Source organism: Sabethes cyaneus, chromosome 3, assembly GCF_943734655.1.
Source record: "Sabethes cyaneus chromosome 3, idSabCyanKW18_F2, whole genome shotgun sequence".
Lineage (NCBI taxonomy): Eukaryota > Metazoa > Arthropoda > Insecta > Diptera > Culicidae > Sabethes > Sabethes cyaneus.
In genome coordinates, this window is record NC_071355.1 from 134,904,627 (window position 1) to 135,027,499 (window position 122,873).

At 39.1% G+C, this 122,873-nt stretch overlaps 2 protein-coding genes across 4 annotated transcripts; one reads left to right on the plus strand and one right to left on the minus strand.

Moving 5' to 3' along the window:
• Positions 1-40,551: 40,551 nt before the first annotated feature.
• LOC128741562 (cleavage and polyadenylation specificity factor subunit 4) lies at positions 40,552-41,705 on the plus strand. Its single transcript, XM_053837477.1, has 4 exons — positions 40,552-40,713; positions 40,767-41,293; positions 41,349-41,500; positions 41,561-41,705. The coding sequence occupies exons 1-4, from the start codon at positions 40,611-40,613 to the stop codon at positions 41,649-41,651; spliced, it is 873 nt and encodes a 290-aa protein (XP_053693452.1). The 5' UTR covers positions 40,552-40,610; the 3' UTR covers positions 41,652-41,705.
• Positions 41,706-53,516: 11,811 nt separating this feature from the next.
• On the minus strand, positions 53,517-107,488 carry LOC128741563 (FAD synthase-like). 3 transcript variants are annotated; one of them, XM_053837478.1, is made up of 4 exons: positions 107,343-107,488; positions 77,255-77,602; positions 54,007-54,128; positions 53,517-53,944 (listed from the first exon to the last, which is right to left on the minus strand). In XM_053837478.1, exons 1-4 carry the CDS (start codon positions 107,388-107,390, stop codon positions 53,806-53,808), a joined length of 657 nt encoding a protein of 218 aa, XP_053693453.1. In that variant the 5' UTR covers positions 107,391-107,488; the 3' UTR covers positions 53,517-53,805. The 3 variants fall into 3 exon arrangements, with proteins under 3 accessions (XP_053693453.1, XP_053693454.1, XP_053693455.1); XM_053837479.1 differs by lacking the exon at positions 54,007-54,128 and having other exon boundaries at positions 53,817-53,944; XM_053837480.1 differs by lacking the exons at positions 53,517-53,944; positions 54,007-54,128 and adding an exon at positions 76,604-77,182.
• Between the last annotated feature and the right edge of the window lie 15,385 nt (positions 107,489-122,873).

Below are 122,873 nucleotides of genomic sequence, written 5' to 3' on the forward strand. Positions count from 1 at the left end.
TACTACGTTGCGGCAATTTGACAGTTTTTACATGGGTTTTCTGTCAAATTTCCGTAACGTAGTAAAATCCGTATGCATTGTGTCTGGACCTTCAGAGTTATTTTTTTTGCAGCAGCAGCACTGAAACAGGACATGCCAACTGGCTTTTTACTCTATTACCGTGTACCCCCGCTGGAATGACCTTTCTTAATCTGAATATTTTTAATCTGAACCCCGTTGGTATGAATGCGTTCACATTAAAAATTGATCAAGCGTCATACACAATTGACGGTTGAGTTGACAGGGCAAATTGAAAAAAAAAGCAAAAAACCTTAATACGTTATTCCTCTTGCTCTGCAGCTTTGGCAATAGAGCTCATATGCAACTTACCTCTCTCCAACACAAAATAGACCATTTTAGTTGATACTGTCGAGCAAATTTCCTCTTCTACGATCTGGATGTTCAGAATTCGCGCACATTCGACATGTTTTCAAAACGTTTGTTTTCGTCAAATCAAAACAACAAGGGTGCGCGCCTTGCGCGTATGTGAAAGTGAATAGAGTTACCAAATATTCAGATTAAAAATGAATTCGCCTGATCTGATCGGGGTGTTTTTCATATTAGCGGGGGTTGATTGTATTGTTGTTGCAGTTGAAAACCGTAATAATCGACCTGCGACATTCGGTTTTATTCTTGTTCTGTGTGTCGCATGTGGTACGCTGTGTTCGCACCACTTCGCACATTGATACGCTATACAGTGCACCACGTGCGATGTAGTTGCCATACACAAAACAACAATAAAACCGAATGTCGCGAGTCGGTTATTACGGTTTTCAACTGGAACAACAATATGCTCTAATACCCTAGACAGACAGAGGCGGGGTACGCTGGTGAAAAGCTGAAAGAGAGTCGCGAAGACGGTCTTCTTTTTCTCATGCTTTGACCATTTTTATTTTTCCTATATAGGTGAACAAAAGCTTCATTCGACAAGTAGTTGGCGCCGCGGTAAAAAGGATGATATTTTTATTTCGAGCTGTCAAAACACATAGAAAAGTAAAATCATAAGAAGCGAATTTGAATTTTTTTAAAATACGCGCTTTGGAATCAATCAAATGTTATGGTTGGGTAAGAAAATAACATATATACTTACTATAATTTTTATTTGCCTGCATTTTATTTAAAACCATTTATAATTTTATTACATAATAAATACTAAACAATAAGGACATTGATTCAACATGCCTTGGATGAAATATTGTTATAATTTTGCTTAAAATCATTGAAATTACCTTAAACAGTATATAGAACACTTGCATGAATATATCTGGATCTAAATTTTTCGGTCCCGAACCTATAAACATAACCACACACACCTAAACTAAATCCGGATCTCAATATACTTGTCCTAAGTACACATTTCATTTGCAACCACCAGTGCGCTAGCTGGTAAATAAGATTTCTAACCCGCTGCAGAAAATTTAATGTTCGCAATATTCATTTTACTGAGATTTAAATGAAAAATGTTTTGATTTGTATATCCGTCCAGCGAAAATTTGTAACTGATCATCATTTTCCTAGTTCGGACAGCCAAATGTAGGAGTCGCATGGGCTTCATTAGTTTTGCGAATTCGAGCCAAACTAAGAGCTACCTACCGCTACCTGGTTGTGATTATTGGAACTACAAAAAAGTGCAATTCCCAAAATGCTTGCTGGCACCTATATCACAGAGAACAGACATCCATTCAGGAACAAATTTTTCGGGAATTCTTGGATAAAATTTCAAATTAAAATCACATAATATGCTAGCGACACCACCACTATAGTTTCCCAACTAAATGATTCATTTGATTTGCACACTGACAACCTTTGCACAGTGGGGAATCGCTGGCCAGCAGCCAAAAATTGAAAGTTCATTTCGACTCTCCGTTGTATTTTTCCTGTGATTCTATACTATTGAAGTGTTCAAATCCAAAATTTTAGATCAATATGACCAAATTTGAATTTTCTATGAATCTTGAAAGTATGCTATTTCAGCATGTTTAAGCGTTTTTTTGAAAAATAACCCAATATTTCAAATCATGCTAGAGGTCTAATTGTAGCTCAGATTTCAACGGTGTCTAAGGAAAAGTTCTTTAAAAAATAGTGCTGAATAAAGCCCATTGATTGAGTATGCAGTAATTTTATCATAGTATGCCACAATTTTAATTTTCATTAAAAAAGTGCCATATTTTCGCGTAAAACACGCTTAAAAGTTTTGAAGCCAAGGTTCGCCACTATTGAGACTACCGGTAAAAGTTAGCGTAAAATATGAGCTTTCAAATGGATATAGTCTCATTTAGCGCAGAGTAGCGCAGAGCACAGATGTTACGCTTGTAAGGCTACTATATCAGAATTCAACAATATAGACAAAATGCAAACACTCAAAGTAAACGTAGGATATCTTAATTATGGGATGTCTCCTTTACTTAGTTGGATAAGCTGCTTCGAATGTATGGTCCATATTGCATATTGATTAGATTTTAGAGGTTGAAGGAAATCTGGAGGATACAGCGATAGTAATGACGGAAATACATTCGTAGATTTTATGACATCCTGGTATTAGTTCTGAAATCACGGGTATAGATATGAAATTAATTAAAAGGTTGAGAAATTTCCTTATACCAAGTTCTTGAACACATTATTTCAGAAAAAATCGAAACTTATTGTTTGTATACCAAAAACCTTTATCTCAGGGTATAGTCCTCATATCATACGTCCACTGCAATGCAAAGAATTTGAATTCGCGGTCATAAATGAATCTAGACAACTATATTGCTGATAGGACGAATGACAGAAGAAGCACAAAAATAAGTTTTTTCTGTTTAATTATAGTCACTTTAACAACACGGGTCATTCGTGACTTCTGCGGGGTTGGGAATTGAACCACGATCCTCGGTGTGAGAGGCGTGAATGCCAACCACCACACCGGTATTGACCCTCACAAAAATAAGGTTATTGCCTTATGCTAAAAATAGTGATAAAAATACAAGACAATATTTTACATGCAAAAATGAGTGTGAAAATACAAATCGTGATAGAATTATTCGTCTTCTTATTTCTCCGGATAAAGCTTATAGCTTCTTCGAAACGGAAAAATGTAATTAGAAAAATCTTTCTGAGTACGCTATATTACTATTGAAGACGAAACGTAAAACGAGTGATTCTGTAGAAGGAGAAGAAGAAGAAGAAGAAAAAGAAGATGGAGGTAAAGAAGATTAAGAAAACTAATAAGGGGAAAAGTTTTGATTTTTGATTAATATTAACTTGCATATATGGATTGGACTATGGATTTTGTGTTGATTGTTAAAGCGCATACTTACTTTATATTGTTTTATATAATGTTTTATCCTATAAAAATCCATATACAATAATTTTCTTAATGACCCTCATTCCTTATTCGTCATTATACTTAAAAAAATACTTGAAAAATAGTTGAAAATTCTCCCTAACACAAAAAATATACGTTCTAATGCAAAATAAACCTGAAATTCGGGCTCAGCACCCCAAAATTACTTAAGAACCACATATTATCCTTGATTTAAAGAGATTTTTTTGCTTGGCCAGCATTTGTATGGAGTCGCCCCACTGTGCTTTGGCTCCTCTGGCGCTAGTATATATGGACTAAAAGCGTTATGCTACACTCTTAAATGATTCTACCTGTAAATAGGTCGGATTTAGTTGAAGCCAGGTTGAAACTACTCAAAATGCCCTTAAAGTGTACAAACTCAAACTTTGGGTAAAAATTTCAACCAATTTTGGCTACTTGCTACCGATAATTGAATTATTCTCTATGACAAATAACGCAATTTTAAGTTCCTACTACCAATTTTTTAGTTGAAAAACTACTCAAAATCTGAGTTTGTACACTTTAAGGGCATTTTGAGTAGTTTCAACCTAACTTTAACTAAATCCGACCAATTTACAGGTAGAATCATTTAAGAGTGTAGCGCCAGAAGCTAGCTGTTGTGATTTTGGTCTAGAATTTCATGCGCCTTTAGCGACACCATCACTATAGTTTCCCAACTAATTTGACATAAGTTTTATCCAAGTGGGGACCTTTTGCTTGGATGTCTGTTCTCTGTGCCTATATGGAGCTCAACTTTAAAAGTAATATTTTACTGAATTAACAACAGTGGGAATGATGAAAATGGATAATAAAGGTAAGAAAATGCATTTCCTTTCATTTGATATATATTGTTTCTGAATTCTGATTCGGGAGATTATTAGAGCTTCGCAAGTGTATTTATGTTTACGAACTGATAGGTTATATGCATTGGCGGAACTAGTGCTCATTTCTAGGGGGGGGGGGCTATTCAGCTTTCCACGAGCGATAATGGCGGATATTGAGCACAAGTGGGCTCAATCTTTTGACATTCATTGGAGGAGCGTCGAGTTCGCCCTGACGGAGTTACTATGGATACATTCATGGTTGTTTGTTGTGCGAATGTAAAAATGTAATCATTGTCTCATTTTGCAGATCAGCTGAAGTGGAACATAACCGAACGGATTCAAACTTTTGTAGTGGTTTGCGGCCATAATTTTCTGAAAGCCCTGCCTCAGGATACTTTTTACAATCGTGCGAATTAAACATTCGAGTGTGCACTCAGAGGCAAACATTAACTTCATATTGGTCGATCCGTTGACAAGTTTGCTCTCGAACAGCGTCTCGTCTTGATAAGAAACATTCCGTTGCGTATTTACGCCCTGAAATGTCCGAAAACTGCGAAGCCACAATCCACAAAACTTCTTATCCGTACAATATGTTCCTCTTCAGCTGATCTGCAAAATTAAACATTGTTTACATTTTTTCACGCGAACAACAAACAATCATGGGTGTTTCCATAGTAACTCCATCAGGGTGAAGTCGACGCTCCTCCAATGAATGTCAAAAGATTGGGCCCACTTGTGCTCAATAACCGCCATTATCGCTCGTGGAAAGCTGGATAGCTCCCGGCATTTTTTCGACCATTTTGTTTCCTTGGCATATTAAAATTAAATTTACATTGATGCATGGGAACTTTAAGTAGTGATGCATTTAAAAATTACTCTCTAGTTTTTATTATGTAAAGTTATCTAACTATAGTTTTTTGTTAAATTTAAAAATCCAGCCTGATTTTTCTAGGGGGGGCTAAATGTCTCCTAGGGGGGGCTTAATCCCCCTGCCCCCCCCCCCCCCCTAGTTACGCCAATGGTTATATGTTTGGCTCTTGGCGCAAGTGATGCTAATCACGAAAATAAATCCGTTAGCATTTGAAAACACATTGGAATGCACTGAAGACTGAAAATAATTGGTGATTCTCTATCCAGGATATGTAAACTTTACAGCTGACTCTATGTACTTTTGCTTCATGCGGTACAAAATCAAACATTAACATTTTTCTGCCATAAAGTTAATTAATTCGAATATTTTCACTTACTTTAACGTAGATAAACAAATTTCTTCCAATATTACGCTATCTAAAATCCTGACAATTGAAAGGGTTAATCAAAAACTGCATTTTATTTCAGCTTTTTTTAACAATGTATGGAGTTTGACAGCGATTTTACTTTTCATCACTTTTTTTATGCAGCGCCTCCAAGCGGGTGATAGCTTGTCAAAAACGCCTATTATGTTTATCTTCATTTTCGGGCTGACTGTTCAAACGCGTGCGTGAACTCTACATTGGACGTGATAAGTACCTGTCTTGCAGTGTAATTTTTTGGTGCTAGTTGGTCTATGGGTACATCAGATTTTGCGAAAATACTGTTTGAAACATGCAATAAATCGGAAGCGCACAGTTTATTGTATGTAAAATGAGTACTATCACAGAGAACAAACATCCATTCAGGAACAAATTTTTCGGGAATTCTTGGATAAAATTTCAAATTAAAATCACCTAATATGCTAGCGACACCACCACTATAGTTTCCCAACTAAATATTTCTTTCGATTTGCACACTGACAACCTTTGGCTCCTCTGGCGCTAGTATATATGGACTATATGCGTTATGCTAGCGCCAGAAGCTAGCAGTTGTGATTTTGGTCTAGAATTTCATGCGCCTTTAGCGACACCATCACTATAGTTTCCCAACTAATTTGACATAAGTTTTATCCAAGTGGGGACCTTTTGCTTGGATGTCTGTTCTCTGTGGACTGGCTGCAGTTGACAGTTCGAACTGGCTGGAATCTCTCTCAGGTGAAAAGTAATGGATAAAAACACCCCATCGACATCTCTATCACAGAGAACAGACATCCGAAAGGTCCTCACTTGGATAAAACTTATGTCAAATTAGTTGGGAAGCTATAGTGATGATGTCGCTGAAGGCGCATAAAATTCTACACTAAACTCACAACAGCTAGCTTCTGGCGCAAGCATAACGCTTTTAGTCCATATATACTAGCGCCAGAGGAGCCAAAGGTTGTCAGTGTGCAAATCGAAAGAAATATTTAGTTGGGAAACTATAGTGGTGACGCTAGCATATTAGGTGATTTCAATTTGAAATTTTATCCAAGAATTCCCGAAAAATTTGTTCCTGAATGGATGTCTGTTCTCTGTGAGACAACCATGTTTTCGCCGCTAACATAACAGAGAACAGACATCAATTCAGGAACAAATTTTTTGGGGATTTTTGGATAAAATTTCAAATTAAAATCACCTAATATGTGTAGTGTCCGGCAGTGTCAGTCACTTTCAATTTCAGCTGAAACACTTCCTACCGACTGCGCCAATGTAGTGTCCGGCAGTGTCAGTCACTTTCAATTTCAACTGAAACACTTCGGAGCACAAAACAAGCACATCCATTAAAGTCTACGCAAAGAGAACAGACATCCAAGCGAAAGGTCCCCACTTGGATAAAACTTATGTCAAATTAGTTGGGAAACTATAGGCGAATACGAGCAAAACTAAGAGCAACCGTTCGCTACCTGGTTGTCATTATTGGAACTACAAAAAAAGTGCAATTCCCAAAATGCTTGCTGGCACCTATATGGAACTCGACTTTAAATGTAATATTTCATTGAATTACCAACAGTGGGAATAATGAAAATGGATAATAAAGGTAAGAAAAAGCATTACCTTTCATTTGATATATAATGTTTCTGTTTCGGGAGAATATTCGAGCTTCGCAAGTGTATTTATGTTTACGAACTGATAGGTTATATGTTTGGTTCTTTGCGCAGATGATCCTTATCACGAAAATAAATCCGTTAGCATTTGAAAACACATTGGAAAACACTGAAGACTGAAAATAATTGGTGATTTTCTATCCAGGATATGTAAACTTTACAGCTGACTCTATGTACTTTTGTTTCATGCGGTACAAAATCAAACATTAACATTTTTCTGCCATAAAGTTAATTAATTCGAATATTTTTACTTACCTTAACGTAGATAAACAAATTTCTTCCAATATTTCGCTATCTAAAATCCTGACAATTGAAAGGGTTAATCGAAAACTGCATATTATTTCAGCTTTTTTCAAAAATGTATGGAGTTTGACAGCGATTTTACTTTTCATCACTTTTTTTATGCAGCGCCTCTAAGCGGGCGATAGCTTGTCAAAAAAGCCTATAGTGATGATGTCGCTGAAGGCGCATAAAATTCTACACTATACTCACAACAGCTAGCTTCTGGCGCTAGCATAACGCTTTTAGTCCATATATACTAGCGCCAGAGGAGCCAAAGGTTGTCAGCGTGCAAATCAAAAGAATTATTTAGTTGGGAAACTATAGTGGTGACGCTAGCATATTAGGTGATTTTAATTTGAAATTTTATCCAAGAATTCCCGAAAAATTTGTTCCTGAATGGATGTCTGTTCTCTGTGAGACAACCATGTTTTCGCCGCTAACATAACAGAGAACAGACATCCATTCAGGAACAAATTTTTTGGGGATTTTTGGATAAAATTTCAAATTAAAATCACCTAATATGTGTAGTGTCCGGCAGTGTCAGTCACTTTCAATTTCAGCTGAAACACTTCCTACCGACTGCGCCAATGTAGTGTCCGGCAGTGTCAGTCACTTTCAATTTCAACTGAAACACTTCGGAGCACAAAACAAGCACATCCATTAAAGTCAACGCAAAGAGAACAGACATCCAAGCGAAAGGTCCCCACTTGGATAAAACTTATGTCAAATTAGTTGGGAAACTATAGTGATGATGTCGCTGAAGGCGCATAAAATTCTACACTAAACTCACAACAGCTAGCTTTTGGCGCTAGCATAACGCTTTTAGTCCATATATACTAGCGCCAGAGAAGCCAAAGGTTGTCAGTGTGCAAATCGAAAGAAATATTTAGTTGGGAAACTATAGTGGTGGTGACGCTAGCATATTAGGTGATTTTAATTTGAAATTTTATCCAAGAATTCCCCAAAAATTTGTTCCTGAATGGATGTCTGTTCTCTGTGGTCTACGTTCGTCTAAAAACTGACTCTTTGTCTAAGTGCATAATATATCATGCCCCAGTATGCGTAAGAGCTAAGTGAAGGTGAAAATATATCATCATTTTTCCCGCAGCGCCAACTACTTGTCGAATAGGCGAATAAACGCAAAACTAATGAAGCCCATGCGACTCCTACATTTGGCTGTCCGAACTAGGAAAATGATGATCAGTTACAATTTTTCGCTGGACGGATATGAACCTTTGCACGGTGCCTAACCTCAACTCTGGTTTGACGTTTTTGTGTGTTTTGTTTTGATTCCCTTTGTAACCTAATTTTATTGCTAGTGCGGGTTTATTACTTGTAATTGGTACCACTTGTTTGCGGAAACCGGAAATACCCGACTTTTCCGAAGCAGGAAAATGATAACAGTTCTGTACAACATATATTTTTGCCCTTTTTGCAGTTTTTGCTTTTGGGTCTTACGAATAAGTAATCAAAACAAACCCCACAACACTGTCGAACCTGGGAGGAAAAAACGCACTGACATCTGCGTGCAATGCTTTATAAATACAAATCAAAACATTTTTTATTTAAATCTCAGTAAAATGAATATTGCGAACATTAAATTTTCTGCAGCGGGTTAGAAATCTTATTTACTAGCTAGCGCACTGATGGTTGCAAATGAAATGTGTACTTAGGACAAGTAAATTGAGATCCGGGTTTAGTTTAGGTGTGTGTGGCCAAGGGGTTTCCAACAGCAATGATTACTACGCACCTTTGAAAAAAGTTACTTTTGATTACTTTACTGATTACCTCTGATTACTAGTAATCAATCTCTTGTGATTACTATAAATTAAACATCCCAAGGAATAAAACGGCAGCACCTAAACAAGCAGGTGTGGAATAAGAGTCGTATGGTAGCATTCGGTGCTGAATAAGCGAATTTGCTGAATTGTCTGTTGTTTAAACGTCATATCCTATATTTTTTCTAGCTTCTAATCAACATCCATACGTTGTTTTATAAGTGCGGAATAAGAGTCGAATAAACGTTATGCAAACGTATCGGCAGTACGGCTAAGAGCAGGTGTGGAATAATGGTCACTTAAAAGCTACCATGAAAATACATGTCGAATACCCAGTAAACCATTTGGTTTGTATATCTCAATTGCAACTGAGATATACGAAATTATATCTGAACGTAAAAGTTATATTTCACGCCATATAAGAACATATATGTACCAAACTGGAGGCGATATACGTGCGAGAATTTTGACAACTGTTTGAAATTCTATTTTGCGTAGTTTTTATAACACGCAACTAAATACTCCTGAATATATGATTAAGATATAATCAAATACTGCAATCGTCTATACTCCTTTATAATTCACAGTCATGAATTGTATATGAAGACACGAACGACTGCAAAATAACTTATTGTTCACTTCGGTTTGACATACTCTAATTATTATACAATTCCAATCTGAAATTGGCATCGAAACGATTTAATGTCAACTTTCTATTACGATTTTGTGTTATCTGGGTAGACGTTGTGCCACAGAGAACAGACATCCATTCAGGAACAAATTTTTCGGGAATTCTTGGATAACATTTCAAATTAAAATCACATAATATGCTAGCGACACCACCACTATAGTTTCCCAACTAAATGATTCATTTGATTTGCACACTGACAACCTTTGGCTCCTCTGGCGCTAGTATATATGGACTATAAGCGTTATGCTAGCGCCAGAAGCTAGCTGTTGTGAGTTTAGTGTAGAATTTTATGCGCCTTTAGCGACATCCTCACTATAGTTTCCCAACTAATTTGACATAAGTTTTATCCAAGTGGGGACCTTTCGCTTAGATGTCTGTTCTCTGTGCTTTGGCTCCTCTGGCGCTAGTATATATGGACTATATGCGTTATGCTAGCGCCAGAAGCTAGCTGTTGTGATTTTGGTCTAGAATTTCATGCGCCTTTAGCGACACCATCACTATAGTTTCCCAACTTATTTGACATAAGTTTTATCCACAGACAAACAGACGAGACACTCGCGTAAATTCCATCGTCCAATCAAAAACCACTCATTTTTCAAAAAAGCAAGTTTCGCAACATGACCACACCGCGGCCCGCGAGTGTTGCTTCGAGATTTCAGTACAAAACCATACAAATGTAAAAACCTGACAGCATAAAACCGTGCAAATGCAAGTTACTCCGTGACATGCATAACAGAGGGTGCTAGTGTGCAAGCAAAATGTGTAGGACGATGGTTTTTAAAGGATTTTCTTCTATGTGTCATGTCAGTTCGTCAGTGTTTTATCCAAGTGGGGACCTTTTGCTTGGATGTCTGTTCTCTATGGTTGTGCGAACGTGTCAGTCAAGAGCAATTGCGGAGTAAAAGTGGAATAAGAGTGGAATGAGCATTGCGCAAACGTATCAGCAGCATTACGGAGATCAAGTGTGGAATAATAGTGGAATAAGTGTGGAATGAGCGTTGCGCAAACGTATCAGCAGCATTGCCGAGAGCAAGTGCAGAATAGAAGTGGAATAACAGTGGAATAAATGTTGTACAAACGAATTTGCAGCATTGCTGAGAGCAAGTGTGGAATAACAGTGGAATAAATGTTGCGCAGCATTGCTGCGAGAAAGTATGGAATAAAAATGGAAGAAGTGTGGAATAAGCGTTGCGCAAATGTATCAGCAGCATTGCTGAGAGCGAATGTGGAATAAGAGTGGAATGAAAGTTGCCCGAACGCATCAGCTGCATTGCTAAGCGGAATTGTGGATTATGTGTCGAATAATCGTCGTACAAACGTATCAGTAGCACACCAAGAGCAGGTGTGGAATAAAAGGTGCTTGATGGTAGCCAATAACACCAATAACTTGAATGACACTTTATACTCCAGACTTTATAATTTATGCTTTAAATTTATATTTGGTACACTTTATTTTTATTTTATTTTTTTGATACATTAAGAATAGAAAACATTTGCATAACCACTTTTAGCCGCCGCAAATCTTTGCTGGTCGTGGAAATCCTTTTATGTGTTGTTACCTGTACGGTGTGTATCTTTTCCCTCGGCGTGTCGTTATTCCTCGTCGTACCGATAAATTTAACAAACTTATATCCAAAGACAGCTGGCTGCTTGACGCTTTGCAAGTTACTCACAATGAATTTGCTCAGCGAGATGAATTCCGTCGGGCTAAAGCCGCCAGAATTGTTATGATAGGGTGGCATAGTGGCGATACCACCACTGCTGGTAGCGCCGTAATCGTGTGACCAGCTCCCGCTGCCGGTGCGCGAAGAACACCACTGCTTCTCGTGCCATTCGCTGCTCTTTTTTGTTTTTTGGATGAAAAAACTAAATCAGAGCCGATGATAAAAAGATGTGCACAGACAGTGAGCGACTTAAAGCAGCAATAAGCTCAGGACTATCTGCGTAAACTAATGGTGCACATTCAAATGGTGCACATGCCTCTGCTCCTGTTTCACCGCATCGAATGCAAACCACACTCAGCACGCCGTCTACCGGCAAGACTAACTCGCTGCATCTCTACTACCAAAATGCTTGCGGCATGAATTCCAACATAGATGACTACATGCTCGCTTTTTCGGATGGTTCCTACGATATCATAGCGCTCACGGAGACTTGGCTCGACGACCGTACCCAATCATCTTACTTGTTCGGAACCGAGTACGATGGTTTCCGCTGTGATCGCAGCCCCCACAATAGTCGAAAAAAGACCGGCGGAGGCGCGCTTATCGCCGTTCGTCGTAATTTGAATGCACACTTAATCAACGATGCTACATGGACCACACTCGAACAAGTCTGGGTATCTGTTCAGCTGACTGATCGCAAATTATTTATTTGCGTTCTTTATCTGCCACCAGATCGTACTCGTGACAATCAGCTGATCGATACACATGTTCAATCTCTATTGTCGATCATCGCTAGGGCTAAACCGTGCGATGAGGTTATTATCATCGGCGATTTTAATCTGCCTAATTTACTCTGGTGTCCCTCTCGTGATGGATTTTTGTACGCTGACCCAGATCACTCTATTTTTCACGCCTGCGCTATCGACCTCCTCGACGGATACAATTCTGCAAACATGCAGCAAATTAACAACAACGCAAATGAGAATGGGCGCTGCCTCGATCTTTGTTTTGTGAGCACTAGCGATGCCGCTCCCCAATTGGCATACGCTCCAGCACCACTCGTCAAGCTGGTTCGTCACCACCCGGCCCTTGTTCTTTCCATTGCGAACTGTGATAGTGTTGCATACACCGAGCCCACCAATGGTACTTTTTACAATTTTCGACGAGCCGACTATGAGGGTTTATTAACCGCATTATACAACGTTGATTGGGCAGACGCTCTAAATGCAAGCGACATCGACCTGACTGTTAACGAGTTCACATCAATTATTAATCGATTGATTGACCGTTTCGTTCCTAAACTACAAAGGCGTTCGCAGAATTTTCTTCCTTGGCAATCAGCGGAGCTTCGACGCTTGAAAACAATAAAAAATGCTGCATTCAGGAGGTTTTCTGCGTGCGGTTCACTACAGCTGCGTGAATATTATCGACGAATCAACTACGATTACAAAAGACTTAGACGACGCAGTTTTTCGAATTATAAACGGCATATGCAGTGAAAGTTGAAGTCTGACCCTAAGCGGTTCTGGAATTTTGTTAATGATCAGCGGAAGCAGTCAGGCCTGCCCTCCATTATGGAATTAGATGGCGAAATGGCCAATAATGCTGCCGATATTTGCAGCAAAGTTCTCCAGCGTGTTTTGCAACGAAGTACTTACAACAAACCAAGTATCGGATGCAGCAAGTATCGTTCCTCGCTTTGATCACCCTTTCGCATCGATGAACATTGATGCCAACATGATTCTGGCCACTTCTGCAAAGCTCAAACATTCGTACTCTCCAGGCCCGGATGGGATTCCGGCTACGCTGCTCAAGAAGTGCATTGCTGGTTTGCTTCAGCCTCTCATTCTCCTGTTTCGTCTGTCCATCTCTACTGGAAAATTCCCTGCAGCTTGGAAGCAGGCATTTTTGTTTCCGGTTCACAAAAAAGGCGATCGGTCGAAGGTCGATAACTATCGAGGAATTTCTGCGCAGTGTGCAACGTCGAAATTATTCGAGCTAGTGGTCATTAAACCACTTTTTTCACATTGCCAACAAGCGATTGCAGATGAGCAACACGGATTTCTCCCAAAACGTTCGTGTGCTACGAATCTACTTTGCTTCACTAGCTATGTAACTGACAGCTTCATTGGATTCATTGGGTCCGCTGGTGTTTGTCCTATATTTTAACGATGGAATCCATTCGCTAGAATGCCCACGTCTAGCTTTCGCGGATGATTTAAAATTGTTCAACGCTGTCCGAAACATTGACGATGCTTTGTTTCTTCAACAACAGCTAAATGCATTTGCCAGTTGGTGCGAGACGAATCGTATGCTATTAAATCCGATCAAATGTTCTGTAATCACTTTTACGAGAAAAAATCAACCGATTCACTTCAACTACAAACTCAATGGACTTCCAATTCAGCGAGTGGAACAAGTCAAGGATCTCGGCGTGTTACTTGATGTTAAGCTAACTTTCAAACAACACGTTTCATTGATTGTTGCCAAAGCCTCTAGACAACTAGGCTTAATTATGCGAATGACACGTGACTTTAACAGCATTGAATGTTTGGTAGCGCTCTATGGGTCACTGGTTCGAGCTTCCCTAGAATACTGTTCCGTAGTATGGATCCCTCACTACAATAACGCTATTTACCGCATCGAAAGTATCCAGCGTCGCTTCGTACGCTACGCTCTTCGATAGCTTCCATGGCGACAGCCAATGAGGGATACTCGATACGAGGATCGTTGCCAACTCATCCGAATCGATACTCTCGAACTTCGCCGAGAAACAGCGCGCGCCAAGGTTGTTTCGGATATCTTGACATCCAACATCGACTGCCCTACCATCCTTCGTCAAATCAACTTGAATGCACCAACCAGATCACTGCGGAGGTTATCTCTACTAAATTTACCTTTTCGATGGACGAATTACAGTGCCAACAGCGCTATCTCTGGTCTATAGCGTTCTTTCAACCGAGTTTCGGCAGTATTTGATTTTAATTTATCACAACGAGTGTTACGTTCGAGTTTTGTCTCTATGTTTCGACGTTTTATGTATTAGTTATTAAGGTCCATTAGGGCAAGTCTTGCCTGTTGGTAATAAATTTGAATTTGAATTAAACTAATGATGGGGTGATAAAAGTACTCCTCCTCTGCGGTACTAGCACGAGTCACTCCTGCTTTTAACTAATCACTGCTGCTGCTAATCACATCACTGCTAACTAAACGAACAATCCCTAGCCGAACATTCTGGATTTCTAGTTTCCAGTGAATTTTATTCAGTAGCACCGCGTCGTCAATATTCAAAAGAAAAAAGTCCTCTGCGTTGTGACTGTGTTATGTTGCTGATGGTGCAAGAGAAATGCTTTATTTTAATACAAATAATTTATTATATGCTTAACATGTGCGGAATAAATACTTCTAAAGTAATCTTGTACAGCAGATGCCAAACATGATTTAAGAAACTACTCTTCAGCGCTTAAATGTATTTTAGCCCATTTTTGTACCACGCTGGACAAACTTAAGCTGGTAAATCTACATCGGCTAAAAACTCGGCGCCTGTCATATGTCAGATTATCTCAGATGTGTTCGTTGACGGCTTCCGACCGACAGGATGTAAGTTCGAATCCGGGTGAATGAAAAAATTATATGGCAGGCTTGATGAATTTTGAGTCAACCAATGATTTCCTACTAATAGCGAATTCATAAATTAACCTGGGTTCGTGCTAACTCGAACCCGAAATTAATGACGGGCAGTTTGACAGATTGACCCGTAAACCGTAATGCTAGACAGTTTTAACCTGCGCTTCAAACTGAATGCTGTCAGTTTAACCGAAATGCAATCTCGGTTAATTTATGAACGCTTTGACAGCACTTCGATTAAAACTGAGTGCTAAAATCGACCTGAGCCAGGTTAATTTATGAATTCGTTATAACCCAAGGAACAATTTTTGCTTATTAAACGTTTCACTGACAGCTTTTATTCAGCACATGCTGTATAGCTGCTTTTAAAGTATATCTAAACACCTCTATTCAATGCTTATACAGTTGGTTTTGGAGAATTTAAACAGCACAGTGCTGAATATGGGCGTGGAAGATGCGTTTGAACGACTGTTAGGCAACGTATAGTAAAACGTTTATTCAGTACGCATAGGTATGTTTATTAAACTGCTGCTAATGGCACTGTAGCTACGTTTATTCCACAGCAGTTCAACATTTAGACAAGCAAAAAGAATAAAATATGCCGGAAGTACTTTTATTTTATTTTGTGGGTTTCGTTATTTCCATGTTCACTTTTGTATTCGTATTTTTAAAATTTAATGAGAGACTTAGTAGGAAACCGTTGGTTGACTCAAAATTTATGAAGCCTGCCATTATACTTTTTTCATTCATCTGGATTCGAACTTACATCCTGACGGTCGGAAGCCATCGACGAACACATCTGAGATAATCTGACATATGACAGGCGCCGAGTTTTTAGCCGATGTGGATTTACCTGTTTAAGTTTGTCAAGCATGGAACAAAAATGGGCTAAAATACATTTAAGCGCTGAAGAGTAGTTTCTTAAATCATGTTTGGCATCTGCTGCACAAGATTGCTGCAGAAGTATTTATTCTGCACATGTTAAACATTTAATAAACTATTTGTGCTAATGTATTTCGCTTGTGCCACCAGCAATACCAGCAACATAACACACTCACAACGCAAAGGTTTTATTTTCTCTTAAATATTGACGACGGTGAGCGGTGCTATTGAGTGAAATTCACTGGAAACTGGAAATCCAGAACTTTCGGCTAGCTGCGAATATTGTGTGCGATTGTTCAGTTAGTTAGCAGTGATGTGATTAGCAGCAGGAGTGATTCGTGCTAGTACCGCAGAGAAGGAGTACTTTTGTCACCCCGTCATTAGTTTACGCAGATAGTCCTGAGCATATTGCTGCTTTAAGTCGCTCGCTGTCTGTGCACATCTATTTGTCATCGACTTTGATTTAGTTTTTTGACGTAGGACTACGTCTTTGTTTACTATACTGGGACTGGGTAGCACTTTGTGAAAACGAAAATAGAAGTGTAACGTTTGAATGAAAGATTTCAAATGCTAATAACTACTAAACTACTGAACGAAACTGAACAGTTTATATGTCGTTGAATAGATAAAATGACCAGCAATTTAATAGGGGGTAAGAGAGCAATTTTAAGGAGGGAGTAAGAGGGGGGCTCCTATACAAATGAAACACAAATTTCCTCAAAACTTTTGAACTAATCAAGCAAATGGAACCAAATGTGGCATGTGAGGGTTTCCGAAGGCAGGATTTTCTTCTACGGTGTACTGAGACCTCTTCCCCTCTAAGAGGGGGGGGGGGAATCCCATACAAATGAAATACAAATTTCCTCATTACTCTAGAACTAACCAAGCAAATGGAACCAAATTTGGAATTGGGGGAGATCTCAGAAGGCAACAATTTTTTGTATGGTAAATTGAGACCTCTCCCCTCTTTAGGAGGGGGGCTCCCATACAAATAATATACAAATTTCCTCATAACTCGAGTACTAATCAAGCAAATGGAACCAAATTTGGTATGTAGGGGCTTTAGAAGGCAAAAATTGTTTATGGTGAATTGAGACCTTTAGGAGGGGGGGTGGTTCCCATACAAATAATATGCAAATTTCCTCATAACTCGAGAACTTATCAAGTAAATGGAACCAAATTTGGAATGTGGGGGTTTTGGAAGCCAGCAATTTTTTCTATGGTATAATGAGACCCGTCAGTCATTTAACAGGGGGTGGGGGGTAGTTTTTCTATGGTGAATTAGGACCTTTGCTTTCTTTAAGAAGGGGAGATCCCATACAAATGAAATACAAATTTCTTCATAACTCGAGAACTAATCAAGCAAATGGAACCAAATTTGGCTTGTGGGGTTTTTTGGAGGCATGAATTTATTTTGAATTTATTTATTTTATGATGGTTCGAGACCCCTCACCCCTGTGGTAGGAGGATAAGGACTCTCATACAAATAAACCAGAAATTGGTCATTCATTACCATTTCAATCTTTATGATGCACACAAGTGATTTTTAAAAGAAATCTCTATGTCTCAAAGGTTACAGGCGTTGTACTTATGAACCCCCGTCAACGTATTTTCAATAATAATTGAATCTGAATATTTCGCTCTTGGTTTTTAAACATTCACTTAAACAATGACACTTACAGATTCTTATAAATATACATATGCCAGAAATGCAGTTTACATTAGTCTTTTATCTGATATAGTCCTACGTCACCCTTTTGTACAACCTGCTGTACACCAGGGTAACCAGGGCTGTATACCTTGTAGTTTTTCATCCAAAAAACAAAAAAGAGCAGCGGATGGCACGAGAAGCAGTGGTGTTTTCGCGCACCGGCAGCGGGAGCTGGTCACACGATTACGGCGCTACCAGCAGTGGTGGTATCGCCACTATGCCGCCCTATCATAACAATTCTGGCGGCTTTAGCCCGACGGAATTCATCTCGCTGAGCAAATTCATTGTGAGTAACTCGCAAAGCGTCAAGCAGCCAGCTGTCTTTGGATAGAACAAAAGACTAAATGATATTACCCCTTGAAAAAGACACCAACAAAGTGTCGAAACGTCGGGAAAACATCAAACTTCAGTCTTGATAAATTTCTCCGAAGACTGCCCTGCCGAATATTAACAGTTTGGATATAAGTTTGTTAAATTTATCGGTACGACGAGGAATAACGACACGCCGAGGGAAAAGATACACACCGTACAGGTAACAACACATAAAAGGATTTCCACGACCAGCAAAGATTTGCGGCGGCTAAAAGTGGTTATGCAAATGTTTTCTATTCTTAATGTATCAAAAAAATAAAATAAAAATAAAGTGTACCAAATATAAATTTAAAGCATAAATTATAAAGTCTGGAGTATAAAGTGTCATTCAAGTTATTGGTGTTATTGGCTACCATCAAGCACCTTTTATTCCACACCTGCTCTTGGTGTGCTACTGATACGTTTGTACGACGATTATTCGACACATATTCCACAATTCCTCTTAGCAATGCAGCTGATGCGTTTAGGCAACTCTCATTCCACACTCGCTCTCAGCAATGCTGCTGATACGTTTGCGCAACGCTCATTCCACACTTATTCCACACTTTCTCGCAGCAATGCTGCGCAACATTTATTCCACTGTTATTCCACACTTGCTCTCAGCAATGCTGCAAATTCGTTTGTACAACATTTATTCCACTGTTATTCCACTTCTATTCTGCACATGCTCTCAGCAATGCTGCTGATACGTTTGCCCAACACTCATTCCACACTTATTACACTATTATTCCACACATGATCTCCGTAATGCTGCTGATACGTTTGTGCAATGCTTATTCCACTTTTATTCCACTTTTACTCCACAATTGCTCTTGACTGACACGTTTGCACAACGTCTATTCGACATGCATTTTCATGGTAGCTTTTGGGCGACCATTATTCCACACCTGCTCTTAGCCGTACTACCGATACGTTTGCATAATGTTTATTCGACTCTTATTCCGCACTTATATAACAACGTATAGATGTTGCTTAGAAGCTAAAAAATATATAGGATATGACGTTTAAACAACAGACAATTCAGCAAATTCGCTTGTTCAGCCAGCACCGAATGCTACCACACAACTCTTATTCCACACCTGCTTGTTTAGGTGCTGCCGTTTTGTTCCTTGGGAAGTCTCTTATTATAAATTATAATATATGCATACAAAAATGGCAATGAAAATAACGAAACCCACAAAATAAAATAAAAATAACTTCCTACAAAATAAAAAATACTTCCTGCACATTTTTTTCTTTTTGCTTGTCTAAATGTTGAACTGCTGCGAAATAAACGTAGCTTCAGTGTCATCAGCACAAGTTTAATAAACATATCTATACGTACTGAATAAACATTTTACTATACGTTGCACAACAGTCATGCAAAGGCATCTTCCACGCCCATATTCAGCACTGTGCGGTTTAAATTCTCCAAAACCAACTGTATAAGCGTTGAACAGAGGTGTTTAGACATACAGTGGACCCCCGTTCGTTTGAACGATTCCTCATGCAGACTAACGGGGTTCGTTTTTAATTTGAACAACTAGCAACCCTAAATGTGCTGAAACTTGCATGAAGTGGCCGCCCTGCTCTTTGTTATTGTTTTGGTGGTTTGATTTAGTCTCGTTTAGTTGGTAGTTGCAAGCAGCGAATATTATTCTCCGATCGGATTTTTATCATAATTGTTGGGAAACGAAATGTGAAACTGATTAAACTAGGATTGAACATACTAGATCAGTACAAACAAATCGTGTTTATGTGCATTGTCTGCGAAGACAAATGATGCCATGTTGAGAATGACATTTGAACCATTTTTAATTTGCACATCGTGCAAACCAGCGGGGTTCAAATTAAAAAGTGTTCAGATTAAAAACGGTCAAACGAACGGGAGTCCACGGTACTTGAAAAGCAGCTATACAGCATGGGCTGAATAAAAGCTGTCGGTTAAACGTTTAATAAGCAAAAATTGTTCCTTGGGATGATTACTTAAGACTATCATTGATTACTCTACTGATTACCATTGATTACCTAATTAATTCGTAAATGATTACAAAAGCAATCTCTGATTACTATACGCACTTATACCACAGAGAACAGACATTCATCTTATTTTCACCAGGTGTGCAAGAACTCAATCGCCATTTTGAAAGTATACATATATATATATATATATATATATATATATATATATAATACATATATATATATATATATATATATATATATATATATGTTATATATATATATATATATATATATATATATATACTAGCTGACCCGACAAACTTCGTATTGCCAAATTAACCTGTGTTGTACATAAATCATGAATCTCGGATGATCTTTGTCACTATCTCGAGTTTTGCAAGCGGCGCTTCCGACGGCGGGTCACCGGCAACACTCGCGACCGGTTCGTCCTGAATGATCTAGTGTTACTATAGATAGTTTTTGTGGTCTTGTTATTGATTAATGTTTTATGGAAGAGTCTCGAATTTCTCGAGTTGGATTAGTTTTTGAGTTTCGCAAAAATTTCTGTTTTATTTGTATGAGAGTCCATATCCCCCTACCACAGGGGTGAGAGGTCTCTAACTATCATAAAATAAATTCAAGACTCAAAAATCTCCTACATGCTAAATTTGGTTCCATTTGCTTGATTAGTACTCAAATTATAAGGAAATTTGTATTTCATTTGTATGGGAGCCCACCCTCTTAAAAGGGAAAGGGGTCGTAATACACCACAGAAAAAAAATTCTGCCATCTAAAACTCTCACATGCCAAATTTGGTTCCATTTGCTTGATTAGTTCTAAAGTTATGAGCAAATTTGTATTTCGTTTGAATGGGAGCCCCCCCCTCCTAAAAAGGTAAGAAGTCCTAATTCATCATGGGAAAAATGGTTGCCTCCAAAAACACCCACATGCCAAATATGGTTCCATTTGCTTGATTAGTTCTCGAATTATGAGGAAATTTGTATTTCATTTGTGTAGAAGCCCCCCCTCTTGAAGTGTGGAAGGATCTTAATTCACCGTAGAAAATATTTTTGCCTCCAAAAACCTCCACATGCCGAATTTGGTTCTATTTGCTTGATTAGTTCTCGAGTTATGGGGAAATTTGTATTTCATTTGTATTGGAGCCCCCCTCCTAATGTGGGAAGAGGTCCTAATTCATCACAGAAAAAATTCTTGCCTCCAAAAACACCTACACGCCAAATTTGGTTCCATTTGCTGGATTAGTTCTCGAGTTATGAGGAAATTTGTATTTCGTTTGTATAGGACCCCCCCTCCTAAAGTGGGGAGGGGTCCCAATTCATCATTGAAAAAAAATTGTCTCCAAAAACACACACATGCCAAATTTGGTTCAATTCGCTTGATTAGTTCTCGAGTTATGAGGAAATTTGTATTTCATTTGTACAGGAGCCTCTCCTCTTAAAGTGGGGAGGGATCCTAATTCACCATAGAAAATTTTCTTGCTCTCGAAAACCTTCACATGCCAAATTTGGTTGCATTTGCTTGATTAGTTCTCGAGTTATGAGGAAATTTGTATGGAAGTCCCCCCTCTTAAAGGGGAGAGGAGTTATAATTCCTCTTATAAAGAGGGGAGGGGTCTCAATTCACCATAGAATAAATTCTTGTCACCAAAAAAAACACCCACATGCCAAATGTTGTTCTATTTGCTTGATTAGTTCTCGAGTTAGGAGGAAATTTGTATTTCATTTGTACAGGAGCCCCCCCTCTTGGAGTGGGGAGGGGTCCTAATTCACCGTAGAAAATTTTCTTGCCCTCGAAAACCTTCACATGCCAAAGTTGGTTCCATTTGCTTGATTAGTTCTCGAGTTATGAGGAAATTTGTATGGAAGCCCCCCCTCTTAAAGGGGAGAGGAGTTACAATTCCCCTTATAAAGAGGGAGGGGTCTCAATTTACCATAGAATAAATTCTTGTCACCGAAAACACCCACATGCCAAATTTTGTTTTATTTGCTTGATTAGTTCTCGAGTTATGAGGAAATTTGTATTTCATTTGTATAGGAGCCCCCTCTCCTAAAGTGGGGAGAGGTTCTTATTCATCATAGAAAACATTCTTGCCTCCAAAAATACCTACATGCTAAATTTGGTTCCATTTGCTGGATTAGCTCTCTAGTTATAAGGAAATTGGTATTTCATTTGTACAGGAGCCCCCCCTCTTAAAGTGAGGAGGGGTCCTAATTCAACATAGAAAATTTTCTTGCCCTCGAAAACCTTCACATGCCAAATTTGGTTCCATTTGCTTGATTAGTTCTCGAGTTATGAGGAAATTTGTATGGAAACCCCCCCTCTTAAAGGGGAGAGGAGTTATAATTCCCCTTATAAAGAGGGGAGGGGTCTCAAATTACCCTAGAATAAATTCTTGTCACCGAAAACACCCACATGCCAAATTTGGTTCTATTTGCTTGATTAGTTGTCGAGTTATGCAGAAATTTGTGTTTCATTTGTATGGGAGCCCCCCCTCTTAGTGGGGGGAGGGGTCTCTAACCATCACTAAAACCTTTCCTGGCCCCAAAAACCTCTACATGCAAATTTTCACGCCGTTTGGTTCAGTAGTTTTTGATTCTATAAGGAACACAGGACAGACAGACAGACAGACAGACAGACAGAAATCCTTCTTTATAGGTATAGATATATATATACAGAGTGGCGACAAGTCATCCCAAATGTATGCAATGCGGTTTTTCCAAGGTTTTTCTTTCTCTTTCCTGCATACGCGTTGGATAGGTCGTCTGCTCGATTGGAATGACACTGACAGATAATTATCATTCCAATTTTGACATTGTCGCTGTGGTAGCCTAAGTTGCGCTGCCACTAAGTACGCGAACACTTATGTATTCAGCACGGCTGATGTGGGAAGACTGAGCGGACTGAGCAGCTAATGATATACGACTAGTACCATTCGAAGAGATACGCGATAGTGTTCGTGAGAGTCTGCAATTGGCTTATTGCAGAGTAGAGCTAGTCTCATATTTATATTATAGACTAGCTGACCCGACAAACTTCGTATTGCCACAAATTAACCTGTGTTGTACATAAATCATGAATCTCGGATGATCTTTGTCACAATCTCGAGTTTTGCAAGCCCCCCAGTGGGCGGCGCTTCCGACGGCGGGTCACCGGCAACACTCGCGACCGTCTCGTTCTGAATGATCTAGTGTTACTATAGATAGTTTTTGTGGTCTTGTATTGACTAATGTTTTATGGAAGAGTCTCGAATTTCTCGAGTTCGATTAGTTTTTGAGTTTCGCAAAAATTTCTGTTTTATTTGTATGAGAGTCCATATCCCCCTACCACAGGGGTGAGAGATCTCTAACTATCATAAAATAAATTCAAGATTCCAAAATCTCCCACATGCCAAATTTGGTTCCATTTGCTTGATTAATTCTCAAGTTATAAGGAAATTTGAATTTCATTTGTATGGGAGCTCCCCTCTTAAAAGGGGAAGGGGTCGTAATTCACCATAGAAAAAATTTCTGCCATCTAAAACTCCCACATGCCAAATTTGGTTCCATTTGATTGATTAGTTCTCGAGATAAGAGGAAATTTGCATTTCATTTGTATGGAAGCCCACCCTCTTAAAGAGGAGATGGGCCATAACTCGCTTTTTAAAGAAGAGAGGGGTCTCAATTCACCATAGAAAAAAATTTGACCACTTACATGTCAAATTTGGTTCCATTTGCTTGATTAGTTCTCGAGTTATGAGGAAATTTGTTTTTCATTTGTATAGGAGCCCCCCCCCCTCTTAAAGTGGGGAAATCCATAGAAAATATACCATAGAAAATATTCTTGCCTACAAAAACACCCACATGATAAATTTGGTTCCATTTGCTTGATTAGTTCTAGAGTTATGAGGAAATTTGTATTTCGTTTGTATGAGAGCCCCCCCTCTTTAAAAGGTAAGGGGTCCTAATTCATCATAGAAAAAATGGTTGCCTCCAAAAACACCCACATGCCAAATATGGTTCCATTTGCTTGATTAGTTCTTGAATTATGAGGAAATTTGTATTTCATTTGTGTAGAAGCACCCCCTCTTAAAGTTGGGAGGGGTCCTAATTCACCATAGAAAATATTTTTGCCTCCAGAAACCTCCACATGCCAAATTTGGTTCTATTTGCTTGATTAGTTCTCGAGTTATGAGGAAATTTGAATTTCATTTGTATAGGAGCCCCCCTCCTAAAGTGGGGAGGGGTCCCAATTCATCATAAAAAAAAATTTTGTCTCCAAAAACACCCACGTGCCAAATTTGGTTCCATTTGCTTGATTAGTTCTCGAGTTATGAGGAAATTTGTATTTCGTTTGTATAGGAGCCCCCCTCTTAAAGTTGGGAGGGGTCCTAATTCACCATAGAAAATATTCTTGCCCTCGAAAACTTTCACATGCCAAATTTAGTTCCATTTGCTTGATTAATTCTCGAGTTATGAGGAAATTTGCATTTCATTTGTATAGGAGCCCCCCTTCCTAAAGTGGGGAGGGGTCCCAATTCATCATAGAAAAAAATTTTGTCTCCAAAAACACCCACATGCCAAATTTTGTTCCATTTGCTTGATTAGTTCTCGAGTTATGAGGAAATTTGTATCTCGTTTGTATAGGAGCCCCCCCTCTTAAAGTGGGGAGGGGTCCTTATTTACCATAGAAAATATTCTTGCCCTCGAAAACTTTCACATGCCAAATTTTGTTCCATTTGCTTGATTAGTTCTTCAGTTATGAGGAAATTTGTATTTCATGTGTATGGGATCCCCCCTCCTAAAACGGGGAGGGGTCCCAATTCATCATAGAAAAAATTTTTGTCTCCAAAAACACCCACATGCCAAATTTGGTTCCATTTGCTTAATTACTTCTCGAGTTATGAGGAAAATTGTGTTTCTTTGGTACAGGAGCCCCCCCTCTTAAAGTGGGGAGGGGTCCTAATTTACTATAGAAAATATTCTTGCCCTCGAAAACCTTCACATGCCAAATTTGGTTCCATTTGCTTGATTAGTTCTCGAGTTATGAGGAAATTTGTATGGAAGCCCCCTCTTTTAAAGAGGAGAGGAGTTATAATACCCCTTATAAAGAGGGGAGGGGTCTTAATTTACCATAGAATAAATTCTTATCACCGAAAACACCCACATGCCAAATTTTGTTCTATTTGCTTGATTAGTTGTCGAGTTATGCAGAAATTTGTGTTTCATTTGTATGGGAGCCCCCCCTCTTAGTGGGGGGAGGGGTTTCTAACCATCACTAAAACCTTTCCTGGCCCCAAAAAACCTCTACATGCATATTTTCATGCCGATTGGTTCAGTAGTTTTCGATTCTATAAGGAACATACGGACAGACAGACAGACAGACAGACAGACAGAAATCCTTCTTTATAGGTATAGATAGGACCGACTACCACATCCCCTTTTCTTTCCAATTTGAGATCGATAAATTTATTTCGAGATTTTTACATAATACTTACATGGAAATTATACTTATCCTAAGGACTGAATTTGACGGACGGCTTAATGGTGCGTAGTGATCGTCTGACGGGGGCCGCTTCTAGACTTGAAGGGCGTGACGAAGAACTCGGCATCCCTGTTGTTTCCGAAGATTGAGGATCGCTTAGAGTATCACTCGATTCAGCTGTTTGTTTGTCGATCTCAGTCTCAGATAATTTACGCCATTTCTTTAGATGTGCAATGTTCCTCTTGAATATCTTACCAGAGCCATTTGATTGTATTTGAACGTTCGAACCGTTCCTATCTAATACCGTAAATTTCTCGTTTAGGAAATTGGTAGATAGCTTATTGGAAGGAAGCAGATTTTTCATAAGGACAGTATCACCAGTGGCGATATTGCTTAGTTTAGCGCGCCGCTTAGCATCCTCTCTCTCTTTTTGGAACATCTTCTTTGCCGAATCCTGGTCCCTAAAATCGGAGCCTGGTGGTACTGTTTCAAGATCCTCCCATTGAGGTAGCTTAGAGCGTAATTTCCTTCCCTGGAGTAATTCACTTGGTGCTTTACCGGTTATTGTGTGCGGCGTGTTATTGTACAGCTCCAAGAAATGGTCGAGTTCTGCTTTCCAATCACCATGAATGGCATGAGCAATCTTCATCCGTTTAAGGAGGGACCGGTTTTGTCTTTCAACTTCACCGTTTGCTTGGGGCCAGTACGGTGAAGTGTGATTAAGGTGGATACCATTTGTTGTACAATATTCTTTAAATTCAGTCGACACAAACTGCTTTGCATTGTCGAGTGTTATTGTCCTTGGCGGACCCCATGTTCGGAAAATCCGTTTGAGACGCTTAATCGTTTCTTGAGCAGTGATTCGAATCATTATTTCGATTTCGATGTAACGGCTGTAGTAATCGATTACCACTAGCAAATATTCTCCAGTTGGCATAGGACCTAAAAAGTCTATCGCAATATCAGTCCACGGCTTTTCAGGAAGCGCCCGCCTCATCATTGGTTCTGGAGGATCCGATGGGTGTACTAATTGACAACCCTGACATTTTTCACAAGTTTTAACTGCGTCCTGGTCAATCCCAGGCCACCAGCAACGTTCACGAAGTCTTCTTTTCATCATTGATTGCCCGGGATGTCCTTCATGAGCCAATTCACACATCCTAGCACGCAATGAGGCTGGAATCACCAGTTTTGAGCCACGCATAATCAACTTGTTGATATATGAAAACTCTAGTCGAAACGGCTTATATGGTCGGATGTCGTCATGATTCCAATTCTCGGTTTCGATGCATTCTATAAGTTTCTGCAGTTCCTTATCTGTAGCTGTGGCTACGACCACCTCTGCAATATCTATTGCTGTCGATTCCTGTACAGCTCTAATAATTTCTTCAGTATCAGAGTCGAAGTCTTCACAATTTTCCATTACCGATAGCAGTGACAAAGATTCTACCAATACGCGCCTAATAAATACATCTGTTTCTTGTGCCCACTGTGGATCTTCTACATGAGCAGCAAGCCTCGATAAGCAATCAGCTAAATTCGCAGATCCTTTCCGGTAAACGACTTTGAATCTAAAAGATTGAATCCTCAGCAACCATCTCTCGATTCGCGCAGTTGGTCTGGATGTCGCTGAAAATAGAGTTTCTAGAGGTCGATGGTCTGTTTCAAGTTCGAATGTGATGCCAAGCAGATAATTTCTAAACCTCTCGACAGCCCATACAATACCCAGAGCCTCTTTCTCGATTGGCGGATATGTCTTTTCTATCTCTGACAGACTCTTAGAGGCGTAGCTTATGACTCTAGGTCGGGAGTTTTTAAACTGTATTAAAACGGCTCCTAATCCTACTCCTGAAGCGTCAGTCACCACTAATGTACGATCTTTTGGATCATAGAAACCTAAATTGCCTGCTGATCCAATAAGAATTTTGATCTCCTCAAAAGATGATTGATGACGTGCGCTCCATTCAAAATGGGATTCCTGTTTCAGTAACTGTCTCAGAGGATAATTAACTGTGGTTAAATTTGGAATAAACCTTTAAATGTATGGTTAATATTATCGCAAACAATAGCTATTATATTAATTACCGTACCTAGAAACGTATGTCACCAACCCAAGAAAACTTCTAAGCTCTTCTTTTGTGCGTGGAGCTCTGCACGATAAAATGGATTTGACCTTTTCTTCACTCGGTGACACTCCATTAGCTGATAACTTGTGACCAAGAAATATCGTCTCACGTTGTTTGAATCTGCATTTATGATCGTTTAATAGTATCCCGTATTGTCCTAACACATGTAACGTCTGTTTGACCGCAGTGTCATGTTCCTCCGAAGTTTTCCCGAATATCATAATATCATCTATAAAAACGACCGTATTTTTGCACCCAACTAATATGCTCTCCATTAAATTTTGAAAGAGCTCCGGTGCGCAGTTTACGCCAAACAGCAATCGCTTGTATCGAAAAAGTCCCCAATTGGTGATGAAGGTAGTGATGTCACGGCAATCCTCGGATAGCTCCACTTGGTGGAATGCTTGTTTTATGTCGAGCGAAGTGAAGTATTGAGCATTACGAAATCGTGATATTAAATCGTCGAAAACAGGCAGCGGATGATTAAGTCTATGAATAGCTTCATTGGCCCTCCTCATGTCAACGCATAATCGCAAGTCCCCATTTTCTTTTAATATTGGTACCAAGGGTGAAACCCATGAAGTTGGCTTCATAACCTTTTCAATAATGTCCATTTCAAGGAGCTCGTTTATTTTCTGTTCGACCTTTTCCAATAATGGTATGGGACAGCGACGCAATGGTTGAATAATGGGCGGTACAGTTCTATCAATAGGAATATTCAGTTTAATACCCTTCATCTTAGGAAAGGTTTTCGGTGAATTGTCAATTTTTTGTACTTGCGCAAAATGAGTGCTTGGTAGTCCGATTTTCAATACTCCCAATTTTTGTGCGGTCACCTTTCCCAGTAACGGTTGTTGACCTTTCTCAATTACATAAAAAGATGTATTTGACCTTAACATATGACCGTTGTCGTCTACTTCAAGTTCTGCATCAAAAGCAGTAATTAGCTTCAACGGGATGCGCCCGTATGCCAAAAATACTTTGCCAGTATCAGTTCTTTCATTAGATATCTGAACATCACGCAACTTCATCAATTCCCATGTGTTATCATCAATAAGATTGTGTGTGGATTCAGAATCGATCAACATAGCTATATGAACACCACCTACTTGACATTTAATAACTTCTTCATCGCCGTAGCTAACATTGTAAACGGGCAAGTATTCTGGTGATTTATCACCAACATTTTCACTAACATTGAAAACGTTCCTGGTACGTTTCTCCGGACGATACGATTCTTTAGCTATCGCGAAATTTGACTTGCGTTTCCGATTACCCTAAGATTTTAAATTAATTGGAACATATGAAGCATTTAATTAAATTAATGTTTTTTTTACTCACCCTGTCAACTTGTTTAGACCGGCGAAAGTGTCCTACCTGAAACCATCAGATGGTTCATAATTATGTCTATAAAAAATATTTTATCAAACCACAGGCTCTCAAATTACATTCCATTTGTTTTTCTGTGTGTTTAGTTGAAAGTATATTGCAGAAATGATTGATCCGGAGGATATGGATACCACTCAGCAAGTCGTGCAACAAAATGTGCAGTTTTTCAGTCCAGCATCGTACAATCTTCCTCATTTCAAGTACAAGCACCTTCCGGCATCCGAGGTCCGGAACGCCTGGAACATGTGGATTAGGTGGTTTGAGAATGTCATGGCCGCAGCTCACGTATTGGATGGTGCTAGTAGGAAGATGCAGTTGTTAGCTATGGGTGGATTGGAGTTACAAAGCGCGTATTATGGCTTGCCAGGTGTAAGTGAAGAAATTGATGAAAATGTTTCGGATCCTTACGTAACTACAAAAGAAAAGCTGACGCATCATTTCTCGCCTAAGCATCATGATAGCTTTGAGCGATTCCTGTTCTGGTCAATGACTCTCGAGGAAGAGGAACCGATTGAATAGTTTGCTTTACGAGTTCAGCAAAAAGCGGAGAAAATTTGCTTCGGAAAAACAGACACAGAAAGCAGACATATTGCTATTATCGATAAAATAATACAATATACACCGAATGATCTTCGTCAAAAGCTGTTAGAAAAGGAGTTGCTTACATTGGACGACACGACAAAAATCGTGAACGCATTCCAGGCAGTACGATATCAGTCATCTAAAATGCCCGGCAAAGGAACAGAAAATCGTTCAGAAAGCAACGTCAAATCATTCTGTTTTGTTTTTCACAATCCGAACCGGAATTTAATCGGTTACAATCTAATCATTCATCGTTCTTATTAACCGGAATTAAATCGGTTACACGCAAAATCCGTCACATGCATCATTACTATTAACCGTAATTTAATCGGTTTCGATTTGCAGTCGTTCACAGTCATTTGCAGTGCAGATATTTGCTACTCCAACCGGAATTTAATCGGTTGCAACATATCCTCTCACATGTTCAATTCATTCTCATACCTTTCAACCGGAATTGAATCGGTTACATTTTTCAACCACTGACACGATTTTCTTGCTAATTGCATACCCCCCTTTTTCATTTAATGTTTCATTTCTTCGGTGCTACAGGGCTTTTACTACACACACGCAAGACAACTGCCAGTCACTCAAAGCATACTCTGCCACTCGATGCAGTAAAATGGGTCGGGCCAAATAATCATTCCTTCTATAAAACGTCTATCCACTCAAAACAAACAATTTTCAAGGAAACCAGCAATTACACAAACACACATTGACCGTTTGCAATAGTATTTTGGTTATCAATGTCCAATGTACGGCTTTCTTGCCCAGCAGCCAACGCTGGTCATCGACAATTGCTCTTTCTATTCCATTAAAATAGTTAATATTCCAATTGGATTTTAATGCTCTTACCTTTTCAATGTACGCGTACAAAAGCATTCTCACACCGCAAGATGTATTCTCCATGGAGAGGTCGTTTTATACATCGGAATTACCACACACACGAACACGCACACGCGAATCTATCAGCCAACGCCATTTGCCCATTTTTTTCCATTCAGGCCCGATTGTAGTATTTCTTCCCAAATATCTTCTAGCATTCATGATTAATTCACAACCTCACTCACGGAACAGAAACAAGATTAATACTGACTTTTTTTCACTTATACAACATAGCTCATATAGCGTTTCGGAAAGAATAACTTCAGCCATTTCGGCCAACCAATTTTCTTGATTCAAAATGGCGCTCTTCACACAAAGAAAATCACAAAAACTTTTATATAAATGTTCGCTTCTTCCAAGCATGTGTTTTTCACATTTTCCCATATCTTTGTACACTAATGAACACTTACCGATTTTTTTTCGCTACTAACGAACTAAATTAATTTTCCCCGTCGTATTTTTCACCTCGTCGCCACGGTTTGTGGTAGCCTAAGTTGCGCTGCCACTAAGTACGCGAACACTTATGTATTCAGCACGGCTGATGTGGGAAGACTGAGCGGACTGAGCAGCTAATGATATACGACTAGTACCATTCGAAGAGATACGCGATTGGCCTTGCCAGCGTTGAAAGAGATTTCGAAGGCTGCTCGCACTTACAGGAAATCTCGTGCCGAACTGTCAACGCGTGAGTGTTGACAAAAGCAAAAATACTTTCTTTTCTTTTTTTCTCACGCAAAACCCTGAACAATATCAGCAACGCTGGCAAGGCCAATAGTGTTCGTGAGAGTCTGCAATAGACCAAATCAAGGTGACGTCATCTGGCAGATACTGGCGCCCTTGTTTACAAACAGACCGCAGAGTCCAAAAAAGTTTCAGCCGTTTAAACGGCAAGTTTGTTATTTAAACCGAGTTTAAACAGCATTAGGACTAAATTTAAAAGCCATTATGCCTGTAAAATGGTAAAACACACGCTACATTCGCTATAAACGGAAAGGAAACTTTTCCAAAATGTAAACAAGGGCGCCAGTATCTGTCAATTGACGGTATGATGATTTGGTCTATCCAGCTTTTTACGCGCTATATTGTGCGCGCATTCCCTTACTGGACACGACGGTTGAAACAGTCGTGATTCTGAACAGTCGTAAAAAGGGTCGTTTTTAGCTTTTGACAGATAAAATGTCAAATTGTGTCATCATCGCTGTTTCATTATTGGAACCAATCGAGCAAAGTAAATAAACCTAGGAATTACCGTTCTATCAGAAGAAACGGAATGAAATTCAGCATGAAATGAATTTGTATTTTCAACGCCGGTTTGCCGAAATTTCATAGTGAATAAAGCGTAGTTTATCCTTCATTATCCAAACAAGCAATAACAAAGCAATAACGTTAGTATTCGAAAACAATTTGTTTAATGCTTTTGTATGATTAACACGAAGTCACGATTAAGGTTGCGACAGAAACGCAATGAGCCTGTGTTGCCAATTATGGCGATAAAACATTACGAACTGTGTTGCCAATTTAGTCATTTTTCTACCTTTGGAACGTTTGAAACAGTACCTGAACTCCCCTCGGAATCCATCGGTCAAGTAAATGCACAATAATGGTGGCCGCTATAAATTGTGTTCGTAAAATGTCGACCAACATTTGAAAGGGGCGGATAAGCCAACTGTCAAACAGAACGAGTGAGAGTTATTTTTTGCTGGAGCAGCATAGGAAAATGAACTCTCACTCGTTCTGTTTGACAGTTGGCTTATACGACCCTTTCAAATGTTAGTCGACAAATGCGAACAATCTTTTTGACAACTCTGCATACATCAAATCTGGCACTCTTCTCTTGCAAAACTACCGTTCTCTTTCTGTCGTTTACGTCAAAGAAGGAAAGCAAAACTGTGCGAAATGTAAACAAAACTATTGCCTTCCTTCTTTTGCGTAAACCAAAGAAAGAGCAACACTGCCGTACAGGAGAAGAGTGCCCAGTTTTGATGGATGCAGAGTTGTCAAAAAGATTGATCACATATTACGAACACAATTTATAGCGTCCGCCATTATAGCGCGTAAAAAGCTGGATAGACCAAATCATCATACCGTCAATTGACAGATACTGGCGCCCTTGTTTACATTTTGGAAAATTTTCCTTTTCGTTTATAACGAATGTAGCGTGTGTTTTAGCATGTTACAGGCATAATGGCGTTTAAAATTTAGTCCTAATGCTGTTTAAACAAAAAACTTGCCGTTTAACAGCTGAATTTTTTTTGGACTCTGGACTCTGCGATCTGTTTGTAAACAAGGGCGCCAGTATCTGCCAGATGACGTCACCTTGATTTGGTCTATTGGCTTATTGCAGAGTAGAGCTAGTCTCATATTTATATTAGATAGGACCGACTACCACAGTCGCCACTCTGTATATAGTCCACCCCATCGACATCTCTATATCGAGCTGCAGTAAACGTCAGCGACAGCATGTCCGGGGCTCAAAATTTGACAGCGGGCCCAAATCAGACTGCTGGCAGTTGAGTGAAACGCAGTGCTGAATTGCTATCTCATTTTCGCACACACGAGATGTTGGCGGCGAGAACATGGTTGTCTGCCATGGGCTTGATATAGTCACTCTAGATAATACCATCAAACTTTATCGTCACGGAAGAGTATCGAAAATTGGAGGGTTTAAAGTGAAATCTTCTTCTTGGCTTGTTATTATTTTAACATTTTTGTTCTATTTCTTACGTATTTTTGCTTATACTTTCATATTATCGTTATTAATTATTAACGATAAGAAAATTTTATCAATAATCGTTATAGATTTTGATCGGCATTTCCCATCATTACTAGAATGACTATATACAGAGTGGCGACAATGTCAAAATTGGAATGATAATTATCTGTCAGTGTCATTCCAATCGAGCAAACGACCTATCCCAATGTGATATTTGTATTTGTATTTGTATTTGTATTTTGGTCGATTCATCTGACAATTTTGATATTATCTACATGAATATAAACTTAAATGTACAACATAACTATTGCAGCATCCTAGACCTTGTCAGTCTTCTACTAAAGGCGCGTGAAGAAACGTCTCCAAAGTCAAATAATTCTTCGACCAGCGTGAAGGTGCGGATGCATGACGTCAGTGGTTCATAAAACCCGTACATAGTCCGATGAAATCTGGTTCAGTAAATTTGATGAGCGAAGCTGTCTACGTGAAGCACGAAAATCAATACGGGACAGCAGAGCCGGGGCATCTATTTCATTATTAAGCAGCTTGGCCACAAAAGTTGCTTGTTGAATCCTTCGACGACTCTCTAATGTCTCCAAATCCAAAAGCTGGCATCGGTCTACGTAGCGGGGAAGATTGTGAGGTAGACGCCAGGGTAGATGTCTCAGGGCGATACGAACAAATCTTCGTTGAACACGTTCAATTCTGGCTTTCCAACACAGGCTATGAGGATTCCAGATGACACAGGCATTCTCAAGTATTGGCCGTACCAACGCGCAGTACAATGCCTTCAAGCAATGAGGATCTGTGAAGTCTCGGGAAATTTTTGTAATGAACCCAAGTTGTTGCGAAGCTCTAGAGATGACAGCAGTATAATGTTGATTGAACATGAGCTTATTATCCAGCAGAACTCCAAGATCGCTGATCTGATCGACGCGTCCGAGAATAGCTCCGTTTATCCGGTAATCAAATGAGATGGGCGTATTGCATCGGTGGAATGTTATAACCACACATTTGGCAATGCTTATTGTGAGCTTGTTTCTACTACACCAATCAGCAAAGGTATCTAACAGCGCTTGCAATCGGTAGCAATCAGCGATAGATTTCACAACGAGGTAGATCTTTAGATCGTCGGCATATACCAGTGTGCATCCGGAGCCAAGCAGAATGGCTATGTCGTTAAAGTACAAGCCGAATAGCAAAGGCCCCAGGTTACTGCCTTGCGGAACACCAAAGGTATTACTGAATGCACGTGAAACTGTGGAATCCAGCTTGACCCGTAAAGTACGGTCTGTTAGATATGAGCTCAACCATGAAGTCAATCTATCAGATATACCGAGTTTAGAGAGCTTGTGCAAGAGTATTCGATGATCTACTGTGTCGAAAGCGGCCTTAATATCTGTGTACACAGCGTCAATTTGAGTTCCAGTTTCTATCTGTAAGATGCAGGTACTAGTGAAATCCATCAAGTTCGTCGCCACAGAACGACCGGGCATAAAACCATGCTGGTCGACTGATATATAGTTTTTGGTGCTGTTCAGAATTATACCACTTACGATGATTTCAAAAAGTTTTGATCCAGCAGAAAGACTGGTAATGCCTCTGTAGTTCCTTACATCTCGCTTTTCTCCTTTTTTAAATACGGGAAACATATGGGACTGTTTCCACAGCGTTGGAAACTTCCGTTGCTCAAACGATTTGGTGAAAATTCGACTTAAAGGCACGGCAAGAGCAGTAGCGCAGCGACGTAAAATAATAGCCGGAACACCATCGGGACCAGGCGAGTAGGAGCTCTTCAATTTTTTTGCACCAGAAATGACCATTTCGGGAGTGATGTCAAAAATGTCCAGATCAACAGCACCATCGGGGACATCTGACGTAGCTATTTCAGCATCAGACTGCGTGGTACATCCACTGGCGAACACAGAAGAAAAATGATCAGCAAACAATTCGCAAGATTCAGTAACAGTTGATGATTCCGTTCCGCCCAAGAATACACTAGAAGGAATAGAAGATCCTTTTCTCTTAGTGTTTACGAATGTCCAAAAGCTTTTTGGATTAGTTCGCAATCTGAATTGTGTCCGCAGTACGTGTGATTTGTAGAGGTAACTATTTAGCCTACGGTATGCATCACTGGCAAATTTGAAAGCGCGTTTATTCTGCGGTGTTCGTTGCTTACGAAGGAGTCTCTGCTTTGCATTTCGATGCCGTTTCAATCTGTGCAACTCACTATTACTCCAGACAGGTTTTGAAGGAGGTCTAATTCTGGGAAGATTCTCGTTCAGCCAGGTGCAAATAGCATCGCAAAACCGCAATGCCATATCATCCACATCGATCTCGTCTAATAAAGCAGCCCAATCCAGAGACAAAAGGTGATTCACAAGAACATCAAAGTTAATCCGACGATAGTTCAGAGGCGCAATTTCGAAACTGACAGCTGGAACTTCAACGGGGCATGCCAGTATAGGCAAGAATAAATCCAATGGAGGATGGGGAATATCAACAGGAATTAGCGGAGAAATAGCCCGACGTACAGCGATCTCTTGTTCAGGAAGGCAGAAAACGAGATCCAGTGTTCGTCCGAGATTATTACGCAGTGAATTAACTTGTTTCAAGTTCAAGAATTCAAATCCATCGACCACAGCAGCGCTAGCAGCAGGAAGCGGGAGAGAATTGTTGTATTGTACTCCATCCTTACCATTAAACCAAGAAATTTGCGGTTGGTTATAATCACCACAAATGAGAATTCTTTCTTCTGCAGACCCCTTGTCACGTAATTCACGGATTGAGAGAATATGCTCATCGATAAACTTGACAACTTTACTTCTGTCAGGCGGGATGTAGACTGCAGCAAGCAAAAACTTCATTCCTTTGATGACAGCAGAAACACAAACTTGTTCGAGACAATTTCCATGTCTTAAGTTGACCAGTGAACTAGGGTACTGTTGAGCAACGGCAATCAATACGCCACCAAAACTACTTTTGTCACTATTCTTCGAGCTACGATCACAACGATACACGTTGAAGGCGGATCCAAACAGCTGAAGAGAATCGATGCAGCCGTCCAAACCGGTTTCGGTTAGCAGGATTACATCGTAGTTGCAGTCATTAGTTGCAAGGAATAGGTCGTCCACTTTAGTCCTTAAACCTCGCACATTCTGATAGTATGCACAAATACCATCCACGTCATTGGCGTGTGCAGAAAACTCCGAAACAATACTCTCTACACGTGGAGATTCCAAGCTGGAAGCGGGAAAAACATCAGCGGAAGGAATGTCCGGATTACAATTGCACTTGCCTGCATAACTGGGTTGGAAGACCCTGTCACCACACCAGCACACAGGGCAGGGACGACTGCTGGCCGCTGGCAGGAATTGCACGACTGTGGCTGAGGGATCGAGGGCTTCCATAATACCAACTTCATTGCGTCCCGCGTGACCTTCAGGTGATAATCGATGAGGGCAAACTGGTTGAAACATACTGGAAGCAATCGACGGATCAGGAGAAGTCAAGTTCAAAACAGCATCATACTTGCCTGAGATTGATTGTCGGGAGATCCCGTCACCAACCACGACCGAAGGGCCAGGACGACTTTGTTGGCAGGAACTATCAGAAAATTTCCAAATATGTAGAAATGAACTATCTGCAAGCACGACTTGGTCGGGTGGCTCAGGGACTCCCTTAGTACCGTAGGCGATGCGTCCTGACGGCGTAGATAATCCCACGTTGTCGTCAGTAATTGGGAGTGTGGAGGTCGTTGGAGCGGCGGGAGGTTTCCGGTCTACTGTTGAATTAGTAACTGCGTCGACATGTCCTGACAAAGTAAATGGTCCATCGTACTTGTCGTTTAGAGTCACCGATCCAGAGTTGGCGTCAATCCACGGTGAAGTTTGAACTGACTGCTATGCAGCATAGTCAATTTTGAGCTTTGATTTTTTGAGACGCTTTTGATACAGTGGGCATTTTGTACTCCAGCTTGCATGATTTACATCTAGCTGCTCAGCGGGCGATAGTTTTTGCTGTTCGTTTAGAGACACGCAATTAGTGCATTTTTCGGTGTTTGCTTCACATTGGCCGACAGGATGTCCTTCAGCACACTTAGGACAGCACACGGCATTGTTGCAATTAATTGCTTTGTGCCCATACTGGGAGCACTGGAAGCATCTCAGTACATCGACATATTCAACAACCTTAAACCGCTCCCAGCCAATATTAACACGCTTAGATTGCATCAAATGATTGAAAGACAAAGCATCAGTCTCAATTATCAAGTTCTTCGTACTATTATTAGCGTTGTTAAGTACTCTGATCATTTTAAGATTGGCGGTCACCGGCAGCGTGTTTTGCATCTTGATTTTTTCAAGCATTTCATCATTCAAGATATCTTCGGAAACCCCTAGAATCTTTATTCTGGGATGCAACGGTTTTAACAGTTCAGCTTCGTAATTTTCAGTCAAAACTTTTTTAGAGTCGTCTAGCAACCTTTGCGCAAGCAGTTTCGATCCACATACTATGGCAACTTCCCCAGGTGTGGCAAAGTTGGTTAAGTGGTGTTAGTGCAATGAAGAAATTTCATCATGGTGTGGGTGAAATCGTAAATCGACCAATCACGATGAAGCGTGACGTAAAACTCCAAAAACAAACCCCATTGTCCGACGCGGTTTGTTTTTGTAGTTTGACGTCGTTTTCTGATTTTTCGCTACTAATACCATCAAATGTCTTCATCTGCCACACCTTTTTAAACCTCATTGGACCCTGAGAGAGAGTCGCGAAGACGGTTTTCTTTTTCTCATTCTTTGACAGTTTTTATTCTTCTTATTATGTTTGTGTTCATTTTCGGGCTGACTGTTGAAGCGCGAGCATTAACTCGACATTGGACGTGAAAAGTGCGTGTCTTGCAGTGACATTTTTTGGTGCTAGTTGGTCTATGGCGCATAAGCTTTTGCAAAAATACTGTATGCAACATACGATAAATCGGAAGCGCATAGTTTATTGCATGTAAAATGACACGTTATGAGTACTTTTGTGAGAAATTCGTAAGTATGCTTAGCGTAAAATATTATCAAACGTGTTTTAGCTAATTTACAACGAAAAAAATAAGACAAATTTAATTTCTTATTTGTGTTTTCCTAAAGAACTACCAAACGAAAACTTCTATGAGTTACCAACACTTTTCCATTTCTGACCAATAATAACAACTGGCTGCATTTGACAGTTCGAACTGGCTGCGCATTTGACGTACGATTTTTTCCTATCCGCGAATCTCTCTCAGATTGGACCTATCCAACGCGTATGCAGGAAAGAGAAAGAAAAACCTTGGAAAACCCGAATTGCATACACTGATGACTTGTCGCCACTCTGTATATAGTCACTCTAATCCAAGCCCATGGCAGACAACCATGTTCTCGCCGCCAACATCTCGTGTGTGCGAAAATGAGATAGCAATTCAGCACTGCGTTTCACTCAACTGCCAGCAGTCTGATTTGGGCCCGCTGTCAAATTTTGAGCCCCGGACATGCTGTCGCTGACGTTTACTGCAGCTCGATATAGAGATGTCGATGGGGTGCTCTAATCATTACAACTCTCCCATCTGAGCTGACATTTGATTTAGCAGTGGCACCAGTACCAGTTGTAGGAAAAGCAAATAGTATTTAATTTTTCATTTATTTCATATATGCTGCATATTTGTTCAAATTATGAATTATGCGCGGAATTATGTATTTAGAAACTATTTTTATATAATTCGTAGCGTCGATAACAACTCTACGTGAGCATTAGAATTGAAATAGGAATCAACCAAGATTCATGGGTTTTTACCACGAAATTTCGGCAACTTTTCTCACCTACAAAATGTGTGACTGAACAAGTGTGCTCAAAATCCAACTTTCAATGCAAAGTGCAATAATTCTATCTAGATTTTTGTTACAAAAAAGCACCCCATCGACATCTCTATATCGAGCTGCAGTAAACGTCAGCGACAGCATGTCCGGGGCTCAAAATTTGACAGCGGGCCCAAATCAGACTGCTGGCAGTTGAGTGAAACGCAGTGCTGAATTGCTATCTCATTTTCGCACACACGAGATGTTGGCGGCGAGAACATGGTTGTCTGCCATGGGCTTGCAAAAAAGTGAAATGTTGTCGCTTGAAGACATGTGAAGACTATAGAAATACTCACAGTAAGAGATACGCGGAAACTAAAGCCAACGATTTGGCATCAGTGTACAAAAACTGCCAGCATTTGCTGCGGAGCAATATGCTGTAGCAGTGTGACTTGATTGTTTTCAATAGATCATTACACGGGAGCTCCTAACCACACTTTTTTGACAGCACTTGGTGGTTTGTTTACATGGTGTTAAATTTTGAATTGAGTTTTCTATCTTTGTCCGGCAGATAATGATAAAAATTTATAGTTTTTATTTAAGATAAAGTGCCGTACATGCATTTTACAAAAACTTATGCAGTAATCCTTCACGAAATTTCAAATCGAAACTGCTGGATGTGACAAAAAATATGTAAACAAACCACCAAGTGGTGTCATTTGACGGAAAAATGACGTCATCGCAAAATGATCTATATGATCCGCTTCAGCTTTTTTACATCAATTTTGGACAATAGAGCGATATATCTTTAAACTTAATCAGTGTAAAATGCATTGCAAAACTTTATACACACTGTGTCCGAGTATAATATTCAAGGTGCGTGACAATAGCTTAAGTAGATCTCATAACTATTTCAATACTTATTAATCAAACATTTAAGCAAACAGTATGCGTGTTCGATAAGGTTTTGCACGGGCGAGCATAACCTCACTTCTTTGACGTCTATCAATGGTTTGTTTACATGGACTTGGAACATGGGTTAACAAGTTGAAACTGAATATTGCTTAAGGCCTTAACGGCAAGTCAGAAAAGCACAAAAACTGCCATTCCGAGTAGTTTGGAGGGCGACACTGCTGGATAATACGCTTTTAAAACGTTTAACTCCAATTTATGCATATCGCGTTCGCCTAACAAATAGTAAACAAACCACGAGTGGATGTCAAATGGGTAAATTGCGTTCATTCCGGTTCATTCGTGACGTCACCTTGCAAAACCTTATTGGCTCCCTTTTGACAATTCTCGCTGCTCGATTGGCTCCCAAGATGGCTGCTTCCGCGTATCTCTTACCTCTGAGTATTTCTAGTGAAGACTTTTCAAAAAATCACCTGGCATCCCTGGATTGGAGTGACATTGACAGATAGTTTTCAGCAGACATAATTTTGTCCGTGTCGCCCTCGCCAAGCAAAACAAAAAACAAAAAAGTAAAGTTAACCGCTTGTAGTGCAGACATAAACTTTGTGATATTTTTTGAATTGTCCATCAAAATGGACTACATCATATCAAATGTTGAAAATGTGGTCTTTAAGATAGAAAAGGATCTTAATGAGCAATTTGGCGCATTGCCTCTTCCTTTTCCTGGCATGGATAGTATGTATGTTTTTGAATAGTAAGCATCTTTCCTTATTAACATATTTTTACAGAATCAACAGCGGCCGTATGTTTGTTTTTTAATACTACTGATGGACCTGAGTGTGAAAAAGGCGCCGGTTGCCCGTTTCGGCACATTCGGGGGGATCGAACAATTGTTTGTAAACATTGGCTTCGTGGACTTTGTAAAAAAGGAGATCAATGTGAATTTCTTCACGAGTACGATATGACTAAAATGCCCGAATGCTACTTTTATTCGAGGTTCAATGCATGTCACAATAAGGAATGTCCTTTTCTGCATATTGACCCTGAAAGCAAAATTAAGGATTGTCCTTGGTACGATCGAGGCTTTTGCCGACATGGACCTAACTGTCGCCATCGTCATGTAAGAAGAGTATTGTGTAATTTCTATTTAGCTGGTTTTTGCCCTGATGGATCTTCATGCAAGTTTATGCATCCAAGGTTCGAATTACCTCCACCACCTGAATCAAAAGATCAATTACCTAAGCGTCCCCCTACATGCCATTATTGTGGTGAGCTTGGCCATAAAGCTTGCTATTGTCCAAAAATGCCCCAAGAGGTAAGAAATATATTAATAATTTTCGATTACATTTTCAAGTACCTTTATATTTTAGCAACGAGAAGCAACGCTTCGCATGGAAGAAGCTCGCTACAGAACGCTCGGTTACTTTAAACATCGCTCCAACATTGAAGGTCCCAATATAGTTTCTGACGAAACAATTTCGCTGCCACAAAAACCTCCACCTCGACCGTTAGAGGAAATAACGTAAGAAAAATGTCGGTCAACTTTATTACTAGATTGACAATTACACTTTACTAATTGTAGGTGTTTCAAATGTGGTACCAAGGGTCATTACGCTAACAAATGTACTAAAGGACATCTGGCATTCTTATCAAATAATGCGATTCGAAAATAGTGTTGGAGACGAATATGCAACAATTTTTGTTTAAATATAGCGAGCAAATCGCATTTACGGAAAAATCTATGCGAATATTTTCCATCCAACATTTATTCCTGTATTCCATTTCCTGTATTTTTTACGTCCCTCCCATGGGTAGGTGGTTTGTCGGGCACTTCGGCACACTCCTAAACTTAATTCCGCATGTAGAATGTAATATAGTTTAAGTTAGATATATGTGTAGTATGTAGTATAGTATTGCATTATTTAGCTTTATGTGTAGCATGTGTCTCGTAAAGCGGAATGGAGCGAAATTGAACGGATTTGATTTTAAATTCAATCTGTTTAGGCCGAAGCACCGGGAGGGCTTACTCAGTTCCCTAGATGAAACACTGGTATGCACAGAAATTTCTCTAGGAAACTGAAACCGAATCCTACCCACGATTCATGAGATTTTGACTTACTCATGAAATTTAAAATTATCGCTAGTTAGAACGAACGAGTGTTCAAAAATGATGTGATGTCTTTATTTGCGTAATCGAGACATTTTCTATGAGCCATAGAATTTGTGACTGTTATGCGATTATGGACAGCACAGCACTGAAAAATATACACACACGTACATGTATACATGTGTATGCATGTATGAGTGTGCATGGGTGTATAGGTATGAATGAATATATGTTTAAGAGTGACTATATTGTATATAGTCACTCTAGCACACACCAAAGCAGCTTGAAACCGGACCGAGCAAGTCGAAACCGAACAGAGTGATAGAAAGCCGGCATAACGCACATACAATAGCACATTACACAATCTGCGCGTACAGACAATGGTTATAACGGTAAATATTGCTGATTGCAATGAAAATTGTACCACCCAAAGTGCGATATCGCTCCTATGAGTGCTATTTTCCATTAAATCGTTTCGGTATCTTCGGCGCATTTTTTTGTTATATTCCAAGCAATAAGTGCGCCGAAGAAACCGAAACGATTTAATGCAAAATAGCGCTTTATGAGCGATATCGCACTTTGGATGGTACAATTTTCCTTGCAATTGACAATACAACTACGTGACGACAATAGCTGTTCTATTAGACGAGCTGTTCCACGACGAACACATCCGGATCCGATCGCGACGACAGCTCAAAGCAGACTCCCTATTCTACAACTCTTAAAAATGGTCTCAAATTTGCAAATGCTGACCGATTTGGCTTAAATTTTGACCAAAGTCTCAGGATTGAATATAAAACAAGTGATGTTGAGCTGAGGAATGTGGGTCATTTGCAAAGGAGACATTTAGCCCCCCCTAGAAAAATTAAGCTGAATTTTTAAATTTAAGAAAAAACTATAGTTAGATAACTTTACATAATAAAAACTTAAGAGTAATTTTTATATGCATCACAACTTAAAGTTCCCATGCATCAATGTACATTTAATTTTAATATGTCAAGGAAATAAAATGGTCGAAAAAATGCCGGGGGCTATAGCCCCCCTTAGAAATGAGCGCTAGTTCCGCCAATGCTTTCAGAACCCCTAAAGTGAGAAAAATTTTCTTTTTTTAGTTCAATTTCATATTTAATTGAAAAAATCTCGTCTAACTTTTATAGAACCATCGTGAATGTGTATATATCCTGAAAGCTTGTCCTCTAAGTTTTCCAAAAATGTATTAAAATTGCTTGGAAAATGATTGAGTTATTCATGATAGTATGTGTACACCTAGCCAAAAAACGTTTTTTTGCAATAACTTGAAATTTTGGGGGTGTTAGGATGATGTCATGTGTTTTCATGATGTACTATAGGTGTAGAGAATAGAGCTTGCTAATTTGCGGTTGTGTTGGTGGTTTGTTTTCCCCCAGTTTGAAAAACGCCATGGAAAAACCAACAGCAGCAGCAACAAATCGCGTGTACCTACGTATACGCGGCAATCTCAATATGCCAGATACTTAGATTAAAAATTTAAATGTGATTTATTTCAGTGTAACTGAAAAGTATAAAGTACCGGCACTCTGTTTTGAGTAGTATATATTGCGGTTATTTACATAAATTTTCATCCTGTTGCGGCGGTAACCCGCATCGTCAATCACCGCAACGAGAACAAGGAAAGGTGGCCAAATATTTTTTGGTTTATATGTGCAATTGTTACTGATGCTTTAGCAACTAAAACTACATAAAAAAAATGTCTTTTAGCATCTTACATTCAAAAATATGTATTATATAAATTCATTGAATATCATAAGTATAAAAATATGTGTAAATATAGTAACAAGATTTAAGAAGTACGGAATGGGGTTGCAAATATCTAAACAATAGAAATTAATTTATTTGTATGGCAGCTCTAGACAAAAGCACATCCTTCAATATTTGGCGAGGTCAGCATTGGGCGATAATGTATCGATACAACTGGTACCGATATTCGTGGACGAAATCTCGATAGTTTTTTTTCGAAATAGTTAATTGCGGCATGCATATAACAGCTTTGTAAATGTTAACACGTTATAAAACAAGTCAAACGGAGTGTTATAAAACAAATGCAAAATGCAGATCATCACGTGATGCGAGCATTTTTGCTGATTATGCTCTCAGCTGAGTATATGTATCGATATGTGAAAAATATCGATATTCAATTAACGAAAATTCGTCAGCTTCGCTCAATACAGAATTATTTTGACAGCTTGCTATGGCGGGTTACCGCCGCAACAGGATGAAAATTTATGTAAATAACCGCAATATATAGTAACTATATATTAGATCTGCTTTGGAAAGCATGCCCCTCAATATGTATGTGTGTGTTGGCTTCCCAAGTAACCAAAAGTTCGAATATTACTTGACAAGCGAACTCAAAAGTTCACAATTAGTTCATTTTTAGTTCCGTAGACCCTCTTTGCTGATTAGTAGTGTATATCAAGTGTACGTAGAACTAAATGCTTTAAGAAGTGCTGTAAGTACTTCATAGATACTTCAAAGCAATGTTGGTGATCCGCGAGAAAACTGCGAGTGGCATTCAACTTTTTCTCGGTATATGAAACGACATCGTCTATCAGTGTATTGCTATATTCATCGTACGATACTGCTCCGTGTGTGAGCACAATCGGCAATCCTGTGAGTTTAGTTCTCTCTGTATTGCTGTTGCAGTCGAAAACTGTAATAATCGACTCGCGACATTCGGTTTCATTCTTGTTCTGTGTGTCGCAACTACGTCGCACGTGGTGCGCTGTATAGCGCATCAATGTGCGATCACAGCGCACCACGTGCGACGTAGTTGCGACACACAGAACAAGAATAAAAGCGAATGTCGCGAGTCGATTATTACGGTTTTCAACTGCAACAGCAATATTGTATCCTGAACGTGTACGCGCCATGGGGAATGCGATTCACTCTCTCGTGATTCGCTCTGTGTGTAAATATCACGGAAAAGGATCGCCAGGCGATAATTTTCGCAGATGAGAAAGGATTGCGATCATTGGATGATTATCGTTCTTTTCTCGATTGGTAAAAAATGTAAGATTTTTCGGTTATGGATATTTTTGTTGCAATTGTGTTGGCGAATGGAGGATATGGTGATGTCTGATATTGTTTTAATATAAATACAAGGTAGCAACTTGCTGTTTAATAAAATGTTTACAAAAAATATTATGGCTGAATTAAAGAAATGTTGCAGCAAGTTTTGCAATTTAAGAACGAGGCAGCGCGTGGAAAGCAAAGATTTGAATGGCACTTCACGTTTATAAAACCGTTTTGCGTACTCAGTTGTGTTGATACATTGTCATTCTGGTTATCCATATCACCACCTTTGTGAATTTAGGGCCATTATACAGTGGGATTTCACATTTGGCATTTTAGTAACAAAATAATCCGTTTTTGGCAACATAAAATATTTCACTTCAAAAAATATGCTTAAATAACAGTCAGTTTCCGCATACAAGCCTTAAATGACGAAAAAATGAATGTTACGAACAGTATTATTTTTATTGCCGCAGGACTACGTCTTACTGCAGGTTGCCAAAAACTTACTTGCACCGGACGGATAACTCTTGGCGGACTTGCAATCGTTGATTAATAATATTTAGTCAATTTCTAACGCATCTACAGTCAATATTTTCATATCCAAAAAGGGTCTCGATTAGGCACGGTTTCGATTTTGGCAACATAGGGGACCTGCATTTGTTGCCAAATTCAATTAGAAAAACCTGATTTAATCCACCTAGTGGTGAAAGGAACCTTTGTTATACGGTCTTACTTGCTATTTGAGATAGAAATCGACACGTCGTCGGAACATAATTCATCTATTAGTTAACGTTGCATTGTGCGTTGGTTTACATAAAAATTTTGAAAATTGAATAAGCTTATAAAATTTGAACAAAATAGAAGCACCTACAAATTTTGATAGTTCTTTTTCTCATGAAATTGCTGAGTAAGTTGTTACTAATGTGGGTAAGTGCAAGTAAAAGTAAGTTGTCAGAAGAAATATTATTCTTTAACATATATGTTAAATGTATATGTATGTAATATGTATATGGGTCATTCCACGGGAAATTTACAGTCAAAATTTCGGGATATTTTTTTTACGTTCTTAAATACGTTGTATTTCGATGTTACTGTTGGAATTCGCAAGATATGATTTTTTAAAGTATTGTAATCCGAAAAAATCACTATTTTTTAAATACTGATTGTAAACATAGTTTGTAATATCAAAAAATGACTTTCTACCAGATGTGTTCACTATTCCACAAGCTTTCAAAATTGGTATACCATACCTCCTCTCGATTGTTTTTCAGTAGTTAAATAGTGCATTTTTATAAACAATTATTGCTGATTGCAAGGAAAATTGTACCATCCAAAGTGCGATATCGCTCATAAAAGTGCTATTTTGCATTAAATCGTTTCGGTATCTTCGGCGCACTTTTTCGTTATATTCCAAGCAATGTAAGTGCGCCGAAGAGACCGAAACGATTTAATGCAAAATAGCACTTTTAGGAGCGATATCGCACTTTGGATGGTACAATTTTACTTGCAATTGACAATACAATTTTTTCAAAGTTGGAACTTTTTTTTCTCGATTTTTTTTACTTTAAAATATTTGTTCATCTTTCTCGAAGAAGCATGCTAAATTTGGAAATGGAGAAATGAAAACTCTGGAAGTTATGAGAAATTTTGAGCCGGGTTAAGTTGCCGTCGAGGGAATGACTACTTTACGACCTGAACCGAATCACATCATACGTGATCTTAAACCACACTAGAAATATTCAAAATTCAATTGTCAATTCTTCTTTTGCATCCGCCAACGCGGTTCGATACAAATCCACCTGCAAAGGCAAATCGGACGTTAAGATAGCAATTTCAAATCTAGTAAAATATTTTAAAATGAAGTCTATTCTGTTAAAAGACGTAGTCCTACGTCAAAATTATCAAGCTCATTTTTATGTAATAACGGTCATCTTAGTGTTTACACAGCTGTGCTAGTGGTATACGGCTTCTATTTGCCAATTTCAATTCAAAATTATGCGTAGGTACCCGCCGCTCGTGGATTGTTTCCTGTGTTTGCTGCTTGCGATAAAATTTTCTTCCGATCGCTGTAATGCATTATCGCCAAGTGATTCGATCGGAAGTTCAAGACTCATCACTCACTCGTATCGGGAAACGATAATTATCGCCGATCCGTTCACTCGGAGAGAATCAAATATGACACACGCAAGCAGCGATACACACACAAAGGTTTATCGGCGATAGAGGTTCACGTGTTGTTTTTTCGCCTCATTCTTTTGCGTCTTTGGTTCTCTTTTCGCAAGAAGATACAAGCGTGCCGTGATCTGCATGTATTCGCTATGTAAGCACAAATCGATCTCTTGTACTCTCATGGAACTGCCATATGGAAAGTTTGTGAAGATTTGGTGCAAAGTTTTGTCTATCCTTTTCACTCTTTAACAAACCTGTGCACAGACTTCACAAATAGAACAAACTTGGGAAGGTGGCAGCACCGTTTCGCGCACATAGCGAATTGAATCGGCAAATGAATGGAGAGTGAGTGAGTTTTGATCCGATTCGAACCAACCTTGCTTCAAAGCTATTAGGATGCTACATGAAATTTTGAAGTAACCTTAGTTGCTAACAAGTTCTGCTTGTATGCTTCTGGCCACGAAATGATTGTTATTATATTTATGTTTACATTTTCGGTGATCAAACCAGTAAACATTTTCATTTCACTCCATCACTCAAATAAATTTAATCATCGCACATGTTTTATCAGTAAATAGAATAAATTAGAATGCAATGCTTTTCATTATTTTTCAACTATGCGCATATCAATAACATATGCTGTAGGCTCGGGTGTAGGTAAATATCTCACTATTACTTGATTGCCTGACTCCGAACTTTAATGTTCTATAATTAACTCACGCTGCACAAAGCTGCTGAAAGTTCTAAAACATACTTATACTCAAGAATATCTCTTTAGCAAAGTTCACATCGCTTGTATACGGCAAATATGACGCAATGGATCGGGATAGGGTTACAACGCGGAACGCCCGGGTTCAAACCCAACAGCAGGCGAATGCAACGAATATAGAAGTTAGGTAGAAGTATAAAAATAGAACATAGAAGTGCTGCTAAATATTAGCTTTTTCTTAATTTTTGACAGTTTATTTCGAAGCTGCTTAGCGTTCTATTCAGCGAACTCAAGATAACTTGAAAGTTCGGTTAATTACTTAAAAGTGAAGCTGCTTAACAAGTTATAGATGAATATACATAAAGCTGCTTAACCCTCGTTAGACACCGTTATCCGAACTTTTGGTTACTTGGGTTTCGTTCGGGGTAACAAGAGAGAAAGAGAAACAGGTTGCATTGCTTTGTTTCGGTATCAATACTGTTCGATCTGCCGAAGTTGTATTGAATGTGGGTGTGAGAGAATTCTCGATGGGAAGAGAAACCACAAAACAAAGAGAACTGGGTAAATTAAATTGCTCTGAAGGGTTAGATTTTCAATTTATGGACGGACCGTATAGACGATCGGTTGGTTTTGTTCTTCAGCGTACGGTTTGCGAGAGACGGTCACGACACTAGGTGCGACTAACAACGTATACACTACACTAGGTCACTTGCGAAGTATATTAAAAAAAAATTGTCACCGTGTAATTCGCTAACTGACCAATCGAGAAACGCTAGTTACACTATAATTTATACTCAGACTAGTCGAATTGTTACTGGTCCATACTTCCAAATGAAGGGCCGCGTTTATTTTAAATTTAATACTTGCAGTTTGCGATTAGTGATTAGCGAAATTTCCACGATTATCGAGCAAATTGCATCGGTTAGCGAATTAGCGGTGCCCAACACTGGTTTTATCCTTTGCTCCTACGGCACTATGGGCTGCTACCCCGTTGGTAGCCAAATGAGCGCTCTTTTTGCTACGAGCGGAGTAGCAGCCCCATAGCACCGTAAATACAAAAGATTAAATTATACTTTCTTCAGCAATATTGTAGATAATAATTGACTCTACAATTGTCTTTCACACTACTTGTTCGAATTCTGTATCGTTGAGGCGCAGTAGTCAAATGAGCATCTACTGAGCAAAAAGCCCAAACTGAAGCCTGCATGCATTTACGTGGAAATTAGATAGATGTTATTGTATTTTCCAATAAAGTTCAACTAAAAGTCACGTGACTCCCTGTAGAGCAATTAACGTGATTTTTCACGTGGAAAGGATGTGTGGATTATTTTCAGCGGGGTGGTGTGGCTGTCAAACTACATACATTGTACATGTCCCACTCATTGGTCTTGGTACTTTTGGTTCTAGTGCCTACTTAAAGGTTTATTGATTTTAAGACTACTGAAACTAATTAGAAAGCAGTTGAACAAAGCCTTTTAGCTATAAATTAACTATTCTAGCTGTTATTTTCAGTATACTGGCTGGTTCTAACACGGAGCGAAAAAGCTCCAGTTTGTTTCAAACAAAATGATTGTTGTTTTAAGCCTCAATAAAATATTTTTATAACAACCTGTCCTGTTTCACTTGGATGACTGTTCTCTGTGGACATACAATTGTACCAGCGTTGTACCACAGAGAACAGACATCCATGTGAAAGGTCCCCACTTGGATAAAACTTATGTCAAATTAGTTGGGAAACTATAGTGATGATGTCGCTGAAGGCGCCTAAAATTCTACACTAAACTCACAACAGCTAGCTTCTGGCGCTAGCATAACGCTTTTAGTCTATATATACTAGCGCCAGAGGAGCCAGAGGTTGTCAGTGTGCAAATCAAAAGAATTATTTAGTTGGGAAACTATAGTGGTGATGACGCTAGCATATTAGGTGATTTTAATTTGAAATTTTATCCAAGAATTCCCGAAAAATTTGTTCCTGAATGGATGTCTGTTCTCTGTGGTTGTACCTGTACAATTGTATCACAGAGAACAGACATCCAAGCGAAAGGTCCCCACTTGGATAAAACATATGTCAAATTAGTTGGGAAACTATAGTGATGATGTCGCTGAAGGCGCCAAAATTCTACACTAAACTCACAACAGCTAGCTTCTGGCGCTAGCATAACACTTTTAGTCCATATATACTACACACTTAATTTTTTTCGCCGAAATCGGCAAAAAAATGCCGAGAATTCAACAGCTGAGCTCTCGGTAACCTTCTCGGCAAAAGTTACGTTTACGATATCGAATTGTCAAAATATACTGAGAACTTCGGCAAAATATGCTGAATAATTCGGCAGTTTTTCAACGAGATCTGGCAAACTTTAGCTTTTTTGACGAGATCTGGTAAAACATGCCGACACACTCGGTAGCTTTTTTCCGAGATCCGTTGTATTTTTAAATTAAGTTTGCCGATTTTGTCAGTTAATTTTGCTGAATGATCAGTATTATTTACTGCCGATATTCGGAAAAAACTAAAACCACTTTTTCGAAAATAGCAAAAATTATTATTATAAAACAGGGAAAAGCAAAACTTTGAACAAAATAATAAATAAACAGTATGATTAACCGAATAGTAAATACCGAATGCAATGGACTGAACTCGACATTCAAAATCGTGTGACCGACGCTTTCTTTTCTGACCTACGACGAACACATCTAGTGCTTCTTCTATCATTTCGACCTCGAGCTCCGTAACATCGTGCACAAACATGTTGGGGCTGCCAACCTCTCGAACCATTTTACTTTGCATCGTCCAATAAAATATCATAAAACTCCTACCAAATAGATTCCACAGCCTCGCTTCGGAAATCATTTCCTCGAGTAGATGGTACACGCAACTGTTATACACCTCAACGCATGTAATAATAACGGAATAATTATTATCGCTTAGCCGCTAACCTCGGACGGTGCGACCGATGTCTTCGACGCCAGCTCCGGATCGGTGTCCTCTCGCTTCATTCGATTCATTCGCGAGTGCAGCTCGGCCTGCCGCATGGCATCCGTTTCCGACAAGATGACAAACCCGTTTAACCGGACCGGCTTGAAAACGAACTTTTTCGCCCGATTATCCGAGATGGTACGAAACAGGGTATCGAAACAGCGCGGCATTATGCCGCGGTACTGAATATCCCCGGTCATGGTATACGTTTTCCCATTGCCTGTTACTCCATAGGTGAAGAGCAGCCCATTCTTCATACGGATCAGCGCTTCAATCAACGGTTGAGCCACCGTCGAGTACAGTTCGTGCTGCGTTGCGCCCGATTCGAATGCGTACCGAAACAGGTATATATTAGGGTGGGTGTGAAATCTTATAGTTGATCACAATTTCGGGCGGTATTAAGACAACCATATTGTGAGCGGCCTCCCGCAGACAGGAAAGATCAGATTCGCACGGTAATGGAAATGGATCAGATTCACACGGTGCTGGTTTTCAGATATTCTGAAAAAAGTCTATTATAATAAGTACAAAAAACTTAATAAATATACTTGCAAATCTCTTACGCACCTTCACACGACGAAAACGAAATCGCTAGCGAAATGCCAAACAAAAATATTGAAATGCGCTGACTGACGAAGTGACGAACGAGAAAAACGTTTGACATTTCTCGCTGTCATGTTGCCGCCAAAAAAACTGGCGCAACAAAAAAATATTCCATGCATTTGCCGATTTATGGCAAAGTTGCTGTTTTAAGCCTAGTATCGACCTGAAAAAAAATGGGCAAAAAGATAGGCCAAGAAATGCTAAAGAAAAGATTTTCCGTTTGCGATTTCTTGACCAGTATGCACCTCACAAGAAATGTTATTCCACTTTCAGATGGCGCAGTTTTACATGCAAGTGAATTGAAACGTCACTTTTCCGCACGGATTAATATCCGGCGCAATTGGGTCTTAAAGGCCTATGTCGTTTTTAGCTTGAATCGATGAGGTTAGGGTTAGGAACACATGTTTTGATATTCAATTTTATATTTTTAGGCTATTGCCGTTAAAAACCTTTTTTGTTAATTTTGTAAAATTTTGAACAAAAAATAAACATTTGGGCAACCTTATATAGACAAACTATAGTTGTGCATGGTTGTGTCAAGCGATGCCTAGACAACACGAATTATAAAAAGAAACCATAGTATGTCTTGAAATGTCACGGAAAACTTTTTGTTTACCTTCACGTTCATGTGATAGTGTATCAAAAAGTCAAAAGTTGCAAAAAGTCAGTTTTCGGATGCAACACCCGCCATCGAGATGCGACCGTGTTTGGTTAGAAACGCACAGAAATTTTTGGTCAGCCGTTCGCCCTACTGCTGATTCACGTCGGAGTAGCAGAACATACCAATCTGATTGATTATACGATGCCAGTTTCGGCTGGCGTTTTTTTTTTATACTGTTCTGCGGGGTCAATTGTACCGAGATTATACCACAGAGAACAGACATCCATTCAGGAACAAATTTTTCGGGAATTCTTGGATAATATTTCAAATTAAAATCACCTAATATGCTAGCGACACCACCACTATAGTTCCCCAACTAAATGATACTTTTGATTTCCACACTGACAACTTTTGGCTCCTCTGGCGCTAGTATATATGTACTGTAAGCGTTATGCTAGCGCCAGAAGCTAGCTGTTGTGAGTTTAGTGTAGAATTTTATGCGCCTATAGCGACACCATCACTATAGTTTCCCAACTAATTTGACATAAGTTTTATCCAAGTGGGGTGCCCACTAGCCGCCATTAAGCACGCGAAAAGGTGGATTGGCCACAGAGAACAGACATCCAAGCGAAAGGTCCCCACTTGGATAAAACTTATGTCAAATTAGTTGGGAAACTATAGTGATGGTGTCGCAAAGGCGCATAAATTCTACACTAAACTCACAACAGCTAGCTTCTGGCGCTAGCATAAGGCTTATAGTCCATATATACTAGCGCCAGAGGAGCCAAAGGTTGTCAGTGTGCAAATCAAAAGAATCATTTAGTTGGGAAACTATAGTGGTGGTGTCACTAGCATATTAGGTGATTTTAATTTGAAATTTTATCCAGGAATTCGCGAAAAATTTGTTCCTGAATGGATGTCTGTTCTCTGTGGATTGGCCTTGCCAGCGTTGAAATAGATTTCGTAGGCTGCTCGCACTTACAGGAAATCTTGTGCCGAACTGTTAACGCGTGAGTGTTCACAAAAGCAAAAATACGCAAAACCCTGAACAAAATCAGCAACGCTGGCAAGGCCGATAAAAAACTGTTGAGTTTTAAGTGCGCAATACCTCTCTCTCTCTCTCTCAAGAAAATTCATGATGTATCCAGAAGACGATAGATCCAGGGGGATCTATCGGTAAGGAATTGTGAAACTCACATGTGAAGGGGCAGGCAGGTGACCATAATTTTCAATGCCGCTCTTGCTACTTTTTTTCTCACCGATTTGCTGCTCTTGCCTGCATATGTAGCTTCCGAAAAGTTTCTTAGTTTGTTTTATTTACGCTAAAAATCAGATAAATGCATTATCGGGATCAAAACAATACAAACGATAATTGCGCTGCGTGTTTGGGTTTGAGTTTCTGTCAACTGCAGCAGACAAAAATAGAGTTGCGATTCCCCGGGCTTGAAATCAATCACACGTCGTTTGGTCCATGACAGTACAAACGTCATGGACCAAACACCATCTGCGGTAACGCACACATGTATGTAATTTGACAGCAATAGATCCCCCCTGGATAGATCAGTTTTAACGAACAGCGAAACTATATTTTACTCTAAATTCAAAACTCATATTCTTCCTGCACGTTCATATTTGTCTGCATCTTGTAACTGATAAGCTGGTAGATACGTTACTTCTCCAGATGAGTTTGTGTACTTCAAATACGGATTTGGCACAGTATTGGTTCTGTCACCGATCGATGTGTACCTGTTTTGAAAAATAAAATGGAATTTTAGTGGCCAATAATGTACATGTATACATTTACCCACCCTTGGTCATATAAACTACAGTAAGGTACATTATTATTTTTTATGTATTCCCATACTTCTGCACAGCTCCATTCAAGTAACGGATTTATCCTTACTAACTTAGGCCAGTCGCTGTCCGTTTCCTATAATGAGATAGCATAACTCTAGACGAACTATTCGCTATGTAAGCACAAATCGATCTCTTGTACTCTCATGGAACTGCCATATGGAAAGTTTGTGAAATTTGGTGCAAAGTTTTGTCTATCCTTTTCACTCTTTAACAAACCTGTGCACAGACTTCACAAATAGAACAAACTTGGGAAGGCGGCAGCACCGTTTCGCGCACATAGCGAATTCAATCTAAGTTTTTATTCGCGTTGACGTACGTAAGCTGCTGCCACCTCTAAAAGTTTACCGCAGGGGTGAAGCGGAATAGGAATTCCTTAAAGAGCGCAAGAGATCGAAACATTTTGGCAGATTTTCACCCACGCGTACATAGGGGCCGTACACTAATTACGTAAGGCATAATGGAGGGAGGGGGTGTTCCGCGAAATCTTACAAAATCTTATTTGGGGGGAGGGGGGTTTAATCATTTCTTACGTAAGATTTTCACACTCGAAAAAATTATGAAAAATTCACATTTTCAATAGCAACCCATATTACTTGTTACTAAAAATTTCAAATAGATAAGTTTTGAAGTGTCGAAATCCTTCATACTGCAAGGAAAGGCATAGCAACCTGCTGAGTATTTTAGCCTTGCCCACTCAGGGAAACAACAGTTGGGCCACAGAGAACAGACATCCATTCAGGAACAAATTTTTCGCGAATTCTTGGATAAAATTTCAAAATAAAATCACCTAATATGCTAGTGACACCACCACTATAGTTTCCCAACTAAATGATTCTTTTGATTTGCACACTGACAACCTTTGGCTCCTCTAGCGCTAGTATATATGGACTATAAGCTAGCGCCAGAAGCTAGCTGTTGTGAGTTTAGTGTAGAATTGTATGCGCCTTTAGCGACACCATCACTATAGTTTCCCAACTAATTTGACATAAGTTTTATCCATGTGGGGACCTTTCGCTTGGATGTCTGTTCTCTGTGGTTGGGCTACTTGTTCTTGAGCCATCTGATGTCATCGGTTTATGCTATCCAGCTTTCCACGAGCGATAAGGGTGGCTGATGGGTACAACTTTCTGAAAGCACATCTCGGTTTTGACATTCAATGCAGGAGCGGTTACTGCGGTTACTATAGGCGAATTCGAGCAAAACTAAGAGCTACCGTTCGCTACCTGGTTGTGATTATTGGAACTACAAAAAAAGTGCAATTCCCAAAATGCTTGCTGGCACCTATATGGAACTCGACTTTAAATGTAATATTTTATTGAATTAACAACAGTGGGAATGATTAAAATGGAAAGGTAAGAAAAAGCATTACCTTTCATTTGATATATATTGTTTCTGTTTCGGGAGATTATTAGAGCTTCGCAAGTGTATTTATGTTTACGAACTGATAGGTTATATCACAGAGAACAGACATCCAAGCGAAAGGTCCCCACTTGGATAAAACTTATGTCAAATTAGTTGGGAAACTGTAGTGATGATGTCGCTGAAGGCGCATAAAATTCTACACTAAACTCACAACAGCTAGCTTTTGGCGCTAGCATAACGCTTTTAGTCCATATATACTAGCGCCAGAGGAGCCAAAGGTTGTCAGTGTGCAAATCGAAAGAAATATTTAGTTGGGAAACTATAGTGGTGGTGACGCTAGCATATTAGGTGATTTTAATTTGAAATTTTATCCAAGAATTCCCCAAAAATTTGTTCCTGAATGGATGTCTGTTCTCTGTGGTTATATGTTTGGTTCTTGGCGCAGATGATGCTTATCACGAAAATAAATCCGTTAGCATTTGAAAACACATTGGAAAACACTGAAGACTGAAAATAATTGGTGATTCTCTATCCAGGATATGTAAACTTTACAGCTGACTCTATGTACTTTTGTTTCATGCGGTACAAAATTAAACATTAACATTTTTCTGCCATAAAGTTAATTAATTCGAATATTTTCACTTACCTTAACGTAGATAAACAAATTTCTTCCAATATTTCGCTATCTAAATTCCTGACAATTGAAAGGGTTAATCAATTGCATTTTATTTCAGCTTTTTTCAAAAATGTATGGAGCTTGACAGCGATTTTACTTTTCATCACTTTTTTTATGCAGCGCCTCCAAGCGGGCGATAGCTTGTCAAAAACGCCTATAGGCGAGTCAGCTGTAAAGTTTACATATCCTGGATAGAGAATCACCAATTATTTTCAGTCTTCAGCGTTTTCCAATGTGTTTTTAAGTGCTAACGGATTTATTTTCTTGATTAGCATCATCTGCGCCAAGAACCAAACATATAACCTATCAGTTCGTAACCATAAATACACTTGCGAAGCTCTAATAATCTCCCGAAGCAGGAACAATATATATCAAATGAAAGGTAATGCTTTTTCTTACCTCTATTATCCATTTTCATCATTCCCACTTTTGGTAATTCAATAAAATATTACATTTAAAGTCGAGTTCCATATAGGTGCCAGCAAGCATTTTGGGAATTGCACTTTTTTTGTAGTTCCAATAATCACAACCCGGTAGCGAACGGTTGCTCTTAGTTTTGCTCGAATTCGCCTATGGAAACCACCACGGTTGTTTGCTGGTTGAGTGGAAAAATGTAAACATTGTTTAGTTTTCGCAGACCAGCCGAAAAGGAATTTAGTTATACGGAAGCGCAGTTTTGTAACTATTCTTTGCTGATATATTGTCACATTGACCCAATGCAGACTATTTCACAAAATGATAGCCAAGAAAGTACAAAAATTCGATTCTCTTCAACTAAATTCCTTTTCGGCTGGTCTGCGAAAACTAAACAATGTTTACCAATCACCAAACAACCGTAGTGGCTTCTATAGTAACCGCTCCTGCATTGAATGTCATAACCTAAATTTTGTACCCATCAGCCGCCATTATCGCTCGTGGAAAGCTGGATTATTCCAACATATTGCAAATTGCATCAAAAACGCGAAATGCAAGAAACTTGCAGAGAGCATGCAGGTAAAATCCTTGCAGGGAGTCGTCAATTATTCATGTCGATTTAAGGCGATTGACACTCGCAACAAGTTGACATAAATATTTGACAGATCGCTGCTGGAATTCTACTTGCAAACTGTTTACAAGATTCTTGCATTTCGCGTTTTCGATGCAATTTGCAATATTTCGTTGCAATTGCTTATCTCAATCCCGCAAGGCAGCCGCAAAATCCCTTATGCTATCACGAGAAACATTTTTGTTTAAAAGTAGCTTATTCAACTAATGTATAGTTGTACCAATGGAACTAGTGCTAAGCTACTATACAACAAATATGTTTCTTGGGATGTATCCAGCTTTTTACGCGCTATAATGGCGAACGCTATAAATTGTGTTCGTAATATGCAAACAATCTTTTTGACAACTCTGCATCCATCAAAACTGTGCACTCTTCTCCTGTACAGCAGTGTTGCTCTTTCTTTCGTTTACGCAAAAGAAGGAGAGCAATAGTTTTGTTTACATTTCGCACATTTTTGCTCTCCTTCTTTGGCGTAAACGAAAGAGCATGGCAGTGTTGCAAGAGAAGAGTGCCAGATTTGATGTATGCAGAGTTGTCAAAAAGATTGTTCGCATATTACGAACACAATTTATAGCGGCCACCATCATAGCACAGAGAACAGACTACCAGGTAATTGACAAAAAGTGTGTAAAAGTTTTTTATGTAAAGCGGGGTACGCTGCTGAAAAGAAAACAGCTCAAGAAAAAATCTTGCTATTTACCGAAGAAATTTGGACAACTCCAATGCAAGCAACCACCTGTCATTTTTTCTTGTGGTAATAATTGCGCCGGATATTATTCCGTACGGAAAAGTGACGTTTTAATTCACCTGCATGTAAAACTGCGCCATCTGAACGTGACATAATATTTCTTATGAAGTGCGTACTGCTTAAGAAATCGTAAACGAAATCGATTTCTTGAGCATTTCTTTTCCTATCTTTTTACCCATTACTTTTCAGCAGCGTACCCCGCTTAATCTACGAGTAATCCTTCAATAGAGCACCCCTTGAGCAGTAAGTGGCAAACTAAATCTTGATGTCGCTGCCATCGCTGCTATGTAACTCCAGCACAAAGAAATATTGATAAAGGTACATGGATATTTTTTTATGCGTTTGGCAAACTATTTCTGGAGGGCGCTACCGACAGATTTTACACACAAAAAATCGATTACTTCCTTCGAGCCTGTTAATCTGTTCTCTGTGATCATAGCGCGTAAAAAGCTGGATTGTTCTTCTGTTTCTAAAGATCTTGAATGCCGCATGTGACCAGAGTAGGGTCAGTATTTTGCTTCAAAGGAAACCGCGTGTCAGATCTGTACATTAGACACAACGGAGTGCCAATGCCAACATAAGACCATGTCGCGTGTCATCTAGAAGAGGCAAAGAAGTTCTTTGTACGCTACTTGATGGGGGCACGTGTTTAGACGATTTAGAGTGGATCAATGCGAATTAAGTGAACGCTTGTGAGTTTTTGAGCACACACCAACATTTATTGACAACCTCAATGCTGAAATACGTTCTGTTCGTGAGTGGGCCATAAAGGGATTTACAACTGATAATGGATATTGTTTTTTTTATTAATTTTTTTGAACTTTGGTTTTTATAAACTTGTTTAAACTTTGTTAACTGTTTCAATATTCTTTCAATGTCTAACTTTTTAAATAAAACTTGAGTTTTGATGTTTCAAAAAATCTTACTAAGATTTTTTTATGGGGGGAGGGGGGATTGGCCAAAATCTTATATAGGGGGGAGGGGGGGGGTTAAAAAATGAGGAAAAAGCCCTTACGTAATTATTGCACGGCCCCTTAACTGCTCGATTCAAATTCGACTGGACTACTCGACTTAACTGCTCGACTCAACTGTTCGACTAGACTACTCGTTTCAACAACTCGAATAAACTGCTCGATTAAACTGCTCGACTTGACTGCTCGGTTCAACTGCCCAACTCGACTACTCGACTCAACTGTTCGGATCGACTGCTCGAATGAACTGCTCGACACAACTGTTCAACTTAACCGCTTGACCCGACTGCTTGACTAAATCATTCGACTCAAGTGCTCGACTAGACTGCTCGACTTAGCCACTCAACCCGACTGCTCGACTCAACTGCTTGATTTAACTGTTTAATTCGACAGCTCGATTTAACTGCTCGACTGGACTACTTGACTCTACGACTCGACTGGACTACTCGACTTAGCTGGAGCTCGAGCATCTGGGCTACTCGACTCAACTGCTCGACTCAACTTTTCGACTTAACCGCTTGACCCGACTGCTTGACTAAACCATTCGATTCGACTGCTCGACTAGACTACTCGACTTAACAGCTCGATTAAACTGCTCGATTGAACTGATCGATTTAATTGCTCGACTCGACCAATCGATTCAACTGCTTGACTGAAAAGCTTGATTTACCTGCTCGACTAGACTGCTCGATTTGCCTCTTCAACTTGACTGTTCGACTAGACTGCTCGACCCAACTGTTTGACTCGATTACTTGATTCGACTGCTCGACTCGCCTGCTCAACTCGATTGCGTGTCGCGATATCATACACTCAAAACTTTCACGTCGAAGTTACCTGAAAAGTTATGTGAATATTTTCCACCCAGCTTTTCCTGTACTATTTACGTGATTTTCAGGTAGTTCGCACGCATACTAATGCGTTAACGTGAAAATCAGATAGATGTTATTTTTTCCAATAACAATCACCTGAAAGTCACGTAAATCCCTGTAGACAAATTTACGTGATTTTCCACGTGGAAAAGACGTGTGGATTATTTTGAGTGTATGGTCGGTGTTAAATCCAACCCGGTAACAATGTGACAGCTCCCATACTAATCAAACGTACCTAAAAGTGCTGGTTCATGGTTCACGACAGATGTTTGAAAGCGGCGTAAATATCGTAGAAAGAGTTTATTGTCATTTGTTTTGGCAAAAAATCCCTTGTGCATATAAGATCTGAATTGGTTTATTATTTCAATAGAGTATTTTACGAACTGACAACATTATGTCAAGTATCAAAACGTTTCCGTGGTAATGACAATAGCAGCATAATTGGTTCTTCTGTCATAATAACATGCTCTATTTGGTTCTGTCATGTAACAGAGTGTTTTTGTACAACTGCAACGATCTCAATTGCTTGGATTTACTCTTGAATTTTGCTTAACTTGTTCTGTTAACGACAAAATCGATCCAGCAATCATGAAAGACCATTTCATTTTGAATTGCGCGGCGATTAACTTTCAATGAAACACGCAATATTTAAATACTTTACAGCAGACAACTCGTACACAAGAGTGACAATCTTGTAATAAATACCGCTTTTTATCTTGTAAACAAATCAATCAAACAACCCACCAAGAATTCAAACAGTTTTACCGAAAACATGAAACGATGCTGAAATAATCAACACGCACTTTTCAAATCGTTGTCCAACAACAACAATCGTTGTCCAACGTTGTCGTAACAAAAATTAACATTTCCTTTGGAAATCGAAGGTGCGTCAATTTTGAACGGCACGTAAAAACGATCGTCGCGACATTTTTGACACTGGCGGGTGTTATGAGAAACTGTTAATAACTGTCACTTTGTTACGGGGTAGGTTAAATCAGACCGGACCAAGTCGCAAAATTTTAAAAAATGAGTTACAGTGGACCCCCGTTCGTTTGAACGATTCCTCATGCAAACTAATGGGGTTAGTTTTTAATTTGAACAACTGGTAACCCTAAATATGCTGGAACTTGTGTGAACTGGCTGCCCTGCTCTTTGTTATTGTTTTGGTGGTTTGATTCAGTTGGCAGTTGCAAGCAGCGAATATTTCATTCTCCGATCGGATTTCTACCATAATCGTTGGGAAAACGCAATGTGAAACAGTTTAAACACGGTAGATCAGCACAAACAAATCGTGTTTATGTGCATTGTCTGCATAGGCAAATGTTGTCATATTGAGAATGACGTTTGAACCATTTTTAATTTGCACGTCGTGCAAACCAACAGGGTTCAAATTAAAAACGGTCAAACGAACGGGGGTCCACGGTATTGATAGCAAACGATAATGAATTTTCTTAGCAACATTTTACTCTAATCAGACTACATAAATGTTGCAAACAGCCAGAGTTAGAAGATGATTTCGAATGCAGGAAACTGAATGGGTTTTTCTCGAAGCTAGAATTTTGCCACTCGGTTCTATCCACCCCATCGGCAGACAACCATGTTTTCGCCGCCAACATCTCGTGTGTGCAAAAATGAGATAGCATGTCAGCACTACGTTTCACTTAACTGCCAGCAGTCTGATTTGGGCCCGCTGTCAAATTTTGAGCCCCGGACATGATGTCGCTGACGTTTACTGCAGTTCGATATAGAGATGTCGATGGGGTGGTTCTATCTGACTTAACATCGACCATATGAATCGGTTTACGGCATATACCGTGGACCCCCGTTCGTTTGACCGTTTTTAATCTGAACACTTTTTAATTTGAACCCCGCTGGTTTGCACGATGTGCAAATTAAAAATGGTTCAAATGTCATTCTCAACATGGCATCATTTGTCTTCGCAGACAATGCACATAAACACGATTTGTTTGTACTGATCTAGTGTGTTCAATCCTAGTTTAATCAGTTTCACATTTCGTTTCTCAACAATTATGATAAAAATCCGATCGGAGAATAACATATTCGCTGCTTGCAACTACCAACTAAACGAGACTAAATCAAACCACCAAAACAATAACAAAGAGCAGGGCGGCCACTTCATGCTATAGTTACTATATATATATAGTTCGGCGGATCGAAAACCAGGCGAATTGGCATCCCTGATTTAGGAAATTAAATTTGAAATTATGGTGAAATGTGCAGGTTTTTACGAAAAATAATCACTGGCGGGTGTTGAAAATGACTAGTTCTATGAAAATAAAGTGTATTTTTTTAACATTACTCCTGCATTTTGGATTTTGAAAAGCTTTTGGCTCCACTTTTGACGTTTATTTGGCTCCCGATTTTCTATCCGCCGAACTATATATAGTAACTATACTTCATGCAAGTTTCAGCACATTTAGGGTTGCTAGTTGTTCAAATTAAAAACGAACCCCGTTAGTTTGCATGAGGAATCGTTCAAACGAACGGGGGTCCACTGTAATAGAGGGTTCAGAGTTACTCACACAAAAGAGCCATATTGTCCGCCAATATGCACAGTGGAGATAATGTTTTTATTTAGTTAAATAAAATCCAATATGACCATAAAAACTATTTGTTTCAGTTTCCTGCTATGACTCTTATGTACAACAGCTTAGAGCTATATTATGCAATATAAGAACTCAAAGAACTAATATAAAGATTAAACATCTTCGCAAACAATGGCCAATGAAATGTAGCCGCAGTTTTCTGAATTCTTAACAGACATTTATATTTTCCGGATCGTAAGATTCAGGCTCAACTAGTCTGTAATATGTGTTTCTGACAAAAATACCATAAATGGACGTCCAAGTAACCGCTAAGCTCTGAATTAAGCTTGAAAGCTGCTCTATATTTGCAAGTTACATGCTGCCAGATATAATTGAGCATTGTCAATGCATAGCAGCTTTAAAATGGCATTCTCAATGCTGAATTAAAATTTACTTGAAGCACTATGAAAAGCTGATCAGATGCTCTAAGCAAGCTTTATTGCCGTTACCGGCATCAAAAGAGATTTTGAACACTACTCACTAGGGTTGCCAAGTCTGAAAATTACAAAACCCGGCCCCAGTCCTGCCTTCTTCAAAAATGCGGGGAGTAGTGGCAGTATATAGCCGGATTTGCAATTTAAGAGAAAGTGAACGGCAGGACATCACAGTCGCAACCACAACGAACATTGAGTCGATTATTGAAGTTACCGCCAGAGAAAGGTATTGTCACTGCCACTGGTTATCTTCAATGATCCACTGCTCAGGGTTGCTAATAAATTTATCAGAAAATTTTACAAATCAGGCAAAAAGTACAAATCCGTTTTCATGTGTCCGAAAACCGGCCTTTACGCCAGATTGACCGGCCACCGGCTTTAAAAGTGAAAAACCGGTCGGGCCGGCCAAAAACCGGCCACTTGGGAACCCTACTACTCACACTTGCAGGAAATCTCCTTGCGAACGTACGTGCGATAAAAGAAAAAATGCTTCCCTCTCTTTTGATCTTACGCAAAATCCTGCATCGTTGATAGAATAAACATCAACACGAATTTATCAAGGGCATGGTGTGTTGCTATCTCTTTCTGATGTAGGAGTGAAGAGAGCAACTTTCAAATGGTCCTCGGTAAAGGGGAATTCCCAGCAAATTTTTTGGTTCCTGTCAAAATTAACATTTTGGTACCTATGCGTGGGACATCGAAAATGTATGAATTTGACAGCCACTTCACCCCGTAGGAATCTATATGGCATATGCATACGGATAATATGCAAGAAATATTTCTATATGTACATGTATGCCATCACATAAAAAGAAAATAAAAGGTAGGTAATTCTCCCAAAGCGCAACTTATGGAACAAATGTGAAAAATAAAATCTTTCCCTCCATTCCACCTTGATAAGCAAATCAAACATCCGAGTTAAGAATTTCGGTAATTTAAGTAGAGCTATTGGCAGCTGACTTGCAATCAGGGATGATTCCTCCTCAGAAGAAAAAAATTCAAACTGTGCTCAGTCTTCAACGCGATTTATTCTGCTCCGTTTCACTTTAACTTTTCTCTTTCTTGCTGAACGCAGTTGTATGAGCAACCGCACACTGTGCTACTCATTGAGGAGAAACAGAATGTTAATACACTTTGAATACGTTGATGCGATGCGCTGACGTATGACAACTACGGGTAGTTGTAACATGGGTAGTGCGTTGAGAAAAAACGACGATTGTAAATAGCGATTATTGCCATCAGAAAAATATTAATCTACTAATGCAATTGAATCCTGATTCTTACATTTAGTATATGCAGTTGAATTTGGCTGCCCGTGAACGCAACTGCATCATATGGTTAGGCATGTCACGACGGCAACAGTGCGAAAAATGTTATTGGAATTCCCATGCACTTGCTCCTTGACGCGCACCTACAGGAAAGTCCCATTATAAACAAAGGTAATTCTTCGCTAAGATTCAAAATTTAACGACGTTTGATTGCCTTGACGCCTCTGAGTCTATAGTTTCTGTACGCGCACCGGTTGTTTCGTTTTCACGCTTACTGCTGTAGCTACCGAGAGGACCGAGAGCGAAACCGAAAGTTTCACATATAAAGAGCGCATTAAGAAGTTTTTCTGCGCGTCAGTTTTTCTCTTTATGTTTAGTCTGTTTCTCATTGCGTGAATTTATTTCTCATTTCTGAAAGCAGTTCTGCTCATTGTATTGAACAAAAAAAGTTGCACTTTTTGCACAATGAGTGAGGAAATAACAAGCCTGCTTGCAATTACCGTTTACAGATCAACTGGTAAAGCCGTTGCCCTACTCCTCCAAGCCACGTAATCGATAGATTGGCTGGCGGTTCAATTCTAACCGAAGAAGAAAAATAACAAAAAAGCAATCTTGAAACGTAAACAAAGTACGCCATATAGGGATAATAGAGAGGGAAGATAAAAAAAAGGATGTACATATATTTTTCGCATTTTTGACGTAGGACTACGTCTTTGTTTACTATACTGGGACTGGGTAGCACTTTGTGAAAACGAAAATAAAAGTGTAACCACAGACAAACAGACGAGACACTCGCATTAATTCCATCGTCCAATCGAAAACCACTTATTTTTCAAAAAAGCATGTTTCGCAACATGGCCACGCCGCGGCGCGCGAGTGTTGCTTCGAGTTTTCACTATGAAACCATACAAATGTAAAAACCCTACAGCATAAAACCCTGCAAATGCAAGCTACTCCGCAACATGCATAACAGAGGGTGCTAGTGTGCAAGCAAAATGTGTAGGACGATGGTTTTTAAAAGATTTTCTTCTATGTGTCCTGTCAGTTCGTCAGTGGTGTAACGTTTGAATGAAAGATTTCAAATGGTAATAACTACTAAACTACAGAACGAAACTGAACAATTTATATGTCGTTGTATAGATAAAATAACCAATTTTATGGATTTTATGGAGGGGCCAAGAGCAATTTTATGGAGGGCGTAAGAGGGGGGGGGGGCTCCCATGCAATTGAAACACAAATTTCCTCATAACTCGAGAACTAATCAAACAAATGGTACCAAATTTGGCATGTAGGGGTTTTTAAAGGCATGAATTTATTTTATGTTGGTTTGAGAGCCGTCACCCCTGTGGTAGAAGGATAAGGCAATACAAATGAAGTAATTTGCGATTTCGTCACAAACGAGAATGACATTAGCTGCGGATCATTTATGTAGGAGTGAGAGGGGAACAAAGAGTGGAGGAGAGGATCCGGGAGTTTGGAATTTGATGTTCTTGATATTATTCCTACTGCAAACAGCTTCAGCGAGGTGGAATACTTCATAAAACAGAATTTTTCGCGCATGTGCCATTTTTTCTGCTATGTAACAAGCGATAAGCTTGTAAGTAAACTAGTAAAACCTTCTCGGAGCAAAATCTAGTGAAACGACGCCGCTAACTTACGTGCCTGTTGTCATTCATGTCAAAAGAGAAGGACATTCGAATTACACGTCATATTTGCGATATTGTTATTTGTAATCAATGGCCCATTTAAAGGTCACAAGCGAGTTAAAGTAAGATTATTGAAACATGTCATACGCATTATCATATTTAATACAATAATCTGTGGGCTGGTCATTCATTACTATTTCAACCTTTGTGGTTCACACAAGTGATTTTTAAAAGAAGTAACTATGTCTCAATGGTTGCAGACGTTGCACTTATGAACCCCCGTCCACGTATTATTAAAGCTACCATTGCATTCAATGAAAAATTGAATCTGAATATTTCGCTCTTCTCTTTTAACACGGCTTTTTTAAAGGCCGCTCTACTGCCTCAAATCTTCTGGAATTTGTAACTTTTACTCTTAATGCAATGGACAGTGGCAACCACGTAGAAGCTATTTACACGGACTTTAGTAAGGCATTTGACAGAATAGACATACCATTATTAATCTTCAAATTAAGAAAAATTGAAATAGAACCGAAGCTCTTGAAATGGCTTCAATCATATTTAACGGAACGTAAACAAATTGTTCGCTTTCAAAATGCCCTCTCGGACCATATTCAAGTCACCTCTGGGGTTCCCCAAGGTTCCCACTTAGGGCCACTTCTTTTCATTTTGCACGTAAATGACATTTCCTATATACTTAACCACTCAAAAGTACTTGTAAATGCAGACGACATGAAAATATGTATGGAAACAAAAAATGCCCATGACGTCGCAGTATTTCAGAATGAAGTCAATGTATTCAACACTTGGTGCAAAAAATCTTTACTAAACCTGAATGTAAAAAAAATGTAACTCAATAGCATTTAGCAGGAAAATTCAAACTCCCTCTATTGACATATACTTAGGAAACAATATTGTACCAAAATGTAAAATTGTAAGGGATCTAGGAGTAATCTTAGACTCAAAACTAACATTTACAGAACATTACAACACCATTATTAACAAAGCAAATAGAATGCTGGGCTTTATCAAACGCTTCAGTCATAATTTCAAAGACCCGTACACAATAAAACTTTTATACATTACATATGTAAGACCTATTCTGGAATATTGCAATATTGTATGGCACCCACACACTGCGTTACACGAAGGACGCATTGAATCTGTTCAGAAACAATTTCTACTATGCGCGCTTCGAAAACTTAACTGGACAGTATTTCCATTACCATCTTATGAAGCGCGCTGCATGCTCATCAATATATTGCGATTATTATCTAAAATTTTTCTTTCGTAGGTTAAGTTGTGCGCCTAACAGTTGCGCGCAGCTTTGTTCTGGTTGCTCGCAGTCAAAGTATCTCTTTTACACTCACACGAAATCTCGTAAGAAACTGTCAACGCAAGAGTGATGAGAAAAGCAACAATATTTCTCTCTCGCTCATCAGCTGAATGCTAGGGTAGCTTGCTTCGTGTTTGTCCGTTCAAACATGGACCAATTTTTTACAAACGCAATCAGCATTTAAATTTTATCATTTTCGGTTAACGTAAGACATTGTAACTGTGTTGTTTGTAAGTCTGTACGTAATTGAACAAAACAAATGTTATCTAAGCAAAGAATAAGAGCAAAACATAGAAAACTTACACGTGCTTACTCTGTCAATAATACATGATTTACCTTTGCGCACAACTATATAAAGCTGAAAAACGAAATATTTTCTCGGGAAGCACAATACAAACACTTAAAGAACGTCGCGAACAAGCAATGCTTTACTTTATCAATGACATTATTTCTCAACGCATCCAATCCGCAGATTTGCTTGCTCAATTAAACTTTTATGCGCCGAGTCGTAACCTTAGAACTAGAAAAATATTTATGGAAAAATCATATAAGACCAATTATGCGAAAAATGGACCAGTCAATAACATGATGCGCCTTTATAATCAAAATTGCGAAAGAATTGACATCACTATGTCCAGAATCCAAATTAAACTACGACTTAGCCATAGGAATAATGTATAGTATATAAGTAAACATTGTAATAATACTATTGTATGTAGTCTACAAATGCTTGACGAATAAAACAAACAATTTAAAGCATATATCTCCCCCTTGTTAACCCTAGAAACGCTACTGGCTATATAAAGGCTGTCCATTGACTACGAACTCATTTTTAGTTATATCAGACCTCTCCGGGTTATTTTCGTTCATACTTTTTGTATGATGCGTTGTTTTTGGCCGACCCCCTGCCCCTAATAGTCCACTTAGTTCATGGACGGCCCCATGTGAACTACTTTGTATTGATATTTATGTGTATTGTTTATAAACATGCTAATGTTCACTGTTTAGGTTTTTAGCCTAACTTTATGTTTTTGGCACAATGTCACTCCCTAGAAGGGGTGAGATTGTGCCAAAGTTCATGCACTTCCAGTAAAATTAGGTTTCATTGTAACTAAACCATCTCTACGGTAGTTGTTAATTGAATAATTTAGTATATATTGACAGGTTTGACATCAACTTAGTTCTTAAATTGTGTGTATACTGAGCTAAAGAACAAAAATATGCTTTTTTGGCACAATCTCGCCCCAGATGACGGTACTGGTTATATTATACAAATATATTTCAAAGTAATTTGTTATTTTGAGCTAATTGGGGGGTCGCATTCTAGGGTTTGGTTTAAGTTAGAAACTAGCCATTTTCCTGGAAGTATTCGGAACGTTCCTAGAACGTGTCCGGCTGTAGCCAATGTAATCCTGGACACTTTATATGACGACAAATGAACTACTTTTGCAATTTTGAGTACTTAAAGATGTCATTTTATTTTAGTTCAATTCAGAAATTGATTCCCGATCCGGAACGTTCCCAGATGTGTTCAAACGTGGTCGATGATATCTTGAACATTTTATACGACTACCCTAGACCATTGGTAGACCGATATTTTGCAATATCGTGTGCTTGGAGGTGTCGCATGACTGGTTTGTTATGATTCAAGGTGCTTCTACAGTCAACCAAAAAAGTATTCGGACAGCAGCGCATAAATTTTTCTTTTAGTAATTTTGCGCAGTATTTTTGCAAAGAATGAAACCACATATTTTTTTAAAACAATGTCTAACTAAAGCATATTTAGATGCACAACAAAAATTCGGGGAAAAGCTTTCCGTTTTGAAGATAAAGTACATATAGTTTGAATTGCCTAAAAATGCAGCCAAAAAAGTATTCGGACAGTTAACTATTAGTTGAAACAAATGTCCTTTCTCGCTCAACTACTGCCTTGTAGGACCATTTACATTCTTGATGACCTGTTTTAATCTGTTTGGGATAAAATGAACAATTTTTCAAATATCCCTCTATGAATTGCTGACCATTTTTTTACAAGAGCTCGGTTTAAGTCATTTTGATAAGAAATCGAATGATTTCTCATTCTAGAAATGAAATTATCTAAAAAGATGTTTAAAAGGCTTCAAATCTAGACTGAATAATGATGTTTCGACAATTGTATGGTGCCTACCGCTTACAATTGTCGACAGTATGTTTAGATTCAACATCCTGGTACAATATGTATGTAGCACACAATTACAATTTTGCTTTAATTTTGCCTAAAATTGTTCAAATAATTAAGTTTACACTTAGTTCTATCCAAAAATATATATTCTTACTACCTCGGAGCTTTCCATGCGCCCCAACAAGGTATGACACCAACAATGATAACCAACAACTTATGCAGGAATAACTAAAAGAGAAGGGCTACAAGAGGAAAATCACTCATCAGCAAGCAAACAAGCAATGCGGTTAGTGTCATACCTTGCTGGGGTGCATGGATAGCTCCGAGGTAGTAAAGATATATATTTTTGGATAGAACTAAGTGTAAACTCAATTATTTGAACAATTTTAGGCAAAATTAAAGCAAAATTGTAATTGTGTGCTACATACATATTGTACCGGGATGTTGAATCTAAATATACTGTCGGCAATTGTAAGCGGTAGGCACCATACAATTGTCCTAGCGCTATCGAAACATCATTATTCAGTCTAGATTTGAACCCTTTTAAACATCTTTTTAAATAATTTCATTTTTAAAATGATAAATCATTCGATTTCTTATCAAAATGACTTAAACCGAGCTCTTGTAAAAAAATGGTCAGCAATTCATAGAGGGATATTTGAAAAATTGTTCATTTTATCCCAAACAGATTAAAACAGGTCATCAAGAATGTAAATGGTCCTACAAGGCAGTAGTTGAGCGAGAAAGGACATTTATTTCAACTAATAGTTAACTGTCCGAATACTTTTTTGGCTGCATTTTTAGGCAATTCAAACTATATGTACTCTATCCTCAAAACGGAAAGCTTTTCCCCGAATTTTTGTTGTGCATCTAAATATGCTTTAGTTAAACATTGTTTTAAAAAATATGTGGTTCCATTCTTTGCAAAAATACTGCGCAAAATTACTAAAACAAAAATTTATGCGCTGCTGTCCGAATACTTTTTTGGTTGACTGTATGTCCCAGCTTCATATATTCCGGAACTTGTTCCAGACATATCTTCGGAACCGTACATCCGTTCCAAATTCTGTTCAATAGAGTTGTTATAGGCCACAAAACTTTACGTTTGGTAGTTATTAAGTCAAATCGGTCCAGGCATTTCCTATAAGCAGATATTTTTTTTTCCATGTGTGGACTCATTACTGCGACCAGTATAGTTGATCTATTGTAATATCGCCCGGGTGTTTGCTGTATGACCTGCACTGCATTTCTTTTTGCTATAATCGCTATTGAGTGAGCGATATGCTTATTAAATTTATGCGTGCTTGTGTGTATTGGGGTTTACCCTTCCTTCAAAGCTTGATCTACTTTACCCACTTATTCCTCGCTGCCAGCACTATCCCATATCATAGCCGTCCCTGGCGAGGACTCATTCGTACCTCTGACCAGTACACTTAACTATAGGAGGGACATTTGCACTGTCAAGAGGCTTCAGAGGGTAAATATAGAATTCAGCACGAAGGAAGGGTAAATGGAGGGGCCTGAGAATAAACCCACGCTAAAGTCACTTGACATCGAAAGGCTTGATTCTACTAAGATTCGAACCCACGACCACTCGCTTGTCAAAGCAGACTCGGTAACCTTACGGCTACGGAGCCCCCTAAGCAGATATTTATTGCTATATTTGCACTACTGAGACTGTTATGCGTTTATTTCTAGCTTGTAACTGACATAATTTAATATTATTTTCAAAATTTTAGGAACAAACATAACATTACTGTTTGAAATGTTGAAAGCATGAACAATTTAAAGATGATCCCCAGTGTTATCCCCAAAGTGATGAAAATACATGGGACTGTTATGCATTTATGGGCAGTAATGGTAGTTATCATCATCACATGTGCATGTGTATGTAATCTACTGATAAATTTGTAGAATATTTCAAATCAGTCAAAAAATCGTGTGCAAAGTTCTTGGGCAAGATTATTATTTAAGGGGGGACCCTCACTGGAAAGTCGAAAAACTTGTTTGTTATGCATGTTCAGGAGCCTTTTACCTTCAGAAATGTTGACCCCAAAGTATTTTTCGGTACGGGGTCTCGTTGAGAATTTGCAGTAAAACTGTGGAATCACTTGAAGGAAAGTGCAGTGCTGTACAATAGTTTAAACGCGCTCTCCTCGAAGCCATATGTTTTCATCGACAGTGCGTGTATCTCAGTATCTAGAGGATCGCTTTGACTGATTTTTTTTTACGTGTAAAAATTAATTATCTAAATTGTGACGTAGCCGCTTTTCAATATCTCAATTTTTCAATTTTCGCTGCATTAAAAAAAATCGTTACACTTCGCAACCAGCAAGAGGTAGATAGTTACTATGTACAGCAAAGTTGCTTATTTTACTGTGTTTTACAACTTTTGTGGAGACACTGTACTTTTTTAGACGCATTTAAAAAAAGCAAAAATTTGTAACACCCTAATAGGTAGATTTACGGTCACCCTGATACTGTAGAAGGTTGCGCCATATTTTTTGAATAAACTCTTCCAAAGACACGCCACCTGGAAAGTTGAGCATTTTTGCGCAAGAGCACATGATCGCGTTTTTTTCTATTTGGTTCATATCAGTAAAGTTTACTTAAATAATTTCATCAATGTTTTTCAAATAACTTTTGACTGGTAAGGCCAATTCTAATAAGATTTAGCAGATATGTTCACAGCGTTAAGGCCTCTCGTTTGATACTAAGATAATTGAAATCTGATTAATTATCTGGTTAAAATCGTTATGAATAATTGTAAATTTTATTGTGCTGTACACGACTGCTCATAACTTCCAATTTAAACATCCAATCAAAAAACAAATCAATAGTGATCTATGAGGCTATATTACCTACCAAATGAGACTAATAGCGCATAAATCGGTTTGGCCATCTCTGAGAAACGTTCGACTAATTGACACCTTGAAAAAGCACAATTTTAAGCATAACTTTTGAACCGCTTGATTGTTTTCGATAAAATTCTCCACAAAAAATTTGCAGTAGTAAGAGCACAGACAAACAGACATAACTCTTGGAGGAAAAATCAACAAAAATTATCGTACCTTACATTTAGCTTGAACACTAGCACCATCTATGATCGACATTCCCAGATATCAAATAGCAACATGGGTATCCCTCGAAGTAGCAAGTATTTTTTATGGGGATTTCCCCTTTTTTTGTCAAAAAACGCCACTTTGACCAAAACGGAGACATTCCCAACTAAGCCCAAATTTGAAATAACGGTTTAATCGGTACGTAGAATGGAAAACGAGTGTTATGTCTGTTTGTCTGTGGTAAGAGCCTTCATTTGATACTAAAATTGTTGAAATCGTTTGAGCGGTGCCGGAGAAAATCATGTCACGTAATTTTTACATTTTTGCTTATACAGGGTGTCGATTATCCGGTGAAAATAAAATTCCCTGACTTCTCCAGGTTTTTCCAGGTGTATTTCGAAAAAATCCAGTTGCAAAATATCTCGCTAATTTCTCTTTTATTAGTGTTTACTATGAAGGATTTGATTGACTAAATCCAAGATTTTAAGGCTGAAAAGGTCTATCCTCCGAAAACGAATTAATCATAGGTTTTCACTAGTGATCGACATCGGAATAAAAATTAAAGTCCGGGTTACGGCACAAATGGGTTAAATGTCGTAGCTAATTTTCAAAAGCTGATTTTGGTTCAGTTTGATTCGTTCTTGTTTCGGTTAGAATCTGGTTTCGGTCCGGAAGTCTGGAATTATCTAGATGCAAAATTTCTTTGTTTTAAAGGTTGGACTTTTTCTAAATGTCAATTCCCATAACCCAATGAATAGTTGTTCTCGAAGCGTAGAATAATGTTTTAAGAATCTTGCTACATTAGCCGCAGAGTAAGCAGAAAATGTATTGTGCAAAAAACTTTTGTGCTAAATATCCAGTCAATATCGAAGAATCCAATAAATATTGATAATGATCAATAAGGTGGTGAGCCCTTCCGAAAGTCGATCAAATCGGTTCAACCGTTGTTGAGAAACGTGGTCTGGTAAACAGCGGGTCAGTCGCACATTCATGAAATTCTAAATTTCGAAACTCTGTGAAATTTGTACGCAACAGGTTGGTTGCACGTGACTCAAAAACTTCATTTGTGCTCACGTGACGGCATTGAGTAAAAATGTGCCAGCTACTTGAAATAAATATCCTTGCAAAGCCACAGCTTTTTCAGTATATTTTCTTCCCGTGTAAAAAATCCCTGACTTCAAATGAAATTCCCTGACTTTTCCAGGTTGAAACGAATTTCCCTGACATTTCCAGGTTTTCCCTGATTTTCCACCCGGGGGGCTGCCCCCCGCAGTGGCCGGCGCCTCCTACGGTAGGTCACCGGCAACACTAGCGGCCTGTGTCCGTCTCGCCCTGAATCATCTAATGTTACTATTGATAGTTTCTAGTGGCCTTGTTATGACTAATGTTTTATGAAAGAGTCTAGAATTACTCGAGTTCGATTAGTTTTTGAGTTACGCAAAAATTTCTGTTTTATTTGTATGAGAGTCCTTATCTTCCTACCACAGGGGTGAGGGGTCTTAAACCATCATAAAAAATTCATGCCTCCAAAAATCCCCACATGCAAAATTTGGTTCCATTTGCTTAATTAGTTCTCGAGCTATGAGGAAATTTGTATTTCATTTGTATGGGAGCCCCTCTTAGAAGGGGAAGGGGTCTCAGTACACCATAGAAAAAATTCTTAGCTCCAAAACCCCCATACGCCAAATTTGGTTCGTTTAACTTGATTAGTTCTCGAGTTATGAGGAAATTTGTATTTCATTTGCATATGAGGGGAAAGAGGGAAAGAGTCTCAATTCACCTTAGAAAAAATTCCTGCCTTCTGAAACCCCCACATGCCAAATTTGGTACCATTTGCCTGATTAGTTCTCGAGTTTTGAGGAAATTTGTTTTCATTTGTATAGGAGCCCCCCTCTTACGCTCTCCATAAAGTTGCTCTCTTAACCCTCCATAAAATTTCTGGCCATTTTATCTATCCAACGACATATAAATCGATCAGTTTCGTTTAATAGTTTAGTAGTTATTACCATTTGAAATCTTTCATTCAAATGTTACACTTCTATTTTCACTTATACGAAGTGCTACCCAGTATCAGTATAGTAAACAAAGACGTAGTCCTACGTCCAAACACCTTTCATTTGGGAAAATTGCTGCCATTTTAGTAATTTTTCTAATTTTCAAAAACCACTGCGTAACAATTTAGGCATTGACCCAAAGCTTCAAAATCATCCTTGAAATCCGTTCTACGATACTCCGTTGGTTCCCGGTACTTACCGCCAGCAAGGAACTATTTTCTAAAGGGCCTTCACGCGCCCGCATGCCATCAGCATAATAATCACTATTCTGGGATCCAAAAATTACAAAATATTGTCAATTGCAAGGAAATTGTACCATCCAAAGTGCGATATCGTTTATAAAAGTGCTATTTTGCATTAAATTGTTTCGGTATCTTCGGCGCACTTTTTCGTTATCTTCCAAGAAATAAGTGCGCCAAAGATACCGAATCGATTAAATGCAAAATAGCACTTTTATGAGCGATATCGCACTTTGCATGGTGAAATTTTCCTTGCAATTGACAATATATCTTCAAATATATTGCTACTTGCAAAGAAAATAGTACCACAGAGAACAGACATCCAAGCGAAAGGTCCCCACTTGGATAAAACTTATGTCAAATTAGTTGGGAAACTATAGTGATGATGTCGCTGAAGGCGCATAAAATTCTACACTAAACTCACAACAGCTAGCTTCTGGCGCTAGCATAACGCTTTTAGTCCATATATACTAGCGCCAGAGGAGCCAAAGGTTGTCAGTGTGCAAATCAAAAGAATTATTTAGTTGGGAAACTATAGTGGTGATTAGAGTGACTATATACAGAGTGGCGCCAAGTCATCCCAAATGTATGCAATGCGGTTTATCCTAGGTTTTTCTTTCTCTTTCCTGCATACGCGTTGGATAGGTTGTCTGCTCGATTGGAATGACACTGACAGATAAATATCATTCCAATTTTGACATTGTCGCCACTCTGTATATAGTCACTCTAGTGGTGATGATGCTAGCATATTAGGTGATTTTAATTTGATATTTTATCCAAGAATTCCCGAAAAATTTGTTCCTGGATGTCTGTTCTCTGTGATTGTACCATCCAAAGTGCAAAATCGCTCTTAAAAGTGCTATTTTAGCTTAAATCGTTTCGGTCTCTTCGGCGCACTTATTGCTTGGAATGTAACGAAAAAGTGCGCAGAAGATACCGAAAGGATTTAAGCTAAAATAGCACTTTTATGAGCGATATCGCACTTTGGATGGTACAATTTTTCTTGCAAACTGCAATACCTTAACCAATAACCAAAATACCCCAACACTTAACCACAGACAAATAGACATAACACTCGTTTTCCATTCTTCATACCGATTAAACCGTCATTTCGAATTTGTTCTTAGTTGGGAATGTCTCCGTTTTGGTCAAAGTGGCGCTTTTTGACGAAAGAAAGAGAATTCCCCACAAAAAATACTTGCTAGTTCGAGGAATACAGTATAATCAATATATATAGAATGCCAGTGTCGCTGCAGTGCGCGTGGTAAACATCAGTAGAATCAATATATATAGAATGCCAGTGTCGCTGTTTTTCTACAGGACTCATTGTGGTAAACATGATGCTAACAATCTGTATCAAGTCTGTGCATCGGGAACTTCATTGTCAAAGTTGCTCATTGTTATTTATCTGTTCTTTATCTGTGCGCTGGTTGGTGCTGTCATCAGTGCGCTCTCCGCTCTGTTTTTATGCCAGTGAAATGGTTTTAAACGTTCTTTTTCTTTTCGTCCGGATGAATAAAATCCCAAAACTGCGCCCTTTTGCACCGATTTTTTCAGAAATTTGTAGCAAGCGAAGTTTCCAATCATCTTACTTGGCAGCCATAGTTGAAATTTTAACTGGTAGTCAAAGTTTGACAATGAGATTCCCCTTTTGATGAATCTCAGGCACACACACATTTGCATATATGATGTAAATACATTATCTGAACATGTGTGATGTTTACCACGCGCACTGCAGCGACACTGGCATTCTATACATATTGATTATACTTAAACATCACACATGTTTAGATAATGTATTTACATTATATATGCAAATGTGTGTCTGCCTGAGATTCATCAAAAGGGGAATCTCATTGTCAAACATTGCCAACCAGTTTCAAATTTCAAATATGGCTGCCAAGTAATGTGATTGAAAACTTCGCTTGCTTCAAATTTCTGAAAAAATCGGTGCAAAAGGGCGCAGTTGTGGGATTCTATTCATCCCGACGAAAAGAAAAAGAGTGTTCAAAACCATTTCACTGGCATAAAAACAAAGTAAGCGGAGAACGCACTGATGACAGCACCAACCAGCGCACAGATAAAGAACAGATAAATAACAATGAGCAACTTTGACAATGAGGTTCCCGATTCACAGACTTGATACAGATTGTTAGCATCATGTTTACCACATGAGTCCTATAGAAAAACAGCGACACTGGCATTCTATATATATTGATTCTACTAGGAATACCCATGTTGCTATTTGGGAATGTCGATCATAGATGGTGCTGGCACAGACAAACAGACATAACACTCGTTTTCCATTCTTCGTACCGATTAAACCGTCATTTCAAATTTGGGTTTAGTTGGGAATGTCTCCGTTTTGGTCAAAGTGGCGCTTTTTGACGAAAGAAGTGGAATTCCCCATAAAAAATACTTGCTATTTCGATGGATACCCATGTTGCTATTTGATATTTGGGAATGTCGATCATAGATGGTGCTAGTGTTCAGGCTAAATGTGAGGTACGATAATTTTTGTTGATTTTTCTTATAAGAGTTATGTCTGTGGTGCTAGTGTTCAAGTTAAATGTGAGGTACGATAGTTTTTGTTGATTTTTCTTCCAAGAGTTATGTCAGTTTGTCTGTGACTTAACTATAATTCTAGCAGCTGAAAAAAATTTGCGAAATTTTATTATATTTCGGTTTTCCAGAGACCCCCTTAAGAGAAGTAAGCAATTACCTGCATTGACTGTAGATTCTCACAATGTGGATCGGTATTGCGGGTGCCCATAAGACATGCTTTTATATTTGGGGTTTCCTTGCAGAGTTGATGTAATACAGATTTGACAGTGCCTTTAATAACCTGAATATTAATGCCGTAGTGATGCATACACTTTTCAACAAAAACATCAATTTCTTCGAATGGCTTCGACGGTTGTATATAAATGCAGCGCACGTTACAATCCTCTTGTTTGACTTTCTGAAACCGTGCCATTACTATATCTAGTAGCACAGTACAATCTTTACCTCCATTAAAAGAAATGAATATTTCGTTTTGTGTATATCTCGCAAAGACTTTGTCAAGAAGCTGAAAAATGTCAGTTAATATATTAAAAATAGTTTTATAGATTAACGATGGGGCAAGATGGGGCTTTTTTCTGAGTTCAGTGGTTCATTTTTCCGATCGGATGATCATACCAAACAAATAAGAAAAAGTACGAAGGTCTGTGTCTAAGGGCACGAACACTGCGCTAACGTAGAACTACGAATGTAGATACAATTCGATAATGCTGGACATTTTTCAAATGGTCCACCGTTTGTTACGCAAATTTATGACTTTGTTAGGTGAGGTCGAGATTATATTTTCTAAATGCATGTATCTTGTGTATCAGTTTCTTGTAATTTGTGGTTCTATAAATAATTAACCCCTCTAAGGTCTACATCATTTTTAGCACCGCAAAATTCACTAATATGGCTATAACTTTTTTATCTTTCAATATTTTGTCACCAAATTTGGAAATTTTCCCGAAAATATTTTCTATTTTCATAATATCCACACATAATGGCCATATGTCATATGGCCCCGGAGTTCCTTGGGGACCGTGACATGGTTTTTTAGATCAAGTTGCCTAATATATAAAATTTGTTCGAAATCTATTGATTTTTGTAATCATATCAGCGACTTTGGACATACCAATTACTTTGTCGTAGTTATGCACCATGGTGCGCGCCATCCCGATCCGGGGGGACATTATGGTCAAGAAGCCGGTTCCTATAAAGGAACATTTCAGCATCAGTAAAGTATGTCGTGTCGCATATCAAAAACATTTTAGTGAATTTTGCGGTGCTAAAAATGATGTAGACCTTAGAGGGGTTAAACCGAGGGGCAAGACACTTCATGTTATTGTCAATTTCAAGGAAAATTGTACCATCCAAAGTGCGATATCGCTCATAAAAGTGCTGTTTTGCGTTAAATCGTTTCGGTATCTTCGGCGCACTTTTTCGTTAGCTTCCAAGCAATAAGTGCGCCGAACATACCGAAACGATTTAATGCAAAATAGCACTTTTATTAGCGATATCGCACTTTGGGTGGTAAAATTTTCCTTGCAATTGACATAGGCAATCGAGCAGCCGAACGGTTCAGTCGCAGAAGTAGACGCTGTGTGCTAAGGCGTAGTTAATCCAAATTAGCCGAGGAAGTGCGCGAAAGTGTCAAACCAAAGGCTTGAAAGTGGCGAATGTTACAGTGCTAAAAGGTGACGGAGGTACCCGGAAGACCGGGGTAATTGAAAAAGTTGTGCGGTAAAGTGTGACAGGCGTGCATTTCTGAGCGTTTTCGGACGCGAAACCGAAATATTTGCCTCCTATCTCGAAGGAAGCAAATATATAAGGAGGAGCAGCGAGCGGGGGGTACAAACCTATATTAAAGAAGAGAGTGCAAAAGTGAAGTGAATGTATAAAAATCAGAGGGGTTGTGTACAAGACACGACCGCATATATAGGTGACGCAGGACTACGTAAGTCTCTTTGTAGTGATAGTAGCAACATATATACATGCTACATGCGTTATATGTAACATTTATCAAAGTAGTAACATTGCATACGTTCAATTCTCAAAAGATTGTGCATTTGAAAACAATTTAACAAAATCAAGAACACAAACTATTGCTTTCCTGCTACCTTACTGAAATTAATGATTGTTTTTATTACCCATGGTTCCCTACGTTGAAGGGATTTTACCAATTCAATCCAATTTTATCAACAGCACATCTTTTCACTACACTTCTAATGAAACGGCAAGCATGCGTATTCGTACAGAGTCCTATTATAACCGAACACTACAGCTGTAGCACATTTTTCCAACACAGATATCAAATTCGCCTAGGTGTAATCGTCTCGCAGTAAAGAATTTGCGATTTGTTGAGACAATAAGTTTGTGTCATTTTTTCTGGCACACTTCCCTAACACAGACATCAAAATGGCCTAGGTTCAATCGCTTTCGGAAGAAATCTGTTGGTACGAGGGGGCTTTGTCAGTCTTTCTGGCGTACTTCCCAAGCAAGGACATCAAAATGGTCTAGGTTTAACCGTGGTGTTAAGAAATCTTGTTGAAATGAGGAAACTTTGTCACTTGTTTTGGCTTACTTCCCAAGCACAGATATCAAATTGGTATAGGTTTAGATCATCGCAAAGAATTTTCCAACCAAACACGAAGCGAGAATTCTGGTAAAACTTAGGTTCATTATTTTCAATTTTTCAATAGTTCAACATCAGGAATCCATACTTTTCTTCATTTGTGTCAATTCTTAGAGGATTTTTCGATCGATTGGTGTAAGAATATTGAAAATCGATCGGAAAACCGCTGAGCTATTAGCGCTCAAAACCTTTCATTTTTCGTGACGCTCGCGTTTTTCGACTTTTTGGAATGACACCCTATCTCAAAACTCGCCGTAAGACGTAGTCCTACGTCAAAAATTGGTGCTTTAAATACGGAGGCTTCTGGCGGTTACGAAAAATAACCGTTAAAGCCGAAGTGAAAGAGTGTGGGGGTATATATCAGTGCGCAATATATAAACGATACAAGCCGTTGCATCGGCGTAATTGCGTCTATATAGGTGCTAGTGTTAGTGCGGCGCGGATGAAAATTTTGTCGGTGGTTGAGCTATAGTGAGAGAGGGAGAGTGAAGAGAATACTGACTGTGCGCACACATCGCACACACGCACCGGCGCAGAGGCTGGTTTACATATGCACAGCAAAACTGCAAATAAAGCACGTATGTATCGGATCCCGATTTCGTTGATTATGTTCGCACAGTAGGCGTCGAAACGAAAGAGCGCTGCACTAACAGCTAAGACAGCGCTAAATAGCAGAGTGGTGAGGGAGTATATTTAAGTATTGGTAACTGGAATAGCAAGGCGGGTGAGTGTTGCCAGTATCGTTGACACGTTTCATACAGGTATTTATTCTAATAATATTTAATAATCATATTGGATCAGCGGTACTGGTGAGCAAAATATCCATATTTAATCCACCTTCCATCACATGTATATTTTTTTATATTATTGAAAATTACCAAATTACCAAATACATACTAAATACCAAATAGCGGTACAAGCAGATTATTTCACCTTCCATCATAAGTATATGTTTTTATATTTCAAAATTAAAATTTACAAAATTTAAATAAAATTGAAAATTACAATTACAAAAAGACAGAAAAGTAGGTACCGTCATCCGGGGATACTTGCAACACCGGGGCACAGAGAACAGACATCCAAGCAAAAGGTCCCCACTTGGATAAAACTTATGTCAAATTAGTTGGGAAACTATAAAATTCTACACTAAACTCACAATAACTAGCTTCTGGCGCTAGCATAACGCATATAGTCCATATATACTAGTGCCAGAGGATCCAAAGGTTGTCAGTTTGCAAATCAAAACAATCATTTAGTTGGGAAACTATAGTGGTGGTGACGCTAGTATATTAGGTGATTTTAATTTGAAATTTTATCCAAGAATTTCCGAAAAATTTGTTCCTGAATGGATGTCTGTTCTCTGTGACCGGGGTTACTTGCAACACTTTGGCGCATCGCGCTTTTGACAGCTCTAACGCATTTGTTTCTTAACATAACCATTTGTACCCAATGCCATTTTTAAGAAGGGATGTTTACCTATTGTTTATTTAAGTTTAATCCATTACATCATTGTTTTGCTTGTTTTTATACGATTGGAAAGTAATGTCACTTTCAGAGTAGGAAAAATGGATGTGCAAAGTGGCGTCAGTTCATTGACATGGAATTATTATTTATTGTTTGGTTGCTGTACACAATAAGTGCATCATATAAGCACAGAGAACAGACATCCAAGTGAAAGGTCCCCACTTGGATAAAACTTATGTCAAATTAGTTGGGAAACTATAGTGATGATGTCGCTGAAGGCGCCTAAAATTCTACACTAAACTCACAACAGCTAGCTTCTGGCGCTAGCATAACGCTTTTAGTCTATATATACTAGCGCCAGAGGAGCCAAAGGTTGTCAGTGTGCAAATCAAAAGAATTATTTAGTTGGGAAACTATAGTGGTGATGACGCTAGCATATTAGGTGATTTTAGTTGCTAAAGCATCAGTAACAATTGCACATATAAACCAAAAAAATATTTGGCCACCTTTCCTTTTTCTCGTTGCGGTGGTTGACGATGCGGGTTACCGCCGCAAAGGGATGAAAATTTATGTAAATAACCGCAATATTTGATGCGCCTCGTGAAAGTTATTAATTTAATCATTTTCAAGTTTAAAGAATTACACCAGTCAGATTAAGAATTCGTTTACGTTGGAAAAATGCGGTGTAAAATCGAGCTAGTTACTGTAATCAAATAATATTTTAGTAAATGCCATGGATTCCTGATGAATGTTCGTGTAATTATTGTTAAAATAAAAACATTCCTTCGTTGAAAAATATTTTTTCATAAAAATATGGCGGAATATGATATGTTACATTGATTGTATTTGTTTGGTTAGATTTTATTTAACACTATGCCGTAATCAATGCAACATCATGTGACATTATTGCTTAGTTGACATTATAATAACACGATGTTGCGATGAAGTTTCATGTTACTAGATATAGACTAATATATTTGTGACAGCCAGTATAAGTATTGGATAACCTGAATCCAACATATTAATAACATGAAGTTGCTTATTTGTTGCGTGTTTCAATGCTGTAACCGGTGTTTGCAATTTAAACAAGACTTAATAGCAACATGGAAGATGTTGCAAGTGCTGCTTGGGCGGAGTCCTTAAGGTCTGAAACAGTTATGTAAGTTCTTCTTCTCACAAACAAGCCATCACGTGGGTTAAAGCTGATGCAGCGAAATTGATTAGTACATGGAAGGATCCTAATGTTGGAAGGAAAATCTTAAAACTCCGGAATGCGCACAAGTGTCTCTGCTTGTGGGTCCGCCAAACCCCTTTTGGTCCTTCTATAACAGCATTAGTGTGATATTCATTTGATAATCAAATTTGGATCTACTGTAAGTCTACCCACACACACTGGCAAGTCCTTGAAATGATGGTGGATTTCCCCCCTTACTACTACTACTACCGTGGACCCCCGTTCGTTTGACCGTTTTTAATCTGAACACTTTTTAATTTGAACCCCGCTGGTTTGCACGATGTGCAAATTAAAAATGGTTCAAATGTCATTCTCAATATGGCATCATTTGCCTTCGCAGACAATGCACATAAACACGATTTGTTTGTACTGATCTAGCATGTTTAATTCTAGTTTAATCAGTTTCACATTTCGTTTCCCAACGATTACGATAGAAATCCGATCGGAGAATAACATATTCGCTGTTTGCAACTACCAACTAAACGAGACTAAATCAAACCACCAAAATAATAACAAAGAGCAGGGCGGCCAGTTCATACAAGTTCAATCATACAATCGTTCAAACGAACGGGGGTCCACTGTACTACTAAAATTTTCCTTGCAATTGACAATATTATAAAATATTAATATATTAGGCCCTATTAAAGCCCTATAAAGGTGTAACTTTATAGGGCTTTAGGTTATATTATTGGTGGGAACGGTAAATATATTAAGGTAGAAAAAATATTTCCAATTGGAAAAGTAATATATTTTCAACAATGTCTTGCCCCTCGGGTTAAACCACCAAGTTACAATCACACATCCTCCCGTTTACGAAAAAGTCGGATGCCTGGCAGAAATCGAACAGATCTAGTCTTCATTTTTCGCTCGATTCTCTTTATATCAAATGTGACACTTTGAGGCAGGAGAAAAGTGGTTCATCAGTTTTGCAGTTTCAAGCAAAAGGTAAGAGAATAATATGGAACATGACAAAGCAGGTATAATTTAATTGATAACCTGTTTATTGTACGCTTCCTGTTGCTACTGTCCGCTGCTGCCACCCTCCCAAAAAGGAGAGAAAGCTGAATTCGAAACCTCTGGCAGAATTCGAACAGAAATCAGGCAGAAAAACCGAGGCGAAATTTCTGCCCGAATCGGATGTGTCATTTCTGCTAGTTTTCACGGGCATATTAATATATGCCTGACCGCATTTCAAGGTCATGACTAAAATCACGAGTTTGGTCAATTTCATAGGAACGGAGCCTTTCTGCGAAGAACCGCGCTGAGAAAAGCGGACTAACAGGCTTTCGGACGAACAACGTCACACGCAGTACCTTGCAAGTCGTAAGGGCCTGCATAGTGTCGTCGTCCTGAAAGTAAAAACACGTTAGATTAAAACTTCTCAGTCGGTGGTTTCCACAGTAGGTGGAGGAAGAGGCACAATTTGTGTCTAAAAATAGCCCAACCCATGTCGCTATGGTTAATAAGGGGCGTTGTGCAGACTTCTTTTGTCCAGCGCCTCTATGGTTGAAAGGTACACGGGTACCAGCGAGCCACACGCCCTGGCAGGTGTTGTGGGTTCAAATCCGGTTATAATCTCTGATTATAGCTTGGTTCGACCTATGCACCTTCCAGCATTGGACAAAAGATAGGAGTCACGACAACTTGTTAAGCATAGCTACCTATTACCCCCCCCCCCCATTCTTTCAAAAAATAATTCAATTGTAGAATCTCATCGTTATTAATATATGCCTGACCGCATTTCAAGGTCATGACTAAAATCACGAGTTTGGTCAACTGAATCTTCTTTGCTCGATTCTGTCGTTTGATATGTAAACAAGGGAACCAGCATAGTATTGGTAGTAACACAGTTAAATTTTATATTGTCATTTGCAAGGAAAATTGTACCATCCAAAAGTGCTATTTTGCATTAAATCGTTTCGGTATCTTCGACGTACTTTTTCGTTATCTTCCAAGCAATAAGTGCGCCGAAGATACGGAAACGATTTAATGCAAAATAGCACTTTTATGAGCGATATCGCACTTTGGATGGTACAATTTTCCTTGCAATTGACAATAAGGTTTTGCACGGACGAGCATAACCTCACTTCTTTGACGTCTATCAGTGGTTTGTTTACATGGACTTGGAACATGGGCTAACATGTTGAAACTGAATATTGCTTAAGACCTTAACGGCAAGTCAGAAAAGCACAAAAACTGCCATTCCGAGTAGTTTGGAGGGCGACACTGCTGGATAATACGCTTTTAAAACGTTTAACTTCAATTTATGTAAATCGCGTTCGCCTAACAAATAGTAAACAAACCACGAGTGGATGTCAAATGGGTGAATTGCGTTCATTCCGGTTCATTCGTGACGTCACCTTGCAAAACCTTATACCTAACGTTACAATCTAGAAGAATGTCGTCATAGCGTTAGAGATAGCACATTCAATCTACCGCACCTTTTTCTTATGTATTGGTTACACGCTCAAACATTTGTATTACAAAAAGCTTTTAGTCACCTTTTTGTCCGCAAGAGGGTGTTACTTTTGCGTCTCTTCGGATATATACCCCATCGGCAGACAACCATGTTTTCGCCGCCAACATCTCGTGTGTGCGAAAATGAGATAGCATGTCAACGCAGTGCTATCTCAGTGCGTTGACCACAGAGAACAGATTAACAGGCTCGAAGGAAGTAATTGATTTTTTGTGTGTAAAGTTTGTCGGTGGCGCCCTCCAGAAATAGTTTGCCAAACTCATCAAAAAATATCCATGTACCTTTATCAATATTTCTTTGTGCTGGAGTTACATAGCAGCGATGGCAGCGACATCAAGATTTAGTTTGCCACTTACTGCTCGAGGGGTGCTCTATTGAAGGATTACTCGTAGATTACATAAAAACCTTTTACACACTTTTTGTCAATTACCTGGTAGTCTGTTTTCTGTGCGTTAACTCAACTGCGAGCAGTCTGATTTGGGCCCGCTGTCAAATTTTGAGCCCCGGACATGCTGTCGCTGACGTTTACTGCAGCTCGATATGGAGATGTCGATGGGGTGGATATATATGGGATTTTGCGAAGTGAACTATATTGTTAATATAATATTTGGTGTTCGTAAAGCTTTGCAATGCATTGTACACTGATTAAGTTGAAAGATATATCGCTCTATTGTGCAAAATTGATGTAAACAAAACAGAAGCGGATCATGTTGAAAACAATCAAGTCACACTGCCGCAGTATTTTGCTTCGCAGCAGAGATGCCAGAAGTGAAGACATGTCTTCATTTTGAAGACATTTTTGTTACAAAAAAGTAAAATGTCTTCACCATGCAGTTTAAATGGGCGGAAAGCCGAAGGAAGACATTTTTCCTTGATTCGTGAAGACTTTTCAAAAAATCACCTGGCATCCCTGCTTCGCAGCAAGTGATATGTAGAATTATTTGCAGTTGTATATTTCGAAATAACCATCAAACGATCCCAAAACGTATCTATTATCTCACTTTTCTTCTGCTGGGATTTTACACGCATTTTGTCTGAAAAGATGTGTGCGAGCATGGCAATCACCCAATTGACATCTCTATATCGAGCTGCAATTAGTGACAGCGTCAGGATGTCCCGGACACGGATTTGCGATGGATCGATGTGAAGCAGTAGAGGTGGTGTGGAACAACGTGCAGTTTGTTTGTGTTAGCAGCGCAAATAATGTAAACAGCAAGGGTGACATCAATCTCGCCCTATTCTTGTACGGGCATAAAAATGCAAACATTGTGCCGTACAACGATGACACTAACACACCTATACTTTTTAGCATATTACGAACACAAACATGCCGCATTTGCCGTACCTAAGTAATTCGCGACTACGAAGTTGCTGATATTTGTTTGGTTTTTATGTGAGAAAAAAGAAGAGGGAAGTATTTTTGCTTTTGTCATCATTCATACAATGACAGTTCTGCATGGGATTTCGTATAAGTGCGAACAGGCTTAAAAATCTTTTTCAGTTTCGTAGTCGCGAATGGTGTACATAGGCGATGGATGCCTTGCTTTTGTCGCCAACATTTCAGCACATGCGAAAAAGAAACAGCAAGTCACTGCATACGTTTTCCTCAACAATGTTGGCAGCAAATTTATCTGTCAGGTGCGCGCTTTTCCTTGAATAGCGCCCTTCGTTAAGTCGACTGTCAAACACCGTTCGTTAAGATAGGGATAGCACCCCGCTGGTCCCGGGCTTAACATTTGACAGCGGGCCCAAATCAGACAGCTGGCAGTTGAGTTAACGCAGTAGTGAAGTGCTATTTCATTCTGGCACACGCGAGATGTTGGCAATTAACGATGGGAATACATTGCATACGTATTTGTGTACATCCATATTCTAATATGTATACACACACTAGTATGTTAAAGTTCTACTTTTACTCGGCAGATAGCATTGCTGTTACTGTCGCTCAACTTTTGGCAGAGTTGCCAGTCTTCTTGATGGGATGTTTTTGCTTACACTGTACTCGTCAGGGATGTGAAATGGCCAAAATTTCGCGGACTAAGGGGAGCGACAATTTTAAAGTAGCCTTCATATAGTGCAAAAAGTACAAGGGTCCATGCCTAGTGGCACGGGCGCAGGCTTGAAGTAGGACTACGAATATAGCGCAATTCGTCTCCCAATGCTAAAGCCGGTGATTTTTGAATGAATTTCATATATAGATGCTCAAGTTGCGTATTAAAGAATTGTGTTCTTACCGCAACAGCTAAAGCTCAACAATTTCGATCGGTTTCTATCCAGCTTTTTACGCGCTATAATGGCGGACGCTATAAATTGTGTTCGTAATATGCAAACAATCTTTTTGACAACTCTGCATCCATCAAAACTGAGCACTATTCTTCTGTACAGCAGTGTTGCTCTTTCTTTCGTTTACGCAAAAGAAGGAGAGCAATAGTTTTGTTTACATTTCGCACATTTTTGCTCTCCTTCTTTGGCGTAAACGAAAGAAAGAGCACGGCAGTGTTGCAAGAGAAGAGTGCCAGATTTGATGTATGCAGAGTTGTCAAAAAGATTGTTCGCATATTACGAACACAATTTATAGCGGCCACCATTATAGCGCGTAAAAAGCTGGATAGGGCCTAAATTAAATACAATCTAAGGGAATTTAATCCATAGCTCATCTCCTATGTATTCTGTCATCCGTGCTAGGGAAGCATTGGCGTGGGAAGGCAAAAATGTTTAGCAAATGCAGATCGGTGATCGGCTGCTGCTGCGTATCACCACTTTTGCCGCATCCAGTGAGGGAGAGAAAATCGTTACTCTCGGTACCGATGTCCATGCGAAAATGATGCGGTTCCTCGGATTACCGTTGGTTAAATATCAGAGCAAACGGCAGCAATTTGTAACAAAGGCTGATCTACGTAGAAAAGGGAATGGCAGAGAAGAAAATAAGGCGTGACTATATGAAACCGTACTTTGTTTGAAGCTTCCAGTTTCTGTAGATCAAGCATCGTTTTCATGTCATGGCACCGACAACCAGTGGAAAGGCCGCAAAAAGCGATAGGAAGAAGAAGAAGCCACGCCACTGTCGTGCTCCGAGACGGATTTGCTGCTGTCCTTCAGCCAGCCTTTTTTGCCAGCGCCGCCGTCCATCCCTTCTGCTGTTCGGGGGTGAACAGCAGAGTACCGCGCTGCCGGTGTGGATCCGCTTCCTTGGGTTGAGCAGTGGTCTTACCCTCCAAAGGGGCCACTGGTTTCGCTGCCTGCTGCTGCTTCTGCTTCTGCTGCTGGTCCATGATTCAGCTGCTGCTTGCTGCTTCTCCAAAAGTCGTCACAAGAATGAGGATTCACATGAATGACGTCCGTTTATATAGCATTGCTCGGCAGCTGAAGCGCCGTTGCCATATTGGACTATAATACGTTGCATTGACAGTGTTGTCAGAGCAGACCGATGTGAATCGCTTTATTTTTTTATTTGCTCATGATGTTTATTCATCATTAATTATTATTATTATTATTCTTATCTCCCACAGCCACTAGGAGAGCTACGCTATTTTCTTTCGTTTGTTGACTACCGCTCAGTCGAGCATAATATCAAGTTATAGTGAGTGTGGCTGGCTGCCGGGTGAGTTTGCCATACGCGCGCCGTCTCGGAACGTACCGAAACAGTCACCAAAGTACAAATACTCATAGTAAATGTATCTGGTCGGGTTTCTGTAACTATCCAACAATTAGCCCTTTTTGGGACCAAATATATAAATGAAGATGCACTTCGATTTTCTCACTAAACGCTTAGTCTCGAATTACGAAGTGGCGCAGTTTGCTTTTCAGAGCATTTTGCCATGTAATACAGTTTAAACATGACTGACGGGCTCGTATGCGTATACTTGATAAACTTCCAATTTGTCATGTTCATTTTAAAATGAGGAAAAATATGACAAAAATCAATTTAATTGCTTCGTATACTTATTCAGTAGTTCTTAAAAGAACTGATTGTTTTCTACCAGATACTAGTAATGCAAATCAAGGAAATTTACATCTGGGCAGCAGCTTTTTTCTGGCCACTTTCTCCGTTGGAACGACTTCTTTTGGCTTTGGGGCTTTCGGTACCTTTGCTGCGGTTTTCATTGGCTTAGTAGATTTTTGTTCGGGGGCAGCCGCATATTTCCTCCAGTAGTACAGCTTTAATCGGAGACGCCTTTGCAGCAGTTAGCAAAGTTAATTTGTTATCGTCCGTTTTATCAACCTTGAACGAATCGGAAGCGCCTGCTCTCTTTGTTTTTCGCTTTTTGACAGCTACCTAATTTCAAAACCTTTTTCACGAATGTGGCCAACCTTGAAACGTCACAATTGTGGCTGGCGGTGATTTACTTGAAGACGGCTTGCAGCGAGGATCCGTTGATTATACAGGGTATTGATAGCAGCGAAAACCATATCGTTCGCTGGCGGACGAGTCGATGACTTCTTCGGTTTATTGGCGTCTCGCTCGGTGAATCTGGATGTCTTCGATGTCTTATTCCGGAGAAGCAGCAACAGCTGAAGCCCAACAATTTTCGAGCGGATTCTATTATAGGGCGTAAACTAAATACAATCAAAGGGAGCTTATACCATAGCTCATCTCGTATATATTTCTGTCATCTGTGCTTGGGAAGCATTGACGTGGGGAGGCAAAAAAATGAAAATATTGAATTAATGAATGTTCGTCTAATATTTTCTTATTTATTACACGTCTGTTAGGGAAACTTGTAATAAACTGTGTTGTAATAGATTTCTTGAAAAATTTCCAATCGATTGATACCAATATCTCTACAATCTATTGAGGGATGACTGAGTTATAAGCGTGCAAACCATAACCACTTTTCGTTACATGTTCCCTTTTCGTTTTTCTAAAGTGCACCCCAATATAGAAATCAAAGAAGTAGTCCTACTTCAAAACAATTCGTGTTGTTTGCTCTGCGTAAACTAAATTAGACAAGCCTTCCTCTTATGAAGCCCGCTGCTTGCTTAAAAATATACAGACATTAAAACAGCGGCGTGAGTTCGCCAAAGTGTCATTTGTAAACGAATTTTTTCACACCGTGTAGATTCTATAGAAATTTTTATCTAAACTCAGATTTTACGAACCGAACCGTCAATTGCGTAACCTAGGACAGGACGTGCCAAGTATCAACCGCGGCGTTGACCCAAAATTGACTCAATTTCTGATTGGCTGAAAGCGACGAGTAACCGTTGACTAGAAAATATAACGCGGTATCGCTTTCAGTGTTGCTGAAACTCAGTAGGAATACGACAATAGGTTATTATTTCCGAATTTTAATTTCTTTTATATTCTGTAGTTCTATACTTGGTTCACCATTAGTTTTGTTTGTACACGAATTTTAATATTCAAAATGAAATGTAAAACATGATTTTGGTCGCATAAACTGTGGTGTATTCGGGAGCTGTTGTTCGGCAAGCGAAGTTATTCGTAAAGTAATATGTGCAGGCAACAGTGGTGCAGAGTGTAACTGTAGGAATGAAGTGTTGCTCGGACGCGTGTCTTAAACATACTGATTTATTAAACGGTTTCTCTGGGTAAGGTATACAAGTGATAGGTATGTGTGTGAGTGACTGTTCAGTAATATTTGACGGGGGGCTACACTTTATAAACTGCTATATGTTACATCTTCCTTTTCAAAGTCTTATTAATAATATTCGAAATCGTTGTTTCTGTTTGAACGAACCAGTCTACCGCTTCTGGTCCGCGTTTCGACTTGCCGTTCATTCTGCCGTTCTTCTGTATTTGTTGAAGCTGGGTTGTCGTGATTCAATTCATCTGGCGAGCGCTCTGCAGCAGTAGTTTCCAACTGGAAGATCGAACTACCATACGGTGTTGTCTCTGTGGTCATCGATGGTAACGGCGACGACTGTGTTTCTTTAATGTCCCGGGCGTTTCTACGGACGACTTGACCATCTACAAGTTTCACTAAATAAGACCTTGGTTGCTCAAGCTTCTGTTCGATATGTGCTGGTTCCCAAATTCGTGATCTAACGTTTTGTACCATAACCCGCTGCGTCTCAGTGAACTCTGGAGCTTCCACACCTCCTCTGTCTGCGTATTGCTTTTGTAGTAGTCGTTTGGCTTCTAGGCTTTCCGGTACCCTGTCGATCAGAGCTGGTTTTAAGCAATTTTGCGTGCTTGGCAGGGGTGTCCTTAATCGACGTCTCATTAAACGTTGGCTTGACGACGCCAACTCGTTATTCCTTGGCGTGTTTCGGAATAGCAGTAGAGTTAGGTTGACGTCTGTATTGTTTTCCGAACACTTTTTTAGCAGCTTTTTCGCAGTTTGAACAAATCTTTCTGATAAGTCATTGCTTCTTGGAAAGTGGGGACTAGAGGTGACATGATCAAAAGACCATTGTTTGCTGAAATTGACAAATTCTCTTGAGGAATACTGTGGACCATTATCACTATAAAGTATTCGGGGAATTCCATGACAAGCGAACCATCGTTTCAGAACTTTAATCACCGATCTACTCGAAGTTTCTTTGAGTCGTTCAAAGTCAAAACATCCTGAATAGCTGTCCACGATTAAAATGTAGTCCTCCCCAAGAAAGTGAAAGAGATCAGATCCGACAATTTCAAACGGTAAAGTTGGTATTTCGTTGTTAATGATGATATTTTTCTGATTCGAGTCTTGATGTCTTGCACAAACAGAACAAACTTTCACCAATTGCTTTATTTCAGTGTTCATTCCTACCCAGAATAGTTGTTGCTTCGCTCTGTTTATACAACCTGAATGAATGATCGTTAGCATCTTTCATCTCAGGTTCCTTGGAATGATGATTTGATGTGATTTGAATACAGGACCTTCATAACATGCCAATTCGTCCCGATATTTCTAATATGGACGTAGTTCCACGGGTAGCTTTTTTCTATCCTCCGGCCACCCCAACTTAACGACCCTTGTGAGTTGTTGAATTTCCGGATCTTTAGCACCTTCTTCCTCTAATTCGAGTCTAGCAGATTTCGACATCTGAAGTACGACATGAACCTCCAATTCGTCTGTTTTCTCTTTAATGTCCTGGTTGACGACATCCCTGCTAAGAATGTCCGCTAGTGGAATTTCCTTCCCTTTTTTGTAGTGACTCTTTGGACCGTATTGACTTATATCTAACAGAATTCTCTTCAGGCGGAGAGGAGCTCTGTCTAACGACTTTTTATAGATCAACTCTAAGCGGTTTGTGGTCAGTTTCTATTATCAGTTGCTTGCCATAGATGTATTCATGGAACTTGTTGCAATCAAAACGAATTGCTGCGGCTTCTTTCTCGATTTGAGGATAATTCTCCTGAGCTGACGTTAGGGATTTTGACGCGTATGCTACCGGCTTTTCTTTCTGTAATAATACCGCACCAAATGCCTTGGAACTTGCATCTACGGACAGAGTTACCGGCTCATTTACATCGTAAAAACTCAACACAGGAGGGGAGGTCATTAGACTCTTTATTTTTGAAAATGCATCCTCTTGCTCGCTATCCCAGAACCACTCAACGTTTTTGATTAACAGTCTTCTCAAGGGCTCAGTGACAGCAGAGAGATTTTCAATGAACTTGCCCACGTAATTCACCGTTCCAATCTGTTAGTTGGTCGTTTGAGTTGCTGGATTGCCTTTAGTTTTTCTGGATCCGCCTGTAGACCGTCTTGCGTTACTATGTGTCCCAAAAATTTAACTGACTTTTGCGTGAAAATACATTTTTCCTTATTCAATTTTAGACCAGCGGCTTCAATTTTTCTCAAAACAGTGCTTGTCAACTTCCTTAATTTTTCCTCAGTTTCAGCATGAATGAGTATGTCATCCATAGAACTTTCAACACCCTCTAGGCCTGCTAATAATGTGTTCATTATCTTTTGGAAGACTTCCGGAGCTGATGCTAATCCAAAGGGAAGCCTTTTACAAGTATAACGACCCCACGGTGTGGAAAACGCTAGATATTGCATTGTTCTTTCTGATACCGGTATTTGCCAGAAGTCTTTCTTCATATCTAGTATTGTGAAAATGTTTGAATTGCAGATACGCGCGGATATTTCTTCAATTGTCGATAGGGGATGCATGCGACGGAGGAGGTTTCGGTTAGAAATACTCAGAGGTGAGAGATACGCGGAAGCAGCCATCTTGGGAGCCAATCGAGCAGCGAGAGTTGTCAAAAGGGAGCCAATCGAACACGCATACTGTTTGCTTAAATGTTTGATTAACAAGTATTGAAATCTACTTAAGCTATTGTCACGCACCTTGAATATTATACTTGAACACAGTGTGTATAACGCTTTGCAATGCATTTTACACTGATTAAGTTGAAAGATATATCGCTCTATTGTGTAAAATTGATGTAAACCAAACAGAAGCGGATCATGTTGAAAACAATCAAGTCTCACTCCTACAGCATTTTGCTCCGCAGCAAGTGCTGGCAGTTTTTGTACACTGATGCCAAATCGTTGGCTTTAGTTTCTTCGTATCTTTTACTGTGAGTATTTCTAGTTTCGGTTCACTTGAGACGGGTCGATACATATGCGCAACTTACCTTTTTGTCTGACAATGACAAGTGCATTTGTTACCGGTGTTGGATCGCTAATAGGCTTTATTACTCCCATTTCTTCCATCGAATCCAGCTCGTTCTTAACGGCTTGTCGTAATGAGAGAGGAATTCTTCGTGCGGGAACTGTGACAAAAATCGGGGTTTCTACTAAATCGATATCATACACGAATCCCTTAACACGGCCAAGACCCTGAAACAATGACTGTTCCATACTCAATTGATCCACCCTTGCGATCAGATTAAGGCGAACACTTGTTTTTCTTCCGATAATTGGAGCAACATCCCCTTCCACTACTTTGAAAACCGCTTTTTCCGCCTTTCCTTTTACTACCATAGGTAGGGTAACCAACGTATTTTGGACCCCCTCAGCAGCTGTACATAATTTGGACACTTACAGCAAAATCAAATGCAAGTGTCCAAATTATGTACAGCTGCTGATGGGGTCCAAAATAGGTTGGTTACCCTAATTGTACGTCGCCGACCACGTTTACTCTATGGCTGCTATATGAAACCAACCGTTGTCTTGGACGGATACAATTCTACCCCCAATTTACTGATCACGTTAAACGGTATCACATTACAAGCTGCACCACTGTCAAGCTTGAACAATACTTTTTTTTTTGATCTGCACTTCCTCGTAGCATGCTTCTTCAGCCCTATCATCATCGTCCAAAACACTTCTAATAAACAGCTCTTCTACGGAAAGTTCTTCTTCTTCACAGATCACTGATTTTACAGCGGTTGCGAGCAACCAGAACAGAGCTGCGCGCAACTGTTAGGCGCACAACTAAACCACAGAGAACAGACATCTAAGTGAAAGGTCCCCACTTGGATAAAACTTATGTCAAATTAGTTTGGAACCTATAGCGATGATGTCGCTGAACACACTTAATTTTTTTCGCCGAAATCGGCAAAAAAAATGCCGAGAATTCAACAGCTGAGCTCTCGGTAACCTTCTCGGCAAAAGTTACGTTTACTGATCACTCGGTAAACGCAAATGATATCGAATTGTCAAAATATACTGAGAACTTCGGCAAAATATGCTGACTCATTCGGTAGTTTTTCAACGAGATCTGGCAAACTTTACCTACGCGTTCGGTAGTTTTTTGACGAGATCTGGTAAAACATGCCGACACACTCGGTAGCTTTTTACCGAGATCCGTTGTATTTTTAAATTGAGTTTGCCGATTTTGTCAGTTAATTTTGCTGAATGATCAGTATTATTTACTGCCGATATTCGGAAAAAACTAAAACCACTTTTTTGAAAATAGCAAAAAACCTCAACGCATGTAATAATAACGGAATAAATATTATCGCTTAGCCGCTAACCTCGAACGATGCGACCGATGTCTTCGACGCCAGCTCCGGATCGGTGTCCTCTCGCTTCATTCGATTCATTTGCGAGTGCAGCTCGGCCTGCCGCATGGCATCCGTTTCCGACAGCATGTCGAACCCTTTCAACCGGACCGGCTTGAAAACGAACTTTTTCGCCCAAATATCCGAGATGGTACGAAGCAGGGTATCGAAACAGCGCGGCATTATGCCGCGGTACTGAATAACCCCGGTCATGGTATACGTTTTCCCATTGCCTGTTACTCCATAGGTGAAGACTTCATACGGATCAGCGCTTCAATCAACGGTTGAGCCACCGTCGAGTACAGTTCGTGCTGCGTTGCGCCCGATTCGAATGCGTGCCGGAACAGGCACATATTAGGGTGGGGTGAAATCTTATAGTTGATCACAATTTCGGGCGGTGTTAAGACAACCATATTGTGAGCGGCCTCCCGCAGACAGGAAAGATCAGATTCGCACGGTAATGGAAATAGATCAGATTCACACGGTGCTGGTTTTCAAATATTCTGAAAAAAGTCTATTACAATAAGTACAAAAAAATTAATATACTTCCAAATTTCTTACGCACCTTCACACGACGAAAACGAAATCGCTAGCGAAATGCCAAACAAAAATATTGAAATGCGCTGGCTGACGAAGTGACGAACGAAAAAAGTATAAGGGTCCATGCCTAGTGGCACGGGCGCAGGCTTGAAGTAGGACTACGAATGTAGCGCAATTCGTCTCCCAATGCTAAAGCCGGTGATTTTTGTATGAATTTCATATATAGATGCTCAAGTTGCGCATTAAAGAATTGTGTTCTTACATGTGAGAAATTCATAATTTCAACTCTTCAGCTAATTTATATGGCGGACCTGAAAAGGTCCGTTCATTAATCTCTAATTCTCAAATTTCTGACTCGTAGTGTCCATTGTCAACTTTCGTCCTTCAGATGGGCTTAGTGATGTCCGTTAATCGTTCGATTAATTCAACTAATCCACAAGGAATATTCGAATAATTTTTAATCGAATAATGCCAGCACGAGTAGTTGAATTAATCAAATAGTTCAATCAGTACGTATAATCCCCGAATAATGCTCGGTAATCGTTCATAATCGTTCGATTAATCGAATTATGCAAAGAAATATGCGAATATTTCTAATCGAAGACCACTAGACCTTTCCAGTTATGTGTGTATTGGTGCTTGAAAATGAGGCAAACAACAACAGTAAACAAAAGAGATGCATTCCTTTGTCACCAAGGTACAGAATGAGTTTCGTCTTCCGCTGGCTTAAATACCAGCAAATTTTCAAAATATGTGCTTGAATTTGGAACAGGATGAAAAATTTGACCGAAATATGTGCTCTGCAGTGTGGCAAACGGAGAAACACAACTAGTAATCGCTATTTTTCGGTTTGTTCCTCCAGCATCAGCTGTTCCCCAAAATGAGGTAAACATCATGTATATACACGCGTATTTCGTGTTCGCTAGTGTGGGTGCTTGAGCTGTCAGAAAGCTCTCTAGCACGAATAGTTGAATTAATCGATTAGTGCAGACAAGGCTCACCGATTAATCGGTAATCGAATAATTGAAAATTTCGGACATCACTATTCCCACCAATTTAAACCCTTTGCTTCCGCGACCAAACTTTGGGTTTTCTAGCATATTTAATGTTCTATTATAGCAGCTTATTGTCAATTGCAAGTAAAATTGTACCATCCAAAGTGCGATATCGCTCATAAAGTGCTATTTTGCATTAAATCGTTTCGATCTTCGGCGCACTTTTTCGTTATCTTCCAAGCAATAAGTGCGCCGAAGAGACCGAAACGATTTAAGCTAAAATAGTACATTTATGAGCGATTGCGCACTTATTGATTGGACAATTTTCCTTGCAATTGACAATAATCGATCGATGTTTCGAATCCAACACGGTCGGCGTAATTTCCACTCCACACCAAACAATAATCGGCTGCTGCCGAGTTTTACCACCTTTGCCGCGTCCGGATCCGGACAGGGAGATAAAGTCGTAACTCTCATTATTATTTGTAACCCAAACAACGCGAAAATGATGCCGTTCACAAAATCAATTCAACTGCTTCATATACTTATCCAGTAGTTCTTAAAAGAACTGATTGTTTTCTACCAGCTGTTAATAATACAAATCGAAGAAATTTACTGCTTGGCAGCAGCTTTTTTCGGACCGCATTCTCCGTTAAAACTTCTTTTGGCTTTGGAGTTTTCGAAGCCTTTGCTATGGTCTTTATTGACTTAGTAATCTTGCTTCTCGCTAGCAAGTTTGGTAGGCGAACGAACCGGAAGCGCCAGTTCTTTGTTTGGACCAGCTTTCTCTTGTTGAAAACTAACTTCAAAGCCTTTTTCACGAATGTGTCCAACTTTGAAACGTCACAATTGTAGCTGGCGGCGATTCTAGACCGCTTGCAACGAAGATCCGCGTCTCGCTTAGTGAATTTGGATGTCTTCGTTGCCTTATTCCGGGGAAGTAGCAACAGCTGAAGCTCAACGATTTTCGAGCGGATTCTATAGAGCGTAAATTAAATACAGTCAAACTTTGATTCAAAGGGAATTTAATCCACAGCTCTTCTCCTATATATTTCTGTCATCCGTGTTAGGGAAGCATTGGCATGGGAAGGCAAAAATAAGATTAAAGCAACGTCATGAGTTAGAAGACCGCATGGTGAGTCACCACATATTTATCGTTTTATAGATCAAATCAGAAGAAATTCTTCATGATTTAAAGAATCAGCGACATTTGGAAATTTAAGTAAAGAAATTTAGTATGCAGAAAATTTTCATCTCTTCATAAACAAATTCGTTCGTCCTAAAAAGGACGAAAATCCGGCCAGCAGAATGGCTTGAATGTTTGAAACAACACCTCCCAGGGCAATGGTGACAATGGTTACCGGACAGAGCATTTTCCATTGATTCAAGCTCTTCCGCTCCCGCAACCAAATATTCTAATATAGCTGATAATAGATCGATGCTCCAGTACCAACACGTTCAGCGCACTCTACACCAAACAATGATCCGCTACTGCTGCTGCCGCTGCGCTGCGTTTTACCAGTTTGCCGAGTCCAGTGAGGGAAATCGCAACTCTCTGCTGTCTGTTCTGCTTGTGCACCATACCAATGCCAATGCAAAAATGATGCCGTTCGCCGACTTACTTCTGATTATATACCAGAGCAAATGGCAGCAAGTTGTAACAAAGGCGGATCAACGTAGGGCAGAGAATCATAGACACGAAAGAAAGGCGGTACAACGAAACCGTACTCCGTACATTGTTTGAACACAGGGATGGCACGGCAACGAGCATGGCAGACGTGCACTCACAGTTGTGTTTGTCTTAATACAGTTTAAACATGTAATTTCTGACGGGCTCATACTTCGAACGCTCATACTAAACTGCTAACATCACTTTAAAATGTGAGAAAAATCAATTTAACTGCTTCGTATACTTTTTATTCAGTAGTTCTTAAAAGAACTGATTGTTTTCTACCAGATATTAGTAATGCAAATCAAGGAAATTTACATCTAGGCAACAGTTTTTTTCGGGCACCTTCTCCGCTGAAACGACTTCCTTTGACTGGGGCTTTTGGTGCCTTTGCTACGGTTTTCATTGGCTTAGTAGATTTTTGTTCGGGGGCACCCGCATATTTACTCCAGTAGTACAGCTTTAATCGGAGCCGCCTTTGCAGCAGTTAGCAAAGATATTGTTTTCGTCCGTTTTATCAACTTTGAACAAATCGGAAGCGCCTGTTCTTTTTGTTTGGACCAGCTTTTCGACAGCTAATTTCAAAACCTTTTTCACGAATGTGTCCAACCTTGTAACGTCACAATTGTGGCTAGCGACGATTTACTTCTAACGGCTTGCAGCGAGGATCCATTGATTTTACTGGGTATTGATAGCAGCAAAAACCATATCGTTCGCTGGCGGGCGAGTCGGTGGCTTCTTCGGATTGTTGGCGTCTTGCTTGGTGAATTTGAATGTCTTCGATGCCTTATTCCGAGCAAGCAACACTCACTGAAGCTCAACAATTTTCGAGCGGATTCTATAGAGCGTAAATTAAACACAATCAAAGGTCAGCTTAACCCATAGCTCATCTCGTATATATTTCTGTCATCTGTGCTAGGGAAGCATTGGCGTGGGAAGGCAAAAACATGAAATTAATAAAATAATGAATATAGTCTAATATTTTCTCAATTATTAAACGTCTGTTTGGGAAACATGGAATCTATTGTATTGTTATGGATTTTTTGAAAAATTTCCAATCGATTGATACCAATATCTCTAGAATCTGTTGACGGATGACTGAGTTATAGGCGTGCAAACCATAACCACTTTTCGTTACATGTTCCCTTTTAGTTTTTCTAAACTGCCCATAAATGGAAGACAGTCACATATGCAAAAACGTGCAACTACGAAAAACGCTGTTGAAGCCACGACAATTTTTCTTTAATATTGAATCGATTTTGGAAACAAATCGTCCAAATCGTCATAAAATCACTTGAATGTACATAACAGAATACTTTTACAAGCAATTGGTTCACAAGTGACCTAAAATTTGTTCCAAAATTTAGAAAAACTGCCGAAGTTACTGATATGCGTTTATTTGTGCTTGAATAAGCAAGAATAAACGCATAACAGTCACAGGTCACAGCCACAGCATGCCTTGATCCTTGCGTTGTCGGTGGCTCGGCAGTACTTTCAAGACCACGTGTTGTTTTGATAATTCACGTGCTCGTTCAATTCAATTGTTCAAAATGTCCTTTTAGACTCAAATCTCTTCCTAGCATTTTCTCCTTTTTATTGTAATTTGTTATCTTGAGTTTACAGTGAGGTCCCATAACGTGTCCGAGTATGACCAATGTGATCCTGGACACTATATAGTTAAATAGTTAAATTCAGAAACTGATCCCCGTAGAGGTATCTGGAACATTCACGGACATGTTTAGATGTGGCCAATGTCGTCTTGAACACTTTATACGACTATCAATAGTCTAGATTTGCCGTGTATTTATAGATGTCACATGATGGGTTTGTTGTAATTCAAGGTGCTTCTATGTTCAAGTCCCATATATTCCGTAACTTGTTCCCACTGTAACTTCGGAATCGTACATCCGATCCAAATTCTCCTCAATAGTGTTCTTCTAGGCCATAAAATCTTCCGTTTAGTAGTTGCTGCAGTCGAATCGGTCCAGGCATTTCCAAAAAACAGATACTTATTGATATATTTTCACTACTGTGACTGTTATGCGTTTATTTGTAATATGGGACTGACAAAGTTTGATATTTTTTTCAACATGTTGGGAACAAACATAACTTTTTTGTTTGAAATATTGAAAGAACAGTTAATTTAAAGATGATTTCCAGGTTTATCTCAAAAGTGGTGAAAAGTCAGATGGGACTGTTATGCATTTATGGGCAGTAAAGTGCACCCCAATATAGAAATCAAAGAAGTGGTCCTACTTCAAAAACGTTTGACATCGCTGTCATGTTGCCGCCAAAAAATTGGTGGAACAAAAAAATATCCCATGCATTTGCCGCTTTATGGCAAAGCAAGATGCTGTTTTACCGAAAAATGGTATTTGATATTGCTGATTCCGGTAAAATAAAGTAAACCGCAATATTCGCCACATTTTATTAACGATTATCGGCATTTTGAAAATAATTACTGAAGTACGTGAAACCAAATTGCCGAGATGATGTAAAATGTTATTTTTTAACAAGATATCGTTAAAAATAATTTTTACCGTTGAATTCGGCCTGAAATTTTACCAAGAGGAAAAATCAAAATTAAGTGTGAAGGCGCATAAAATTCTACACTAAACTCACAACAGCTAGCTTCTGGCGCTAGCATAACGCTTTTAGTCCATATATACTACTGTGTTACCTGACTCACTGCGCATAGCGTTGTATTCGCGGTATCGTGTTGGTTCGAAAGGTTTCGAAAAATATCGCCCTTGTATCGAAAATATCGTTGATTTTGATCACTAAAAATAACGTACTTAAACGTTATATTGCAAGTGCTAGTAGTACGCAATAATTGTATTGTGAAACTGAATTGTTATTTATGCAACTTTTTGCAAGTTAAATGCAATAACAAAAGCACAACTTATAAAAAATCGGTTGTTATCGATATTAGCTGCATATGCGTTATAAACGAATAAAACACATGATGACGTTTTATTTCAATAACACGCATATTCGCAGTGAGTCAGGTAAAACAGTAGCGCCAGAGGAGCCAAAGGTTGTCAGTGTGCAAATCAAAAGAATCATTTAGTTGGGAAACTATAGTGGTGGTGACGCTAGCATATTAGGTGATTTTAATTTGAAATTTTATCCAAGAATTCCCGAAAAATTTGTTCCTGAATGGATGTCTGTTCTCTGTGACTAAACCGACGAAAAAACAGTTTTATATAATAATCGCAATATATTACAAAACAAAACAGCAACATTGCAGTCGTTAGTCTTTCTCTTTCTTACTCACAGCATTCGCATTGCCGCACTTTTTGTGCCAGTCGCACTCTGTCTCCGTGACTGCGGTGTCCAGTAAGGTGCAAAATGCAGTATTGGCCTTGCCAGCGTTGCTGATATTGTTCAGGGTTTTGCGTGAGAAAAAAAGAAAGGGAAGTATTTTTGCTTTTGTCAACACTCACGCGTTGACAGTTCGGCACGAGATTTCCTGTAAGTGCGAGCAGCCTACGAAATCTTTTTCAACGCTGGCAAGGCCAATACAAGAACCGAAACCAATGCATTGGAACACCGAAAAAACTATACACGTGCATTCAATGTGCAGATTAACAGATATTCTCCTGGTGCTAATCCAAGCGCTAATCACTACAGTTTCATAGGAATAACACATGAATCATATTCAATGGTAAAGCCATGGGTATACCAGAGACAGACGTACAATTGTACCAGCGCTGTACCTGTCACCGTCAGGGATACCAGACTTGCAGATTTGTGTGCAAATTCCAGATTTTTGGAACGGTCTTGCAGATCATTATAAATTTTCAGTTTTTCTGACTTTTATTGTTTTGGTGCAGATTTTTGTTCGAAACTCTTTAAACTTTCACAGACTTCCTAAAAAAGTGTGCAGATTTTCGCAGATTATTTTTAAACCAGAAAATTCGAGTAGCCGAAAAACTGCTCGATTTGTTTGGTTTTCGAGCAGTTGCAGACATTTTTTTTAGAAAATATGGCATCTCTGGTCACCGTGTACCCGGGACATAGAGATGCCATATTTTCTAAAAAAAATGTCTGGAACTGCTCGAAAACCGAAAAAATCGAGCAGTTTTCCGGCTACTCGAATTTTCTGGTTTGAAAATAATCTGCGAAAATCTGCACACTTTTTTAGGAAATCTGTGAAAGTTTAAAGAGCTTCGAACAAAAATCTGCACCAAAACAATAAAAACTGTAACTATCTGTGAATTTATAACGATCTGCAAGACCGATCCAAAAATCTGGAATTTGCAGACAAATCTGCAAGTCTGGTATCCCTGCGTGGACCCCCGTTCGTTTGAACGATTACTCATGGAAACTAACGGGGTTAATTTTTAATTTGAACAACTGGTAACCCTAAATATGCAGAAACTTGTGTGAACTGGTCGCCCCACTCTTTGTTATTGTTTTGGTGGTTTGATTTGTTTGCAGTTGCTACTGTTTTACCTGACTCACTGCGAATATGTGTGTTATTGAAATAAAACGTCACCATGCGTTTTATTCGTTTATAACGCATATGCAGCTAATATCGATAACAACCGATTTTTTATAAGTTGTGCTTTTGTTATTGCATTTAACTTGCAAAAAGTTGCATAAATAACAATTCAGTTTCACAATACAATTATTGCGTACTACTAGCACTTGCAATATAACGTTTAACCGTTATGTGTTCGACAGGGTACCCGGGTACCTTTTCAGCTTTCAAAGTACGAAATTCTAAAGTTTTCTTTGATCAAGGATACTGAAACTCTGTGACATCTAAGAACTAGTTGAATTGCTACTTTTCATAAAATAAGTTTTCATGTAGCACTTAAGGGGGTGGAATGGGGGGGCTTCGAATTTTTTTACCCCTTAAGTGCTCGACAAGGGTACCCGGGTACCCACAAATTGAAACGCTTGTAACTTTGGCAAGTTTTGACCGATTCGGACACTTTTACCACCAAAAGATTCAGGAACTTATCCACTTCCAGTGTGGTTATAACAGAGCCGGAAGTGGTTCATCTGGTTCCCGGAAATCCGGCAGTCCGAGGATGTGTTCCGGAATTAAAGCACTTTTTATATTTTTGAATGTAATTATAGTAATATGGGTGTCCAAAGTTCTTCCAATTACTCCGACAGGTCATTCTTCATTGTTTTAAGACAATACAATGATATATCCTCGGAATGGCCATTCTGCGACAAGTTCCCGTGGGACCTCCTGTGGCCATAAAACTGTTTGGTTTGCAACACTGGCAATATGGGTGTCTAAATTCATGAAATTACTCCAGAAGGTCAGTTTTCATTATTTTGATTCTATCTGATGATTTTGCCACGGCACGGCCATTCCGGAACATATTCCCGTGGGGCTTCACAGTTGTCCAAAACCAAAAATATGTGCGCATTAGAGTTTTGAGTGGGAAAACTTGATTTTAGCTTTATGGAACCTTTGGGAGAGTTTCTTGAAATTAAAAGTTCTATCGTATGGTGAAATTCAAATTTTGAATAATCCCCCTAAAAGTGAAAAAAAATATTTATTTTTCTGCAGCTTCAATATAACACATTGATGAGTTCTGCAAAGTTTTGGAGCATATTATTACAAGAAATTTTGCTGAAGACCGTAACCTTCTATCTCTTCAGCGAAGATAGAAAAGTCCTATTTCTTATATGTGAATCTTCAAAATCAGTTTTTCTATTTTAGCTCTTTTTGTAGTTGTTGTATGATTTTTTCATGTTCTATAAAGTTGTACAAATAGTAAAAATAAACAACTATTCCGAATGTAGTATACCTCTATCTTTGCTTATTTAGGAGCTGTAAAACTTTTGTTATAATAAATACCCTAAATCTGACCCTGAATTACTCAACTATGCACAAACAGATACAAATTACATTACATGAATCTGAAACTAAATAAAAAACTACAAAAAGTCAGGAAGTTTCATTTGTATTCGTCTGCGCATAGTCGCGTAATTGGGGATCAAAATTAGGGTATTTATTATAACAAAAGTTTTACAGCTCCTAAATAAGCAAAGATAGAGGTATACTACATTCGGCAAAGTTGTTTATTTTTACTATTTATAGTACGTACAACTTTATAGAACGTGAAAAAATCATACAACAACTACAAAAAGAGCTAAAATAGAAAAACTGATTTTGAAGATTCACATATAAGAAATAGGACTTTTCTATCTTCGCTGAAGAGATAGAAGGTTACGGTCTTCAGCAAAATTTCTTGTAATAATATGCTCTAAAACTTTGCAGAACTCATCAATGTGTTATATTGAAGCTGCAGAAAAATAAATATTTTATTTCACTTTTAGGGGGATTATTCAAAATTTGAATTTCACCATACGATAGAACTTTTAATTTCAAGAAACTCTCCCAAAGATTCCATAAACCTAAAATCAAGTTTTCCCACTCAAAACTCTAATGCGCACATATTTTTGGTTTTGGACAACTGTGAAGCCCCACGGGAATATGTTCCGGAATGGCCGTGCCGTGGCAAAATCATCAGATAGAATCAAAATAATCAAAAATGACCTTCTGGAGTAATTTCATGAATTTAGACACCCATATTGCCAGTGTTGCAAACCAAACAGTTTTATGGCCACAGGAGGTCCCACGGGAACTTGTCACAGAATGGCCATTCCAAGGATATATCATTGTATTGTCTTAAAACAATGAAGAATGACCTTTCGGAGTAATTGGAAGAACTTTGGACACCCATATTACTATAATTACATCCAATAATATAAAAAGTGCTTTAATTCCGGAACACATCCTTGGACTGCCGGATTTCCGGGAACCAGATGAGCCACTTCCGGCTCTGTTATAACCACACTGGAAGTGGATAAGTTTCTGAATCTTTTGGTGGTAAAAGTGTCCGAATCGGTCAAAAATTGCCAAAGTTACAAGCGTTTCAATTTGTGGGTACCCGGGTACCCTTGTCGAGCACTTAAAGGTGTTTTTTTTGTCGAACACATAACGGTTAAGTACGTTATTTTTAGTGATCAAAATCAACGATATATTCGATACAAGGGCGATATTTTTCGAAACCTTTCGAACCAACACGATACCGCGAATACAACGCTATGCGCAGTGAGTCAGGTAACACAGTAGCAGCGAATTTTCATTCTGCGATCGGATTTCTTTCATAATAGTTGGGAAAACGGAATGTGAAACAAATTACACACGCAAGGTAAGTACAAACAAATCGTGTTTATGTGCATTGTTTGCGTAAGTAAATGATGTAATGTTGAGAATGACATTTGAACCATTTTTAATTTGCACGTCGCGCAAAGCAGCGGGGTTTAAATTAAAAAGTTTTCAGATTAAAAACAGTCAAACGAACGGGGGTCCACGGTACGATAGAATCACAGAGAACAGACATCCAAGCGAAAGGTCCCTACTTGGAAATTTTTTTTTGTCAAATTAGTTGAGAAACTATAGTGATGATGTCGCTGAAGGCGCATAAAATTCTACACTAAACTCACAACAGCTAGCTTCTGGCGCAAGCATAACGCTTATTGTCCATATATACTAGCGCCAGAGGAGCCAAAGGTTGTCAGTGTGCAAATCAAAAGAATCATTTAGTTGGAAAACTGTAGTGGTGGTGACGCTAGCATATTAGGTGATTTTAATTTGAAATTTTATCAAAGAATTCCCAAAAAGTTTGTTCCTGAATGGATGTCTGTTCTCTGTGATAGAATCACGCAAGCAAAGTGGTACAACGGTGCTTTCTGTACCTACCTCTTTCACCGTTGTACGAAGCTACAGATGCTCGATTTTTAATGCGCGCAGCGCCAATGACTGGTAGTTGTGATAACAAAAACTAAGTAGAATTTTAAATTAATCATTATTTTGCAAGATTTTGGCGAAGATTTAACGCTAAACCACAGAGAACTGATATCCAAGCGAAAGGTTCCCACTTGGATAAAACTTATGTCAAATTAGTTGGGAAACTATAGTGATGATGTCGCTGAAGGCGCATAAAACTCTACACCAAACTCACAACAGCTAGCTTCTGGCGCTATCATAACGCTTTTAGCCCATATATACTAGCGCCAGAGGAGCCAAAGGTTGTCAGTGTGCAAATTAAAAGAATCATTTAGTTGAGAAACTATAGTCACAGACAAACAGACATAACACTCGTTTTCCATTCATCGTGCCGATTAAACCGTCATTTCAAAATTGGGCTTAGTTGGGAATGTCTCCGTTTTGGTCAAAGTGGCGTTTTTTGACAAAAGAAGGGGAATTCCCCATAAAAAATACTTGCTACTTCGAGGGATACCCACAGAGAACAGACATCCATTCAGGAACAAATTTTTCGGGAATTCTTGGAAAAATTTCAAATTAAAATCACCTAATATGCTAGCGACACCATCACTATAGTTTCCCAACTAAATGATTCTTTTGATTTGCACACTGACAACCTTTGGCTCCTCTGGCGCCAGTATATATGGACTGTAAGCGTTATACTAGCGCCAGAAGCTAGCTGTTGTGAGTTTAGTGTAGAATTTTATGCGCCTATAGCGACATCATCACTATTGTTTCCCAACTAATTTGACATAAGTTTTATCCAAGTGGGGACCTTTCGCTTGGATGTCTGTTCTCTGTGGGATACCCATATTACTATTTGATATTTGGGAATGTCGATCATAGATGGTGCTAGTTTTCAGGCTAAATGTGAGGTATGATAATTTTTGTCGATTTTTCTTCCAAGAGTTATGTCTGTTTGTCTGTGCTATAGTGGTGGTGTCGCTAGCATATTGATTTTAATTTGAAATTTTATCCAAGAATTCCCGAAAAATTTGTTCCTGAATGGATGTCTGTTCTGTGGTGTAAGCGTCTCGAAAATGCTAACAAATAAAATTCGATTTTTCTGACTTTCCAGAGTAGGGTCCCCCTTAAATTGAAGGGAAACGCTTTTGATACCCGAATGCTTGACATATGAAACAAGATTATCAATATTTGCACATTGAAATTGTAAGATCTTTTGGTAACGTCGTGTCTATTTTTATCGGTGTATATTGCAATGTATATACGTTACAGAGACTGTAGATTACACAGTTGTCGCCTCTCGGCACTCAACATCCGCTTAGTTTTGAAGCATAACGTAAAGTTACCTTTGTTTATGATGGTATTCCCTGCTGTTTTGATTCAAAATTTTGCGGTTTGTGAGTGCCTTGTCGTCTCTGATAATCTATGGTCTCTGTGATGTATACGTAGTTTGACAGGCCACACCATTCCTCTGGTATTCGTATCGTATGCATCGCATGCGACTATGCGCATCTTGAATTTTATTTGGATAGACAACCGACTCATTATTTAAAACCATCACTTGAATCATTTATATCTCACCTGGATTGTTTGTTTCAATTTATCACTATAATTTGGTTCAGCGTTCATATTATAAGTAAAGATTTAAAACGGCTGTGGTTAATAAGGTAAAAACTCAACTTTAAAAATTGTAAGTTTTAATCGAACAATCTGTCACTTTTCGCTTATTCGCGTTGACGGTGTTGCTGACATTGTTCAGGTGTTGTGTGAGAAAACAAGAGAGGGTAGTATTTTTGCTTTTGTCATCAGTCATCACCCACACGTTGACAGTTCGGCACGAGGTTTCCCGTAAGTGCGAGCAGCCTACGAAATCTCTTTTACTACCGTTCGTTACCGTCCGTTACCGAACGTACGCTACTGCTAGAGTGACTATATACAGAGTGGCGACATGTCATCTTAAAAGTATGCAGTGCTTTAGCAAAGCTTCTTTTCTTTCTCTTTCCTGCATACGCGTTGGATTGGTCGTCTGCTCGATTCGCGTTGACGGCATTAAACGATCTCTTGCACACTTATAGAAATGCCCGTATGTAAGTGTGGGTGAAAATCTGCCAAAATGTTTCGATCTCTTGCGCTCTTTAAGAAATTCTTATTCCACTTCACCCCTAGAGTGACTATATACACCACTCTGTATATAGTCACTCTATTCACCCCTACAGTAAACTTTTGGAGGTGGCAGCAGCTTACGTTCGTCAACGCGAATGGAATGACACTGGCAGATAATTGAAGATAGAATTAACAAAAGGGCGAATGTCGCAAGCGTAAACAAACCGAGTGAGGGTTGATATTGCTATTCGCTATGTAAGCACAAATCGATCTCTTGTACTCTCATGGAACTGTCATATGGAAAGTTTGTGAAGATTTGGTGCAAAGTTTTGTCTATCTTTTTCACACTAACAAACCTGTGCACAGACTTCACAAATAGAACAAACTTGGGAAGGTGGCAGCACCGTTTCGCGCACATAGCGAATGCTGGTCCAGCAAAAAATAACTCTCACTCGTTTTGTTTACATTTGCGACATTCGCCCTTTTGTTAATTCTATCTAGAATTATCATCTCAATTTTGACATTGTCGCCACTCTATCCAGCTTTTTACGCGCTATAATGATGGCCGCTATAAATTGTGTTCGTAATATGCGAACAGCTGGATATCCAGCTTTTTACGCGCTATCCAGCTTTTTACGCGCTATAATGGCGGACGCTATAAATTGCGTTCGTAATATGCGAACAATCTTTTTGACAACTCTGCATACATCAAATCTAGAGTGACTATATACAGAGTGGCGACAATGTCAAAATTGGAATGATAATTATCTGTCAGTGTCATTCCAATCGAGCAGACAACCTATCCAACGCGTATGCAGGAAAGAGAAAGAAAACCCTAGGATAAACCGCATTGCATACATTTGGGATGACTTGGCGCCACTCTGTATATAGTCACTCTAATCAAATCTGGCACTCTTCTCTTGCAACACTACCATGCTCTTTCTTTCGTTTACGCCAAAGAGGGAAAGCAAAAATGTGCGAAATGTAAACAAAACTATTGCTCTCCTTCTTTTGCGTAAACGAAAGAAAGAGTAATAACACTGCCGTACAGGAGAAGAGTGCCCAGTTTTGATGGATGCAGAGTTGTCAAAAAGATTGTTCGCATATTACGAACACAATTTATAGCGTCCGCCATTATAGCGCGTAAAAAGCTGGATAATGGCGGACGCTATAAATTGTTTTCGTAATATTCACCCCATCGACATCTCTATATCGAACTGCAGTAAACAAGGGACTGGCAACCCTATCCCTACCCAATGTGTTTGACAGTAGCCAACATCTACTGCCGGCGTCGGTATTATTTGCAAAAATCTGGCTAAGATTTGAAAATACTACCCATCTGCCAGCATACCAGCTTTGCAGAGTGAAGCGAACAGAACGTATAGCGGTGTCATGCTGTTTCATTTACGCAAATGGTTAGATGTTGACTGCAAAAACATGGCTGCCTGGCAGACCTGTGGCAGTAAACGTCAGCGACAGCATGTCCTGGGCTCAAAATTTGACAGCGGGCCCAAATCAGACTGCTGGCAGTTGAGTGAAATGCAGTGCTGACATGCTATCTCATTTTCGCACACACGAGATGTTGGCAGCGAAAACATGGTTGCCTGCCAATGGGGTGGTAATATTCGAACAATCTTTTTGACAACTCTGCATCCATCAAAACTGGGCACTCTTCTCATGTACGGCAGTGTTGCTCTTTCTTTCGTTTACGCAAAAGAAGGAAAGCAATAGTTTTGTTTACATTTCGCACATTTTTGCTCTCCTTCTTTGGCGTAAACGAAAGAAAGAGCACGGTAGTGTTGCAAGAGAAAAGTGCCAGATTTGATGTATGGCAGAGTTGTCAAAAAGATTGTTCGCATATTACGAACACAATTTATAGCGGCCATCATTATAGCGCGTAAAAAGCTGGATACATTGTGCTTCCCGAGAAAATATTTCGTTTTTCAGCTTCATATAGTTGTGCGCAAAGGTAAATCGTGTATTATTGACAGTGTAAGCATGTGTAAATTTTCTATGTTTATGCTCTTATTCTTTGCTTAGATAACATTTGTTTTGTTCTATTACGTACAGACTTACAAACAACACAGTTACAATGTCTTACGTTAAGGTGAAATTAGTCGTTATTGATTTTGTGAATTTCAAAAGCAGTTTTTTTTTGTTTCAAATAAAAATTTTGTTCATGAAAATGTATTCGCTGTGTTCAGATTGGCAAGAAGAATGCAGTGAATACATTTTTATAAAGAGAACCCCTGTTTTGGCCCCAAAAACTGCTACCGAAATCTGGCTTTCTGACGAAAAGTTAATGGCTGCTAATTTCCCGTTAACCGAAAATGATAAAATTTAAATGCTGATTGCGTTTGTAAAAAATTTGTCCATGTTTGAACCAACCCATCGGCAGGCAACCATGTTTTCGCTGCCAACATCTCGTGTGTACGAAAATGAGATAGCATGTCAGCACTGCATTTCACGCAACTGCCAGCAGTATGATTTAGGCCCGCTGTCAAATTTTGAACCCAGGACATGCTGTCGCTGACGTTCACTGCAGTTCGTTATTGAGCTTGCTGACGTTTATCGTACGCACACATCGACGCGCGGTTTGTTGTTGCTGTTGTTAGATTTTACATTGATTTTGCACGTTTGTTTTTGTTTTCCCCCAGTTATACACCGGTAAAAAACATACGTTTGAGTGAAAAACGATAAGTTTTTGCAGCCTTTTGCACTGGGCTTAGCAAGCTCTATAGAGATGTCGATGGGGTGGTTTGAACGGACAAACACGAAGCAAGATACCCTAGCATCAAAAACATTCCATCAAGAAGACTGCCCAGATAACACAAAATCGTAATAGAAAGTTCATAATAAATCGTTTTCATGTCAATTTCACATTGGAATTGTATAATAATTAGAGTATGTCAAATCGAAGTGAACAACAAGTTGTTTTGCAGTCGTGCGTGCCTTCATATACAATTCATGACTGTGAATAGGCAGGATAGACAGTTGCAATATTTGATTATATCTTAATCATATATTCAGGAGTATTTAGTTGCGTGTTATAAAAACTACGCAAAAAAGAATTACAAGTAATTGTCAAAGCTTTCGCACGTATATCGCCTCCACTTTGGTACATATATGTTCTTATATGGCGTGAAATATAACTTTTTCGTTCAGATATGATTTCGTATATCTCAGTTGCAATCGAGATATACCCAGGTAACCAATAAGCATTAAAATAAGCAGTAAATCAGTCGTTTATTAGCATCCCTGGCGTTTTATACTGCAGGTTGTTGTTTATCAGCTTTTTGACTGCATAACTGTTGCAAATTGGCATCCAAAATTCTATTTAAATTCTTCTTGTTGGTAACTAGCTGCAAATAAGCATTGTCAGCACTATAAGAGGGCTAGCAGTAAAGTAGCCGCATATTTTGCCAAAATAGCATTTAAGTAGCATTTAAGGCAACTTAAATGCTTATTGGCTTGCTTTTAAATTGCATTGGAAATGCTTATTGGTTACCTGGGTACAAACCAAATGGTTTACTGGGTGGCATCTCTTCGTCGCGCCCATGCAAATGACGAGCAACAGAAGGAACAGCGCACCCCGCCCGACAAAAGTTGAAACTGTGTGTACATGTATTGGTGGGAAAATATGTATGCGAGCATGGCAATGCATTGCATACGTGTTTGTGTACATCCATATTCTAATATACACACACTAGTATGTGAAAGTTCAACTTTAACTCGGCAGATAGCATTGCTGTTACTGTCGCTCGACTTTTAGCAGAGTTGCCAGTTTTCTTGATGGGATGTTTTTGCTAGCATTCAGCTGATGAGCGAGAGAGAAATATTGTTGCTTTTCTCATCACTCTTGTGTTGACAGTTTCTTACGAGGTTTAGTGTGAGTGTAAAAGAGATACTTTGACTGCGAGCAACCAGAACAGAGCTGCGCGCAACTGTTAGGCGCACAACTTAACCTACACCGAAAAAACTATACACGTGCGATCAATGTGCAGATCATATAGATATTCTCCTGGTGCTAATCACTACAGTTCCATAGGAAAGGAATGAACACATGAATCATATTCAATTGCAAAACCATGGGTAAAACACTTTGAGATGATCTGATATTCACATCAACTCATCGTGAAAGCCACGTGAATTTCAAATAGAATGACTTTTCATAAGAGTTACCCTTCGATTAAACGTGTAAAACCAGTGAAATATTTATAAAAACTCACACCTTAATTTCATGTGGATTGCAACAGGATATGATCTAATGGTAAAACACGTGAATTTGCGGTGCTAAAGCAGTGACTACCATATTGATTGAAAGTTTGTTGGAAAAGCATGGTTGTTTAACGTATTTTCCATATGCAATATTTCATTTTACGTTAAATTGAAGGGAAACACTTTTGATACCCGAATCTAGACCCGAATGATTGACCTTTGAAACAAGATTATCAATATTTGCACGTTGAAATTCATGTGTAAGATCTTTTGGTAACGCCGTGTCTGTTTTTATCAGTGTACGAAAGAAAAATTTTAGATATTATCAATTTCCCACCCTTTCCAACGCGATGAATTATAACCGTCGCGGGCGAAACCGTCGCCAGAATCAACGCGGGGGCAAATATCGTTTATTTTGTCTAGTAAATCAATAGCTTACGTGCTAGACAAGCATAATATATACTTATAACTTACATACAGCCAAGCAAATTCTCTCTGCGGCGATTTCAAGCTATCAAAAAAGTGAGCAGCGCGTTTTGTTACCAAAGAAACGGACAATATTGCGCTCTTCGCACTCAATTCGACTGCACAGTTATTCGCGTTGACGGCATTAAACGATCTCTTGCACACTCATAGAAATGCCCGTATGTACGTGTGAGTGAAAATCTGCCAAAATGTTTCGATCTCTTGCGCTCTTTAAGGAATCCCTATTCCGCTTCACCCCTACAGTAAACTTTTGGAGGTGGCAGCAGCTTACGTTCGTCAACGCGAATTGTGTTAGTGCGACAAACACTGTACTGTACATCTCATGTGTTCGTTAAAAACCTAAACGTTTATTTGAACATTGCATTAGTATTGGTAATATATGTCAAATAACGGAGCTTGCAAACATAAACAGCTGATCCGCAGCCAACCGCACTGACTACAAACATTCCGAAAAAGGGTTTGTTTTCTTTATCAAGGCATTCCGATTCAATCAAAATTAACAGCAGCAACCACCCCATCGACATCTGTATATCGAGCTGCAGTAAACGTCAGCGACAGCATGTCCGGGGCTCAAAATTTGACAGCGGGCCCAAATCAGACTGCTGGCAGTTGAGTGAAACGCAGTGCTGAATTGCTATCTCACTTTCGCACACACGAGATGTTGGCGGCGAGAACATGGTTGTCTGCCATGGGCTTGGCAGCAACTGAATAATGCGTAGGATCACTAGGATGTTTAATTAATTCGCTTGCATCGGATTGCGTTTTTGATTCCTGCGTTTGCGTTTTGTTTGTTTACTTCACTCTAAGCTCATCGATGCGGCGAAAGTTGAAAGCTCTTTAAAAGCTCATTGATGTGACGGGAGTTTGATACTGTGTTGCTGCTTTTTCGGAAATCGCTAGTTCAACGAAATATGTGCGTAACCAAATATCTATTAACTAATTCCAAATTATTCATTGGTCGCTTTTATGAACACGTAATGATCGATATGTTCAGTTAAATTTATTTTCCATGAGCAATTATGTTTTGCTGAGCGTTTATTGATACATAGCAGATCGATAAATTGAATTACAAGTTTTAGGAAATTATAACAGCGCTGGAAGCACTGATTACGTGGCGAAAGCGTGCTCTGCCAATACAAATGCATTTTTAAGGCGCAAAACAATACATGCTTCGAATGGTAGCCATTTATCCAGCCATCTTTGAGCCACTTTCGGTTTCCCCTTAAAGTGAAATCTTTTTCTTGGCTTGTTATTATTTTAACATTTTTGTTCTATTTATTACGTATTTTTTCTTATACTGTCATATTATCGTTATTAATTATTAACGATAAGAAAACTTTATCACTAATCGTTATAGATTTTGATCGGCATTACCCATCAGTAGAGTGACTATATACAGAGTGGCGACAATGTCAAAATTGGAAGGATAATTATCTGTCAGTGTCATTCCAATCGAGCAGACGACCTATCCAACGCGTATGCAGGGAAGAGAAAGAAAACCCTTGGAAAAACCGCATTGCATACATTTGGGATGACTTGTCGCCACTCTGTATATAGTCACTCTACCCATCAGAACTCTCCCATCCAGCCCATCGGCAGGCAACCATGTTTTCGCTGCCAACGTCTCGTGTGTGCGAAAATGAGATAGCATGTCAGCACTGCGTTTCACTCAACTGCCAGCAGTCTGATTTGGGCCCGCTGTCAAACTTTGAGCCCAGGACATGCTGTCGCTGACGTTCACTGCAGCTCGATATAGAGATGTCGATGGGGTGCTCCCATCTGAGCTGACATTTGATTTAGCAGTGGCGCCAGTACCAGTTGTAGGAAAAGCAAATAGTATTTAATTTTTCATTTATTTCATATATCCTGAATGCTGCATATTTGTTCAAGTTATGAATTATGCGTGGAATTATGTATTTAGAAACTATTTTTATATTATTCTTAGCGTCGATAACAACTCTACGTAAACATTAGAATTCAAATAGGAATCAACCAAAATTCATGGGCTTTTCCCCACGAAATTTTGGCAACTTTTCTCACCTACAAAATGTGTGACTGAACAAGTGTGTTCAAAATCCAACTTTCAATGCAAAGAGCAATAATAATCGCAATATATAGTCACTCTAGCTACTGCCAGTTCCAAAAGCTTACTTTAGTAGGGGTGAAGCAGAATGAAGTAATTTGCGGTTTCGTCACTAACAAGAATGACATTAGCTGTGGATCGGTTATGCAGGAGAGAGAGGGGGAGCGAAGAGTGAAGGAGAGGATCCGGGAGTTTGATATTTTTGATGTTTTTGATATTCCTACTGCACACAGCCTCAGCCTTCAGCCAGGTCCACAGCTAATGTCAAAAAATCTTTATAGGTGTGCGTGGTGGAATATTTCATAGGGTGTTTGCAGAGTGCATATGTATTGGAGAGCTGTTGGGCAGGCAAAAGTGACAGCTGCATATAAACCACAGAGAACAAACATCCATTCAGGAACAAATTTTTCTGGAATTCTTGGATAAAATTTCAAATTAAAATCACCTAATATGCTAGCGACACCACCACTATAGTTTCCCAACTAAATGATTCATTTGATTTGCACACTGACAACCTTTGGCTCCTCTGGCGCTTGTATATATGGACTATATGCGTTATGCTAGCGCCAGAAGCTAGCTGTTGTGAGTTTAGTGTAGAATTTTATGCGCCTTCAGCGACATCATCACTATAGTTTCCCAACTAATTTGACATAAGTTTTATCCAAGTGGGGACCTTTCGCTTGGATGTCTGTTCTCTGTGGTTTAGCTTTGCTCCGGAAACGCGGTTGAAACGGCAAAACATTTCATAAATATCCGGTAACTTTCTAGGAGAGGTGATTATTATGCTGATGTCGTCAGCGTATGCGACGATTAGATCGGTCGCACATATCTGCTCCAGCTGGTCTAGCAGCGGTAGCAGATATAGCGTAAACATGAGAGAACTCATTGGGTTACCTTGTGCGATCGATCGCTGCAGGGAGATCGGGGGCGATAGATGTCCGTTGACGAGCAGCCGAGAGGATGAGTGTTCCGCAAATCATGTCAGTAGTGGCACTAGCCTCGGATTGAATCCGAGTGAGCACATGTTGCCGAATAAAAATTTTCCGTTAACCCGATCGAACGCATGATCCATATCAAATGAAATTAGTTTGCCTCTCTGTTTACGTTCGATTAGTTGCGCGATACGATCCTTGATAGAGAGTGTGGCTTCAAATATGTTGTGCTCCGCGTTCGAGCATTTTTGTACTCTGCCGAGTACACGATGTGTCCGCACGATTGACATCAGTCTTCTCTTTAGAATGCGACATATTAGTTTGTAGTCGAAATTGAGCAGTGAGATCGGCCTATACGACCGCGCAGTATTCCCGCCACCCTTCTTTTTCACTAGCACTATTACACTACCTACGTACTCACTAGGAAAGTTGGACTCGAGATCTTCGTTTAGGATCAAATTCAATTCTCTGTGTATTATATCGAAGGTTCGTAGGAAAAACTCTCTTGGCAGACCATCACTTCCCGGTTAGTGTTCCAAAACTCATGCTCGCCAGTCTGCTTCTCAAACTTCTGTTTGAAGCGGAGATTGCTTCATTGCTCGGAAGACTTCTATCTCGACTCTTGCGTTTCGTTTACCAATGAAGAAGTTGTTTAAACGCTTGACTGCGTTATCGTATTCGGGAGTTTTTTGTGGCGCTAATGGCACTTTTACTGGTTCAGGATGAATCTCGCCGGGAACTGGTCTCAGATTAGTATGAATACGCTGCAGACCCCGTCCACCGCTAACAAGCATGAGAACTAATCGTTCGTGTCGACAGTTGATTTGCTTCAATTCTAAGAAAAACTCGAACGATCTAAGCCATTCTTCTCACTCTACGAAGATCCGAAGCGTCAACAGTATCGTTGAAATGGCTCAACGACCAACGCTTATTAAGATCCATCTGAAATAATTGTCAACGTTTTCACATCAGTATGCTGCTATATTGCCATATTTTGATACTATTCCAATTAGAAATACCTTTGCTCAGTTACAATATTACATTACTAAACAAACGATAAACCTCGCATTTTATAACACCCATAAAATCTCTTCATCATTTGTAATCCCTTTGCTATTCATTTATGCTACAGGCTGTGTCTTTCGCTTTCAACTATACAGATACACACACTGAGAAAACTTTTCGTATAGTTTCTATGTGTTTCACTCATAGATTTTATCCATGTGCCAAGTAAATCAACTTTATGTGCCAAACAGTTACCATTTATGTGTTTTTAAAATTTACCTTTAAAATTTGCACATGCTATTCATATGCATATAATTTTCATGTGTACTTCTGGGCGGATTGTGTTTATATGTGGCACATAATAATCATAATGTTTTTCATATAGAAATTTTCCATTAGTTATGTGCGGATTATTTTGAGTGCACCGCGCATTTCACTCATTTATACGCCCTACTTCATTTTATCGCCTTTGTATTTGTATAAAGGTCAATAGGGCTTTTGCCTATGTGTAAATAACACATTCCGCGGGCCGGTATACCAATCAGACATTTTATAAAACATTGTTGATTTGTTATTGTTGATTATTTTTCCATGATTTGGCAATGTTTGAACCTTTCAAAACTGCCATAACAGGTATTCTAGCATTTTTGGAAGTTATATAAAACGTGTATGGAAAATAAATGAAATTTACAAGAAATAAATGATTTTTCGTGATATTTTTGAAAATGCTGCTACTGCACAGAGAACAGACATCAGACAAAATTTCAAATTAAAATCACCTAATATGCTAGCGTCACCACCACTATAGTTTCCCAACTAAATAATTCTTTTGATTTGCACACTGACAACCTTTGTAGTGTAGAATTTTATGCGCCTTCAGCGACATCATCACTATAGTTTCCCAACTAATTTGACATAAGTTTTATCCAAGTGGGGACCTTTCGCTTGGATGTCTGTTCTCTGTGGCTACAGTGCGCTAAAACTTTTCATAATAGCACTTGTTTTCGACCAACTTACAAAGGAATATATGCTGAATCCATTCCAAAAATAGTTTGGATGTAATTTTGCAGCTATTTTGTATTTCAAGGGGATGAAATAGGGCCATTTTCTTGCGTTGTAACTGTAGTATCTGTCTCGTTTGCCTCCGACCGAGCCCTCCGGAACACGGAATAACAACGTCCGTAAACGTCTACGTTCGTCCAAAAACTGACTCTTTGTTTTTAGAGCAAGCTTTATCATGCCTTGTGCCAGTATACATGAGTCGAATATTGAGCGATTCAAGGTTGCTCTCCTTGTCTCTTATTGCAGATTGCAAGAAACATCCTCACATCGCGGTTATCTTGACTGTTGAACCAAACCATCAAAAGATCACCGCAAAGCAGATTTCTGCAATTTAATACATGAAAATTTACTAAATCAATTGTTTTTCATCAAAACCATGCTACAAAACTGTTATTTTGTAGAACTGCAAACCATAAAACCTAAATTTTAATATTGCGTTTATCTCGCGGTTATCTCCTGAGCGCGTTATCACCGCCGCTGCATGCGGATTTTTCATAACCGCCGCAATACCGTTCATATGACAAATTCTCGCAACACATGCAAAGCAGTTTCAGTTACACTGAAGCAAATGATTTAGTTTTATTAGATTTATTTTTACGTTAATTCTTCTAACTTCGTACGTTCCCTACAGTAACATCACGAAAAAGGCGTACTTTTTCGCTTTCGCAGAAAAGTACAAATTCGAACAATCTAATAATCCGTATGCTCTTTGTACTCAAAAATACCTTTAAAACGGTGCCTAAAGAATGATGATAAGTAAAGTAGAATCTAAGTTACAACTGATTGAAGCTCGCGTTGTAACGTCACGGCGGTCAGCCGGACGGATTCAAAACAAGTGAGACATAAGTAATAACATCGAAACCTTAAGGCATTGCATAAAAGTTGCTTCAGAAAAGCTTCATTTAAAAAGCATTTGCTAGTGGTGAAAAAATATTCGTACATTAGGGTGTCCTCAAGATACAAAAAATATTTTCTCTATTTTGAGTCAGAAATGATAGCTGTCTACAGAACATTTGAAGAAAAACTAATTTCAAGAAACTTCGTTGAATGCTGAAAATTTCTATTTCTTACATGAAAACAGTTATAGAGCCATACTCTTAGGGACACCCTCAAAAACAGGTTTTTCGATCTAGCTCTTTAATTTGGTGATAAATGCTCTTCATTTGAAATTATGGAACAGCAACAATTCGGCTAGTCTGAGTATAAATTATAAAGTGAGTGTAATTAGCGTTACTTGATTGGTCGGTTAGCGAACTAGTGAATTAGCGATGCCCTACGCTGCATGAAAATCATGGGCCCTATTCTCAGAGTCATATAATTTCTTAAGCTTGCAAAATTTTGAAGATATAAACGATTTAATAATTACTATCAAATAGGGTTGCCAAGTTGCCGGTTTTTAGCCGGCCCGACCCGTTTTTTACTTGCAAAGCCGGTGGCCAGTCAATCCTATAAAAAGGCCGATTTTCCGATACATGAAGCCGGATTTGTGCTTTTTGATTGAATGGTTAAATTTTGTGATAAATTTATCAGCAATCCTGAACAGTGGATCATTAAAGATAGCCAGTTTTGCAGTGACAATACTTTGCTTCTGGCGGTAGTATACATTAAATTGTCCACTAGCACCAGAAGCAAGTAGTTGTCACTTTGAAACCAGTTATCTTCAATAATCCATTCAATGTTCGTTGTGGTTTCGACTGTGAAGTCCTACCGTTCGCTATATCCATAACTGACTGATCATCCCATTTACACAGGAAACTGTCAACCGAATTCCGGCGACTACCCAAATAATATGTCAATCCTGTAATAATTTGCTGCCACACCTTGGTTTGAACTTCATATTTTAATTGCCTTGACAATATTCAGATCGGAAGCAGCAAGTTATCATGTTGGAGCAATAGACCAAATCATCATACCGTCAATTGACAGATACTGGCGCCCTTGTTTACGTTTTGGAAAATTTTCCTTTTCGTTTATAGCGAATGTAGCGTGTGTTTTAACAGTTTACAGGCATATTGGCTTTCAAATTTAGTCCTAATGCTGGTTAAACTCGGTTTAAACAACAAACTTGCCGTTTAAACAAGTGAAACTTTTTTGGACTCTGCGGTCTGTTTGTAAACAAGGGCGCCAGTATCTGCCAGATGACGTCACCTTGATTTGGTCTATAAGTTTTTCACTGCAGCTTTTCAGTATACCGTGGACCCCCGTTCGTTTGGCCATTTTTAATCTGAACACTTTTTAATCTGAACCCCGCTGGTTTGCACGACGTGCAAATTAAAAATGGTTCAAATGTCATTCTCAACATAATATCATTTGTTTATGCAGACAATGCACATAAACACGATTTATTTGTACTGACCTAGCGTGTTTAATCGGTTTCACATTTCGTTTTCCTAACGATTAAGATAGAAATTCGATCGGAAAATGCAATATTCGCACTTGCAACTGCCGACTAAAACAAACCACCAAAACAATAACAAAGAGCAGGGCGGCCAGTTCACAGCGGTTTCAGTATATTTCGGGTTACCAGTTTTTCAAATTAAAAAGTAACCCCGTTAGTTTGCATGAGGAACCGTTCAAACGAACGTGGGTCCACTGTAATTAGATTCTAAGTATTATAAGAAATATTATAAAAATTGGTCGATGATCCCTACGAACACCGCGTCTATCTATCGCACAAGTTTTACGATGTAAAATGCCGTTTTTTATATTCTGGCTTAAAGATTTAACCAATTACACATAAACAATATTCTTTTACTCACTTGTCGTACATAACAAATGGTAAAAAGCAGTGAGAAATACAGCCAAACACTTTTTTATTCAAAATTTACATTTTAACTTGAGCCGGCCTAATGTAATGAAGTAATTTGCGGTTTCGTCACTAACGAGAATGAAATTAACTGGGGCTCGTTTATGTAGGAGTGAGAGGTTGGAGGAGAGGATCCGCGAGTTTTAAATTTGATGTTGATATTATTTCTAGAGTGACTATATACAGAGTGGCGACAATGTCAAAATTGGAATGTTAATTATCTGTCAGTGTCATTCCAATCGAGCAGACGACCTATCCAACGCGTATGCAGGAAAGAGAAAGAAAAACCTAGGATAAACCGCATTGCATACATTTGGGATGATTTGGCGCCACTCTGTATATAGTCACTCTAATTATTTCTACTACAAACACAACCCATCGACATCTCTATATCGAACTGCAGTAAACGTCAGCGACAGCATGTCCGGGGCTCAAAATTTGACAGCGGGCCCAAATCAGACTGCTGGCAGTTGAGTGAAACGCAGTGCTGACATGCTATTTCATTTTCGCACACACGAGATGTTGGCGGCGAAAACATGGTTGTCTGCCGATGGGGTGTACAAACAGCCTCAGCGAGGGCCCCAGCTAATGTCAAATAATCTTTATATGTGTGGGTGGTGGAATACTTCATGTGTGCCCTAGAGTGACTATATACAGAGTGGCGACAATGTCAAAATTGGAATGATAATTATCTGTCAGTGTCATTCCAATCGAGCAGACGACCTATCCAACGCGTATGCAGGAAAGAGAAAGAAAAACCTTGGAAAAGCCGCATTGCATACATTTGGGATGACTTGTCGCCACTCTGTATATAGTCACTCTAGTGTGCCCCCCTAGGACAGGACATGACATGTGAGATGTGACTTATTATTCTTGTTTATGATTTTGGCGATTCCCTTTCAAAATTTACTACGGCAACGAAAAGTGTTTCCAAGAATGCAGCTGCAGTTTATGATAGAAGCCACTTGTCCTAGTTGATCACTTATTACCCTAATTACACAAAAACAGATTCAATTTGGCCGAATTACACTTTCACTTGAGTTAAGTTTGTTTTATGCACGCCATTATAAACAAACTGTTAAAATCCTAGTAACGTTAAAAATTAGATGGGTTCAGTGTTTGCTGTGATGGTTTCCAGCAACACTTTTGCGCTTCCCTTGTGAATTTTTGTTTCTACAGTTGCACGCATGAAATCAGCCAATCAGGAAGCTGGCTCTTCTTTGACAGCAAATTGGCTCTTTTGCGATAAATACAACATGTCACGTCCTGTCCTAGGTGCCCCCCAGAAGTCGCATTAGTGTTAGTGTGAAAAGCCCTATTCGCTATGTAAGCACAAATCGATCTCTTGTACTCTCATGGAACTGCCATATGGAAAGTTTGTGCAGATTTGGTGCAAAGTTTTGTCTATCCTTTTCACTCTTTAACAAACCTGTGCACCGACTTCACAAGTAGAACAAACTTGGGAAGGTGGCAGCACCGTTTCGCCCACATAGCGAATTTGTTGCTAATAGAGTGACTATATACAGAGTGGCGACAATGTCAAAATTGGAATGATAATTATCTGTCAGTGTCATTCCAATCGAGCAGACGACCTATCCAACGCGTATGCAGGAAAGAGAAAGAAAAACCTAGGATAAACCGCATTGCATACATTTGGGATGATTTGGCGCCACTCTGTATATAGTCACTCTAGTTGCTTCATTTTACGATGACGTCATTTTGCCGTCAAATGACACCACTTGGTGGTTTGTTTACATGTTTTTGTCACATCCAGCAGGTTCGATTTGAAATTTCGTGAGGTTTTGTAAAATGCATGTAAGGCACTTTCTCTTAAATAAAAACTATAAATTTTTGAAGTAGGATTACTTCTTTGATTTCTATATTGGGGTGCACTTTAGAAAAACGAAACGGGAACATGTAACGAAAAGTGGTTATGGTTTGCACGCTTATAACTCAGTCATCCGTCAACAGATTCTAGAGATATTGGTATCAATCGATTGGAAATTTTTCAAAAAATCCATTACAACACAGTAGATTACATGTTTCCCTAACAGACGTTTATTAATTGAGAAAATATGAGTCGAATATTTAATATTTCATTATTTGCATTTTTTGCCTTCCCACGTCAGTGCTTCCCTAGCACGGATGACAGAAATATATACGAGATGAGCTATGGGTTAAACTTCCTTTCCTTACCTTCTTCGTTCACCGGCTTTCGTTGGCGAAACATCAGCCAGCAGCAGCTAGCTTGCGACGCATCGGACAGCCAGTTTTCGAGACACATCGGTGGCAAATTGGCAATTTTAAAGGTTGTATTTGAAACATTGTTTGCCTTTGCCTCGGTGTGCGTGACAGGGATACCAGACTTGCAGATTTGTCTGCAAATTCCAGATTTTTGGAACGGTCTTGCAGATCAT

What these genes read in the sequence shown, in the direction of transcription:
- LOC128741562 (XM_053837477.1), top strand. Translation starts at nt 40,611, where the DNA reads ATGGACTACATCATATCAAATGTTGAAAATGTGGTCTTTAAGATAGAA. An exon ending in GTCCAAAAATGCCCCAAGAG is followed by an intron (nt 41,294 to 41,348) that starts GTAAGAAATATA and finishes TTTATATTTTAG; the next exon opens with CAACGAGAAGCAACGCTTCG. An exon ending in CGACCGTTAGAGGAAATAAC is followed by an intron (nt 41,501 to 41,560) that starts GTAAGAAAAATG and finishes TACTAATTGTAG; the next exon opens with GTGTTTCAAATGTGGTACCA.
- LOC128741563 (XM_053837478.1), bottom strand. Translation starts at nt 107,390, where the DNA reads ATGAACGCTGAACCAAATTATAGTGATAAATTGAAACAAACAATCCAG. An exon ending in AATTGAAACAAACAATCCAG is followed by an intron (nt 77,603 to 107,342) that starts GTGAGATATAAA and finishes GACATTTTTCAG; the next exon opens with CTTCTTGACAAAGTCTTTGC. An exon ending in TGTAGTTTATATGACCAAGG is followed by an intron (nt 53,945 to 54,006) that starts GTGGGTAAATGT and finishes TTTTCAAAACAG; the next exon opens with GTACACATCGATCGGTGACA.